The sequence below is a fragment of the Eleutherodactylus coqui genome, chromosome 8 (genome assembly GCF_035609145.1).
Source record: "Eleutherodactylus coqui strain aEleCoq1 chromosome 8, aEleCoq1.hap1, whole genome shotgun sequence".
NCBI lineage: Eukaryota > Metazoa > Chordata > Amphibia > Anura > Eleutherodactylidae > Eleutherodactylus > Eleutherodactylus coqui.
Genome location: NC_089844.1, coordinates 135,329,349 through 135,443,980, shown reverse-complemented (window position 1 = coordinate 135,443,980; position 114,632 = coordinate 135,329,349). Strand labels below are relative to the sequence as shown.

General features: G+C 47.1%; 1 protein-coding gene across 3 annotated transcripts; it reads right to left on the bottom strand.

The window, feature by feature from the left end:
* Positions 1–41,509: 41,509 nt before the first annotated feature.
* Positions 41,510–108,489, bottom strand: CRAMP1 (cramped chromatin regulator homolog 1). Of its 3 annotated transcripts, none has more exons than XM_066576474.1 (21): positions 108,266–108,489; positions 104,916–105,238; positions 94,076–94,266; positions 91,721–91,874; positions 90,108–90,191; positions 87,931–87,979; positions 84,215–84,309; positions 72,985–73,108; positions 71,666–71,747; positions 70,508–71,503; positions 68,851–69,028; positions 65,621–65,802; positions 63,801–63,869; positions 62,091–62,172; positions 58,709–58,810; positions 53,093–53,277; positions 52,945–53,001; positions 52,636–52,861; positions 51,240–51,398; positions 48,808–48,953; positions 41,510–47,553 (listed from the first exon to the last, which is right to left on the bottom strand). In XM_066576474.1, exons 1-21 carry the CDS (start codon positions 108,484–108,486, stop codon positions 47,386–47,388), a joined length of 3,873 nt encoding a protein of 1,290 aa, XP_066432571.1. In that variant the 5' UTR covers positions 108,487–108,489; the 3' UTR covers positions 41,510–47,385. The 3 variants fall into 3 exon arrangements, with proteins under 3 accessions (XP_066432571.1, XP_066432573.1, XP_066432572.1); XM_066576476.1 differs by lacking the exon at positions 108,266–108,489 and adding an exon at positions 106,298–106,393; XM_066576475.1 differs by lacking the exon at positions 108,266–108,489 and adding an exon at positions 106,251–106,373.
* Positions 108,490–114,632: the final 6,143 nt, after the last annotated feature.

Sequence of the window (114,632 nt, the reverse complement as noted above, 5' to 3'; positions counted from 1 at the left end):
TAGCATGAAATCGAGCATCCCATGGGTAGACACATATCTACAAAAAAATTGATTGTCCACCCGGCATCCGAGCAAGTGAAAACAATCAGGGTGTACAGGCAACAAGCAAAAAGCGGACTCAATGTCCGTCTTCGCTAGCTGCGCTCCTTTCCCCGCTGCTCTAACCAATCGGACCGCGCAGTCAAAGCACGTGTAAGAGACCGCTGCCTGTTCTTTTGATATGCCGTCGTTAACGGAAAATCCGTCTGGGAAGGATAGATGGTGAATTAAACGGAATTTACCGGTTTCCTTCTTGGGTACTAAACCCAAGGGGGACACACGCAAGTTCGTAAAGGGCGGTTCCTCGAAAGGGCCGGCCATGCGGCCCAGCTCCACTTCCTTAAGCAACTTTTCTTTCACTAACTGAATGTTATCTGACGCCGATTTTAAATTGGGGGCTAACAGTGTCGAGGGGTTAAACGAAAACGGTAAACAAAAACGGTATAACAAAACCCTCAGAAAAACCGAACTTAAGGATTTTTGCCGCCTGTTTCATGTGGTATTTGTCAAGCCACAGATCCAGGTACCGGCTTCTCACTGGGGTTTGGTGCTCCACTGGCACCACCCACTGAGGCAGCCGATCTTTGTTTCTTGAAACAGCGAATTGCTGCGTGCTGCCTCCCACAAACCGAGCATTCATGCCTGAATTTGCAGGTGGATAAAACCTGCAATGTCCCTCATTGAATAGCCAACAAGATCCATTGGGTCTCTGTGCTGCCGCGGGGGGCTGTTGACCGCCTCCCGCGGGTCCCGCTGGACAGGACGATCTGGCGGGCCGTTGTGCTAGAATAAGCTGGATCCACACATCTGTGGCTTTTGTAGCCCAGCTTATGTTGCTCATACCCGATACCCGCTGCCTAAAATCTTCATCATAGCGCCACCAAGCTGAACCACCGTGCAGCTTGTAGGCGCTGTAGATGGTGTTTAAATACACCATCAGCTCCGGGCCCTTACTCGGCTGATGCTGGCATGCTACGTGCGCCAAAACCAGGTACGCTTGTAGCCAGTTCCTGAACGTCTTAGCAATTTTTGTTTTTTTCTCCACTCCACGTTCTGAGATCCGCTCTTTATCCACCATCACGTGGTCCGCCGAAAGCAAGGACCAAGTATCCAAATATAAAACTTTTTTGATCTTATCCGATATATCGTCAGCCAAACCTACCCCCAAGGGGGCAACACCGCAAAACATAGAATCAGCATATCTTAAACCTTCCTATGGGTCACCCTCTGCACTCAGTGTTGAGCCACCACCAACGTTACTCACAGGCGGGCCCGTGCCCCCTGGTGAACCACAGGACACTAAAAGCCCTTCTTGCGGATCAACCTTGCTCAACAATGATTTCAACACCGTGACCAAATCGTTTTTGTCCGCGCCCCTCGCGGGATCCATAACCTTATACCAAGCATTATGAAATGACGACTCACCAGCTCGACCGACCTCCGGCGATGCCAAGGGTGTTGTCCTAGTTGTGTCCCTCCTACAGATCCTGTGTTCGGGCGTGGGCTGCCGACCGACCATTTGCGTAGCCTCCTTCGCCCCTTTCGGCTGCGCCAAACCAGGCTGGTCTCTGCTTGACCGTCCCTGCGAATGACATTGTCTCCTGCTGCTCCTGTGCTCCTTACCACGTTGTAGTGATCGCGGGTTAGGCAGATGGCGCTGGCTTCCTGTGTGCACCATCTCCTCTTCGGTGCTGCTCCTATCTGCCCTGCTGGCTCCTCGCGCCCTGCAGCTGCTGCTACTAGAAGCTCTACTTGCCTGCTCTATCTGCCTGGAACGCCTAGCCTTCTGCCTTAGGGCTCTGGCCCTGTCTCTCTGCCTACGCCTGGCGCCTTGCCCTTGGTGGCTGCTGCTGGCGCGATTGGATGAAGTTTGCGACGAATAACCCAATGTCTCCTGCAACACTGGGTTAAGGTAGTGGGGGTTAACGAAACAACGTCGCTGTATGCCAGAAGTGGATGGTGGGGATTGTGAAGAAGGTCCACTTGCAGTAGGGGGGGGGGCTGTCTCGCTGCAAGTTGGCTGATGGGCTGGGCGGCAGCAATTCTGGCCGGGGGGTTATAGTAAACAGGGTTACTGTATCTATGGGCCAGACGGCTAAAGCTCGGGGGCTCGGGGGTTGGGCTGCGGGACCCCGAGAATGAGCTTAGCCCTCGTCGTAGGCTCCTCAGCGGTGTCAACGCCGTGGGGCCGGGACTGCTTGCTGCACTGCTGGTGGGGGTGCTCGGGGGGCCCGCTGTCTGTAGTCTGCTTCCCCCCCTCTGGTGCCCCCACCCCACTGCTCTAACACTGGCCTCCTCTCAGCAGCGCTGCGCGCTGTATCTATACGTTGGCGCGGTGATCCGCCATCTTGGTGGGATACGCGCCCTCCCCGCGTGTTCCCTTTCTCCTCTCCAGCTCTCCTTGGCTCACCTCTCCTCCTCTGTGGTGTCCTGCGCCCGGACGCGCGCTGTTCTGCAGGCACGGAGCTTGCTGCCCTTGCTGCTGCCGCACGCTTCCCCTTTTCGAGCGGACCGCCAGCCGGCGGTGACCGCTGCCTCGTGGCGGGCTGCTTACCCACCGCCCGATTGGAATCCGGCGCCATCTTGCCCCTGCTGCTCGCGGCTCCCGCTGCTCCGTCTCCTGCCCAGCTGGGTCTTTGGCCGCGGCGCTTGGTGGCCGGACTCGGGCTGAGCCTCGCCGGTGGCTGCTTCCTGCGCTGCGGTCTTCCCCGCGATTGTTCTTGGTCTTCGGGCATAACTTCATCCGCTCTGCTCAGCTACGCCCCGGATACCGCTGACTCCGCTGCTCCCACGGCCGACCTGCAGCTGGATGACAGATCTTCAAGCTACTCGGTGCCGTCCTGCATCACCGCTGCCTGGATTCGCGCCCTCAGGTCCTCCATCTTGTTTCTCCTCTTCCTGCTGGTTCTGTCTCCGTTTTTCGCATCCTGCGATCTTCTCCCTTATTTCGCCCGTCCTCCGCTGGTCTGTCGCTCGGCTCTCTATCCTTTCTTCTCTTCTTCTCTTGTTTTCAGCTCTCGGTAAAGTGTTCTTATTCCGTCTTGCCCGGCTCCGTCTTCTTTCTCCCTCGTGTCGCTCCTTCTGCTCTTCTTCCTGTCTTGTCCTCTTCTTCTTCCTGCTTTAACTCCTCCCCCCCGGCTAAACTCGCTATTTACATTTTAACTCTCCGCCCCCCGTCCCATGCAGCGGCGTTATACACTGTGCTGCATAAGATACTATACATTCATAATAATAGTAAGAATGAGTGCGGGATTGACTTAATGTATTCATCTCTGCGTGACGAGGAATACATTCTGGCTGCTCATATTTAAGATTTACACCAAAAACAAGATTGGAACATTGTCAAAGAATAAATACAGAAAAAGTAAAAATTCACAGTAATGAATAATTACGGAGAAAACATGAAAAAACATAAAAATATAAACTTGTTTGTTTTGTGTTTTTATATAAAAAAGGGGCATTAAAGTAATTGGATACTTCACTTCTAGTATTAGGATTATTGGAATCTTGTAAATGTTTTCTCCAGTTGCTCATTTAGACCTCGAGGTATTCGTGTTTGCAGTCGGACAATCCGGTGCACTTCCTTTTTGTGGAGCTCTTTAATAGAACTAGAGTGGATAAATCCAATTGGTGTGACTGTTAACCCTCTAATGTCCCTGTTCTGATGCTATGGTTGGTTATTCTATGTTTGATGCTGAATCCATCTTTTGATGGACGTGTTTTTAATTAGTTTTTTGTTCTCCCTGTATATCTTTTCTTACAGGGACATTCCATCAGATAGATCACTTGTTTGCCATCACAGTTCATTATTTGCTTCAATGTAATTGTTTCATCTTCTAATTTAATCTCTTCTTTTATGGGCCGTTTGTTGGCAACAAGTGAACTCTGAATGCTTGAAAAAGGCGTTTGTTTTATACGCTGAAATGCGTTACAATAAAGTGCGTTATAAACCTTTATACCTTGTTGGATTATTTCTGACTATTCTCCCTGACCCGGCGAGCGCGGAGTTCTACTTTCTATAGTTCGGATCTTCATTCTCTCACCTTTGAGCCCCATAACATAGTTTATGGCGGTCAGACGTTCTGCGACGGGTGCCCTTTACATCTCACCTGTAAGGATTTGTGATATTTATTATAGTTCTGTGCTGGAAACGGTTGCCGGATTAGCAGATTTCTGGATTACAGGATGAGGCACGGTTCAGGCAGCTGTCATTGAGGAACGGTTCTGGAACACGAGCGTTCTTCAGCCCACTGAGTGTGGGACGGCTACTGTCCTGCGTCATCCCTTATTATGGCTGGAGATGTGGCCATTTCTCCTCAGGCAGGCCCTTGAAGTGCTGCGGTAGCGCTGCCAGCGGGGCGGTCTGGATGTTGGCATGTGTATACCTCCTGCCAGGCTTTGTGGTGGGTCATCTTGTCAGTGGTGTGCGCTGCAGTGGCGCTTTGCAAGTGTTTATACAATATCCTGTCTGCCATTTATACACTTCACGGGGGATAAACCTGCAGGTGGCGCTGCTAGGGGGTCCGCTCTTGTGGGGATGGTGGCGCTCCTGGGGGGTCTGCACTTGTGGGGATTGTGGCGCTCCTGGGGGGTCCGCACTTGTGGGGATGGTGGCGCTCCTGGGGGGTCCGCACTTGTGGGGATGGTGGCGTTCCTGGGGGGTCCGCACTTGTGGGGCTGGTGACGCTCCTGGGGGGAGGGGGGGGGGGGGCGCACTTGTGGGGATGTGCCAGTATAAGGATGCTTTGTATCCAGCGATTGGCCGATAGAACGCTAGTTTGTTCGCATTCTTCACGTGAGCCTACAGATTATTATGGTTGTTAAGGCAAAAAAACAAAAGCGAGCTTAACCCCTTAAGGACATGGCCTATTTCGGGCTTAAGGACGCAACAATTTTTGGCGGATTTTCATGTCTTTTCATAACTTTTTTACTTTTCTGTCGATGTGGCCGTATAAGGGGTTGTTTTTTGAGTGGCGAGCTGTAGTTTTTGGGTACATAGACTATATTGTAAAACGTTTATTATTTTTTTATGATAGCAGGGAGCGAAAACGCATCAATTCTGCCATAGATTTGATGCAGATTTTGATGAGGAAATAAAATGGCTTAAATCGGCCTGAAATTCTGCATCAATATCTGCAGTTCGTCCGTTGGGTTTTGATGCGGAATTCCGCAGTGACAAATCCTGCTGCGTCCTGCGGAGTTATTCCAGCGGTGTGAAAGGTCCCGGGAGCCTCCAGATGTGCGGATATAACTGTATAATGTATTCATGCCGGCGATGGAGCAGATTAAACTGCGTCTTTCAGATTCTTGGCGCAACTCGGACCGGCGGGCACACGGATATCTCATGTGCTGCCTGATGTATGTGACCCCGCACATGTATATGTACTATTGTTCAAAAACCTCACAAAAATAGGACATGCTGTGATTTATTTATTCTCAGAGTATTCATTGGAGTAAAAAAATAATACTAATTTTTTTGAAAATTGGACCAGAAAAAGTTGGCTCCTCCCACTCTCCACCCCTGGGCGGAGTCTTTTGTTTATAAGGCTGGCAGTGACCTGAGCTCACTGCCAGTTATTGGTTCTGTCTGCCTCTAGTTAGTCTTTCTGCAGCTAGTCTCAGCCAGCTCCTAGTTTGCCAGTCAGTTTCCTCCAGCCTGCCTGTAGCTCAGTTTTGTCTGTTGGTCATTCCATCTGCCTTTTCTGTCGGCACTCAGTCCCCAGTTAGTTAGTGGTATCCTTGTAGTCGCCAGGTCCCTAGCCAGGATAGGGACCGCCGTCCAGTTGTCCGCCTGGGGTTAGCCAGGGTCGAGGCAAGTAGGAAGTTCAGGGCACCCCACCTGGCGCTCGGGGGGTCAGAGTGCCGTAACATAACAACTGGCCCTTTAAACTGTTTTTTCCATGGAGGCGATCAGCTCCCTTGCGAACCAGCTGCAAGCCCTGGTGCCGGTGGTCCAGGATTTATCCGCTCGCATGGCGGCCCAGGAGCAGCGGGGGTTGTGGCAGGGGCCGGACGCCTCAACCAGTCCCGAACCCAAGTGCCCTCTTCCCGAGGTGTTCTCTGGGGAGAGGAACAAGTTTTTTGTTTTCCAACAGGCGTGTCGCTTGTTTTTCCGGATGCGTCCTTGTTCTTCCGGGTCAGAGGCTCAGAGGGTCAGGCTGATAATGTCCCTGCTGCGGGGCTCTGCTCAGACCTGGGCTTTTTCCTTCCCCGAGGGTTCCCCCAGCCTGCAGTCCGTGGACGCATTTTTTCTGGAACTCGGGGGTATCTTCGACGAACCGGACCGAGCGGGGTTGGCGGTTTCCCGGCTGTTGGCGTTGCATCAGGGGTCGCTTAGTGTGGAGGATTATTGCTCCAACTTCAGACGCTATGCGGGTGATACAGCATGGAACGATAGTGCTCTGAAAGACGTTTTTCTGCAGGGCCTCTTGGACGCGGTTAAAAACCTGCTAATTTGCCATCCCGTTCCCGGGTCCTTAAAGGAGGCTATGGAGCTAGCGGTGAAGGCAGATAGGCGGCTCAGGGCTGGGAAGCAAGATAGACAGGCCCGTAGAGAGAGTGAGGTCGTTTGTCCTGTTCCCCCTTCTTCATTACCAGTCTCTGTTCCCGAGCCTATGGAGCTGGACCCGCTGGACCCCAAGGAGCGACGCCGGATTCGTTTATTGCATCATCTCTGCCTCTACTGCGGGAAAGCTGGACATCGGGTGATAACCTGCCCCCTGAGGCCTCAGCGCCCACAGTCTAAACCGGCGGAAAGACACCAAGTCCTAGGCGATTGCAGGGAGGATCGCCTAGGACTACAGGTACTTCCTAAACTTCTGGTACCTTGTCAGGTTAGATTCCGGAACTTCTCCCGCCCAGGGCAGGCGTTTATTGATTCCGGAGCAGCTGCTAACCTGATAAGCATGTGTTTCGTTAGACCCCTGATGGCTTAATTTGTGGCGCTGAAGACGCCAATTCGTTTTACTAGCATTGATGCTACCCCTCTTGCTACGGGCTTGGTACGATGGAGGACCCCAGTGTTACAGTTCACGGTGGGGGGTCTCCACTCGGAAGATCTATCATTCCTGGTGATGGAGAAAATGTCGGTAGACATGGTACTAGAGTTGCCGTGGTTGGCGTTGCACAACCCCCAATTCAACTGGACCACCCGGGAACTCACTCATTGGGGACCATCCTGCCATAGCCATCTTGCTCCCCTTCCTCTCTGTTCAGTAGATACCGCGCTCAGTCCCCGCCTTCAGAGTGCTCAGCAGGATGCTCCGCCAGGGGGTCCCGAGGGCAGATGGTTTGTGCCCGAATCGCTACGTCTCACAGTTATTGAAGAGTCCCACTCGTCAGGGTTCGCGGGTCATCCGGGAGTGCAAGGGACCCTGGATCTCTGTTCCAGGCTCTACTGGTGGCCTGGCATGTCTCGTCAGATACATGACTTCGTAAGGGGGTGCTCTGTTTGCGCGCACGGCAAGAGTCACCGGTGGCGTCCAGAGGGCCCCCTGAGACCGTTGCCCGTGCCGTCGCGCCCCTGGTTGCACCTTTCGGTAGATTTTGTTACTGACTTGCCAGAAGCACAAGGGCATTCCCGTGTTCTGACTTCTCTTGCTACCCCGCCTGCCTGTCCTGCAGCTGATGTCGCCACCGATGTGCTGCAGGGGGGATGGAAGGAAGTGCAAAAGAATCTAGAAGTAGTGGGGTCTCGCATGCAGCTGCGCAGTGAGAGAAGCCTTCTAGTTTCTGAACCTTACAAGATGGGTCAGAAGGTGTATCTATCTTCCAGGAACCCAAGATTGAAGGTCCCGTCCTTAAAGCTTGCGCCGCGCTTTGTAGGGCCTTTTACCATTATGCGTGTAATTAACCCGCTCGCTTACAAACTGGAGTTGCCAGCCACGTGGAAAGTGCATAGGGTTTTCCACAAGTCTTTGTTGAAACCCTTTGTCCCTTCAGTTATCCCGCATCCCTTCCTCTCTCTTGTGCTTGAGTGGGGGAGTTGGCTCCTCCCACTCTCCGCCCCTGGGCGGAGTCTTTCATTTATAAGGCTGGCAGTGACCTGAGCTCACTGCCAGTTATTGGTTCTGTCTGCCTCTAGTTAGTCTGTCTGCAGCTAGTCTCAGCCAGCTCCTAGTTTGCCAGTCAGTTTCCTTCAGCCTGCCTGTAGCTCAGTTTTGTCTGTTGGTCATTCCATCTGCCTTTTCTGTCGGCACTTTGTCCCCCGTTAGTTAGTGGTATCCTTGTAGTCGCCAGGTCCCTAGCCAGGATAGGGACCGCCGTCCAGTTGTCCGCCTGGGGTTAGCCAGGGTTGAGGCAAGTAGGCAGGGACAGTGGGGTGCGGGAAGTTCAGGGCACCTCACCTGGCGCTCGGGGGGGGGCTGGGGGGTCAGAGTGCCGTAACACAGAGTCTATGAAGAGTGAGTTCATTACATGTATTATTATATATGTCGCTCTTGTCAAAATGATCTCTGAATGCTTGAAAAAGGCGTTTGTTTTATACACCAAAATGCGTTACAATAAAGTATGTTATAAACCTTCATACCTTTTTGGATTATTTCTGACAATTCCCCCTGACCCGGTGAGCGCGGAGTTCTACTTTTCTATAGTTCGGATCTTCTCTCGCTGCGAGGCTCCCCAGGCTGGCCAGCCTTTATTGACTCCAGGACGTCTCTCCAGCTTCCCTGCTGGATCGAGGAAAGGGAAATATATTTCTTATACGCAAACCTAGATTTCAGGTGCAGGTGGGTTCCCAATACCCTTGGGCTATCCCACCTGACACCAGGTGAGTGCTTATGCACTTTTCCCTACTTTGTGCACAAGATATATATATCCAGGATGCACGAGGCGCTGTTTCACTTCTTTTTAAAGGTGAGAGAATGGAAGTCTGGGGAGCTGCGTCTCATCCTCCCCGGGTCCTGAAGTCCAGCGCTGCACCCCGGAGGAATGAGCCCGGTGCGACTTCTCAGGTTATACGCTCGTGCGCTCACTGATCTCAATGCCGATTTGCAGCAGACGTCACCCCTTCAATTTAAGGGGGAAATCTGCTGCGGATCAGTTTCCAAATCCGCAGAGCAAAATATGCCCCATGTGAACACACCCTTAAGATCACTATACACAATAGATGAAGGTCGTGGGGACAGAACGTCTTATGTGTACGGGACCCTCCTAACTCTCCCGCTATGGATACAAGAATCGGGCACCGGTGGATTTCAGCATATCCAATCCTTTGTGCCTGCGGAGATAAGCCACAGGCTGCTCAGATGAGCCCCGGGTGCATTTCGAGGTTGGGAATAAAAGCCGCTCGGCCAAGCATGGCGCAGTATAAGGACCTGCCACAAACACCACCAGGTGTGCCAGGCTCCTTGGTAACCCAGCATGCCACAGGACCTGCCACAAACACCACCAGGTGTAACCAGGCTCCTTAGTACCCGGCATGCCACAGGCGAAGACTGATGTACCTGAACTTAAGAAGCTGAGCTGCATCTTAACATATTCTCCAACCCGCACACTGATCCTTGTCTTACCACACAGACCTGATGCCAGCTGTACCACCCCATGCCAATTAGTAACCAGAGCATCAGTAATTACTAGCAAGAAGCGTTCAAGGTCTACAACCCATCAGGTAGTGACAGGCGACGGAAAGCGAGGTCCTGCCTCCACGCCGAGGTGTCCAGACATTGCTAAAGAGAACCTCGTGCAAGAGAGTGTGCATGGAGACTTCTAGCAATGCTGGATGGCCACCAGCTCTTGTGGAACTACAACTCTCAGCATGCCCTAAGCCTGTGGCTGGGAGCTGTAATTCCATAACAGCCAGGATACAGAAAACAGCATTGGGCACACAAGCGGAGCAGGGATGTGAAGTGCGGCGGCTCAGCATAATGCCCGGCTTGGGGGGCTTGCAGGGTTTTCGGTGTATATCAGAGGAACAGCAGCTAATTTTGCCCATTTTGAAAAAAGGGGGCCATGAAGGTAGAGCTGAGAAGTTGGTCCAGCAAGGCTCAGGAGGGCCCCGGGCATCCAATAAAGACGTATTTTTTTTTACATATGTTTTTATTTATCAACTCGGGGCAATCAATGGGAACAACAGAGATTGCTTGGATTTTTCCATCGCAGTTACATGAAAGTTCCCGACTTGTGTTTTTCATAACTTTTTCTCAAAATTAAAGAAAATAAACAAACATCATATGTGGGATTGGGGTAACGAAAATGTGGGTGGGAAAGAGGGGGGGTGTAGTAGACACGAGAGAGGAAAGAAAAGAGAGAGAGAAAGAAAAGGGAACCCCCCCCCCCCCCAAAAAAAAATATCTGTAATTTATAGGGTTATAGGGCAGAGGGGGGGGGGGTGGGGGGGGAGGACTAAACCTTACTCTTGACCTGTCTTGACAGCTGGTGTATTGGTTCTTTGACCATGGATTTGGAGATCTTTAAGTAGCTTCTTGCTTTTGGGAGGCCCCGCACGTCCACGGCACGTCTGGTGTATCACCCTAAACTGGCGCATCACCTACCGCTGTCTGTTCCTGGAACCAATATGTGTATTGGAAGCAGCTTCTCAGTTTTTCTTTTACTCTGTGTGGCAGCAGTTGAATGAAACTTCCCCAAGTTTCAAAAAATGTTTGTACCTTTTTTTCTTGAACAATGAGGTCTCTGCCTAGTCCACTTGAAATAGGAATGCTAGTTCAATAAAGACGTATTTAATGGGATGCCCTGCAATGCTTCCTTTAGGCCTCCCTCACACAGGGCGTTTTTCAACACTGCGTTTCCTGCTGATTCTGCCCGGTTTCAGCAGCGCTGGCATTCTTTATGCCAGCGTTTTGGCCGTGTTTTCAGAAAAGTGACACAATTTATTTTGAGTTTATTTTGTTTTAAGTTTTTTTATTACAAATACGGAGAATGGATTTTTAAAGACTTTTAATACACACTAAAGCCTCTACTAGCGCTGCTAAGGCCGATTTAGAGTAGGGATGGGTTTTTTTGCCAAATTTTTGTCTCTATTAAGACCTCCTGCATCTGCTGCGGAATCTGGGGACAGCCGCCGGCCCCGGATTCCGCAAATCAAATCTGACCGTGTGCAGGAGCTCGGCTCAGGTTGCCTCTAACATCAGCGTGTGCTGGCCCATGTGGCCTTGCTGCTGAACCCCTGTCATCTCCGGCTTCTCCTCCTGCTGCTAATGCAATCCACCCTTCTCCATCATCGGCGAAGGGTAATACACTAGTACAGTACTGTACAACTGCACTCGAATGTAACAGCACAGAGAACACAGTGATAACGCTGAGGACAGATGATGTAGTAGATGTGACCTGCAGGCCTATGTAACACCACAGATAACACAGTGATAACACTGAGGGCAGATGATGTACTGTAGTACAGCAGATGTCACCTGCAGTCCTATGTAACAGCACAGAGAACACAGTGATAACTGAGGACAGATGATGTAGTAGATGTGACCTGCAGGCCTATGTAACACCACAGATAACACAGTGATAACGCTGAGGGCAGATGATGTACTGTAGTACAGCAGATGTCACCTGCAGTCCTATGTAACAGCACAGAGAACACAGTGATAACTCTGAGGACAGATGATGTAGTAGATGTGACCTGCAGGCCTATGTAACACCACAGATAACACAGTGATAACGCTGAGGGCAGATGATGTACTGTAGTACAGCAGATGTCACCTGCAGTCCTATTAACAAATTAATTGGATTTACATTGATTCCTATTGAAATAATTACCCCGAGTAGCAACGGTTTCAGGTAAAGCCGATTGCTTTCGGACGGATTACCAACATTAGTAGAGGTTTAACCATACTTTAGTTTTTATAATGACACTATAAAAACTTTTATTCTTCCACTTATTTTCACTTCTTTTAGTTTCCAAAGTGAAGTTGAACATGTGACCATTTGATCGCTTATGCCATATACCGCAATACTTTAGTATCACACTATATGGTATTTCTGCTGGCATTCTATTAAGACCAGCACTGAGTGGCAAAGAGCTGCCTTCTCCAATAAGTCATGTTTTCTGCTTCATTGGATGGATGGGCGTTGGGGCATTAGACGAGAAACATCACAATTCAAACACCCTGCAACCATTGCTGAAAGAATGGCGTCAGCGCTATCGTCTGGGGAATTCTCTGTGGCGTTCTCTGGGCCACTCATCCATGTGGAAGGCAGCCTGAACCCAGTTGGTTGGGAGTCCATCCTTACAGATCACGTACCCCCATACATGCTGCCATCCTTGGAAGTTGGGATCTTCCAAGACAATGCAACATGTCACACGGCTAGAAATGTCCGACAGCGGTTGGAAGAACACGACCAAGACGTCCAAGGACTTCCCTGGCCCCTAATGCCCTAGATTTGAACCCAATTCATCATCTCTTGGACCACCTTGATCGTCGTGTTCACTCTATGGATCCTCCTCCATGTACCTTCCAGCAACTGTGGGATGCTGTCAGTACGGCTCCAGATACCTGAGACAACCTACCGGTATTAGTGTATCTTGACGCCATTGGAAGCTAGGAGTTTGAGAGGGGGAACGGCCTGTCACACCCCCAGCACCTGATAGGGTCAAGGCACCAAGGTCCTGCAAAAACGCTGCCATGTTAGCACTCTAACATGGCAGCATTAAAAATGTAATAGTGTAATGCTACGAAGTGATGTAAGCCTTACCCCCGCTCACAGATGCCGCCCTCACTGCTTGTGTTTGCCCGCCGGAACTCTCAGTTCCCTGTTGGCCGCTGCCACTCTCTGCACTTCTGCTTCTCCGGTGGGACTGTCAGCTGCGTGGACGGCACTTCCCCGCTGCCAGCTGCCGCCCTGAGCGCTTGTTCTCCACCGGCACAGTGAGATCCCTGGCAGCCGATCCTCCGCTGACAGCTGCTGGCGTCCTGAGCGCTTCTGCTCCTCCGCCACCACAGTCGGATTCCTGGCGGTGGGTCCTCCAGTGACAGCTTGCACCGTCTGCACTTCTGCTCCGCCACCGGGAAAGCCGGCAGAGGTGGGGGAAAAGGCCACCGGCGTGTGCTCCTGCACTCTGCGGCCAGGGCATAAGACTGTCTTTCCCCCCGACCTGCAGCAGTCGGTATGCCACAGTGAAATCGGGTAGGGGTGCCTGTTGTGTTGCGGCGGCCCAGAAAAACCCGCTGCAGGACGTTCGCCTCATTGCTAAACAACTGAGGCCGGTTCTGCCGTTTGCAGCAGTGTTTGGTGTATGTTTTTTCCCTCCACTTTGGGCCCGCTATATGTTTTCTGCGGGCACTTTTAGTGGGCTTCAAGGAGTTTTTTGATAGGCTGCTGAGCAGCCTATCACAGACAGGGGGCGTCACCCCCCTGTCAATCTTGACTCCACCAGGACTTCTTGGTGGATACACACCCAACCTACCAGCACCTCATCGAGTCACCCCCAGCCCTACCAGCTGCTGTCCGTGCGGCACACGACGGTTACTGAGGATATTAGCTGGTGGTCATCATAACGTGACTCAACTCTGTATTATTTCTCTTAGGGCTCCTACACCTTGTGATTTTTCTCGCGGCAAAATTGCGTCTTTGTTCCCGTAACTTTTTGCGCGTCAGCTATGCTTTTTTTCTCAGAATAATATCGCATCGCGGCCGCCTGCGACTTTATTGTGCAAAAATCAAAAGGAGTTTCTAATGTTAAAAACGCATCACATCACAATCAGTATAAGTAAATGGGCTTTAGGCCGGCTTCACGCGGGCGTATTTGTGCACGCAAAGTTTGCACGTGCAACACGCAGAGGATAGAACTCTTTGATTTCGGGAAGTTCGTTCACATTTCTATATTTTGCGCACACATTTCAGACACTCGTGCACCAAAGGTCCCCATAGAAGTCAATAGGATCGATGGGGGTGTATGCAAATGCGCACACCATTTGCAAGGAGATGCCTTATATGCTGCGTAATTCCACTGGAACAAGAAGACATCTGGAACTTATTAGCCACTTAAAGTGATGAGTCTTTGTTTGCTGCGCGCAAATGAACATGTCTTGTGGGCACAAAAAGTGCAGCAAAATACGCAGATGCCCACAAAAAACATAGTTTATCCTGCAAAAATGCAGAGTAAGTGTATCCATCTTCTAGACCTCATCTCTCATCTTCAGCCCCCAGCACATTGTTCTCTCTGCAGTCTGGCAATGCCTTCTTTTTAGAAGGCATTGGTTGCGCCATACGCCGCTCTCATTGGTTGTGCCATACGCCGCTCTCATTGGTTGCGCCATACTGAGCTCATTATTTTGGTCTAATTCCTATTGTTTGTATCTCTGCTTTTTCTCATATACCCACTACCAGAGATTTATCACTTTTTAGTTTTCGTTTTTTTGTCCCCACCTTCCAAAAGACATAACTGTTTAATTCTTCCATTGCCATAGCTGTATGGGGCTTTATTTCTAATGGTACCATTAATGTACTGGGTAATGGAGGGAAAGACTTTTAACCCATTAAGGACCAGGCGCAGTAAATATACGACTCCTGGGCTTAGAGCACCGCCGATAGTAAAATTACGACGGTGCTTTAAGCCTCCTGCCTCTTCAATCAGGAGCGGGTTATCAGCTGTTAGTAACAGCTGATAACCCAGAAAAGAAGGCAGGAGGGGTTTTTAACCCTTCCTGCCTTTCCTTTCCCTAGTACACAGCGCTCAATGAGCACTGTGTACTAGAAAGCAGAACTGTAGCTTTCACTACAGGAGCCAGTGGGTCATGTGACCTCCGAGGTTCCCTGCTACAGCAGAGCTGGAGGGTCCTACTAGACCCTGGCCAGCTCTGCCAATGACTAATGTAACTCCAGGGGTTGTTTCCCCTCTATGGATGCCGCAGCTACAGTGAAAAAGTGTCAAATAAAAAAAAAAATGAATGTCCCCCAGAGGTCTTATATGACGTCATGGGGGACATAGGTAGAAAAAAACATGATTACATACACAAAGAAAATAATACTACAGAAGTAAACAACAATATATACATAAGAAAGAGAATAACACAAGGCCGACGGCAAACAAAAACCGTCGCCGTATGCGCCCTGTAAACCAAAACCATACATACTATATATCAAAACGTCCGAAACAAATAGAGGAACCCGGTCCCATACTTTATTTTAGCATAAGTATACTAAATAAAAAAACTATAAATGTTAAAAAAAATCATTTTTTTTAGCATTTTACCCCCAATAAAACTAAAAAATGGGGGGAAAAAAGTCAGTTTCGTTTTTACAGCGTGCACATTGCAGTACAAATGACATATGAGGTTTGTTCTATGGGTCAGTACGATTACGGTGATGTCAAATTTATATAGTTAATGTTTTTCTATTTTCCTTAAACAAAAGTTGCTTTCCGTCACCGCATTCCGACCCACGTAACATTTTATGGCCTCATGCCCATGGCTGGGTCGGATTCCACAGCGGAACAAGACCCGGCGAACCCCAGAGACCCTATATTCACCTGTGTCAATCCGTCACTAGTGTTTTGCCCAGCGAGCCGGCACGCATTTGTAGTGCAGGGCATGACGCGCCGGTGCTGGCCTATGATGCGGATTTAAATCAATGAGATTAGTGCCTGCAGTTACAAGCGCTGGCCACTACATGGGAGGGCGGCGCAGAGACGTTCACTCCAAGCCTCTTTTCTGACCTCTGTGTTATTGTAGCGCTCACACAGCTGATCTGTTGGAGTCCTGAGTGGGGGACCCCGGCCAATCAACTATTGATGACCTACCCTGAGGAGATGTCATCAATAGTATTTCCACAGAAACCCCTTTATATGCTTGTCAGGAGGAAGGAGGGACATGGCTCCTGCCAACCGAGACTATGGGAGAGCATCCAAAATCCGGGACTATCCACCATAATCCGGGACGGTTGGGGGGCATGGGTATGTGTCTGACCTATAGCTGTTCACGGAGTCGGCCATTGGGTACAAGACCTCCCCACTGTCCTTCTGAAGTAATGAGCTACCTGTGACTACATAGTCAATGAGATCTGCAGCCAGCAGCAGCATATAATGCAGAAATGAAATGACGGAGACCTTTTACAGGTGAACAAAAAGTAGTTTATTGACTTAGCAATAATACAACTAATTCTGGGTGATTGTTTTACCAGAAGACCCTCCAGCCGGTCCCCAAGAGGCAGGCTGTGCCCAAAGTGAGCGTCTGCTCTGTGCCTCCATGAGTGCCCGTGGCCACTACCTGGCACTGGTGGCCGGGCTACCCACGGCTGTGGCGTTCACGTTGCACGCTGCTCTCTGCACACCAGTTCTAGTCCAAAATCCTTGACAGATAAGGGGAACCGTCACTTTATAGAACCGTCCAACTTCTGTAACAGCAGTAACTTCACACGGACCAACGTTGGCCTCCAGTTTACAGTAAAATTCTTTAACCTTCAGTTTCCGCTGGAGCAGGAATCACTGAATATATGATATGAACGGCCTTCCTGCTGGACTTACTATACATACTAATGGGAGGTTCTTAGCCCACAATTTCATCATTGTGAGAGCCCATCTGCCAGCGACAAGGCGACCTCTTTAGATGGGACCCTACACTACACTGACCGACTTACCTCTGTGTGCACCTAGGCTTATTAGCTGAGAGTATGTAGCATTTGTGTTACTGACCTATATCTATCCTGATGATTATACACATACAGTCACTGGTGGGAAAGTGTCGCTCCTTGCTCTATATATATTTCCTGGTCTTGTGCTTCTGTGACTACTAAATAATGGAGGGGAGGCTTTTACTAGCGATTCAGGAACCGCTAAAGTTACTGGGAGGGTTAAGGGGCTGTTTGACCACTGGGGAAGTAGAGGGGCTGTTGTGACTATTAAGGAAGAAAAAAGTGTCTGTTCTGATTATTGGGGAAGAGGAAAGCCTATAAGCGCAGTTGGAGACGATATGGGGGCTAATAGTGGATAGGGGGGGCACTTTTTGTTTAAAGTATGGGACCTATTTTAAGAATTTAGGCAATGAAGCGGAGGCTGAGTAGCTGTACTGTAAGTACCATAAAGGGTTACTGCACGTTGAGACTACTCGTGTTAGCATGATAGCCAATGTGATAACTAGTAAAACTGCAAATCCCTTTATTGACCTAAAATGAAGATTTTGTGCTTAAAATCCCTGTAAAGCGCTGGCCACTAGGGGACCTCCCATCCTTCTTATTGGCTGTCGACTGCCTGTTGATAAATTAAATCCAACTCTAGTAAGAGGGACACCAAGATGGAATATAAGAAGTGTAGAAATGCTGACATGCATGTTGTTTTTACTGCTCTGTGGCTTTAACAAAAAATTGAAAGCATTGACTCTAAAAAAAAAATCCGGCCTCCTCCTTCCCCTTAATAACCGGCCATCACACACCTTTTTCCACCCACCCATGACAGCGCCGTCATAAGTGAGAGGAAATCCAACTACCAGTAATGGCAAAATGATCGTGGGTACGTGCAGAGATGTTGGTTAAAAAAAAGAAAATCCGGCCTCCTCCGTACCCCTTCATAGCCGGCCATCACACACCTTACTATTTCCTCTGTGCCCAGGACAGCACCAAATGCTGGAGCTATCATGGGCATGAGGAAATCCAATTACCGGTAGTAAAAAATGTTCTGCACATGCCTGTGATTATAATAAAGCGCAGATATTATGGCGCGTATCATTATAATGAGGCGTAGATGTTTTTGCGCTTCTACTTACCGCCAGCATATGATGGTATCTGCTGGCCTCTCCATTTTCTCGGTCTTCCTTCGGGTCCCTCGACGTCTCCATGGTCTCAGCTGGTTGATGCCTGATGTGAGGTCCGGTCTTCCCGAGGCTCAGGTGGTCAGCTCGTTCCGATGACGTTAGAGCTTCGTGTGTATTCAAGGGTTTTCTAGATGACAAAAAGAGAATCCCTCAAACAAGGCCTGGTCCTGGGCCGATGCTTCTCTCACCTCTCTTGCCTCCAGCCTGGCCAGATTGAACGCCTTCGGATTGTGACGAGGTTCAGTTGGCTATAAGAGAGAGAACAAATAGAATGATAATATTAGAATTAAAACTCATCAGGCTGATTAAATGTGACTAAAAGACCCAAACTTCATGTACTTACTTCAGGTGTGAACGGTGGGGTCACTTCCAGGGCTTCCACAGCGGCCCAATCCAGACATTGGAAGAACTGGTACGTCCTGATGGTCCCATTGACTCCTAAGCGACGGGCGGGATCTTTCTTAAGGAGCTAAAAAACAATAGCAGGAGAACCTGTTCTATGACGTTCATCAGCCCGTAATACGGCTTATGAACTGGGGATGCCGTCTTGGCATAACCTCTTCAACTACTACAGCACAGTATAATCCACAGTTGTAGTTACATATAAGACTACTGGCCTGCTTGATGATGTTGGTAATCCCGGAGGATGCGTCGAGCGTCTGGTCATCTTCATCTTCGCTGGTTACCATCTTCCTCAGGATGACGCCGAAAGAGTACCAGTCCACTCCACCGTTGTAAGCCTTCCTAGCCAGAACCTGTCATGAAGAAGAGAGCAGATATTGAGTTGGTTGAAACCTTCTACAATTTTCTATGTCCCCTACTGTTCCTACTGTAGGAATTGTGTGTGACCATGTAATACACTGAGATGTGACGCTCCTCACCTTGTGGCTACACTGAGGCAGAGTTTACAGATTTTCCTAAGGATAGCTCACCAATTGTAAGTCTCGGATATGATACAAAGTAACTACCGTATATACCGGCGTATAAGGCGACGGGGCGTATAAGACGACCCCCCAACTTTCACCTTATACGCCGGTATTACAGTGGAGAAAAAAAAAATCATTACTCACCTCCCCCGGCGTTCTGTCGCGCTCCGGCAGGATGTCGCTCGCTCCTCGTCCCCGGCGCAGCATTGCTTTCTGAATGCGGGGCTTGAAATCCCCGCCTCCAGAAAGCTAATACACACGCCGTCAGCCAGTTACATCCATTCAATGACATCATTGAATGGCTGTGATTGGCTAAAACACACGTGGCTTCAGCCAATCACACTATTCAATGACATCATTGAATGGGTGTGATTGCTAACACACGTGCGCCTTCAGCCAATCACAGCCATTCAATGATGTTATTGAATAGTGTGATTGGCTGAAGCCACGTGTGTTTTAGCCAATCACAGCCATTCAATGACTGGCTGACGGCGTGTGTATTAGCTTTCTGGAAGCGGGGATTTCAAGCCCCGCATTCAGAAAGCAATGCTGCGCCGGGGACGAGGAGCAAGCGACATCCTGCCGGAGCGCGACAGAACGCCGGGGGAGGTGAGTAATGATTTTTTTTTTTTACACTTTTTTTTTTTGTATTACCGGCGCATAAGACGACCCCCGACTTCAGAGCAGATTTTTCGGGGTTCAAAAGTCGTCTTATACGCCGGTATATACGGTAATACAATTACTTTGTAGAACAACTAGGAAACCCCTCTTCCTCTCACCTCAGGAGCCATATAGCCTGCTGTTCCACAGCAGCCGGTGGTCGTCCGATCTCCATGCATGTTTATTATCGCGAGGCCGAAATCCGAGATCTTCACGTGTCCAGTCGCCGTCATCAAGATGTTCCCGGGCTTCAGGTCTCTGTTAATTAGAAAAATAATGAATACTGTTATAAAAAATCATCCTACAATTAATTATCTGTGAAGAACGGTGGATTTTGAGGTCAGACTTTAGTGTAGAAAAGCCATTAAGATATAATTACCTGTGTATGACGCCATTGGTGTGCAAGAATTGGATTCCACAGACGAGTTCTGCCGCGTAGAATCTTGCGCTGGGGATGTCCAGTTGTCCTCTCTTGTGTAGGAAGTTCTTGAAGTCTCCTCCGCTGACGTACTCCAGTCCCAGCAGAACATGCAGCTGTTACACACAACAGATACATTGTAAGGAAAGACTGCAACAAAGTCCAAACTGCTGACCAGGTAAGACGCTTGTAATGAGACGCTGGGGAGAGTGTGCGGCGTTAGATAAAAGGTGTACGCGACCACCGTGCAGAAGAAACAAAATCCAGCCGGGACGGAAGAGACTAACGCAGGATCCGGACAGGTAAGAAAATGTCCCATAGCTGCCGGCACAGGTGGATTCCGTGCGGGATACCACACTCTGAATCTGTGCGTGCCGTGGACATGAGGCCTTAGAAAGGCATATGAAATGCTGGCCATAATAGATCCACCCTCTAGGTTTTTGAAAGGAGGTGTTTATTTTACATCAATAGCTAATGGCAGAAAGACTTTATAGAGAATATTGGGCCTCAGGTGTAATGGGTGATGTGATTTCAGGGGTCTGTGAGGCGGTGCAGTGTGCGGCACATACAATGACATCTGCTAATATGATATAAACAATACCTTACCTTGGTCTGTAAAGCAAAGTCTGCATGGACGAGGAAGGGGCTGCCGGATGCCATCTGTAGGACGCGTCGCTCCACCGTCGCATAGTCTCCACCTTGGGTCAGCAGGGCTCTCTTGCCGATGATCTTCACAGCGAAGTGCTTGCTGGTAGATGGATCCTCCGCCAACAGGACCATTCCGAAGGCTCCTCGGCCCAGCAAGCGATGGAACCACAGTCTCCTTCTGATGCTATCAGAGACTGCGCTGCTGGATCCGGTTGGCTGAACACCGCTGGTGCCTAGGGGGAGAAGAAATAGAGAATCTGCAGTATTAAAGGGAACCTGCCGTCCCCTACGAGCACCATAAACTATGTTACGCTGCTCACAGGCCAGATTCCGAGGAGTCCGGGGATGTCATTCTTATACTCACCCAGCTGTCTGTTCCTGCGGTGTCACCCATGGAGGTCGGCACCAGTGGACTCAGCTCCATAGCTGGCCGCACGCACTCCCATAGAGAACAGTTTGGTCTCATGCACACTGGGCAAATTGAGTAGCGGATCCCGTGCTTGTCACCGGTGTGGGCGATTCACTACTTTATGTGCCCATAGACGTGCGTGGAGATTCCTCGGCTCCAAGCACACATGTGGATTTTATCTGCAGACACAATGTGCCAAAAATAAAATCACAGCATGCTCTATTTTAGAGCACGATACGCAGGGACGGCAATGGAAGATGTCTGTCCCATGGTCCTTCTGCGATGAGCATTGGATCCATGTCATCGCCTCGTGACGGTGAGGGGAAATCTGTTCTGCACATGTGCGATGGCAGCACATCCACAGTACAGAAGAAAAGAAGAAATGACAGGTAAGCCGGGTTTCCGGCAGTGGGTACGGGCGGACTATGTACGGGATTCCCCACGCGGAATCTGTGCGTGCTATATGCATGCGGCCTATGGGTGCGCACACAATGGGGCTTATTTACTATTTAGAATACAACAATTTTCTGGTCCAAATTATGCCAGAAAACTCTTATATTCTTGCGTCACATTTATCACGTGTCTTTAGACACTCCAGGACACTTTGAAGGACTGGATTAAGGACAGTGATAAATGAGGCTCATGTTAGGACCGCCTAGTCTAAGTTTGCAGCATCTACGTTGTAGACAGTATTGGTAAATAAGCCCCAATGTAGTTTAATTGGGAGAAAGGGTCATCTATAGATTATTTTACTATTTTTTTCATTCTGCAGTTTAAAATGCTTCAAATATATCTAATGTCACATGATGATAAATTTGTGAATCTTCATCTGCAAAGCAAAATAACTAAATGTTGTCATAGTCATAGCATCACCTTACTTCTCTTGGTTCATCTTTTACAGATGCAGCAAGCGCTAACTTGACATTTGTTATGATAATGTAACTACAATGTACTACAACGCTGTAAATCAGTTATCATGGAGCACCCGTCATGGTTACGGTTACTACAGCTGTACTTATAATGCAGACGACTATGTATTTTTATACTTACACTTACTAGCCGACCCACTAACCTAAGTAATCTGGGGAGAAGGGCCTTAGCAATAGAAGTAACCAAGAACCCAATGGTCACTGGCTGCGCTCCAAACATCCCATGTGCAGATGGGAATAAATAGAAAAAAAGAAAAAACTTTCTTTATAGCTGCGCTACAACATTAACCCTTAGGTAGATAAGGGAATAAGCCTCTAAAAAAACCTTGGTTCAATAGAAAGCAAATATTTTTATTCCCCACACAACAATCAATTACAAGTAAATCGTAAAAGCAATGTGTGGGGAATAAAAATTTTAAACTTTGGGGCATTTCTATAAGCTGCTGCTCTCCAGGAGAGTTTGGTGGAGTATTATTAGATACACATAGATTTACTCTCCTGGATAAAACAAGAAGACCCTTCAGCAAAGAAACCTTAGAAAAGGTGAACTTGGATTCCCGATGCAGGCGGGACACAAAAAACTTTTTTGTTGCTCCGCCTGACACCTGGTAAGTAGAATCCCATACAATTATCTTTCTTCCTCTGGCTATGGCGCTCTCCCTAATTTTTGTTTATGTGCAGATGGGAGAAACTTCCAGAATGTCAACTATCACTGCAGCCTCCACCAATCTGGGCTTTATAGCAGAGTGAACAGAAAGAAGCCTCTCCTTAATGAAAGAAATAAGAAAGTCTGTCTGAAGTTTGCCAAAAAGCACCTAAAGGACTCTTAGACCGTAAGACACAAGATTCTCTGGTCTGATGAAACCAAGATTGAACTTTTTGGGCTTAGTTCTAAGTGTTATGTCTCGAGGAAACCAAGTACTGCACATCACCTGCATAATACCATCCCTATATGGAAGCCTGGTGGTGGCAGCATTATGCTGTTGGGTATTTTTCAGCCGGTGGGACAGGCAGACCGGTCAGGGTTGATGGAAAGCTGAATTGAGCAAAATGTAGAGATATTTTAATGAAAGCTTGATCCAGACTGCGCAGAAGGTTCACCTTCCAACAAGACAATGACCCTAAGCACAATCCAACCTGATAGAGCTTGAGGAGATCTGCAAAGAAGAATGGCAGAAAATCCCCAAATCCAGGTGGGCAAACCCTCTGGCATCATACCCAAGAAGACTGGAGGTTGTAATCGCTGCCAAAGGTACAATCAGGGTGTAGAAACATCTCAAATCTGATCAAGAGAAATGGGAAGCCTCCAGAGCTAAATATCAAGTGTCAGACCAAAGGGTGTGAATACGTCTGTCAATGCAAAATGGAAGGTTTTCATTTTTTAAAAATGTACAAAGACTTTTCACATTCAGCTCTAACTTTGTCATTATGTTGGATTCAGATTGAAATGATGGGGAAAAATTATTTTTTAATTCATCCAAGGCCACAGTATAAACAAAATGTAAAAAACTGAGAGGGACTGAAGACTTTCCAACCCACTGTATATATGTGTGAACTTTCTATGGGGGAGCAATGTGAGTGTGAGCCCTTAACCCCTTGAGGGGCACGCCCGGAAATTTTCCGTGACGAGCTCCACTGCCCATAGCGATATAGCCCAGAAGATTTCCGGGCTATGTATCACTATGGGAGCTACAGAGCACAATGCCACAAGCTGTGCCATTGTGCTCTGCCTGCACAGTCCCACAGAGAACAAAGCAAGGGCTTTGAAAAACCAGCAGAAGATATTGCCGATCTGCCGGCAATCTCCTGCTTCTAAGTCCTGCTTTGTTTATAGGTTATCAGAAGCAAGCCGATGGTCTCTGTTGCAGGGAGAGCTGGTGCTTGGCTGTCAGAGGACAGCTAGGTACTAGCTCTTACAGCAGAGATCAGAGAAAACCTCCGATCTCTGCTGTGTTAACCCTTTACATGCTGCAGTCTATGTGACTGCAGCATGTAAAGGGCTGTCACTGCAGCATGTAAAGGGCTGTCACCATCGGACCCCCGGAATGTGATCAGGGGGTCCTGATGGGTCCCTGTGGAAGTCCCCTAAAGGGACAAAAAAAAAAAGAACAAAAGTCAAAAAATTATTAAAAAAATTATAAAAACACTTGTCTCCCTTTACTTGGTAAAAAATCAAAAATCAAATCACACATGTGGTATCTGTGTGCATCGTAATGACCCAGAGAAGGAAGTTAATGCATTATTTAACCCCTTAAACCCCTTTAAAAAATCACAACTTGTCCCGCAAAAAACAAGCCCTCATATGGCCATGTCAATGGAAAAATAAAAAAAGTTATGGCTCTTGAGATGCAACTGCAAAATTAGTTGAAATTCAATGATTAGACCATTTTAAAAAACCTGCCCTGGTGGGCACGACAGGGTGGTAGGAACCCCGCCACTCAAGGGTTTAATGCACTCATAGTTCCTATTCAGACTATGTTATGGCCTGGTGTTACAACATGACGTCCCACTTAAATTTGCACAGATTTTGGGATTTAGTTTGGGGGTTTGTATTTATTTTTGGGTCTGAGGTGTGAATATATTTGTGTTGCTATACAAGTTGGAAATGGTTAAGGAAGTGATGGCCAAAGATGATTGGGCAGAAAACCTCACAGTTGTCAGCAATGTTGGATTAAACCCAGTGGTGGCCCCTAGGCTGGTGAAATCTTCGGGGCCACCTGCAAATTATCTCATAATAGTTGTCAGGAACTTACGACACACCTCATTTCTCAAGGTTTCTCATGAGCGCTCTAGTAGGATAACATTGAACTAAGTGGTGTAGTGTGCAGGTTGGTCACTAGATGGCGATGACAATCACTACTGTACATTACATGTATGTAGGCTAAACCGAAATTCTTTACAAACTTACATTTGCAGAAGATGAGCTTTTAAGAAGTGGACCTAATGTGCACCTGATGCCTGTGGTTTATGTAGTTTAATTATTAGCGGGAACATTACAATATTTTCTCTGCCGTCTTTAATGTAAAGTTTTTGTTTCTTTGAGTTGTTTCTTTTTTTTGGCAACAAAACTTGAAAGAAAGCTCGATTGTAATTTAATTTTTTTCAAGATCAAATCAATATTATTTTGATCCATTGTTGTAAGGCCGTAAAGAAACCATGTAACCTATTGGCCGGTGCCTCTTCTACCTATTTGGTAATCCCGCACTTGTCATCAGAAATTACCATAGTAGTTGGGGCCAGTTGGAGAAGATGTCTCCTCTGAGTCACTGAGCTTATAGGGGATCTGTCTCTTCTCCTGACATGTCTCTTACAGTACATCCTTGGATTTGAAAAAATTGTTCTGGAGCAACTTTACCTAGAACTCTGTGCAATTATGTTCCTCTTTTATTCCTCCTGGAAATGAGTAAGGCCTAGCCTATAGAAAGACTTTCTGTAATGTAGCTAAAATCAATCAGCAGCGCTATAAAACCTCTCAGTGCAGCCTAGGCCTGATTGATAACTGGATGTCACCCTTCAATTCACCAGCAGGAGGGGTTGTACATATATAGTAATTATATTGGGAGGAAGCCGCTGCATATAATTATACTTAGGTGGGAGAAGTCTGTGCTTATATCTGTACTGGGGGCTCAGCATACTATTTATTTCCATGAAGGCTGATAGAGGAACGCCACAATGCAGATTTTTAGGTAAAGATACTGCAAAATGACTTCATTGAGAATACAAGTATTTCCTAAAACAGAGGTGACATGTTGCTCCTCTGATCTCGTGCCGACATCTGACCAGCGCTCTGGTCTCAGTCTACAGCAGAAAAGAAAGAAAACACAAAAAATGTGCATAATAAAAAAATGCATTTATTACATATAAAGGAACAAAAACAGATTACTAACACAAAAAATGTGACACAAATGTGTACATAGGTCAAAATGAGCAAATACAATAAAAGGCAAAGCACAACCAGCTATGACAATGAGTATATATATATCCAATACTATAACCCTGAGAATACCTATATAATATGCACATACAAAGTAGTAATATCCAAAAATGTACAAACATGTATAGAAAATAAGAGGCATAAAGTGCAAAAATGTTTATTATCAAAGCATAAAGAAAAGCAGATTGGATGACAAGTTACAGGTCGCTCTTATATCTGGTCGTTAGCATATATAAAGGGCATATATAAATAGCTGGCAGCTGGATCCCCGGCGGTGAATACATAGTGGGATTAATAACGTCCATTAAGTGCCAAGTATACACAGCAATGACATATACAGTAATATTGTTTTTGTTACACATTTACTTTTTCTTCCCCTTCCAATGGCTTTTCAATAGCTTTGTGAATGGCATCTATATTTCCATGTCCCACCATTAATCTCTATTGGGATTACATTTATTCTCCTAGCACACGTAATACACAGCAATGACATACAAAAACATTACTGTATCTGTCATTGCTGTGTATTACTTGTGCTAGGAGAATAAATGTAATCCCAAAAATAAGGAGACATATGCAACTGACAGTTCCTATGTGAAAAAACCCCACGAAACGGATGAATGAATAAAAAACAACAACGGTTGTCCTGTCATACCTTATAAATCGCAGTCATTCGACATGACTTACCTGGATTCAGTTCCATCAGGATCTATACTGTGATCAATGATATACATACTGGGAACATTGCTTTGCTTTATAATCACTTATAGTGGAATATTAATACATCTACTCGATCTATCTAGGCAAATACTATATACTATGAAAAATAACTCAAGGATGACGACAACATTGTTTTTCAAGTACATCTTTAATACATTACTATATGCATCAAAATCTTCTATGTATCATTGGCTATATTTAGCGATTTATGGGCTACCTCTATGCCGCACCTCCCTTCCAGTTCACACTGAGTATCTTTGACCAATGAGAGTTTAGTTACGCCACTATGCGTTCCACCCTAATGCCGCTTCAATGCAGAATATAGTGGATGAGAACGCGATGACGTGTTGGTGACGCAATGACGTCGTCGCGTCAGCCTGCATCACCTAGTCACGTGACAACGAGGTCCCGGCGGTGTCTATGTTGGACGACGCGCACTAGACGCGTCGTATGACGCGTCTGGGTGACGCGATGACGTCAGCACGTCAGCCCGCGTCGCCTAGTCATGTGACAACAATGTCCTGACCGTATCTATGCTAGGCGACGCGCACTAGACGCGTCATGTGACGCACCGCACTCTCAAGCGGAGCCGGGCTTCAATATCCAACACACGCACATGGGGAGGAGCCATGACGCCGCAGCGTCAGCGTGGTGCATCAGAGACAGCGCCCCCTTAATCCAGCCTATGGGAGGGTTGGAAAATCGGCACAGCCCAATATGGGGACGTATATGCACATAATACAAAGCACGATCAAAGTATTATATGCAATCTAAACAAGGACAAAACGATCAATGTCCATATTTTTCTTCCCTAACGACTAAGCAAACAAGAGGGTTAATAACAAAGTGGCATTGTAGAAGCATACTATGAATAAACATAATAGTTTTAAATAAAAAAAAAAAAAAAAGTTCCCGCCCACTTGCATGACCATTGGCCGACACCTGGGATACCTCCCTTTGAGGAGGGGACAAGTGAGCTTTATAAAGCTCAACACATGCACACCACACAGATAGCTCTGACCTACCATCCAGGCCAGAGGCGCTACCTCTCTGATCCTAAATATATGATGACTCCTATAACATAGCAGAAAAAGACTAACTAAATCCTAGCAAAGAAAACCGCACTTCTATCTAGAATGCTAACTTACTCATATTAGCTCTTGACTCTATTTCCCCCTAGCACACTGTGATCTCTGCATACACTTTGCAATCTCACAGTTCAATGGATGCTGATATACTAAGGAGATGCTAATAAGATATGGGTCATACTCCTTTTATAGTATATCAACCGCATCTATTGCAAGGCTTTTGTACCTTTGCTAGCTAGGTGAAAACAAAGATACATATGCTCAATACTATGATAGCATATGAATACTCCTTTGCTGGGTAATAGAGCAATCTTTGAAAAAAGAAAGCTAGATTAACATCACCTACACAAGTGCATCTCTATTTAGAATGCCAATTCATCTATGTTAGCTCTGCATTCGGTTTGTTTTCTAGCATACTGTGAGCTCTGCATCTACCTTGCAGTCCCACAGTTAACTGAATGCTACTGATGCAATAAGGAGATGCCATTGGGATACGGGACATACTCCTACTATCAGTTGCATCTATTGCATTCATTGCTAGGCCTTTGCACCTGTGCCAGCTAGGTGCAAAAAATAAAAGAGATACATATGCTTAACATCATCATAGCATATGAATACTCTATTGTTGGGTAATAGAGCATACCTGTGAGCTATAACAAAGAAAACTAAAAGATTATTACGTGCACGAAAGTATATATCTTCTTTAAAGTGCACTATAAAATGTTCTTTAAGCTCACTGAGGATATTCTGACAAACTAAGATATCACTCACGCACTAGGTGCTCAGTTACCTTATAGTCAAACATTACATGGAAAATACCTGCTAGTCTTTCTGCCCTTTCAAATTAAAAGGATATAGGAGTGAGACATAATATATGTGCTACTGTTTGAAAAAACGCCGGATCAGTTATAACTATACACAGATGGTACTAATTGACAAGTTCTCCTGATGATCCGTTCTATGAACGGGGAAACGCGTCGAGACTGAGACTGAGATTATACATAGTACTATTAGCTGATACTGAGTCTTATAAAGTGGAATCACTATCAGAAAACACAAAGTGGTCGCCCCAAGACGAATTTCTCTAAAAGAGGGCTACCATCTGTACCTTTCTCTTTTTTATGAGAACATAAGGTGGCAGTACTGAGACAATTGGGTATTGTTCAATATCAATATTGCATACCAATGGTCCATATCATGCTATCACCTGTGTAACTCTATAATCCCAAAACAAAGGGAAGATAAATGTATTCCCATACTATGTCTCTCTAGAACACGTACTAGAAGAAATACTGGAGTGATGATGACATCCAATTCATCCAAATAAAATACTTCCACACTATATGAATATGTTCAAAAGAAAGATATAAGGACGGGGAAAGTTAAACAAGAAAGGAATTCTTTATCTACTAGTTCCTGCGTTTTTTCTCTTCACCACTCTACTAGTACCTGTACACACACTAGGGACCCCTGGTACTAAAAAGAAGTGGTGATAGTCTCTTTTGATAGAGACCTGTATACCTCTTGATATATAGAGGTTTGTTTGTGTAGTGCCCTATTTGTGTTATATGGTTTTAAATATATCTAATAAAGTTTATTGATTTTATATTACTTTTGTCTAAACTGTGAAGGGCTTTCTGGTTGATTATTAGACAATTCTGCCTCTGTGATAAAAAAAAACAACATTAATCTCTATTGGGATTACATTTATTCTCCTAGCACACGTAATACACAGCAATGACATACAAAAACATTACTGTATCTGTCATTGCTGTGTATTACTTGTGCTAGGAGAATAAATGTAATCCCAAAAATAAGGAGACATATGCAACTGACAGTTCCTATGTGAAAAAACTCCACGAAACGGGAAAAAAAACCCAGATGGACAAGAACACATTCTATACTAATTGCTCTTGAGAAAAAACGTAAAACATCACAGGAAAAAAAATCGCAAGTGGGTAGGCACCCTAATAGGTGGTTTTTCTGTGATTTTTTTACATTTTGCTAACCTACATTTATATAGTCTTCCCAAGGTCCAATATATTTTGGTCTTCCAGTGAAATATTCCATGGGTGCCGTAAGCGTCTCAGAGGTGACATATTAACCCCTTAAGGACCAGACACTTTTTAGGGATTTTACCCATGTGGTAGTTTTATTGCCCTATTTTTTTTCCTTTAGCTACCAAAATTATTTTTGCTGCATTTTTTTCCCGTGACATTTACGGCGATTTTTTTAATATGTTTCTCACTGACTTTTTTTTCTTTGTTTTTTAGTTTTATTGGGGGTAAAAAGCTTAAAAAAATGATTTTTTTAACATTTATAATTTTTTTTTTAAATTAATATATGTACGATAAAATGAAATACGGGAACAGGTTCCTCTATTTGTTTCAGACGTTTTGATATATAATATGCATAGTTTTGGATTACAGGGCGCTTATAGTGATGGTTTTGGGTTATTTTCTTTCTTATGTATGTATTGTTGTTTTATTCTGTAATTTTGTTTTACTTATTTATGTAATTATGTTTTGTACTATCTATGTCCCCCATGATGTCACGTAACACCTCTGGGGGACATTCACAATTTTTTATTTGACACTTTCCCACTGTAGCCAGGGCATCCAGGGGAGCCCCAGTTACAGGGAAAACAGGCCCTGTAGTGTCATTAGTCACTGGCAGAGCTGGTCAGGATCTAGTACAAGCCTGCAGCTCTGCTATAGCAGGGAACCCTGGCGGTCACATGACCCCCGACTCCCATAGTGGAAGTCACACTTTCACTTTTCAGTACATTGAGCGCTGTATACTCGAGGAAGGAGAAGACAGAAAGAGTTGAAAACCACTCCTGCCTTCTCCTCCGGGTTATCAGCTGTCACTAACAGCTGACAGTCCGTCCTGCCTCGGATTGATTGCAAAGGAAGGTGGCTTAAATCCCCACCGTAATTTCACTATCAGCGGGGCTTTAAGTCCAGGACCAGGTGCCGTATATTTACCGTGTTTGGTCCTTAATGGATTAAAGCCCAGGTTGATTTAAAATGTGAATTAGGCCCACATATGGCCCCTGTGGATGCCTTAAATGGTTTAAGGCACATGAACATCATAGACAGGACTCCTCTCTATATCCCAGAACGCACAGCCACTCGGTAAGGGAGTCTCTAGTTCTGAAAGACCTTCTGCTGTCCTTAATACTTAATTTTGCTGTAGCAGCAATAATCAAGCAGGTCGCGACTTTCTACAGCAAAATCAGTCGTGCATGTTGGCATAATCCCTCTAAAGGGGTATTCCAGGCATTTATTAATGGGCTATCCTTAGAATAAAGTCATCAATAGTTGATCAACGGGGATCCGCCACTCAGAATCCCTGCCATTCAGCTGATTTTCCGGCCTACTGTCACTGTGATGAAGCCGGACATTGTCATCTGATTGTCTGAGCCGGATGTGTTAAAGGGGTTTCTACTGAAACTCTATTGATGACCTGTCTGCAGTTACAAGCGTCAGACAGTACACTTAGGTTGGCTCAGGCTTTGGCTCTGACCTTTGTGTTATTGTGGCGCTCACAGCATGCGCCTGCACAGCTGATCGGTCAGGGTCCTGATTTACTAAATCATCCCAGACAGATATTTGTCCAGCTTTTGTTTGAACACTTCCATTGAAGGAGAACTCACCACCTTCCGTGGTAACCTGTTCCACTCATTGATCACCCTCACTGTCAGAAAGTTTTTTCTAATATCTAATCTGTCTCCTCCCTTTTAGTTTCATCTCATTGTTCTAGTCTTTCCTTGTGCAAATGAGAATATGGCTGATCCCTCTGCAGTGTGACAAAGCTTCAGATATCTGTAGACAGCTATTAGGTCTCCTCTCAGGCTTCTATTTTGCAAGCTAAACGTTCCCAGATCCTTTATTCGTTCTTCATGATTTGCAGACCGCTTACCATCTTGGTAACTCTTCTCTGAACTTGCTCCAGTTTGTCTAGGTCTTTTTTAAAGTGGGGTGCCCAGAACTGAACATAGTATTCTACATGAGGTCTGACTAATGAAGAGTAGAGGGGGTAATGACTAGAGATGAGCGAACGTGTTCTTCCGAGCTTGATATTCGTGCGAATATTAGGGTGTTCGGGATGTTCGTTATTCGTAACGAACACCATGCGGTGTTCTGGTTACTTTCACTTCCTTCCCTGAGACGTTAGCGCGCTTTTCTGGCCAATTGAAAGACAGGGAAGGCATTACAACTTCCCCCTGTGACATTCAAGCCCTATACCACCCCCCTGCTGTGAGTGGCTGGGAAGATCAGGTGTCACCCGAACATAAAAGTCGGCCCCTCCCGCGGTTCGCCTCAGATGCCGTGTGAGTTAGATGAGGGACAGTGCTGTTTGTACCGGAGCTGCTGTAGGGAAAGAATTGGTAGTTAGTGTAGGCTTCAAGACCCCCCAAAGGTCCTTATTAGGGCCACTGATAGCTGTGTGTTGGCTGCTGTTAGCAGTGGCAATTTTTTTTTCTCTCAAAATCGGCTCTGCAGAGCGTTGCACCTGGCATTAGGGACAGAAGTGCTGCATAGGCAGGGAGAGTGTTAGGAGTGAGTGTAGCCTTCAAGAACCTCAACGGTCCTTTCTAGGGCCATATTTATCCGTGTGCAGTACTGTCCAGGCTGCTGTTAGCTGTGCTGCATTTTTTTTTGCTTCTCAAAATCGCCTCTGCAGAGCATTGCACCCTCCATTGATACTGCAGGGAAAGAATTGTGTAGGCAGGGCCACAACACAGTTATTATTCATAGAATATACGCAGTGCTGCCTTTTGCTTGTAAAACAAGTGAAAATAATTCTATTTGTCCTGCCTCTGTCCGTCCTAAGGTCGGTGGACACGTGTCGGCTGCGTGTGCAACCTGTAAAAATCAGACGCACCCAGCTACGTTTTACTCCTGGCTTCGCCATTTGCTTTCCTTAATTGGGAAAAAAAATACCTGCTCTGCCACAGTTAATAACTCTGCTACCCTCACGTTCTGTGACACATTAGCAGGAAAACAGCACAGTTATTAAACTTCTCATGTTCATAGAATATACGCAGTGCTGCCTTTTGGTGCAAAAAAACGGAAAATAATTCTATTTGTCCTGCCTCTGTCCGTCCTAAGGGCGGTGGACACGTGTCGGCTGTGTGTGCAACCTGTAAAAATCAGACGCACCCAGCTACGTTTTACTCCTGGCTTCGCCATTTGCTTTCCTTAATTGGGAAAAAAAATACCTGCTCTGCCACAGTTAATAACTCTGCTACCCTCACGTTCTGTGACACATTAGCAGGAAAACAGCACAGTTATTAAACTTAGATTATACATTCACTAGAGGCAGTGGGGCCTTTCGTTTTCAAAAAAGGGAAAAAATTATATTTGGCCTGCAGTCTTGCGCCAATTTATTAGCTGCCTGTGAAATCAAATCACTGGTAATACAGCATGCTGAGGGGTAGGGGTAGGCCTAGAGGACGTGGACGCGGCCGAGGACGCGGAGGGCCAAGTCAGGGTGTGGGCACAGGCCGAGCTCCTGATCCAGGTGTGTCGCAGCCGACTGCTGCGCGATTAGGAGAGAGGCACGTTTCTGGTGTCCCCACATTCATCGCCCAATTAATGGGTCCACGCGGGAGACGGTTATTAGAAAATGAGCAGTGTGAGCAGGTCCTGTCCTGGATGGCAGAAAGTGCTTCGAGCAACCTATCGTCTACCCGCAGTTCTGCGCCGTCCACTGCTGCAAATCCGAATCCTCTGTCTGCTGCTCCTCCTTCCTCCCAGCCTCCTCACTCCACTACAATGACACCTGCTCAGGAGCGGGAACACTCCCAGGAACTGTTCTCGGGCCCCTGCTTAGATTGGGCAGCAGCGGTTCCTCTCCCACCAGAGGAGTTTATCGTCACTGATGCCCAACCATTCGAAAGTTCCCGGGGTCCGGGGGAAGAGGCTGGGGACTTCCGCCAACTGTCTCAACAACTTTCTGTGGGTGAGGAGGACGATGACGATCAGACACAGTTGTCTTGCAGTGAGGTAGTAGTAAGGGCAGTAAGTCCGAGGGAGCAGCGCACAGAGGATTCGGAGGAAGAGCAGCAGGACGATGAGGTGACTGACCCCACCTGGTGTGCAACGCTTACTCAGGAGGACAGGTCTTCAGAGGGGGAGTCAAGGGCATCAGCAGGGCAGGTTGCAAGAGGCAGTGCGGTGGCCAGGGGTAGAGGCAGGGCCAGACCGAATAATCCACCAAGTGTTTCCCAAAGCGCCCCCTCGCGCCATGCCACCCTGCAGAGGCCGAGGTGCTCTAAGGTCTGGCACTTTTTCACAGAGACGCCTGACGACCGACGAACAGTGGTGTGCAACCTTTGTCGCGCAAAGCTCAGCCGGGGAGCCAACACCAACAGCCTCACCACCACCACCATGCGCAGACATATGATGGCCAAGCACCCCGCAAGGTGGGACGAAGGCCGTTCAGCGCCTCCGGTTTGCACCCCTGCCTCTCCCCCTGTGCCCCAACCTGCCACTGAGATGCAACCCCCCTCTCAGGACACAGGCACTACCGTCTCCTGGCCTGCACCCACACCCTCACCTCCGCTGTCCTCGGCCCCATCCAGCAGTGTAGTTCAGCGCACCGTCCAGCCGTCGCTTGCGCAACTGTTGGAGCGCAAGCGCAAGTACGCCGCCACGCACCCGCACGCTCAAACGTTAACCGTCCGCATAGCAAAATTCATCAACCTTGAGATGCTGCCGTATAGGGTTGTGGAAACGGAGTCCTTCAAAAGTATCATGGAGGCGGCGGCCCCGCGCTACTCAGTTCCCAGTCGCCACTACTTTTCCCGATGTGCCGTCCCAGCCCTGCACGACCACGTCTCCCGCAACATTGTACGCGCCCTCACCAACGCGGTTACTGCCACGGTCCACTTAACTACGGACACGTGGACAAGCACAGGCGGGCAGGGCCACTACATCTCCCTGACGGCACATTGGGTGAATTTAGTGGAGGCTGGGACAGAGTCAGAGCCTGGGACCGCTCATGTCCTACCCACCCCCAGAATTGCGGGCCCCAGCTCGGTGGTGGTATCTGCGGAGGTGTATGCTTCCTCCACTAAAGCACCCTCCTCCTCCTCCTCCTCCTCCTCTGTCTCGCAATCAAGATGTGTTAGCAGCAGCATGTCGCCAGCAGTCGGTGTCGCGCGGTGTGGCAGCACAGCGGTGGGCAAGCATCAGCAGGCCGTGCTGAAACTACTCAGCTTAGGCGATAAGAGGCACATGGCCCACGAACTGCTGCAGGGTCTGACACAGCAGACCGACCGCTGGCTTTCGCCGCTGAGCCTCCAACCGGGCATGGTCGTGTGTGACAACGGCCGTAACCTGGTGGCGGCTCTGCAGCTCGGCAGCCTCACGCACGTGCCATGCCTGGCCCACGTCTTTAATTTGGTGGTTCAGCGCTTTCTGAAAAGCTACCCACGCTTGTCAGACCTGCTCGTAAAGGCGCGCCGGCTCTGCGCACATTTTCGCAAGTCCCACACGGACGCTGCCACCATGCGCACCCTGCAACATCACTTTAAGCTGCCAGTGCACCGACTGCTGTGTGACGTGCCCACACGGTGGAACTCTACGCTCCACAACTCTACGCTCCACAAGCCCTGGAGGTGCTTGCTTGTCCTGCGGCTAGCGTCTTGTCGGAGAGGGTGTTTAGTGCGGCTGGGGGAATCATCACAGATAAGCGTAGCCGCTTGTCAACCGACAGTGCCGACAGGCTAACACTCATCAAGATGAACAAAGGCTGGATTTCGCCAGACTTCTGTTCTCCACCAGCGGACAGCAGCGGTACGTAAGCAATACGTAGGCTGCACCCGCGGATGGAAGCTACGTTCTCTCTCACCATCCAAAACGGGGACATTTCTGCTTCATCAATCTGTGTCTAATATTCCTCCTCCTCCTCCTGCTCCTCCTCCTGAAACCTCACGTAATCACGCTGAACGGGCAATTTTTCTTAGGGCCACAAGGCTCACTCAAATAATTTTTCTGAACAATTTTTATAAGTTTCAATGCGCTTAAAAGCGTTGGAACTTTAACTTGAACCAATTTTTCGTTACACTGGGCTGCCTCCAGGCCTAGTTACCACTTAAGCCACATTCACCAAAGCGATTAATGGGTTTCACCTGCCCTCTTGGCTGGCCATGGCCAATTTTTGGGATGTACATTAGTACTGTTGATACAGCAATTTTTGTGGGCCCTCGCCTACAGTGTAATCAAATTAATTTTTAGCCCACCTGCATTACAGCTGACGTTACCTCAGCTGTGTTGGGCAATGCAATGGGATATTTTTATGTACCGCCGGTGGGTTCCAGGGAGCCACCCCTGCTGTAGGTGCACACGGAGTTTCTAATACATGTGTCCACTTCTAAAGAACCCCAGTCTGACTGGGGCATGCAGTGTGGGCCGAAGCCCACCTGCATTAAGCACGACATTACTACCTCAGCTGTGTTGGGCAATGCAATGGGATATTTTTATGTACCGCCGGTGGGTTCCAGGGAGCCACCCATGCTGTAGGTGCACACGGAGTTTTTAATACATCTGTACACTTCTAAAGAACCCCAGTCTGACTGGGGCATGCAGTGTGGGCCGAAGCCCACCTGTATTACGCACGACATTACTACCTCAGCTGTGTTGGGCAATGCAATGGGATATTTCTATGTACCGCCGGTGGCTTCCTGGCACCCACCCAGGCAGTGGGTCCACAGGGAGTTTAACCTACATGTGTCCACTTGTAAAGAACCCCGGTCAGACTGGGGCATGCAGTGTGGGCCGAAGCCCACCTGCATTAAGCACGACATTACTACCTCAGCTGTGTTGGGCAATGCAATGGGATATTTTTATGTACCACCGGTGGGTTCCAGGGAGCCACCCATGCTGTAGGTGCACACGGAGTTTTTAATACATCTGTACACTTCTAAAGAACCCCAGTCTGACTGGGGCATGCAGTGTGGGCCGAAGCCCACCTGTATTACGCACGACATTACTACCTCAGCTGTGTTGGGCAATGCAATGGGATATTTCTATGTACCGCCGGTGGCTTCCTGGCACCCACCCAGGCAGTGGGTCCACAGGGAGTTTAACCTACATGTGTCCACTTCTAAAGAACCCCAGTCTGACTGGGGCATGCAGTGTGGGCCGAAGCCCACCTGCATTAAGCACGACATTACTACCTCAGCTGTGTTGGGCAATGCAATGGGATATTTTTATGTACCGCCGGTGGGTTCCAGGGAGCCACCCATGCTGTAGGTGCACACGGAGTTTTTAATACATCTGTACACTTCTAAAGAACCCCAGTCTGACTGGGACATGCAGTGTGGGCCGAAGCCCACCTGTATTACGCACGACATTACTACCTCAGCTGTGTTGGGCAATGCAATGGGATATTTCTATGTACCGCCGGTGGCTTCCTGGCACCCACCCAGGCAGTGGGTCCACAGGGAGTTTAACCTACATGTGTCCACTTGTAAAGAACCCCGGTCAGACTGGGGCATGCAGTGTGGGCCGAAGCCCACCTGTATTACGCACGACATTACTACCTCAGCTGTGTTGGGCAATGCAATGGGATATTTCTATGTACCGCCGGTGGCTTCCTGGCACCCACCCATGCTGTGGGTCGACAGGGACTTCACAATAGGGAGTTGTACCTGCCTGTGTCTATGAATTAAAAAGCCCGGTCTAACTGGGGCATGCAGACACCTTGACAGAATGAATAGTGTGTGGCACATAGGTTCCCCATTGCTATGCCTACGTGTGCAGCTCCTGATGGCGGTGGCACAGGATTCTATTTCTCATTGCTTCTGTACAGCATTGTGGGCTATCGCCCCGCCCCTTTTAAAGAGGGCCGCTGCCTAGCCATGCCAACCCTCTGCAGTGTGTGCCTGCGGTTCCTCCTCATGGCAGACGCACTTCTAAATAGACATGAGTGTGGCGTGGCATGAGGGCAGCTGAAGGCTGCGCAGGGACACTTTGGTGTGCGCTGTGGGGGGGAGGGGGGGCGGTTGGTCAGCATGTAACCCAGGAGAAGTGGCAGCGGAGTGTCATTCAGGCAGTGATTGTGCTTTGTTGTAGCTAGTGTGGTGCTTAGCAAAGGTATGCCATGCTAATGAGGGCTTTTCAGAAGTAAAAGTTGTTGGGAGGGGGGGGGGGCCCACTCTTGCCGGTATTGTGGCTTAATAGTGGGACCTGTGAACTTGAGATGCAGCCCAACATGTAGCCCCTCGCCTGCCCTATCCGTTTCTGTGTCATTCCCATCACTTTCTTGAATTGCCCAGATTTTCACACATGAAAACCTTAGCGAGCATCGGCGAAATACAAAAATGCTCTGGTCGCCCATTGACTTCAATGGGGTTCGTTGTTCGAAACGAACCCTCGAACATCGCGGGAAGTTCGTTCCGAATAACGAACACCCGAACATTTTGGTGTTCGCTCATCTCTAGTAATGACCTCACGTGATCTAGACTCTATGCTTCTCTTAATACATCCCAGAATTGTGTTTGCCTTTTTGGCTGCTGCATCACATTGTTGACTCATGTTCAGTCTATGATCTATTAGTATACACAAGTCTTTTTCACATGTGCTGCTGCTTAGCCCATTTCCTCCCATTCTGTATGTGCTTTTTTCATTTTTCTTGCCCAGATGTAGGACCATTCTGTTAGTCGCTGCCTACTGTGCAAGCTTTTCTAGATCTTTTTGAATACTCTCTCTCTTCCCTAATGTCAGCTATCCCTTATAGCTTTGTGTCATCAGCAAATTTGATCAGTTTCCCATCAATTCCCTTTTCCAGATCATTTATAAAAACGTTGAACAACACTGGGCTAGGACAGAGCCTTGTGGTACCCCACTTGATACATTCTTGATGCAGCCATTTATGACCACTCTTTGGGTACGATCACTCAGCCAGTTGTGAATCCACCTAACAGTTGCCTTGTCAATCCCATATTTGGTCATTTTTTCAATAAGTATGGTATGAGATACTTTGTCAAATGCTTTACTAAAGTCAAGATATACTATATCCACTGCATTTCTCTGATCAACCCAGTCAGTGATACTATCATAGAAGGAAATTAGATTAGTCTGGCATGACTTGTTTGTTACAAACCCATGCTGGCTCTGGTTAATTACTCCATTTATATCCAAGTACTTGCATGGATGCTGTTTAATAATTTGTTCAAAGATCTTTCCTGGTATAGAAGTCAGGGTCGCCGGCCTGTAGTTTCCTGGATCCATTTTCCTTTTTTGAAGATAGGGACTTTTGCTCTTTTCCAATCTCCTGGGACTTCTCCTGTTCTCCAGGAACTTTCAAAAATGGAGAGTGGTTTAGCAATTACTTCCGCTGCTTCCTTTAGTATCCTAGGATGTAATTCATCTGGACCTTGAGACTTAAAGGGGTTGTCTCGCGCCGAAACGTTTTTGTTTTTTTTCAATAGGCCCCCCCGTTCGGCGCGAGACAAACCCAAAGGATGGGTTAAAAAAAAAAATATATATTACTTACCCGAATCCCCGCTCTGCGACGACTTCTTTCTTTCTTCTCCAAAATGGCCGCCGGGATCTTCACCCACGATACACCGTGGGCTCTGTGCGGTCCATTGCCGATTCCAGCCTCCTGGTTGGCTGGAATCGGCACACGTGACGGGGCGGAGCTACGATGATGACGTGGGACCAGCTCTCCGGCACGAGCGGCCCCATTCACCAGGCAGAAGACCGGACTGTGCAAGCGCGTCTAAAAACGCCAGAAGACAGCGAATTTAGACGGATCCATGGCGACGGGGACGCTAGCAACGGAGCAGGTAAGTGAATAACTTCTGTATGGCTCATAATTAATGCACGATGTATATTACAAAGTGCATTAATATGGCCATACAGAAGTGTATGACCCCACTTGCTGCCGCGAGACAACCCCTTTAAATTCATTTAAGTTAGCTAAGTGTTCCCTCACCATCTCTCTGCTTACAGATAGCCTGCATTCTTTTATTCCCCCAATAGCACAGGGAAGAGCAGTTGATGTTCAATCTACTTTCTGAGAGAAAACAGATACAAAATAGGAGTTTAAAAGTTCGGTTTTCTCAACATCATTCTTAACCAATTCACCATTTTCATCTTGTAAGCATCCAATAGCATCTTTGACTTTTTTAGCTTTTGACATACCCCCAAAATCCTTTTTAATTGCTTTTGGCCTCTGTTGCAAGCCTCAATTCATTATTAGCTTTTGTGACACTTGCACTAACAGTTTCTGCAGACCACATTAAATTCTTCTTTAGCTATTTCCCCCTTTTTCCATTTGATAAACATATTTTTCTTTGTTTTTAACATGTGTGCAAGTTCTGTGCTCATCCATCCTGGTTTCTTTAAATGCTTCCCATTCTTCCTTCTTTTAGGGATTGTTAACGATTGTGCTTTGAGAATCTCATTTCACAACATTTCCCAATCTTGTTGGACATTTCTGTCCTTAAGAACATCCAGCCATTGGATTCTTCCTACCCTCTTTCTGAGTTCATTGAAATCTGCCTTTCTGAAATCCAACCTTGATCTCTGAGTTTTCTCAGGTCTTCCTCCCCTTTTTATCCAAAATTCAAGGATATCATGATCACTGCCTCCTAAGGTCCCAGCCACCCTTACTTCCTCAACCATTTCCTCCCTGTTGGTAAGAATTAGGTCCAAGATAGCAGATCCCCTTTTTTTCTTCTACCTTTTAGAAGATAAAGTTGTCAGCAAGAGCGGATAAGAATTTGTTGGATCCATTACTTTTACCGGAGAAAGATTCCCAACAAAAGTCTCCCATAATCACTGTCATGCTTTTTGGAGAGCTTCACCATCTGATGTAGAAAGAGTTCATCAATATCGTCTGCTTGTCCAGGTGGCCTATAGTAAATGCCTACAATGGTGTCCTTTTTGTTGGTCTCTCCTTGTAGTCTTACCCAGTTTCTACAGAACTCCCATGCTCTGAAGCTTGAATCTCCGTGAAGATGACTGTTTTCCTAACATACAATGCAATATCTCCTCCCCTTTTATTGGTCTGTTTTTTTTTATAAATAAGTTGTATCCTTCAAGTCTTATATTCCAATCATGTGTATCATTCCACCAAGTTTCTGTGGTGCCTATGACATCATCTTTCTCTTCCTGTGTTAGCAGCTCCAATTATCCTTGTTTGTTTCCCATGCTCTGTGCATTTATATAAAAATATTTTAGTTTGTGATCGGTGTCTCTTGCTCCTCTATTTGCCTTCTGAATTTTTTGTCATTGTTCTTTCTTTCCACTTCTAAACAGATGTTTTCACTGTAACCTTGAATCGCAAAGAATCTGCGATATCGACCATTGTCTTCAATGGGGCCAGCGGCAGCAGCGCTCAGCCAGTCAGAGGCAGCACTCTCTGGAGGCGGAGATTTTCAAGCCCTGGCCTCCAGAACACAGAAGGCGACTGCTGGGGCCAGAGATAAGAGGCGGACGGCTCTTCCAGGTGAGTTATTTTATTTTTTTAAAGCTAGCCATGATTTTCAGGAAAGAGCTTACATTTCAAGCCCTTCCCGAAAATCATTGTGCAGTGGTAGCCTTCATTCCATTGCCTTCAATGGGGCTGCAGCAGCGCCAGCCCAATTGAAAGCAATGGGATAGCATTGCGGACCTCTGCCACAGCTGTGACAGGGCATCGCAATGTACTCCCTATGTTTTCAATGGAGCTAGGGCTGCTGGCGCTGGCCCCATTGAAAACATTGGGCGATACCGCAAATTTTTCCTTGCGATGCAAGGTTACAGTGAAAACATCGCAAATGAGAATGAAACCATTGAAAATCATTGGTTTCATTATCATGCGTTTTCACTCACTCTCGCATCGCAAGGATAATGGATCGCCAGTGGATGTTCATCCTTACCTCTATAGGCATCTCATGACAGCGCGCCCAATAACAGCACATAAAAGACACCAAGTAGTCTAAGTATTTCAATATATTTATGCACAATAGGAAAACAATACCAGGTTTTACAAATTCAAATGTACCCCCCCCCCCAAAAAAACCCCCAGAAATCTGAACCCCCTTTTTTGCGCGCGAATTAACAGCAGCGTTAAATAGCAACCACTTTTATTAAATAGCCCTCCCCAAAAGAAAACAAGTCCTCATCACGGCAAAGGCGGGTAACGAGTGAATAACTTAAAATGTACAATATGGTACAAAAACCCCAAAACATCATTAAACCCGTTCTTGTCATTCAGAGGTTGAAGACGGTTGTGATACTTTATACATACACTATACAGATTAATCTTATATACTAGATTATATTACAAACGCGTTCCAACAGCTTTTAGCATTTATTGTCATTGTTACAAGCCTTCAGAAACCTTTTATCAGATCCCATTACACGTACAACCCAGAAGAAGCGCGGTCATATTATTATAGTGTACCTGAAACCTATACATGGTAGACGTCGCCATCCTGTGGCCGAATTAGTATTTGTGTATAGAGCTCAACCAGTTGTACAGGAGTTTAAAAAAAAAAATCATGGCTGCTTTCTTCAAAAAACAGCGCCACCCCTCGGTGACAGGTTGTGCGTAGTACTGCAGCTCAGCCACATGTCATTGAGCATATTGTAAACCTCATTATGGGGTGTGGTCTGGCTGTTAGGACACTCCAGGACGGGGAGGCCGTCACCAAGTGCTCTTGTTCTGGCCATTAGGGGGAGCTACATCTGCAGGATAACCCTCCTTAAGGGGGCGTTCACATGTAGCAGACTTGGTCCAGATGTTCCACAGTGGAAAATCCACATCAAATTCAGCCACAAAAACTGCATGAAATTCCCTAAACTGCGCAGCCCCTTTGAAGGGAACCTGTCACCTGGAAAATAGTTTTCCACCTGCCGCCATAGCGTTAAGCAGTGTGACACAAGCAGGACCTGGATGGAAGCATGAGCCCTCCCAGTCAGAGCATCACTGCGTATGCCCGGCCTCTCCTACCACTCGCTGCCTCCCCCATTGTCCTGACGTTAGTGCCAGTAGCTGCGAAATCTCCCATACTTTCCATGCGCCTCTCTGGCTGCATCTTCCCAGCACATGCATTGTGATAAGGTGTATACTCCTTGACTTCACCTGCGTATGTGCTGGAAGACGTAACCGGAGGGGCGCATGGAACGGAGGGGGGGGGGGGGGGGGGGGGGGGAAAGAGGTGGACGTGGGACGCGCCTTTGCATAATTGGCGCGTAGCCTTCAAAGTAAGATTTGCGGAAAATACAAAGATGCTTTTTTGTATACAATCACTCATATCCCACTTGTCTTGCACCCCTTAATGTTATGGTGGAGGATTGAAAGCGATTTTCCAGGTGACAGGTTTGCTTCATTGTAGTAAACCAGGTTCTCTTAAGAGGCGCTAACCGCTGGTCTACTAAGGGTTATCAATTCTAATTTCCTTCTCATCTGCAGCTCCCTGCGGCCGACCGTGTTTTACTCACTCCATCATTGTGATAGATGATGAGGCGCACTCAACGGCCAAAGATAGAGCAGACAGCACTTGAAAATCAGAGCTGGAAAGTGCCGTCCAGTGCCACGATCGAACGCATGTCTGAGAGCGTTATACCGCGGCGTTTGAAAAAACCATGTTAATTGCAGTAGAAAAAGTGCCTGTGTGAGGGAGGCCTAAAGCAATAGGAACGTAAAACAGGAGTATTTGTTATGTCATAGCACACTACATACTAACAGTCACATGTACGAGTTTCCACTGTCCGTATTTCTTACCTATACTCAAAGTGTCAGTTCATCTCCCACCATGGGGTTGTCAGGAGGCCCCTCTGCAGCCAGGTGGTAGATAAAGTGGCACTGTGTGTTTCTAGCGATCCAGTCATTTCGGTCTAGCAATTAGTGGGATTATAGTAGTCTGACTAGACATAAGTATTATATACTAGTAATGTGCTATCGCTGTAAGGGTTGTTCCTAGTCTGATGTCGGTGTCCCCTCCATCCAGCAGTATCATGTAAATGGCTGGTCAACCATCTGATGGGTTGTTCATCACCCAAACTCATCCGGGCTCTCCTCCCCTTAAACATACCCATCCTAATGCTGATCTGGCTTCTGTGCCTTGTCCTCCAGATGGACTGCGCACGCATCGTTCTGCGCTTGCAGCCTGCGGACTGCGCACACACGTGACGTCATTTCGGACCATGAACAGCCAAATGCATTGCGCCTGCAGCAGATCTACAAGTGCGGCACAGGCGCAGTCTATCTGCAATGGACGGCAGAGACGTCAATCAGCAAGTTTAGTGAAAGAAGGGGAAGAGAGTCTACGCAAGTTTAGGAGATGAAACACCCCTCGGACGGTTAACCAGCAACTGAGATACCGCGCAGGAAGCGTGGAGAAGATCTTCTGGATGGGAGGATCTGCGGTACAATATAAAGGTGCAGTCAGTTTCATCACTTTATCCAATACATTATTATAACAGGATTAGTTTATACGGCTAGAATCAGGGGATAGACTTCCTTTAAGAGAAGGTTGTGCTGCAGTTCCTTGCACATAGGGGGCGCTGCTATGCAGGGAATAACTACAGGTGCTCGCAGGACTAAAGGCCCTCTTAGACAGGATGACTGTACCAATGCTTTCACACAGGGTCGCTCATTGAATGGAGTTCGAGCGCGCTGGACATCCTTCTGGCCGCCTCCATTCAACAATGATCCTAACAATGATCATGAAACCGCTGGCTCTAACGAGCGATCTACACAATAATTGTGCCATGTAAAAGGGCCTCCAGACAGCGCTATGGCCCTTCAACCTCAGGATAAGTGGGAATCCTTGCAGTCAGACCCTACTGATTAGAAACGGACGACATATCCCAGCGATAGGTCGTTATCATCTGTCATGTGGATAATCCTTTATACAATATGTCCCGGCAGCTTTGTTGCAGAAGTCTCTGTGTCCATCCTCTTCATCTGAACAGGTTTGCAGAAATCCAGGCAGTGTCTCCAGAAATAACTTCATTGAGGTGGACGACACCGATTTATGCGGCAGATATTTCCACAACAAACCTGCTGCATGTGAACGTAACCTAAATGATTAGGTAACGGCAACTTTCCCCGGCAAAACCAGCCACTTGCCCGGAGGCCCAGAGAGCAGCAGCTCATATACTGAGAGGGTTCTCTACCTCCTTGCATCACTTTACTTGGGATCTCCTGCCCTATGGAGCGCTGAGGCACAAGTAGCACGCTAGGCGGTAACTTACAGGGGGATCATAAGTAACAACAAATCTGCTACATGGGAACGTAACCTAAATGATTAGATAACGGCAACTCTCCCCGGCAAAACCAGCCACTTGCCCGGAGGCCCAGAGAGCAGCAGCTCATATACTGAGAGGGTTCTCTACCTCCTCGCAGCGTCACTTTACTTGGGATCTCCTTCCCTATGGAACGCAGAGAAGAACAAGTAGCACGCTAGGCGGTAACTTACAGGGGGATCATAAGTAAAGTATCCCTATAGAGAGAAGTCTAGAGAGACATCTACTGGGTGTAATAGAACCAAACCTGGGAATAATAGCACTCGGGACACACGGAAGCCATCCATCAAGAGTGAGGGGAGAATTTTTGTGAATTTGACAAATGTGAAGAGTCCCAATAACACCAAGTGCTCTGGGAATATTGGTGAAATCTGAAGAAACAGGAAGTTTGGGAGTCCAACCTGGATGGGAACCAATCTGTCATCAACCAACAGAAGACACTGCTAGAGCTGTTGTTGTGGGGCCTATGGAGAATCTGCAAGGAACAAGCAGCGCCCTTCCGACTTCATGATAGTTATGGCCCTTTTATATGGAACGATTGTCATGAAAAAAAACCAAAAAAACTTGGATTGCGCAAAACTGAATGATAACGATAATTAGTTCGCTTATTATTTATCGCTCGTTTTATGCAGGCATAAAAATAATCGGTCAGTTGTTTGCCTTTTACATGTAACGACTTAGAATCGTTCAGTCATTCCCATTCTGTGGTACAGTCCCCTGAAAGACCAAAGATGGAGTTAACGAGTGCATGACGGAAAATGTGAACAATTATCTGTGCGTGTAAACTGGTGGCATCTTTAAAGCAAACGTCGATCATCGTTCATTGGTTACAATGATTTTGCAATCTGTGCCAAAGTCCCCTTAGGGCGGCTTTAGACGGACATATTTGTGTGTGCTGAGAACAGAGCCCATTGATTTCAGCGGGTTCGTACTCATTTCTTTTTTGTGTGCAAAAAATACTTTTCCGCACCAAAGGTCCCCATTGAGGTCTATGGGAGGTGTGCAAATGCGCACTTAATACGTGAGAAAATGTGCAGTTAATACGTGAACAAATGTGCAATACGCTGCGCAATTCTGTGAAAAAAGAACACATCTGGACATCATTCGGCTAAATAGCCATTTAAATCGGGGCGTGTTCGTCTAATGTCTGCAAATGAACATGCCGTGTGCGCAAAAAGTACAGTAAGGTGTGCAGAAATGTTTTTTTTCCTATGGATGACTTCAGCATGCCCTGAATAGTTTTACCACCCGGTTTGCTTCAGTTACACCCAGTATACGTCTCTCTACATATCTCAGACTAGGGATACTTTAAATATGATCGCCCTGTATCCACACATACGTCCTATTCTAATTAATAGGATCTAGCATAAGACTCCTTGGTGGCATACACAGCCGCCCAATGTAAGGTCAGGAGGGAGGTGGCGAGTAAGTGACACTAAGCCCCAAAATGTAACTGCAAGGAGGACTACTGAGAATCTAGAACATATCTAGAACGTGTGTCATGCCATCTCTACACTGACGGAAGAACATGTGTTGGACAACTGCAGACATGTGGACTCCTGGTGCAGAAGAACTACTTTTTAGGACATGGTAACCGGGATATAAACTTTTGACTGTACAATATAAAAGTGCCCATTAATTTAGAATAAATCTCAAGTATCTTCATTCTCACTGATTGTTAATAATGTGTTCACAGTTTGCAGGCAGCGGCAAGGAATGGGGACTATTCCAATTCCCACCGCAACGGCATATAGCAACCCTGCAGCTCTAACTATAACCACATGCATCCCAGCAAATCCCAAGACCAAAGATGGGAGACTTCCCCAAAAGAGCGAGGCGTCAGCTGATCTGTAACTACTCATTTTACAGATCGCACCCCGCAGGAACCATAAGGACTTAACGCTGAGCCAACTGAGATCAACTGGCATCTTAATGGATGCTTACGGTCCTCCACAGCGGGATGTTCCCAGCAAGCAATGCTGCCCTATAGTACATTATCTAACATGACCTAAACAACTTACAGGACGGCTCATTCTGGAGTTTTCTGCTTCCATATAAAACGAAGAACAGAAGGAATACAAAAAAACAAACAAACAGAACACAAAGAAATTGCATATTTTGCCCCAAGCCCATGGATGAAGTTGGATTCATTATGGCTTATTCTCTTCAGCAGAGTAATGCATTGTGTGGTTTAGCGATTAGCTGTACAATATGATTGTTCCAGAGTTAGCAGATGGAGGGCGCTCCATAAAAAGAAATCTTCCAGGGGGGATAACCTTTATGTACAAAGCGGCTGTAATATGCCATCACTGCAGGAGTTTGGTTACCGTCCATCCAGACTCTGGGAATCAGACGGTTTCAGAACTTACTGCATCTAGTCACTCGCTGTACATCCTGAACTGCCATCACAGATGACAAGAGAAAGCGGTCACACGCCGTGACGTCACCATCAGCTTTACATACTGCATTATAAAACAACGCTTTGTATCTTTACCCAATGCCCAGGACAGGTCCATAAACATCCATAAGGCTGGTGAAGCGGGTCTACACAGATTCCTATGAGCATTACAAGTAGTGTCGCTCACGCTGCCAGGGCTTAGAGTGTTGTGGCACCAGAGTTTTCAGTATGAGATGTAGTTAGAAGGACCTTAGGACAAGTCACGTATGGGCTGCCCGTTCCCGGGGCCTCCAGCTTCAAATGTAGGTTCCCTTCTTGCAGTGTCAGTGGCAGAAAGCTCTTGGGCCAAGTCGTTGAAGCGGGATATATAATCTATACTATTCTCATTCATCAGGCAAGCCAGCTGGGAGTCAACCACCTGAAAAAAAACATGTAAAAAAAATTAGTACAAAACAAAGTGTCCCTGGGGGTCCGGGTGAAGCAGGAAGCGGCAGGTTCTCACGCTCTTCCTTTCTGCACTTCTTTTTAAATATGGCTTCTAAAGATGATGTACAAGTGGATTTTGGGTTAATGAGTCTGTCTGTTTTTTAGCTACTGAGGATCTATACTCAGGTCATCAATAGTTGATTGGTGGCAGTCCACTGCTCAGGACCCCCGACAATCAGCCGTCATCCAATTCAGTACACATTGCAGCGGCACAAGTTACTAAGTCAGGCATAGCTGCCACTGAATGCAATACCGATCCGGGCTGCAGCAATGTGTATGAAACTGTCAGCTCCCAGCTTTGTACACACTGACAGTGGGCCGAATGACAGCTGATCACCAGAAGTCCAGAGCGGTGCACTACTGCTAATCAGCTATTAATGACCAATCCAAAAGATAGGTCATCAATAGTAAAAGACTCCAACCACCCCATTAAAGTGCCACTCTGTGGAAATGTTTTAATTCATTCATGATGTAGCTATCCCCCAGTATATATAAGTGAGCTAGTAATACCTTGATTAGTTATGCCGTTCTATCTGAAGCTCTCGGCCTCTTTTTCCTCAGTGCTTCCACAGAAGAGCGATGATCGCTCAGTGAATGGAGGCAGAGTGGCCAGAGATGCCTTCGGCTGCCCGCCTCCATCCACAGTAAAGGCCAATCGTTCCTTTTTATGCCTTATTGTACGAATCGAACAATAAGCAAAAGAATTATCCTCCATAATCGTGCCGGCATTTACACCGAAAGATCATCCGTCAGATTTCCGTGATCCAGTTAGAATTTGAACGGATGGTCGGTCCGTATACAAGGCCTTTACTTAGAAAAAGAGCGAGACAGACAGAGCAGGGCTCACTCACCGCTGCCGTAGGGCCCGAAGGACTTGGAGGCGCAGGCACTGCACGCCGCTAGCTCAGGACTGGTTTTACTATTTTTTTTTTTCAGTAAGAAATTTCTGGACTTTAGTTTTGCATTTCTTGTTGCCTTCTCACCTACGGCTTTCTTTTTCAATACAGACCTTTTCATGACTATTTTAATATTCTACCTAAATATTACTTGTCGTTTTGTATAAACGCCTAGGGAAAGTATAGATTAAAGAAAAACCCTTTCGTACCTTGTCTAACCATTCCATACTGTGTCTGCTTTTCACACATTGGCTCTGTAGCATATACAATACAGAATGTTATATACAAACCTCAACAACATCCGACAAGGAACGAGACACGAATGAATCTCTAGAGCTCCCATCCAGCAAGCTGGGACCCAGAAGAGATGTGCCACTGGAGTTCCCCACTGCTGCCGTTGCCATTTTCTTATTCTTCTCTGGAGAGATAAAGCTCGCTGTGGAGTAAAGCAGAAGAAGAATGACTGAAACAAAAGTAGCAAACAACTTCCCAACCTGACAAACTCCTTTTACTGAAGCTGGGAATGGTACTGGTGTATCTTGTTGACACCGGAAGCTAGGGGTGTGATACGTGTTAGCAGGAGTGAACGCTCCTGTCATGCCCCTAGATGCTGATTGGGAGACGAGATACAGCAGTAACGTCCAGTGGGCCGACCAGCACAATCTGTATGCCGACACAGTGAGAGCGCTGCGAGGCGGACAGGGACAATGAGCGGCTGTGATTCATCAGGCTAACGACGGCAGCGGTGCTTGGAGTGCTGGTTGAGCCGTCCAATGCCACCACTGCCAAAACCCCCTGTCAGCCTCCATGCCGGCCACAGCATCACTGCCGCTGTGCCATCAGGGCTGGAGTCCCCCGCTGCCGAATCTGCTGCAAGTCTCCATGGCAGCTGCAGCATCCCTGCCGCCATCCCATCAGCGCAATCCACTGCCACACCTGCTGTCAGCATCCATGCTGCCAGAGTATCCGGCATCCCTTGCCAATGCCACCTGTCTCCGGCTACATACACTTTCGTCAGTGCTGCCGTGGGCCATCGGGTGATACACAGCCAGGCCTGACCCACAGGCGCTACAGCCCCTGGCACCGCTGCTGGGATCATGGAAGCTGTGGAGACCAGGAGGATAACGGAGCCTGCAGCCGCCACCACTGCCGTGCCTCTGAGGATGGAGGCTGGTCACCGCAGAAAAGAGGTGTCTGCAGCAGAAAATCACCACCTTTGCTTGTGACATAGCCACTCCCTGCAACTCACTAGGTCTCCACCCACACTTGTAGTGGAGACAACATACACCAGTACTGCTGGGCATAATGGGCAACGATCTGGTACTTCTCGTTACAGTGTATCCAGTTGGATATGTTCACGATGGGACTACAACAACGTTGCCGAGCAACGATCTTGGGAATTGTAAGAAATTGATACATAAAAGGATATTGGAAAGTTGTAAAGCTTTTCCTAATCCAATGATTAAGGAGTTGCGGTTGTGCCAACATACAGAACCCCCTTCAGAATGAGAGTCCTGGGACAAACAGGTGATCGCCCCAGGTTTTGCTCTCAGCAAACAGCTGATTTTGCCTGGTTAGCCGGGCACTTCCCTGCAGTGGCTGCTGCCAGGGCAAATGAAGTATTACAGAACAGTCATGCATATGAATTACCGTCATGGAATTACAAGGACAGCATAAGGTCCACCAAAATGGGAGACGCACTTACAGAGTTGCTCTCCGTTAAAGGGGTTGTCCCGAGAAAGCAAGTGGGGGTAAGCACTTCTGTATGGCCATATTAATGCACTTTGTAATATACATCGTGCATTAAATATGAGCCATACAGAAGTTATTCACTTACCTGCTCCGTTGCTGGCGTCCCCGTCTCCATGGTGCCGTCTAATTTCAGCATCTAATCGCCCGATTAGACGCGCTTACGCAGAAGGGTCTTCTCCCTTCTCTTGGGTCTCGGCACAAGCGGAGTTCTGGCTCCGCCCCCTTCTACGCGTCATCGTGTAGCTCCGCCCCGTCACGTGTGCCGATTCCAGCCAATCAGGAGTCTGGAATCGGCAATGGACCGCACAGAGCCCACGGTGCACCATGGGAGAAGACCCGCGGTGCATCGTGGGTGAAGATCCCGGCGGCCATCTTGGTAAGGTAAGTAAGAAGTCGCCGCAGAGCGGGGATTCGGGTAAGTACTAAACCTTTTTTTTTTTTTAACCCATCCCTTGTGTTTGTCTCGCGCCGAACGGGGGGCCTATTGGAAAAAAAAAAAGCCGTTTCGGCGCGGGACAACCCCTTTAAGGGGATTAGAGAAAGGTCTCCAGTGGGGGACTCTGCTCCATCATGTTCATTGCCGGTACATGAATAAAGCTGAATTAAAGCGAACGATTATTGTTCAGAAAAACGTCCAAAGGAGCGAAACTGAATGATGAATCGTTCAGTTTAAACGCAGGCAATGACGAACGAGAATAGTGTGGTCTCGTTCACTGGTCGGGCAGTTCAAACACTTCTCATTTAGGGTTTAACACACGAATGTGAAACACTGAATGAGAAGTGAACAAGAACTGCATGATTCTTAATGAGAATCATGCAGTCTAAACAGGTTGCCAAAGCGGGAAAGAGCGGGCGATGACATCACCAATTCGTTCGCTCGAGCAAACGAGAATCGTCCTGTGTAAAATAGGCTTAAGATTTGCCTTCTTTGTACAACCCCTTTAAAGCTTCAAATAAACTCTGTACTTACAGAGTAAGCTACTGAGTGAAGAGTCGGAGGAGTCATTGGGATACCACTGAGGGTCATGACTAGGAGAGGCAATCCAATTCTGGTGAGGACTTGAAGAAGGGGAAGGAAGACTCTTGGAGTTTTCATTGAGTTTGGCTGGAGAAAGAGGAACTGCTTCTCCTGAAAAAGAATAAATTATATAGCAAACTGAGAAAACTACCAGATCACAAAAACACAACAAACTCCACAACAGAAAATCCACAAAGAAAAATCTAACTACATATTCAAAATCGGCAACAAAAAACAGAAAATTCTGCAAAAGTTGGTAACTCCGGCCATCTGCAAAAAAGTAACAAAAATTCTGCAGCTCAGACGTCATGCATGAAGGCAGCCTAATAGGTGCAGCAGGCTTCTGAAGTCGTAAATCTGAGACTGGCACCTATGCTCTATAGAAAAGGGTACCCCATGTGGCACATGTCTGGACCCCCTTGGTTCTGACTAGACGTTCACTACAACAGCTCCAATTCTTGCAAAAGCAGCATACAGAGTTCTTGTCAACTAATAAAAGGCTGCAAAACTAGATCCTGAAACAGGTCCCATATGCCACTCCAATTTTATTATCAGAGACATCCAAATAGAATACTCATTATTGCAAAAGCAATATGACCAATCTACACCATCCTACCAAAAGTAATTGGACACCTGAGCAAGAATCAAAAGTAGTATTTATTTCCATATGTTCGTACTTAATGGGGCTCCTTTGGCCCTAATGGCATTGCTTACTCTCTGTGGCATACTTTCTACTAACGTCTGATACACTGCAGTTGGTATTTCCCTCCATTCATCCTGCAAACATCTTGCGAGTTCTTTCAAAGAAGACAGACGCTGGTCATATTTCCTGACCGGACGTTACAGTTTGCCCAAGGATGTTCAGTAGAGTTCAGGTTGAGACTCTGTGCAGCCAGTCCAATTGTAGAACATCCATATCCTCAAACCAACGAGAGAAAAGCATTGGATTTGTTACAAGGTGTGTTGTCTTGTTGGAAGTATTGCTGTTGGCACAACATACTCAGGCAATAGGCATTCCCCAGACACCAGGTACAGCCATCTGATTTGAAGATGGAGTAGCGTGATTCATCACTTCTTAGAACGTTCTTCCATTGCTCAACTGTCCAATGACGACGCTCCTTGCACCATTGCAGATAGGCCAATGCCTTTTATTAGAGAATGGAGGGAAATACTAGCTGAAGTGTATCAAACGTTAGTAGGAAGTATGGCACAGAGAGAATCCAATATCATTAGGGCCAAAAGAGCCCCACTAAGTAGTAACATATGGAAATAAATACGACTTTTGATTCTTGCTCAGGTACCCAATTACTTTTGGTAGGACAGTGTATTCATTAGTCTGTAAACTTACCATACTGCCCAGAGCTTATGGCTATCTCAATGATGGAGTCACTGATGTGCGTTGCTGGCTCCTCGTGTGACAGAACGTCATCAGGAGGGCCAGGCAGGGATATGTCCAGAAGAGCAGACACATTTGGGGGAGAGAAGCAAGTGCTTGAACTACCAGGAGTGCAGCTGGTTGGGTCTGTGGGAAGAGCATTCTGAGAAATCGGAGGCATGGACAATATGGATGATGGCTAGAAGAGAAAACAGAGGTTACATGTAGTTGTATGGAAGGTTACCTAGACAAGGTGCACAAAGGAAGGGAGAAGAACTGTACCTGGAATGGCTGGGCTGCATCTTGCACAGAGGGTGTGGAAAGAGCAATGAAAGGAACCTAGAAGGCAGAATACAGTTGTATTAATAATTCAGTGTGACGGAGTGACTGTGACACCTACAAACAATAGCCAGAAATATGGAGAGCTCACCTCGGGACACATAGTCACAGCTGGCATGGGGTCACTGTTGGGTGTCTCTATGGTATGCTCCGATACAGTGCCAGTCAAACTATCTGATGGAAGGGAATCAATTCCCACCAAGCCATCTGTTTCCAGGACCGGCAATGAAGATCCTGGGATAATCCCTGCACTTTTAGCAGCCAAGTCAATAGCACCTACACAAAAACACAGGATTGTTAGGAAAGATGGCTAGACATCTCGAACAGAGATCCCTTTAGGACATTGTATGCTTCTGGTCAACACGCTTTTAGGGCATACTTAAAGAGGACCCATCATGGTCTCAAATGAACAGGGCTGTCCATATAAACTTGCAGCTGTTGAAGCTGTGGACTCCAGTGAAGGTTTTCTTTTGACTGTTCTCCCTCCACTGCCCTTCTCTCGCACCTACCTCCATTCATTTCGGGTCCAGCTTCTGTGAATCTGACAAGTTGCGGATCTCCTCCACTCACTGTCAATGGGTGATGTCAGTGGGCAGATGAAACCTGATCTCACAAACTGACATTTAGCGAAGGAGACCACCCACTTGACAGTCACAGCACTGGGACTTGAGGTCGGTGTGGGAGACAAGGAGGTGGGGGACTACAGGCAAAAGAAAAGCTGCATAACAGTCAGATTGTGTAACAGGATCTTGCATCTAAGGGCCCTTTTACATAGAATGATTATCACTGAATTGTGCAAATCTGAAAGATTGTTCAGTGTCCTAGCATCAACTAAATGATAAATGCCAATTTGTTTGATTATTGCCCATTGTTCAGCTTAAGCAGGCATAAAAATCAGATGACAATCGGCCTGTGTAAACAGGCAGTTGTTCATCTATGATAGACAGCCTGTTTACTGTGAATGGATGAAGGCGGGCCGGAACAATCCCCAGCCCACTCCCCCTCCATTCACTGAGCAAACAGTCCTGAGACAACGGTTGGGCACTTATGCGCCTGATAATCACCCCATGTAAAAGGATCCCACCTTCCTAACTCTGTTATACCAAAACTTTCAAACCCTTTAAAATCACATGTGTCAAACACAAGGGCCGGGTCGGCCCGCCACCTTGTTCGACGTGGCCAGCGAGCATGGCCAGCATAGCATGTGCCGGCGGCCGCTCACAACAACAGTGAATACCAGTTGGGGAGGGGGGGGGGGGGGGGGAGGGGGGGCGCAGCTCTCCTGCCGGTATGCAGTCAGCGGAGCAGATCCCAGGCACACACTGTAACATCAGTGTGCACCCGGGATGCTCCTCCCCCGTCCCCTGGTTCCGCGAGAGCAGAAGGGAGGAGGCATCCGGACGTCACAGTGTGCACCTGCAATCAGCGACAGTAACAGCGGCACTTCGACAATGAGTAGGGTGGGTAAGTATATGGATTTCAGGGGGCTCTATTACTACTTATACAGGGAACACTATTAGTAATAGTGTCCCCTATATCGACCCCAGTAGTAATAGCATTACTATTGGGGCTGCTGTGAGGGTCACTATTAATGCTGGGGCCGCTGCGGGGGTCACTATTAATGCTGGGGCCTCTGCAGGGGTCACTATTAATGCTGGGGCCTCTGCAGGGGTCACTATTAATGCTGGGGCCTCTGCAGGGGTCACTATTAATGCTGGGGCCTCTGCAGGGGTCACTATTAATGCTGGGGCCTCTGCAGGGGTCACTATTAATGCTGGGGCCTCTGCAGGGCTCACTATTAATGCTGGGGCCTCTGCAGGGCTCACTATTAATGCTGGGGCCTCTGCAGGGCTCACTATTAATGCTGGGGCCTCTGCAAGGGACACTATTAATGCTGGGGCCTCTGCAAGGGACACTATTAATGCTGGGGCCTCTGCGAGGGACACTATTAATGCTGGGGCCTCTGCGAGGGACACTATTACTCCTGAGGCCTCTGCGAGGGACACTATTACTCCTGAGGCCTCTGCGAGGGACACTATTACTCCTGAGGCCTCTGCGAGGGACACTATTACTCCTGAGGCCTCTGCGAGGGACACTATTACTCCTGAGGCCTCTGCGAGGGACACTATTACTCCTGAGGCCTCTGCGAGGGACACTATTACTCCTGAGGCCTCTGCGAGGGACACTATTACTCCTGAGGCCTCTGCGAGGGACACTATTACTCCTGAGGCCTCTGCGAGGGACACTATTACTCCTGAGGCCTCTGCGAGGGACACTATTACTCCTGAGGCCTCTGCGAGGGACACTATTACTCCTGAGGCCTCTGCGAGGGACACTATTACTCCTGAGGCCTCTGCGAGGGACACTATTACTCCTGAGGCCTCTGCGAGGGACACTATTACTCCTGAGGCCTCTGCGAGGGACACTATTACTCCTGAGGCCTCTGCGAGGGACACTATTACTCCTGAGGCCTCTGCGAGGGACACTATTACTCCTGAGGCCTCTGCGAGGGACACTATTACTCCTGAAATATAAAGAAATTGTCAGGGAGGCGCTTCAGGTGGCTAATAGGGAGAGTATATTAAAGTGTCCACATAATAAAAACGTAATAGATTGTAATAACGTGGAATAAAATAAAATAAGATAAAATGACTCACTCGGTGTATGGTGAAAACTCCTGTGGAGAGGAGTCTCACCACCACCTCCAAGTCCGAGTTGGCTTATCAGATCTCTATAGGATCTTTCCTATGGCGTCCAACAGGTTCCCTGGTCGCTGGAGTCCGCTGCAGGGCTTGTGTGTCCAATACTGGATTGGACCCACGATGTAGTAATAGGGTTTAAGGAAAATATTAAAAAAAAAAATAAATGCTCCTGCGCTGCCTCAAACAAACGACCGGTTTTTGACAATACTGATATTGTCTAAAAGGTTTATTTAGGTACATGATGTACTTGATAAAGTCGTTCTTAAGCGACGAAACGCGTTGTACCTAAATAAACCTTTTAGACAATATCAGTATTGTCAAAAACCGGTCGTTTGTTTGAGGCAGCGCAGGAGCATTTTTTTTTTTTAATATTTTTCTTAAACCCTATTACTATTACTCCTGAGGCCTCTGCGAGGGACACTATTACTCCTGAGGCCTCTGCGAGGGACACTATTACTCCTGAGGCCTCTGCGAGGGACACTATTACTCCTGAGGCCTCTGCGAGGGACACTATTACTCCTGAGGCCTCTGCGAGGGACACTTACTCCTGAGGCCTCTGCGAGGGACACTTACTCCTGAGGCCTCTGCGAGGGACACTATTACTCCTGAGGCCTCTGGGAGGGACACTATTACTCCTGAGGCCTCTGGGAGGGACACTATTACTCCTGAGGCCTCTGGGAGGGACACTATTACTCCTGAGGCCTCTGGGAGGGACACTATTACTCCTGAGGCCTCTGGGGGGGGGGACACTATTACTCCTGAGGCCTCTGGGGGGGGGGGACACTATTACTCCTGAGGCCTCTGGGGGGGGGGACACTATTACTCCTGAGGCCTCTGGGGGGGGGGACACTATTACTCCTGAGGCCTCTGGGGGGGGGGACACTATTACTCCTGAGGCCTCTGGGGGGGGGGACACTATTACTCCTGAGGCCTCTGGGGGGGACACTATTACTCCTGAGGCCTCTGGGGGGGACACTATTACTCCTGAGGCCTCTGGGGGGGACACTATTACTCCTGAGGCCTCTGGGGGGACACTATTACTCCTGAGGCCTCTGGGGGGGACACTATTACTCCTGAGGCCTCTGGGGGGGACACTATTACTCCTGAGGCCTCTGGGGGGGACACTATTACTCCTGAGGCCTCTGGGGGGGACACTTACTCCTGAGGCCTCTGGGGGGGACACTATTACTCCTGAGGCCTCTGGGGGGGACACTATTACTCCTGAGGCCTCTGGGGGGGACACTATTACTCCTGAGGCCTCTGGGGGGGACACTATTACTCCTGAGGCCTCTGGGGGGGACACTACTGGGGGGGGGGGCACTATTACTCCTGAGGCCTCTGGGGGGGGGGGGGACACACACTTATTTCTGAGGCCTCTGGGGGGGGGGGCAACATTATTACTGCTGAGGCCTTTGGGGGGGGGGGACACTTACTTCTGAGGCCTCTGGGGGGGGGGGCACTTACTTCTGAGGCCTCTGGGGGGGGGGCACTTACTTCTGAGGCCTCTGGGGGGGGGGACACTATTACTTCTGAGGCCTCTGGGGGGGGGGACACTATTACTTCTGAGGCCTCTGGGGGGGGGACACTATTACTTCTGAGGCCTCTGGGGGGGGGACACTATTACTTCTGAGGCCTCTGGGGGGGGGGGACACTATTACTTCTGAGGCCTCTGGGGGGGGGGGACACTATTACTTCTGAGGCCTCTGGGGGGGGACACTATTACTTCTGAGGCCTCTGGGGGGGGGACACTATTACTTCTGAGGCCTCTGGAGGGGGGACACTATTACTTCTGAGGCCTCTGGGGGGGCACTATTACTTCTGAGGCCTCTGGGGGGAGGGGACACTTACTTCTGAGGCCTCTGGGGGGGGGGGACACTATTACTTCTGAGGCCTCTGGGGGGGGGGGGGACACTTACTTCTGAGGCCTCTGCGGGGGGGGGGGGGGACACTATTACTTCTGAGGCCTCTGGGGGGGGGGACACTATTACTTCTGAGGCCTCTGGGGGGGGGGGGGTCACTATTACTGCTGTGCCACTGTAGGGGTCACTATTACTGCTGTGCCACTGTAGGGGTCACTATTACTGCTGGGGCCACTATGGGGGTCACCATTACTGCTGGGGCCACTGTGGGGGTCACCATTACTGCTGGGGCCACTGTGGGGGTCACTATTACTGCTGGGGCCACTGTGGGGGTCACTGAGCTGTCAGTTCTCTGCAGTGAGCCTGTCTGACAGATAGGCTTATCGCTGCATGCCGCGATTTAGATCTCACGAACGAGAATCTCTATGATTCTCCGCTCCTGGATGCCGCGGCTGCACTTTTCATAGCAACGCTATGGAACGCTTTCACTGTGTTACCAGCGGCCGGATTATCGCCACAGGTAACGCAATGAACAATTGGCCGTGGACAGGCAGCCTTCCAATTAGGCTGCCTGTCCACGGGCATTGCGATATTCCGCGGCGGATTTCCGCCGCCTGGGAGCAGGAGCCAGCAGACGGATCTCCGGATCTTCGCGGTGAGCCTATCGCATGCAGCTTCTGATCGCTATGATTCTCCGCTCGTGGACAGGGGAGCTTCGCTTTTCATAGCAACGCTATGGAAAGCATGCACTGCATTCCCTGCGGCCGGATTATCGCCGCAGGGAACGCAATGCAATAACACCCATGGACAAGCAGCCTTACAGTCGGCCCTTTGAAGACAACCATCAGGCTGATGTGGCCCTTCGTGAAAATGCGTTTGACACCCCTGCTTTAAATGAAGCCTGTCATGTGAAATTATTCCTAGTAACCACGTGCGCAATGAGCTTCATCGCTCATCTTTTATGCAGCATAAAAGATGAGTGGTGAAACTCACTGCTCATCATGCAGTTCAGACACAGGGACGAGTGTCAGGCATCATTTGTCTGACACTTGTCCTGTGTAAATGGGCCTTTACTATGGATAATGTCACATAACAGGCTTCATTTAAATTATGGAGAAGCATTGAAGATGCATATGAACTACTCACTTGCTAAAGAATTGGTGCTGGGAGCCGTTAGTCCTTTGGGTACAATGGGCTGAGACACAGCTTTGCTAAGGGTGGAGTGGATGGGTCTGAAGGAGCCTCGCCCTGCAAGAAAATAAAAAGAAAAGGTTGTTGCACTTCTGGCAAAAATGGATGAAAAAAAAGACATTTGAGGATACATAAAGTAATCACTCACATTTCTCGGTATGATATTTTACAATGAGCCGGAGGATCAGCACATATGCTTATTAAATATCAACATTACACAATGCTGAGTTAACCCCTTCACTCCCAGACTATTTTTTCTTTTTACCTTTTTAAGGCCCAATGTACACGGGCAAATTAGAATTATTAAATCTGTGCGGGTCTCCCCCACGTGTGATCTGCACCCATGGTGAATCATTGGACACCTGCAGGTAATTAAATACCTGCGGATGTCATTTTTCCCTGACGCGCAATCGCAGGTGCGGGAAATTACCTGCAGCATGCTCTATTTCGTGCGGTTTTCCCTCCCTCTATCAGGGCATTTAAATACCCAACTTCCCAACACTTATTTGTTCTGCAATCCACATGAAAAAAATGGCACGGAACGCTTTTCTTTGCTGAACGCAGATTTCAAATATGCAATACAACAAAAAAAAACATGCTGTATAGACTATGTTGTAGATTTACACTGACAGCAATGGACCCTGGAGAGGCAGATTTGTCACAAATTCTATGACAAATATTCGCCATGTGAGCTTGTTCCTAGAAGGTTGGACATCGACTTATAGGAAAGTTACCTTCCAATAGGTGGCGCTGCAGTCACTGTGCTATCTCCAATTTGCATATCAAGGATAAATAAGCAGACACACCAGTATTCAGACCCACTGCTTTAGTACATGGTGTTAAATTTCAGTCTTGGAGGGCTGATAGCTAGGACTGATTATGTATGAGCGGCATTGGTCATTAACATGCGCTGACTACTGGCTCCTCTCTACAGGCAGTGTTGTATGGATTATACCCCATCCTCTCTCTAGGGGACTGGTCTATGATTAAATCAGAGGTAGGGGATCATAATAAAATATGTGAGCAGCTACAGGACTATTTTAGGCAGGTGTGGAAAAAAATGGTACAAAGTAAGAATGCTTTTAAAAATAGAAGTGTTAATAGTTTATTTTTATCAACTAACCAAATCAAAGCGAATAAACAAGAGATCTAAATCAAATTAATACTTGGTGTGACTGCCCGTTACCTTCCAAACAGCATCAGTTCTTCTAGGTACACTGGCACAAAGTCAGGGATTTGGTAGGATTATAGTCAGGTGTATGATTAACCAATTATACCAAACCTTTTCATATGTAGGGTGAAACGTAGTCAGTAACTGAAACAGGAACAGCTGTGTAGGATGCTTAAACTGGGGGAAGAACAGCCAAACTCTGCTACAAAGGCTGACCGTTTCAGGTCACAGATCATACACCATGGCAAGACTAAGGGTATTATTGTACCTTGACGCCACCAGGAAGCTAGGGGTTTGACAGGGCAACGCCCCTGTCACACCCCTAGGTCCCGATTTGCTGCATTCCTCAAGGTCCTTGAAGGTCCTTTAGCAGCGTCAGGATTGCGAGGACTTTGCCGTCAGCCCAGTGTAGTGTGTGGAGTGATTTTGCTACTCGGAGTGGAGATATTACGGCCACTGTCCCCGTAGGGCGGTGGTGTAAAATTCTTGTCCCATGTTTGCCAGTGGCCTGGACCCCGCTGCTCTACGTCTCTCCATCCCCCTGTTGTGCTCAGTGCGGCTGTCGCCTCTGAGGAAACCCCGGACTCCTGTCAGCAATGTACAGTGATGTGCGGCTGTCAGCACTCCAGTGACCGCACTGCAGGAAGTCTCCCGTCCCCGCAGTTGTGCCCTGTGCGGCTGTCGGCTCTGCCTACACCCCAGGCTCCTGTCCACAGTGTGCAGCGATGTGCGCCTGTCGGCAACCCAAGGACCTTGCAACTGTAAGTTTGCCATCGCCGCTGGCTACAAGAGTCGTGGCATGTAGTTGTGAGGGAGCGGAGGCAGAGACCCGCTGGCAGGAGAGCTGCAAGGAGGACTGTATGCAGACGCTGGTAAAGGACCTTCGAGGACCTCGACGAATGCAGCCAATCAGGAGCTAGGGGTGTGACAGGGGCGTTCCTCCTGTCAAATCCCTACCTTCCGGTAGTGTCAAGGTATAATAATACCAAGATTGAGCACAGCCACAAGACACAATGTAGTTATTCTGCATCAGCAAGGTCTCTCCCAGGTAGATTTTAAAGCAGACTGGGGTTTCAAGCTGTTCTGTTTGAGCTCTTTTGAAGCAGCACAAAGAAATGGGCAACGTTTAGGAACATATGTGCAGTGGTCGGCCAAGGAAGCTCAGTGCGACAGCTGAAAGACACATCATGCTTACTTCCCTTCGAAATTGGAAGTTGTCCAGCAAGGCCATCAGCTTAGAGCTGGCAGAAACCAGTGGGACCCAGTTACACCACATACAGTTCGAAGCATGGGGGAGAGCGGCACAATAATGAATGCAATCACTGCAGGCAGCAGTGAAGCATGGGGGGAGAGCGGTACAATAATGAGTGTCTGCAGGCAGCAGTGAAGCATAGTACACTAAGAACTATCTTAAGTGTATAGAACAGTGGTCCTGGAAGTGATGATATGGCCCCACAGAGTCCTGATCTAATCATCATCCAGTCTGTCTGGGATCACATAAAGAGACAGAAGGATTTAAGTAAGCGTGCATGACAATCCATGGCCTCTGAAGCCTGTGAGTGGCTGAGCGGTAACATGATAATGAACGGCATGTGAACGCCCACTGATTCTTCTGGGTTCTGTGCAGCGGGCACTGGGGCTGCAGTGCTGGACGGGCAGTGGCTGGGATAGGGGAAAATTCAATTTCTCTTCATTTTAACCCCATATACATTTTTTTATAATGCCTGGAAAATGCATTTAAAATACCCAATACTCACCGCCGACCCTCTAATCTCTGTCGGTCTTTGTTTATATCTGGGCAGCATAGTGATCCTCTGGGTGAACAGAGGATCACTATGCAGGGTGGGGAGAGTGACTGAGCATGTATGTACTTTAGCGACAAGCCCATAAGGACAACATGCACATTGCTAGCCCTGTGAACACCAGGTGGCGCCACAGTAAGTAAATGCTATTCGGCTTCACTGGAGTTTTTCTTATTTTTATGAGCACGTAAACATCAAATATTGTTCATCTTTATGATGTATGCACTGAATATAAAATGTAACGGTGGGAGGAGCCCTTTAATATTGTAACTGAGTCAACAAGACAATAACCTGCCTGTATCTTCCCATCTCAGCATGGTCGAGTGTGGCGAATATGTGAAGTGCAGCACGGTCATTACATTACCTGCTACTGAGGAGTTGGAGAGAATGGAGAAGGAGCAGACATGCGGTAAGGAACTGCCAGACAGTCGAGGAAGAAGTGTCCTCTGTGAGGAAAATGTCACAATTAATGGTCAAACAGAGGCGCAAACAAAAAGCACAAATTATAAAGGTTACATAAATGGAGTCAAAGTGGCCTAGTTTTAAGTTTCCACAGAGAATTAGCAAATTAATATTATCAGTAAGCGATAAGACTGTTTCATTTAATCTAGTGAGTTATAAAGGGTCTGACATTGATGTGCAGGAATGCTACCATCCAATAGGTGGCGCTGCAGAGGCATTGTTCAATCTTCCTTATTTGCATGGCCTTTTACACACAATGAGAAATACACAATTCCTGTTTGTCCGAACTAACGAGTTGGAGATGCCATCACCCGCTCGTTCAGTCTGTTTAGACCAATCATCATTGAGAATCGTTCACTTCTTGTTTAGTGTTGCACATTCCTATGTGATACGCCAAGCGGGCGGGGAGCGTTTAACCGCAACGAGATGTGAACGGGCCGATGATGATTTTTATGCTGGCTGAAACTGAATGACAAAGGAAAAGTAAACAATTCTCGTTTGTCGTTCGGTCGTTGGCTCGCGTTTAAGCCGAACGATTATCGTCCACTTTTGTGCATTTTAACAAATTTTTGGAACAATAATTGTTACGTCTAAACGCACCTTTACAGTTACAATCAGTGGAAAATGAAGGAATTCTTGCCACATGCCGACCTCTGTAAACGGACCGAACTTAGAAAAGTAAAAAGAGAACATTCTTAGAAAGGAGAAGTCCTTTCCTAGAAGTCCCAGAGGGGGGGGGCTTCACTTTTGCCCTGTTGGTATTCTGGGGATACATACAGTACAGCACACAATATCGTCCCCACTAGTGTAGTAGGGCGATAGCATCATACAACCTGGTCTGATGGCAATTTACTCTGAGCCAAAGTCACTTTAAGGCCGCCTGTCCACGGGCGATTCTGCATTGCGTTATCAGCGGCGAGAATCCAAACGTAGGTAACGCAATGAATGCTTTCCACAGGATAACTATGGAAAGCGCAGCCCGATGTACACGAGCAGAAGTCCGCCGCAATTTTCCGCTCGCATATAAAAATTGCGGCATTCCACAATGAACGTATCATAATGATAGGTTCATCGCAGAAAATTGCTGTGACTTTATTGTTCTCCAGCGGCGGCTCCCACAACAGAAATCTGCGGCATTAAAGCACAACGCCCGTGGACAGGCGGCCTAAGGGTTTGGTCATATGTTGCGGAAACGCTGTGGTTCCACTGTGGAGTTTCTGCAGTAAAACCACAGGTTAGCGTTACGGTACAAGTACAGCAGAACATCCCCATCTACATGTAAACAGGATTTGCCTTAATCCCATTCACTCTAATAGTAAACATTTCCATGACATATGAAGACACCCTAAAGGGGTTTTCTGTGACTTCACATATTGGTGGCTTTTCCTTAGGCAGGACATCCTTTGGATAAACCACAAATACATGATCAGTGGGGGTCTGACTCCCAGCATCCCTGCTAGTCAGCTGAAAGGGGTCACAGTACTCCCCTTAATTATGGAATATGCTGAATCCCCTTCATGCAACTGACTGACAGTAGGGCCAGGAGTCAGATCCGCAGCAAGCAAATATTGTGATGCCTCAGAACGTGCATGGAATGATTTTAAAGACTCACCTGGACAACTAAGGGTTTCCGCAGATGTCGACTTCGTTGCTTCTTAGACTTTGGTAAGAAAAAGTCAGACTGAAAAGATTTACAAAAGAAGTGATTAACATCATGAAAAGATACAAAGTAGCAAAGGATGTAACAGCTTTGCTGTGGAAAGAATGTCAAGCTGTCACCTGTATTAGGCCCAATGTCCAAGGGCGGATTTGATTTGCGGAAGATCCGCAGTTCAAGCCGCCCATGAAAAGGAGGAGACAGATTATATATTAGAAAAAGCTTTCTGACAGTGAGGGTGATCAATGAGTTGAACAGGTTACCACAGGAGGTGGTGAGTTCTCCTTCAATGGAAGTGTTCAAAAAAAGGCTAGACAAATATATGTCTAGGATGAGTTAGTGAATCCTGCATTGAGCAGGGGATTGGACCCGATGACTCTGGAGGTCCCTTTCAACTCTATCATTCTATTCGATTCATAGCAGAGCATGGGCGTCCGCACCTCAATTAACACGTGCGGATTTGATTTGTGGATTCCGCACGCGGAAATGAAATTGCAGCATGCTCCATTTTACAGCGGTTCCCGCGCGGTTGGCTTTCATCTACATCAATGTAAGCCGTCCGATCTGCGGCCCGTCCGCAACTGACATGGTGGACGGCCCACGGATTTCATGGGAAAGCAGGAGTAAAAAAAAAAACCAAAACCTGTACTGCGCATGCATTCTGCCTGGCACTTCGGCACACATCCGCAGTACAGAAAAAAGAAGGCACAGACAGGTACGCGATTACAAGTTGGCTGTTCATTAACTGCATGGCATGTGAGGTTACATTTTCCCTGCAGTGGGTGAAGAAATGAACGGCCGGATGCAGCTCCACTGAGAGGTTAGAAAAGCCAGCCCCGCAACTGACCGCAGACATTACATGGAAACCCGCTATTCGTATGACTACTCGGTTCTATCACTAGTAATCTGCCCCATACCCATACAGTCGTACCCCTGAGACAGAAGTCTATGGCCGGCTTGGCACACTAGAGTACAAGTAAATGTATCCTTTCACTTGTTACAGTAATAATAAATGTGTTTCTTAAATCAGCCTAGGCAAACACATTATATATATTCATATATCTACCTTCATAGGGGATGGCTAGCATATATGCTCCCATGCAGTGCACCCCTTGTTCCGACTACCCGTTCCAGCATCTTCAAATAGACTACTTTCAACTTCCAAGGGTGGGCAGGTACGAGTTTGTTCTGGTCTGCCAAGGCCTGTTCTCAGGGTAGTCAGTCTGGCCTACCCACTCACAAACGCCACCACCACAAACTGATATCTGAGGTGGTGTACAGGTACAGAGTACCAGAGACAACTGAGAGTGACCGAGGTACTTCCTCTACGGGAGTAGTGATACAGAAAGTAATGAAAGCGTTGGGTGTAGAACAGGCCTTTTATGCTCTGTTCCATCCACAAAGCAGAGGTAGAGCAGAGTGTTTAAATGGTACCTTAGAAACCACGATCCAGAAGGCCATGGCAGAGCCCAATAGACCATGGACAGAGTGCCTCCCCCTCCCGAGTTCATGTAATTGATGCGTCATGTTCAACTATATATGTACCGTTATGATATGAATAAACCAGAAGGGTATTAGAGAATGACCCGAAACAGGAGTCAGACTCAAATACATTTTCATGCATGAAACTTCTCATTATAACCAATTTGGAGCAGACTGGTGAAAACTTCTGGAATATGATATTATTCCCATAACACACTATATCTGTACTTATGTGACTGCAATCTGTGGAACATATTGGTGATATATAAGCCACGGTAGATACATCTACATACGCTAATTGCATCCAAGTGCTGGCGACCTGCTGCTTCAGACTCCTTGTTCGGTGAAGAAATCTTGGCATGACGGCTGTTGGGCGGAAGCATGGTGGGCACTGCAAACACCGCTCCATCACTACTGGTGGTCACAGACCCCAAAGGGCTACCAAATAGAAGTGGGCGAGATAGATTCCTGAAACCTGCATCCAGAGAGACAAGAACATAGGATATGAGAGATTATACTCCAAGTAACATCTGATGATCGAGGCTTTCTATATAGTACTTTAGTAATATATGGGTAGACATAGCAGGTCTCCTTCGTAGTGGCCGGACATGCAAAGTCTGTACCTAACAGATTTCACCATGGAAACATTCTGCCAAGCAGTTCTCTAATACACTCCACAACACTGAATCCTTCTCCGTTGTCCAGCCGTATAAAACTAAGGGCTCCTGCACACTTGTGTTTTTCTTGCGCGTTTTTTTCACGCAATTCTCAATGGGACTTTCTAATGTTAAAAACGCATCGCACAAAAATTGCAAAGCACAAACTTGCGATGTGTTTTTAACATTAGAAAGTTGCATTGACAATCGTGAGGAAAAAAACGCAGCGATGTCGTGTAAAAAAAACGCGCAAGAAAAACGCAAGTGTGCAGGAGCCCCAGGGGTGCTTTTACATGAGGCGAGGTGTCGGGCGCAGATACCGGACAGATCATCCCAGCCATAATTGTGCTTTTACACAGAACAATCATCACTAATGAATGGAGGCAGAGCGGGTGGGGGATCATTATAGCCCGCCCGCCTCCATCCACAATAAACAGGCAGTCGTTCATATATGAATTACTGCCTGTTTACATGAACTGATCGGTCGTTCGGTATCATAAATGCAGAAAATGAATGATGACCGTGATACAAATGAATTCTCATTTATTGTTCAGTTGGGGCGTGAATTCACAAGGAGTGATAGTTGTTCAGATTCCTGCTAGATACGGGAGTCTGGACGATTTAATGGCTCCTTTAAAAGGCCTTTAATCTAGATAATCTTCTGTGCCGCACAGATCTCTCTGCTGTAAGGATACTGTGCTACAATGCATCAGTACAGGTAAACTGCTGTACACGGACATGCTAAAAGTGCTGGGGTAGCGGTATGTAAATGGATAATAAAGTGGCGTTACGTCAGATGACGCTCGGTAACACATATATATAGGCCATTTACACGCAACGCTCAAAATTCATTTAAGCGGTCAAAAATGAGCAATAAACGTTACATGTAAACGCGTCCATCGTACACTTTTCGTTTGAATGATTATTTTAAAATTATCTTTAAAAATCCATTGTTCAGCAACTGAAAGATAAAGCAAACAAATGTATCTCTTAATAGACTCTATGCTGTTCTCTCCATGGCATGTTTACCCTATCCAGGAGAGAACAATGCAATCTAACAGTAGCTGCGAGACAGGAGAACAATGCAGCTTGTTACATAGCTGGGCGTGTATTTAAACACATACTGGGCTCTACAAACAGCTCCTGGAGGTCCTTTTACATGCAAATGAAGATGATAAAGTGTTAATGTTACTTTATGCAAATAGATTAATAACTCTTTCAACCTTTCAGTCCTTTGAAAAATGATCTTTGCGTGTAAAAGGGCTTTAAGTTGTAAGGTGTTATCTTGTGAGTGAAGCTGAACACAGGCCAGCGTGCTGATGGCAAGGCAAAGTGAATTATCAGAGATCAAACGAGGCATCATTGTGGGTGCAGGAAGGATAAGGTGTTATGGTTCCAAAATTTGTGAGAATTTAACCTTCCTGGATCCAGGAGCAGAAGACCCACCAAAGCGCCTCTGTTATCACCACAACACCGGACACAGCGCCTCACCTGGGCTTGTGAGGTTGCTAACTGGACCCTAGAGGACTGGCAACATGTGGCGTGGTCCGATGAGTCACGGTACCATTTTTTTTTTTTCAGGCTGATGGTAGGGTTTGTGTGTGGCTCGCACACCCCATGGACCACAGCTGTCAAGGCACTGTGCAGGAAGGTGGTGGTTCCATACTGGTGTGCGGTGGGTTCTCATGGTGTAGGTTGGGTCCACTGGTCCACCTCAACATATCATTGACCAGGGTGTCCACTACATTTCACTTCTTGTTGACTGTTTTGAGCCCTTCATGGTCTTCATGTACCACAACAATGATGGGATATGCCAGCAGGATAATGCACCATGCCATCTGGCTCAAGATGTCCAGAATTGGTTCGAGGAACATCCTGGCGAGTTCCTACGAGTGGTGTGGCCTACAAGTTTGCCAGGTATGAACCCAGATACGAGCATTTCTGGGATGTGGTGGAGAGGTTCATTCCCACCAGAGATCCTGCACCTACAAATATCACGGATCTATGGGTGACTATCCAGATGCCTCCACATCCCTCCAGAGTTTTTCCGTCCACTTGTGAAATCGAAGCCATGTCGAATAACTGCACTACACTACACTGGACTAGAGGGGTTCTACACAATATTAGTCCCTGTCCCATGACTTTTGGCATGTCAATGTATATTAACCTGGAGTCTAAAGGATTGTAGCAAACATCAGCCTGGTCAAGTCAATGGTCTGTATAGTTTTCAGTCTTGCAATGTAATCGAAAATATTCCCATTCGCTGACAACAGGCAGTGATCTTGCAAAACGGTAATGACTATTTTCTGTACATTCATACCCGTGTTGTGGCATTCCATTTTCCAGGTCAGTTACAAAAACAGTAATAAGGAATGCCAGCCAGGAATGGATCTGTGATGGAAACAGGCGGTGACCACTGACTACGATGGGATCCGGCGGGCTGATGTAATGCGGCCTGGCATGCTCTAGGACCATACTCTCCTACTTGCACCAGGATATTGAGATGCATCTGCACCAGATCCTCCAAATGAAGCCTCTGACCCCGATTTGAGGCTAGCATAAAGGTGATCCCCATCTTATAAAGTGATGGCATTGCAAGGATATATCCCACTTTATGACTGTGGAGGTCTGGGAACCTCATCAATGCCGAGAGTGAGGGGGATGTAGGGCTAAATCAGCAGTGCGACCCCTTCACTGTTTTCTGTGGTGCCTGGGTCACCTGCTCTGCAGAGATGCTACAGGACAGCGCCACACAAGTGAATGCGGCCAGCGGCATCTCCCTGCACGGTGGGTACCCCTTTATGCCAGCACATGGTATTAGGACAATATTCCATTATAACATTCCTGCTTCCAGACCCTCCACTTACCTGAGGTATTAGACGTGGGAGAGAAGGTGGACTGGAGGTGTGCCGGCTGTGTCCTCAGGCATTCTGGGTTGCGGGAGACCAGAGTGATGACCTTACTGGGTGGTGTGAGGGTCTGCTCCTGGACTGGCAGCTTTAAGGGGGACGTAGCTACAGAGGCCATTTCCGGAGTCTGTGATGGCTATAAAAACACCACATTTATAAGTCAGTGGAGCACAAAAAAGTTCCAATTTTTAAAACCTCTGCTTGCTGTGAAAGAGGAAACATTTCTATTGATAACCAGAAGTAGAAAATCCATACAGATGTAAAAATTCTGACCCCAGACGAGGCAATCTCCTGTAATGTAACCTCATTAGCAGCACAAACCTCTCTCCAATCCCAATTGATTGTTCAGCATTTAAATGCCCCCCCTTCTCTCATTGTAGGGATGCTGTCTGGGTGTCATGGCAGCCTGAAACCTTCTGAAGGCCTCCACCGTTGCCATGATTGGTTGCCTTAATAGGGTGCATTTTAAAATACAGTATAATGCAATACCATAATATTTCATTTTACTGTATACATAGTATGTTAGGCTGAATGAAGACAAGGTCCATCTAGTTCAGCCTGTTTAAACCCCGCCTTGTTGGTCGAGAGGAAGGCAAGAAAACCCCAATGAGCCAATTTTGCTAATTTGAATCAAACGATCATAAGTTCAAATCCCCTGTGGGAAAGAAAAAAAAACTGTGAAAAAGACTTTTAAAATTCTTATAAGAAAAAGTTTTAAAAACCAAACTTTTTCCAGTCATCACATAAAATAAAAAAAATGTAAAAATTACATCATAAAGGTCCAATATATTAAAATATCACATTATTAATCCAGCTTGGTCAACAAAGTCAGATAAAAAAAAACACTATGCAATCTCCAAGGAAAAAAATAAATAATGAAAAGCGATTGTAAAAAGTCATAGATACTTTTGTGGATTATATCTAGTTGGCCTGTTGTTACCACTACTCATTATCTCCATATTTATAGTCCCTCTGCTCTATAGCTCTGCTCCAATTACTCAATGGCATATTCCCTGTGCTTGTGGCACATTCGCCCAGAGCAAGATTTCAGTGCTTGTACACAGTGCAATAAGCCTTCACTCTTGAGTGCCCCCCTGGCAGACTTGGCAGCTCATGAAGGTATTATGTCATACAGCCTCATGCCGTCTACAGAGATTCTCATAGAGCCCTTTAGGCACTGCCTGCTCTGCTGCCTTCATACCGCACTGGATGATGCTTACAGTTAAAGTGGTAGTGCCAACTCAAACAAGCTATGCCATACATGTCTGATAGATGCTGGTCCCCCCACTTAGGTGGAGAACGGGGGTCTACCACATCCAGCAGAGAGTATATAGAGGAAACTCATGTTCGCAATCTGCACGTCTAACCATAGAAGATAAGCCGTCACACTTGAAATCTGTGTGTAATCCGTGTCAAAAAGGGACGTGCACTTTTTTTGTTGATACGACATGAATGTTGAAATCCGCATGAACTACGGCGCTGATTCCCATTGACTACGTGAAAGTCTGCCATGTGTACAAGGTCTTCAAATGGAAGGTATCTCCTATCCTGTGGACAAGGGATAACTTGAAATATTGGTACAACACATAAATAAGAAAAAGAGAGGACCACTTACAGTTTTGGGACTCAACTCTGTAGATATGAGCCTTAAGAGACAGCTGAGGAGTTTCTGTTTGTGACGTAAAGGGGAATCGGAATCGTCCGATCTGTTGGGATCCATCCACTCATATTCCAGCTGTAATTTGCCCGGTTTGCCCAACATGAGGTAGACCTCGGCCAGTGTCAGATTTTCTGACGTCTGTTGATTCCAGCCTTCCTGGCGGAGCTGCTCAGTGAGCTGGTTAGAGTTGTCTTTGGGAGCTTTGGATGAACCACTCTGCTCCTTCACCTGAGTGTCCAGTCCTGAAGTTTGTGTAGTGCAATTATCCTGCTGGGGCGTTGCAGTCTGTGTTTCTACTTTCTCTTGGCTCGTAGACTCTACGTCTCCGGGAGGAGGTTTGGAGTTGGACTCTGGAGATGTTGGAGAACAGGCGGCAACAGTATCAGCCGTCTGATTGGTTTCCGGAACAATAAGGTCTTGGCAAGACTTTAAGTAACGGGGTAAGGGGTCATTTAATGAGAGTTCCTCCACATCTGGAGGCGGACAGCTAGATACCTCACAGCCCGCTGAGGTATCCATCGTTTCTGTAGGGGCTTCATCAGGAGTCTTTGGCTCATTTGCCACCCCATCAGATGAAACAACCTCCATCAAACCATTCTCAACATTCAGAGTCTTCTCTGGTGTGGTGTTACTGGGCACCTCCACTTTGTTTCCTTGTTTAGCATCCGCACTACCTCGTGGGCACTTAAGCTGTACCCGAGCTGTGCCTTGTCCAGTTTGGATACCAAGGATCTGGGCAGGGGGTAGCAGATGAGTGTCCTTTGAGCTTTGTTTGCATTTGCCGGTTTCCTGCCAGTGGACGGTGCAATGGGCTTTGGAGTGGACAACCCTCGTCACTCCTGGTAAAGGAGACAACTGAGCGGTTTCTGGTGGGAAGAGGTAAAGTTCCTCCTTGGAGTTGGAGTCCTGAGACTCCACATCTGCTAACTGATGATCATCCAGACTTTTCCTCTAAGAAGAATTAGTGAAGGAAACTAATAAAGTAAGCTGAACTGAACACTCAGAAAAGACCAAAGCACCTTCACACGCAGGAAGAAAAACTCACATTAGTGATGATTCACCCCAACCTATCAACCTCACATCAAGCGCGTCAACGACTTAATAAAAGGATACAATGCGAACTTCCTGCAGAGCCCATTTCTGCTTGAGAAATTCAATTAGACTGGAGACCTTTCTGTGCAGCTCCACCATCATTCTGCAGAAAAACAAGAAGGAGGAACTTTAAAAGGCAACGCCACTTAAAATGTACAACTTCCCTAAAGACTTATTTGTTCTTGACTTTCCATTGCAGCCATTTTACAATTTTAGGCAGATATTGTTCCATACATCTTATGCTACAGTAAGGCCTAATCTACACGGACACAATTTAGGTCTATTAAAAGGCACCACTTTCATGGCGTGTATATGTGCGTATTTAGTGCATATGTGGTTTTTCTTTTTTCATCCATTTTACATCTGTATTCACTGCGTTTTTTCATGTACGGAATACAGACAGAGAAGATGTCCGTGTGCATGAGGTTTAAGGCTATTATTACACAACTGCTAGCTGTAGCCAATAGTGCTTGTGTTTTCCCGATAATTGCTGGGCTACGCCCGTGAGTGCAGGTGCAGACCCGCAACTGTTTGGAAAATGGTAGCGGCTGCTGCTAGCACTCGTGTAATATAACCCTAAGGCTGGGGTCACACGGGGCGTAATTGCTGCGGAATTTAAGTGCAGACTTTCTGCATGAAATTCCACCCGTAGCGTTTTAAACCGGGATTAGCCAGCAAAATGGACTAGATTTGCAAAAATCTGGTCCACACGCTGCGGCCGATCCATTGCAGACAAGCCGCGTTGAAATTGACATGCCGCACGGAATTCAAAGAGGTGGCATGTCAATTCTTCCCCCTTTTCCACAGCTGCCTCTTTCCTACGGGGAGAGATGGCTGCAGCGGAATATAGGTGGCGAAGTCACTTCAAATTCCGCAGCAAAAGGCCACGGGTTTTGAAGCTGCATTTCTCCCGCGGAAATCTCGCGGTATTTCCATGCAGTCATTCCGCAAGATTTCCAGAGGATCCCAGCCTAAGGGTCCTTCTACACTATCCAATTTACTCAAGATGATGAGCACCGATTAGTGACAACAGCACTCGTCTAACACGCCTTTACACAGGCCGATTCCGACACAAATTGTTCATGGCTCATTCAGCCCCGTAGAGATTTATCACTGTCGGTGGCACAGCCCTCGTTTACATAAGGAGATCTGCTGCAGACAAAGATTTTTTTGTGCCCTATAAAAGATGCAATCATCTGACAAATAAGCGTTTGCTTAATCATCGGTGATTGATAGCATCTTCACAAGGCCCGATGATCAGGCAAAGAAAAGTTTCTACTAATGTTCTTGCCTAATCATTGGGCTGTTTAAAAGGCCCTTATCAGTTCAATTTTTAATACCTGAGCCGTGGGTTCTGTGCCAGGCTTTGTACACGGGCCCAAGCCTGGTTGTTCCGGGGCTGGAGTTCCACAGGTACTTTTAGGGGTAGTCGCACTGGCTTCTGATCTTCCTCATCGCTCAGACCTAGAAACAGATAAATTAGAAAATAAATTAAAAAAAAAAAACTAAAATCACCACTCTAGCCCATTGAATGCCAAGGATGCGTTTGTTGGAGCTTAGATCTTGATGTTGTGAATCTAGGGCTCTGCTTTGGTCAGACATTTTAGATACAAGTTCTTTGTTTAGCATCAGCATTACCTATATATTATACAAACACACTCATTGCTTAAAAATGAACAAAAAAACCTCAAGCACCTAAAAAGAGTTATCGGACTCGGATTAAACTTTGTGCGTGATTATAACGTGGATATAAGTGATTACAATATCAGAGCAAAAAGATCATTTATGGCAGAAAACTGACCCCTTGAAGGGAGGCTCTAGTACCCTGTTGTACCACCTGTAGCCTGAATACAAGATGTGATATGGGCGGGCATGGAGGCTCTAGTACCCTGTTGTACCACCTGTAGCCTGAATACAAGATGTGATATGGGCGGGCATGGAGGCTCTAGTACTATGTTGTATCGCATCTAGCTTGGATACAAGATGTGATACGGGCGGGCATGGAGGCTCTAGTACTCTGTTGTATCGCATCTAGCTTGGATACAAGATGTGATACGGGCGGGCATGGAGGCTCTAGTACCCTTTCTCGTCCGTATCACTGGGGGCCACAGCCTAAACCATGGGGTATAGCTACTGCCCTAGGAGGCGACACTAAGCAAAAAAGTGTTAGCTCCTCCCCCCTGGCTATATCCCCCCTGCAGGCATTCAGCTAATCAGTCTTTAGCTTAGTGTCTGCTAGGAGGCAGACGTGGCTATGCACGGGAATCTGGGGAGTCGGGGCGTCTCCACCACTTCTACGGCGTCTCACCCAGAGAAGAAAAAGGGGCCCGACCATGCAATGCGCATCTGAGTCGGTTACCCGCCAGCCATAGGGCCCCCCCCCTCCCTGGAGTGGCGCACTTTCTGACCAGTGACGCATAGGGGGAAGCACTGCTGGAGACAGGTCGACGTGTGGCCAGGCTGTGGCTCCCCTGACGGACGCAAGGTACCTTAGGAGAGGGCATCCTAACAATGAAGCAAGTACGATGGCAGCAGGCAGCAGCGGCTCTCCCAGCAACAGGTGTATGGGCACTTCATACCAGCAGGACGCTGGGGCGCTGGCTGGGCAGGTCACTTCCGGTCGCGGCGCTCCGCGGGGCGGGGCGCCGACGCTGAAGCGGGGAAAAAAAACCAATTTTTTTTTTTTTAAAACGTCACTTCCGGGTCGGGGGCAGACTTCCGGGGCAAGCCACGCCCCCTCCGGCTGCGGCAAACTTGGAAGAAGCAGTCAGGCAGAAGAATGGCCGCTCCCAGCAGCAACACAGCCCCTTTGACCAGTGACTGAGCCCAGCACTGTGCGCAGTTTGCAGCATCCAGCGCTGACACAGCCTGCAGACTTATTGCCACAGAGTGAGCACCCGGACAGCAGCAGCACCTTCTGTAACGGGCACCAGCAGCTGTACCAGCACCCGCAGCAGTACCTGCCACACACCTGCCAGGTCACCAACGCTACTATTTTCGTATGGTGGACCCACGTCGACTCCTGACGGCCTTCAAGCTTCAGGACCAGAGGCTGCAGCTGGATCAGGGGAACCGCTTAAACAGCTGCTAGACCGGGTAAGCCTGCCAAGGCAGCACTTCGCGGTGTCTCCCCTCCCCCTCCCCTGTCCCCCCTGCAGGTACTCCTGTGCAGTACGTAGCATTCCCTCTCACCTGAGGTTTCTGTTGCCATGTCTGACCCTACATCAGTGGGTTCCAGCCGGCCAAGGGGAGGGTGAAGCATTACGCTTGCATATCCTGCAGCATTACGTTTGCCTGCGGTCAAACCGACCCCCGCTACGCTAAGTGTACCACGGCACGTGCAGTTCCAGGGACCCCGGTGCCCCCCGCCGCCCCTGTGGAGCCAAGGACTGAATCCCAATGGGCTAGGTCCTTGGCCGCTGCCGTTCCCGGCCTGGCCACATCTTTTGCGGCAATTTTATGCCGGTTAGAATCCAGCTCGGAAGTTGCCTCTTCGGAATATGCGTGCGGGAGGGCACGCAAAAGAAGGAGGTCCCGCAGTAGCGGGTCACCTCCCGTAAGTCTTGCCATGCTAGAGCGTCGCCTAGACCCTCCAAGTCCAGGCGGTCCAGGGACTCTCATGACCCATGGTCCAGGGAGTTCGTCCGGACTTAGCACAGATCAAGGCATTCTTCGCGGTCCCGGTACTTAGCAAGACTGGCCCGAGCCCGCCATGACTCCTCCCGGGCATCATGCTCCCGGGCTTCGCGGGATACGCCCAAACAGTGGGCGAGAGCAGTGAATCGGAAGACGACGAACGCTCTGCGGGCTCGTCTGCTTCTGATCTGGACGACGAACAGGTTTCGCGATTGGCGAGCCTAATGGACAGTCTAGTAAAAGCTGTAAGAGAAACCCTCCAAGTAACGGAGGAACCAGCAGAGGCAATTCCATCCACGGTGTCGTTTAGACGTAAGAGGAGACCGCAACAGGTCGTTCCAGACCATCAGGACTTTGCGGACGTCCTTGATAAAGAATGGCAGAATCCTGACAAAAAATTTAGGCAACCCGGGAAAACTTGGGAAGTTACATACCCATTCCCAGGGAATCTGAAAAAGGGTTGGGCGGTACCCCCGGGGTCGATCCGCCGGTGGCACGGCTATCCAGAGGCACGGCGTTGCCAACAGCCGAAGTGGCAACTCTGGCTAATCATCAAGACAGAAAACTGGATACATTGACGAAATCAGTATTTCAGGCTACGGTCACCGCCCTACAGCCGATCTTAGTGGCCGCATGGGCAGTAAAGCCTAGATAGCCTGGGCCAAACAGCTGCGGAAAGACATTTTGCAGGCGCTCCATCTAGTGAACTGCTGGAAGCAACAGGCAATATCATACAAGCGAAAAATTCGTATGCGCAGCAGAGAGATGCAGCTAAGTTCGTGGCTCGAGCATCCGCCGCTTCTATCGCGGCAAGGCGAACCCTCTGGCTAAAGAGCTGGTCAGCCAATTCAGCGTCCAAAATGGTCCTAACAAAATTACCCTTTGAGGGAAATAGGCTCTTTGGGCCCAAGTTAGATGACTTAATAAAGGACACCACAGGCAGCACGTCATTGCCACAAATACCAACAAGACAGGAAAAAGGTTCCATTGAAGAGGAAACCGTTTTTTAGATCATTTCTGCGTTTTTCATCCCGTCCTGGGACAGGGCAGTGGCCCCAATCTAGGAGGGCCCCGACAGACGCAGGGAAAGGTCCAACCTTCAAGACGAGACAACCATGGCGATCCCGACCAGGAACATCTAAGGCGGCGGGATCAAAGAACGCGGCATGAGTCTCCGCCCCCACCCAGTGTTACCAGGGTGGGGGGCAGACTCTCCCAATTTCGGGAGACATGGTGGAGTCGCGTGAGCGACAAGTGGGTGCAGGATATCGTGGCCTCCGGGCACGCGATCGAATTCGCGACTCTACCGCAGGATTCAGTTTGCAGGTCCAGACTACCTGCCACCCCGGGAGGAGTAGCCAATCTACAATTGGCAGTGGAAAATCTTCTGGCACAAGGGGTTGTAAAACCAGTGCCAGGGACGCAAGAGAAGCAAGGGTTCTATGCAAATCTTTCTCTAGCGCCCAAAAAAAGACGGCTGGGTCAGGCCAGTACTGGATTTAGAGAGACTAAATCAAAACAAAGCATTTCCGGATGGAGTCGATCAAATCCGTGATAGCCTCCATGCAGTCTGGGGGATTTTTTGTCCTCAATAGACATCAAGGACACATACCGCCATACTCCGATTCGGGAAGCACACCAAAAATTCCTTCGTTTCGAGACGCAGGGAAGGCATTTTCAATTCACGGCTCTGCCATTCGGCCTTTCAACTTCCCCAAGGGTATTTACGAGAATACTACCAGCAGTGATGACACTACTTCATGCAAGGGTATAGCGGCCATACCATACCTGGACAGTGTGCTAGTAAAAGCACCGTCACGGGACGGAAACATCGGGAGTTTACGCGTCACGAGGGAAACTTTCGAAGAATTTGGCTGGATAATAAACCGCGACAAATCGTGCCCAATACCAGCACAACGTCTGGAGTTCTTAGGCATGATATTCGACACCAGCCAGCACCGCGTTCTACTACCTCAAACAAAAGTAGACAAACTTCTACACGGTGTTCAGTCTCTAATGCAGAAGAAAACGTTGACCATCAGGCACTGTATGAGTATTCTGAGCCAGATGGTAGCAGCCTTCAAGGCGGTCCCCTTTGCCCAGTTCCGCTCAAGGATGCTTCAACATCTGATATTGTCCCACTGGAACAGGTCCACATGGACCCTGGAGCAACGAATCCGGATAACCCCTCGAGTCCAGGATGCGTTGAAGGGGTGTTTGAAATCTGGGTGGCTTCAGGTAGGACGGGCTTTGGGCCCAGAACGATGGATAATATTGACGACAGACGCCAGCCGCTTAGGCTGGGGCGGAACACTGGAGGGCCAGTCTGGTCAGGGAGTTTGGCCTCAGAGAAAAATAATGTTACGCATCAACATCCTAGAATTACGGGCCATTTACCTGACTCTTCGGCACTTCGGGTCCAGTCTCAAGAAGAAGGATGTGCGCATCCACACGTACAACACCACAGCTGTGGCCTATGTCAACCATCAAGGGGACACACGGGACACGTCGGTAATGAGCAAGGTAACTCGCATACTGACGTGGGCGGAGAGTCATCTGGACTCAATATCAGCAGTCTACATTCCCGGAGTAGACAACTGGGTGGCAGATTACCTAAGTCGGGAAACGGTGGATCCCGGCGAATGGGGGTTACACCCAGAGGTATTCCGGACGATATGTCAGAAAGGGGGCACGCCAGACGTGGATCTCATGGCGTCCAGACTGAATTACAAAATTCTTCCATTTGTGGCCCGAGCACGGGATCCGTAAGCAGCGGCAACAGACGCACTGACCATCCCGTGGGGGGGATACAAACTCCTGTACGTATTTCCACCAATCTCTCTCATACCAAGAATTTTAGGGAAAATCAAACAGGAAGGGCAGCCAGCGATATTAATAGCGCCAGATTGGCCAAGAAGAAGCTGGTACATGAGCATCATAGAAATGTTCGCACCATGGCACCTAATGGATCGAAGAAATTTTGCTATCCCAAGGGCCTTTGCCACACCCGGATTTCAGGTCGCTACATTTGGACGGCCAGGCCGTTGAGACCGACGTATTAAGAAGAAGAGGTGACTCGGAGAAGGTGAATCAAACAATGATACGGGCCAGGAAACCGGCCTCGTCAGCTATTTATTACAGAGTCTGGAAGCATTTCTTCACCTGGTGCGAGGAGCGGCGAGTGCAGCCGATGCAATGTTCGGTGGCCAGAATATTGGCATTTCTACAATCGGGTCTCGAAATAGGATTAAGGGTAGGCTCTCTAAGGGGGCAGGTACCAGCAGTGACGGTGCTGTTTCAGAGACCAATCGCAAGCAGAATGGCTGTGCAAACATTCCTGCAGGGAGTCGCCCATACGACACCCCCGTTGAAACCACCGGTTCAAGCGTGGGATCTTAATCTCGTATTGGAGGCTATGACAGACCAACCGTTTGAACCGCTGAAAGAGATTCCTATGCGGCTACTGACCTGGAAGGTAGGATACCTGGTCGCTATTACCGCTATTCGTAGGGTCTTGGAACTGGCGGCCTTGTCTATACAGACCCCTTATAGGACTTTCCGCCAAGATAAAGTGGTACTGAGACCATCACCAGAATTTTTACCGAAAGTAGTTTCGGATTTCCACATCAATGAAGATATTGTCCTGCCTTCCTTCTGTCCAACGCCAGTACACACGAAGGTCACCATATCTAAGTGGATAAGGTCCTTGATAAGAGGTGTATCGTACCTCAGGACGCGCGCCACCATTTCGGGTTACGGCCCACTCCGCACGGGCAGTAGGGGCCTCCTGGGTGGTCCGTCATGGAGCTTCAGCGCGTCAGGTAGGTAAGGCTGCCACCTGGATCTTACACACGCTGCCAAAATTCTATAAGGTCCACATATCGGTGGACGCCGCTCTCGGCCGGAAAATTTTGCAGGCGGCGGTCCATTGATCTCACAGTCAAACCTGTAAATAGCCCACCCAATGTATATTTTGTTTCGGGACTGCTTGTGGACGTCCCATGGTTTAGGCTGTGGCCCCCAATGATACGGACGAGAAACAGATATTTTTGTTATAACTTACCGTAAAATCTCTTTCTCGTCACGTTCATTGGGGGCCACAGCACCCACCCCTTGTTTATTAAGGCGGTTCCTGGAACTTTCTATTCGGTCATTGTTTGGCAGAAAATTAGGCCAAAACACTGCAATTTGCTATGTATAAAATTATAATATGCATAATCGTACTCCCACTGGCATTCCTACTGCTTGCAGACAGACTGATTAGCTGAATGCCTGCAGGGGGGATATAGCCAGGGGGGAGCAGCTAACACTTTTTTGCTTAGTGTCGCCTCCTAGGGCAGTAGCTATATCCCATGGTTTAGGCTGTGGCCCCCAATGAACGTGACGAGAAAGAGATTTTATGGTAAGTTATACCAAAAATATCTGTGTTGTACTGCTTCTAGCTTGGATACAAGATGTGATACGGGCGGGCATGGAGGTTCTAGTACCCTGTTGGGCCACCTCTAGCTTGGATGCAAGATGTGATATGGGCGAGCATGGAGGCTCTAGTATCTTGTTGGGCCGCCTCTAGCTTAAATACAAGATGTGATACTGGTGGGCACACAGGTTTCGTATGGTAACATGTGGCACATTGTTTCACATTTTCTGTAACCGAGCCTCTAGATCATGGAAACTCACAGGCTGCCGAAGCGGATGTCCTAGATGGTCCCAAACATACATACAATGCAATGGCTTCTGTGATGCATACTCTCCCAGAGGGGGGGCGGGGGGGGGGGGGGGGGAATCTGTTTGGTAGTCACCTATTGAGCTCACTTCTGACTTCATTGTGAAAATGGAATGAGGGGTTGGGGGTCCTGTTGTAAGATGAAACCTGGGATTTCCTGTTCTGCTGCTGGAGAAGCCATATTTGTAGCGTCCAGGTACAAAATCTCCAGGATTGTTTCTTCATGGAAAAAGAAGGGCCGTACACTTTCCTACAGGTTATAGCGCAAATCACATTCCCCTCGGGGGAGTCGCACACACGCTCCACATAGACAGACAGGTGGGTTTCCCCTCCCCCAGATTCTGACATTACTTTTGTCAACAGGTTCTGAAAGTTGGAAGGCGGCTTCATCACTAAACGCTAAAGATTTTCTGTTACAGTTTGCATACTCTCGCAGAAAGAACATCGGCTTGCTTTGTTGCTGTAGACTTCATTATTTTCCCATCCAAAATGCTGCCCAAAAAACGGAAACCCTACGGAACGGAAGCAAACTGAAGCCTGTCTGTTTGCTCCGTGTTTTTTGGGGGCTTTTTTCAATCGATGTGGAAGAAAAAGGCAGTGGTTTTAGTTTAGTTTTCTCCTCCAGAAACGGAGCAGAGAGATGGAGACACTGGTGTGACAGCGGCCTACGTTGTACACAGCTCTATGCAAGGTCTCATATGGGAAATTCTCGGGAGGTTATAGGTCAACAATTCTATTATCCTGTATAACTGGGCGGGTCTGGCTCTATGGATAGTAGCATTAATCAGCTGGAATGTTCAGGGAGTCGCTGATGTCACTAGAAGATAGTTAAAAATGGCGCATCTCCAAAAACACCAACCTGCGCCCATTTGTCTGCAGGAGATGCATGTAACAACTGATAGGACTCACTACTACATAAAAGTATGGATTAGTTATGCATCACATTCTACTTTTTCCACCTATTATTATTATTGTTGTCCGATCACCCTACTTTGAAAGTAACATTATGACTTTCTGTCTTTACGACTGAGGCGGCAGCTGTGGAATTAAACCCCTTTTGGCTGGAGATGGTAGATATTAAGAGATCCGTAGCTGCTCAATTACAGGAATATTCGGAGCTGAATGTGGGGCCGGCTGAGCAGGCGTTTCTTGCTTACCCCTCTCATAGCACTCTGGAGTAGTTTTCGAGCGGAGTGGGATCTAGCTAATAATAATTTGCTTCAAGCTGCCCGCAAGATGAGACCTTTTATGCAACAAAAACAAGTTGGAGGATGGGGAACGAGCAGGGCATTTACTATCAGAGATTGCACAGACGCAGAGGTGTTTAACGCATGTACCATTTATAAGGGATGGCAATAATCCTTACTCAGATACACATGATATTTTATTAGTGTTCCAACAATCTCACCAATGCCTTTACTCGTCCAAGGCTGACTTTGGAAATCTAGATATTTCCACATTGACTCCAGCGGACCATGTAATTTTTTATAAGGCGCTGTCTCTGGAGGAGTCAGAGGAGGCGCTAGAGTCCCTGCCAGTGACAAAGCCCCAGGTCATCTCGGTGGGTCACCCGGACCAGTCAGGTTTCATGCCCTTGAAGTCAATATTAGTTAACATCAGATGCCTTTTTCTGAACCTGCAGATCCTACCAGACAATTTACGGACCTGAACAATATTATTACTTGATGCCGCTAAAGCATCTGACAGTGTGGAATGGCGTCACTTGTGGTCTAATCTACAGAATATGGGATTTGGTCCACAATTTATTTCCTGGGTCCAATAGTTATAAGCCTCTCCTACAGCTCCTATGAGAATAAAAGGGACAGTCTCCAGCCCTTTCAACTTACAGGGAGGAACACAACAGGGACCCATTGTCCCCGCTTGTCTTTGCCTTGGCAATAGAGCCCCTAGCTATCAGGCAGCATTCAGGTATTAAAGGGTTTCAATATGGGGATCAGAGGAAAAAAGTGGCACTTTATGCTGATGACATGCTGTTATTTATAGGAGATACTGGCCCTTCTTCAGAGAATGTTAGGTTTCTGATAGATCTTTTTGGGCTACTTTCTAGTTTTAATATAAACTGAGATAAAGCCTCCCTTTTGCCAGTAGACCCACTGCAGGCTCAGCCGATTGTATTGGAGGGACTGATCCCAATTCTACAAGTGTAAATATTTAGTTGTGGTTGTGTCTGCATCTTCCTGGGACTACAAGATCCTTAACTTGCAGCCTCTGTTGTGGAGCTTTATACAAAGATAGCGTTGTGGTGCAATCTGACGCTCTAGGTGACTGGTTGAACGAATCTTATAAAAATGATTTTAATACCTCAATTACTATATCTGTGGCACAATTCACCAGTGTGGTTACCAATGAATAGATTTTAAGGTACAAATACTCTATTTAGAGTCCTGGTATGTTCTAAGAAGGCGCCGCACATAAGGTTGGAGATCATGCAGAGATGATGGGTGGCTGGCTCTTTCTAACCCATGAGTGTACTTTTCGGCTGTTCAATGGGGTTGGGGTGTATTTGAAGTGTCAGACTCCTTTAGATCTGTTCTTAGGTATGTTGTGGGGTGTCATCTCTTGCCATCAGCATTAGAGGCAGGTAAATTTAGTAATTCACAAGTTAGACAGCCCACACTCTAATTCAGAAAGTATGGGATAAATTAAAAGTTGTGTGGTTTAGTGGGCTGAATAGTATATTCTCCTATCCGGCATAATAATAAACTGGAGGAGTTAGACTCGCTGGATTTGAGATTTGGATATCGGCAGGCTTATGTACATATACCAAATATTATGCTCTGGGGTGTTTAAGTCTTTTGAGCAGTTACAAGTTGATATTCAACTTCCCCATAGATGTTTTTGCCAATATTTACAACTACGTCATGCCTTCTATAGTCAATGTAGAAAGTCTGATCTGCTGGTTCAGGGAGATGCTACCATAGATGTGCTGGCTGCAGAGGGTCCCACATCTGGAATTATCTCGACTGTATACAAGTCTCTTCTACAGAACTATTTGTTCAGATCTCCTTTGTTGCTTCAAAATAAATGGGAGGAGGATGTGGGACCCATCACTGACGAGCAATGATTTGACATTATACAAGCGGTACCCCATTAAAGGTCTCATTAAGTAAGTCTAAACACTTATCACAATTATATCTCTAAAGGAAGTTAATAGTTTTTTGTTTTTATTAGAAATAATAAAAGTTACTATTTGCACCCTAATCCGTCCCAAGCACTAGCCTGTAGATCATATAGCGGAATGACCACCCTGCGAAGGACGACCCTGCGCAGGAATTAAAATGAGCAGGTGGGGGTGGGGGCCGGTATACAAGGGTAAGGGTCAGGGAAAAAGACAAATGATCCAACTAGTGGATCTGTAACAAGGCAAATATTTCCATCATTCTAAGATTGGTACTTCGAACGACAAAAATATTGTATAAAGATACCAGATTAATACCAATAACACCATTATATCCAGATAAAGGACTCACATCCTCTTAGCCTACATGTTTCACCCCTAGATTCAAGGGGCTCATCAGGAACCATAAACCAATGGCTTGTGAACTAGATGGACATTTGTCTTTTTTCGGCCTAGCATACTAGGTTACTATGTGAGTGCCTTCACATAAAAGTGATACTTGTTCAGTAAATGGAGGCAAGGCGTGTCGGAGATCTTTTCTGGCCTCCTGCCTTCATTTACTGTGAACAGGCAGACGTTTAAAGATGAACGACTGCCTGTTTACACTAAGCAAGAAGCATCTACAGTGATTGTCCCCTCAGTACCCGGTTGGGTCCCGTGTTTACATGGGACAACTATGGCTGAAAAACATTTGAGCGTTGCTTCGACTGATAATTGTCCTGCGTATAGCCGGCCTTAGACCGTGACTATGTCAGTCCTCACAATTTCAGTGAAATCACAAATAAGTTCAACCAATCTAATCCTTTAACACACCCCTACAAACAAATGAGAAAAGTGACAGAATCTACAATTAGGCCAGTGACATATTACCGTATTTTGCCTGCCATTTTACATCTGTAATAGGGAAGCAAGTCCCAACAGGACTGAGGGTCTCCTAACGCTAAGCATCATACATTCCTTTGACACTTGGATCAGGAGACCCGCAGTGAGGCCAGGATACATTTCCGTAAGAAGGATGCAAAATGGCGGCCAAAATGTCACCAGCCTTGCAAATGCGAGGAAACACACGCACCCGTCTTTCCTTCAGGATCACAGAGTTTCTTCAATGCCCTGCACATGGGAGCCTTGATCCGCAAATTCCTGCCTTTGTATCGTACTGTAGTTGCCCTGTGAAAAAAAATAAAAAAATCAGCAGAGAAATATAAACCAAAACTTGCTTAGCATTGGCCCTCCATCTTTTGTTGAACTAGGAGTCCCAGCATGCCGTGGCAGCTTCAGACTGACATACTGCAGATGACCCTATTCACTTGAAAGGAGGTGTACTGAGTTGCCCCTGCATAGCGTCTGTCTGTGGCACCATTGCGCAAGCAAAGTCTAGAAAGGAGCCACAGCACTGAATCAGCATTGTGACTAGGGATGAGCGAGTATACTCGCTAAAGCACTACTCGCTCGAGTAATGTGCTTTAGCCGAGTATCACCCTGCTCGTCCCTGAAGATTCGGGAGCCGCCGCAGCTGACAGATGAGTCGTGGCGGGGAGCAGGCGGGAGAGAGGGATCTCCCCTCCGTTCCCTCCCCGCCCCGCGGCTGCCCCCGCATCTTCAGGGAGGAGCAGGGAGATACTCGGCTAAAGCACATTACTCGAGCGAGTAGTGCTTTAGCGAGTATACTCACTCATCCCTAATTGTGACCCATTTATTCTCAGGGTTAGTGGGCGTCGCAGAAGTTGGTCCCTCAGCGATAATAAAGTGATGGCATATCCTAGCAATACATCACACTATATATGAGTTGTGAATACGGCTTTAATACTAACGGTCTATCAACTGCAATCTTGTAATATTTTTGATAACTAATTCAAAACCTGCATGTACATGCATATTTTATTCTACAATATACCCTACGTTACCCAAAGTAATTTAACACCTGAGCCAGAATCAAAAGTAGTACTTTTTTCTATGGGTCAATACTTAGTGGAGCTCCTTTGGCCCAAATGACATTGGACACTCTCCGTGGCATACTTTCTACTAACATCTGATACACTTCATCTGGTTTTTCCCTCTATTCGTCATGTAAACGTCTGGCGAGCTCTCTCAGAGGAGATGCATTGGTCCATCTACAATGGTGCAAAGACTGTCGCAATTGACAGTTGAGAAATGGAGGAACGTTCTATGGACTAATGAATGAGATCGATGTACGGCTCTTTGATACTTTTCACTCCCTTCTCAGGCTTAAACCGCAGCCCCCGGTGACGGATCTCAGTTGGCTGCCTACTTCAAAAAGAAAATTGATGACAACCGTGAAGAAATAACTTCCTAATCCCAGACTAGCCCTGACCCTAGTCTTGTCAGCACTTCATCTAGCTCCTGCTCACTGTCTATACTCAGACCAAAGACAGAGGAAGAAGTCTCCAAATTGCTTTTCTCTGCTCGCCCCACCACCTGCGCTAGCGACCTCCCCCCCCCCCCCCCCCCAACACCTCCTCTGATCCCTCTCCCCAGTGGTCATCTCCCATCTCACCACTATATTCAACCTCTCTCTGACCTCTGGCATCTTTCCCTCTTTTTTCAAACACGCCATCATATCCCCACTGCTAAAGAAGCCGACTCTGGACACGACTGCCAACTACCGAACCATCTCAAACCTCCCCTTCCTCTCCAAACTACTAGAACGCCTAGTTTACTCCCGCCTTGTAAGCTATCTATTAGAGAACTCTCTCCTCGACCCCCTACAGTCTGGCTTCCAACCGCAACACTCGACAGAAACTGCCCTTACAAGGGTATCCAATGACCTACTGACAGCCAAATCGAGGGGCGATTACTCCCTACTAATCCTCCTCGACCTCTTTGCAGCATTTAACACTGTCGACCACATACTCATCCTCAGTATGCTTCTCTCCATCGGCCTAAAGGACACTGCTCTCTCCTGGTTCTCCTCCTACCTATCTGACCGCTCTTTCAGCGTCTCCTTTGCTGGCTCTACCTCTCCTCCTCTTCCCCTTGCTGTTGGGGTCCCCCAAGGCTCGGTCCTCAGCCACCTCCTTTTCTACATCTACACAGCCCCTACGGGACAAACCATCAGGAGATTTGGCCTCCAATACCACCTCTATGCTGACGACACCCAGCTATACACCTCTTCCCATGACATCTCTGCACCTTTCCTCCAAAACATCACCGACTGTCTGTCTGCTGTCTCTAACACTATGTCCTCTCTCCACCTAAAACAAAATCTCTCAAAAACTGACCTCCTGGTGTTTCCGCCCTCTACTAACTGACCTCATCCTGACATCTCCATCTCAGTGTGTGGCACCATAACTCCTAGCACGCCCGCTGCCTTGGGGTTATATTCAACTCTGATCTCTCCGTCCCCTATATCCAATCTCTTGCCTGAACAGGTCAGCTGCACCTCAAGAACGTCGCAAAAATCCACCCTTTTCTCACCATGGACATGCTAAAACCGCTCACTGTTGCCCTTTTCCACTCACGGGCCTCCCCTGCACCAGACTCTACCCTCTCCAATCCATCCTGAATGCAGCAGCCAGGCTCATCTTCCTGTCCAGCTGCTACTCGGACGCCTCTGCCCTGTGCCGGTCACTGCACTGGCTGCCCGTTAGATACAGAATTCAATTTAAATTCGCTACCTTCATCCACAAAGCCCTCCACAGCGCAGCGCCCCCCTATATTGCCTCCCTCATCTCAATCCATCACCCAGCCCGAGCTCTCCACTCTGCTAACGAAACTAGACTGTGCACCCCTCTTAATTCGAACTTCTCATTCCCGCCTCCAAGACTTCTCCAGAGCAGCACCGGTCCTCTGGAACGCACTACCAAAGGCTATCCTGGCAAACCAAGACTCAAAAAACTTCAGGCGTGCTCTAAAAACGCACCTCTTCAGGGAGGCATACCACATTCCCTAAACAAACCCCTCAGTACGCCGCCTGATAACATGCTCCCTGACCTACTGACTGCATTCCCTGCCAGCTGTCATAAATCACTCCTGCAGTCATAACGATTCTGCCGTCACACGGCTAAATGTCTGACCATTGTCTGTGTATAGCATCCCTCACTCTCCACCTCGCCATACTGTGCACATCTCCAGCCCTTTACCTTCTGTATCACCCCATTACTTGTAGTATGTAAGCTCGTTGGAGCAGGACCCTCACCCCTATTGTTTCCATCAACTGATTACTATGTAACCGTGGTTCTGTAATTTTTGTATTTTTGTCTTTCTGTATCCCCCCTGTCTATGTAAGCGCTGCGGAATATGTTGGCGCTATACAAATAAAGATTATTATTATTACCTGGTGTCTGGAGAATGCCTATTGCCTGAGCGTGTTGTGCCAACAGCAATACTTCCACTAAGACAACGCATCTAGTCACAAATCCAACACGGTTTTATGTTTGTTTGAAGATATGGATTTTGCACAATTGGCCTGACCTTTACAGAGTCCAACCTGAACCCTACTGAACATCATTGAAAAAACTGTAACATCGGCTCTGGAAATCTGAGCAGCGTCCATCTTTTTCGAGAGTATTTGCCAGACATTTGCAGGATGAATGGAGGGAAATACCAGCTGAGATGTAACAGGTTAATAGAAAGTATGCCACGGAGAGTATCCAAAGTCATTAGGACTAAAGGCAGCCCCACTCAGTATTGGCATATGGAAATAAATACTACTTTTGGTTCTCGCTCAAAGTACTTTTGGTAGGATAGTGTATATAGGATACTTCTATAGGGCTTTTATAGTGCAAGTTTTGCCTTTGCGTAAACGGAACATATACAAGTTTCACTCACCCCAACTGGATCAGCTCATTCAGCTTGGCCGCATTCTTGTCATCCATACCTGCAACAACAAAACAAAGGCCAAGATATCAGTGTTGCAATGAATAGCGTAAAGCTGCCAATACATCCAACAACTGCAGGACGAACGCTCATTTGTGGAATACGCATAACAAATTCGCTGCTAAAACTGACATGCTGTAGATCCAAAATCGATTTCTGAACGGATTTTGCGCAGATTTTTTACCAACTGTTTGAATGCGATTCTGAAAGTCTCATGCACTTTGTTGTTACTGTAAATGCCATGGACTTTCCGTGTGGAGAGTTTGAACAGGAAATCCACAGAAAATCTGCCTGAAGGCCCATTTAGAGATAACGACTCTTGCTCAAAATTCGCTCAAAGCCAATTTTTGAGTGATAACCGTTGCGTCTAAATGCACGGACATCGTGCAGTTTTTATGCACAAGTCGTTCCACGCTCAATTCTAATTTTCTAGAGTTGACCAATGGACTCTCATCAGCGGTGCAGGCTGTTATCACAGTCGGCAGCGCTGATAAGATTCTTACAGCCCGTGTCCCGCTGGTAATTCAACAATGCAGCTGCATGCAAAACAGATGTATTGTTCCCCGAGCAATAGCGGCAGTGTCCTGCTCCGTATGCATAGCTCTTTAGTAGCTACTTAGCTACTATAGACTATGCAAACATGATCGCTCAAAACGGTCACTCAAACGGTCGTTTGAGCGATTATCGATCAGTGTAAATGGGGTCTTAAATAGATCTGAAACATTTTACAAAGTTGTTTAAGGGCATTTCTGAAGATATGAACTCCTGTCCTATTCACAGAATGGAGATAAGTGTCTGAACAGTGTCTGAAAATTTTACTTTTTTTTCGGCTGCAACTCCCTGCGGCTGACAGCGGGATTTAGCTTACCCCATCATTGATGAGGTGCTCTACGCGCCAAAAAAAAAACAGACTCGAAAATCGCGGTGCTGGAAATCGCTGTGATCGACTGGATGTCTGCTAGACTCCATTGTAAACAATGCGCCTGTGTAAGGGAGGCCTAAGTGATCAGGTCCCATCTCTACATACCCTGTCCAGCCAAGCTCTCAGCACATCACTGACAGATACATAAATCATCCTACCTGCAGAACAACTATCTACATTCATCTCCCCTACCCATGTCCATGTGGTAGGAAGTACCCAGAGCCGCTTACCATGGGCTCTCACTGCTCCATGCATTAGTCCCGCTCACCATCAACTTTTATTGCTTCTCAGTTTAAAGCGGACCCATCATGTTCTAATGTCAGCAGTGCCAACTGCATTGCCCACTGAGTCCAAAGATGTGTTTTTTATAATATTAATACTCATTTTCATGTATGGGCTCTCTTTAGATTTGGTTCTCGGCACTGAAAATGTGTCAATTGGGTAATCCCCACTGTTCAAGATCAATGGAGAGGTCAGACTTGACTGACAGTGAGGGGTGGGCACAGCCTACTTGACACTTTCATAGCATCGGGAGCCAAATCTAACAAGAACTGCGGCTGCAAAGCTATGCAGTTAGGTCTGATGAAATGAGGAAACGACAGGCCTATTTAAGCAGCCTATTTAAGCCCAGCAAAGCAAGCAGTGACGTCACCATAAATGGTTGCCAGTGACATGCAAAGCCAGTGCATTGCTAAGCTGTGGACCTGCTGCAATGAGCCCTGCTAACTTCCTGAATCAGATCCCATGGTGTCATGATGCAGGTGATAGGCAGCTGGGAGGGGGGTATACACGTGTGTACAGGTAACGACTCAACTACTCATTACGCATGCGCTGTGATAAAAAAAAGTGAGTCATTACCAGTGTGCCTTGACTTTTATAGATTTGGATAGCTTTGCAGTTCTCTCAATGCAGCCAGAAATTAAAACAATGGGTGGTGTCATTTGGGCTACCACAGCTATATCCAACGGCATCCATATAGTTTCTCCTCTAGTCTATGACTCTGCTCACAGCACCACGTTGTTGCGGGTTCTATCTGAGGTTCTGCCACTTTTGAAATCAGAACTAGCACAGCATGCAAACAGAAACGTCGACAGACTACATTATAAGGACTGGTCACATTTTTTATTTTAGACACGATGATGCAGTGCCGGATCTGTCACATGAGAGTCAACAACTAAATGGACAGTAAATACAGCACAAAACTTACAGCCGCCAATCTTCTTCCGCAGTTCCCCATAGCAGATGAGACCATACAGCTCCTGAGAGGACTTCTTGAGACCACAAGAAAATACTACAAGATAAACAAAGGGAAAAGATTAGGATAAGAGTGGCATAAGAAGAAAGTCCATGCTGCACTGGAGTAGATCACACGAACATTTGGGTGGTAAACAGAAATATAGACGATGATTAACACATTGAAGGAGTAATGGCCTATCCTTAGAAAGGTCCCACTAATCAACAGAAAAAAAAGGCACGGGAAGTCGCAACCTTCACTGAGGTACCTGACATGGTGTTGTCCAAATACATGTGGCTGCATAGGTACTCCAGCTCAGCCTACTCAAGTGTCAAGGCCCAAACTGCAGTACCAGACTTCACCACACATATGAACGCTTCTGCCTGTTTATTCTGCTCATCTGAGGTGGTCCCTGGCATGAGTCTCTGGCTATTCACACATTAAAGGAGATGTCTCGAGGCAGGAGTGGATTTTTTTTTATTGCCCAGTCCCCCTAATTAAGCATACATTACTAATTACCCCTGTAAATGACTTTTCTAGCTGGTTTGTACTTACCGTTCCAGCGTTTCAGCAACTTATAAAAATTTTCCCAAGATGGCCGCCGGCTCTTTTCCCGTCGCTTGCTGTAGCCCGACGTGCGCGCTCCCGAGACGCTACCAGCTGTGTCTCCCTGACAACCAGACGCCCCGCCGACCGGACCCCTGGAGTGAACACGGCCGACCAGTCACCCACCGCCAGGCAGCAGGTAACCGCATGCGCAGAAGAGCTGTAGCGGGGAGCACACTGAAGCGGCTCGTGCTGAAAGGAGAAGAACGGAATGCGCAAGCGCGTCTAAAAAAGCAAGCTGCCAGCGAATTTAGACGGAACCATGGAGACGAGGACGCTAGCAACGGAGCAGGTAAGTGAATAACTTCTGTATGGCTCATATTTAATGCACGATGTATATTACAAAGTGCATTAATATGGCCATACAGAAGTGTATAACCCCACTTGATTTCGCGAGACCACCCCTTTAATGGCTTACCACAGTAAAACCAATCCTTAAATACCCCTCTTAACGGCAACCATGTTATGTGTGTGCAATGACTTTGCGGGGGAACACTGCAGGAACTCCTCCGTCACCATTAGCACCATAACTTAAGGTCCTCTTAGAAGTGAAGATTCTCATTTGAACCAGCGAGTGACATCACTGCTGACTCGTTCGCACTTTGAACAGGCAAGTGCATCATTGGCTCGTTCAAACAGGAATCATTCAGTCCTCGTATAAGCGAATACAGGGACTGGATGATTAGCGTTCAGTCCCTGTAGTCTCTTATATGGGGACTGAACGACTGCTGTTTAAACTGAATGATAAGCGAACAAGCAATCTCTGATTTTTATGCCTGCAGAAAGCACTACTCGATCGTCATTTAGTCGTTGGCTCACGTTTAGATGGCACGATTATTGTTCACCTTCGCTCATTTGAACGATTTTTTTGAATGATAACCACTCCGTCTAAACGCAGCAATGGTTTATAATCTTTGTAGTTGATGACTGGTGCTGTTATAACAAAAATCTACAACTAAGGGGATGGAGGGAACACTCACTATTGTTAAAATCAATGTACTTGGAGATCTTGTGCCATGTTCTGTAGTAGAAGTGCCGAACCTGCTCCTTATTCTTCACCATGCTGGCTGGTTTGGCTTTCTTCTTGTATTTGAGGGCAATGTTGTTCTGAATGGCTTCAAAATCCTTTCCGTGCTAAACAAATTACAGTGAAAGAAGGTAACATGGATTAGGGCTTGGCATAGCGAAATGTAATTAACAGGACATATTGGCATCCTAAAGAGGGTTCCACTATTCTGGATCCCCTATATGAGCCTAAGAGAGAAGCCAGCAATAGCAGCTCCCACTCTAGTGGACCCAATAGAGGGCAATTCATCTGAATGGTTTTCATGAATGGCAAGCTACAACATCCCTAGAATAATGCCAACTGATCACACGGGATTTCATTGCTAGGATACACTATCGCTTTATCATCAGTTGGCATTAAATCTCTGAGACCCCCACTGATCCTAAGAATGAAGGGGCCGTAATGCTAATTCAGTGCTGCAGGCCCTTCATTGCTTTTCCCTTCACAGCGGCGCGCCCAGCTACCGGCTGTGCAAGAATCTGCAGCTGGCGTTCACTGGAAGGTGGATATGTAACTACTAGTAATTATTAGGAAATTATGGTACCAGTGTTTTTGGTGACGCAATGCACCACACAGCTGTGCTACATGCACAGCGCACACACAGCACTGCTACATACATTGTTCATCCCATACAATAGGGATGAGAAGCAGCACAGCAGGGGAGATGAAGGACCTGTGATGACGTCATCATCATGCTCTGCCCCTGATCACATGATGGTGAAGCTCATCTCAGTGAATGACTTACATGCTCTGCCCCCGATCATATGACGGTGACGTCATCAAAGGTCCTGCATCCCTGTGCCGATTACAGGCAGACGACAAACCCCCTGTCTGTGGCTTCAGCTGCTATGGAATACTAATGAACACCTAGCCAGACAGCCGCTGTGTGTGTACAGGACCTGTGATGATGTCACCGTCATGTGATCAGGGGCGGAGCATGTAACTCCTCCACTGGAGATGAAGGACCTTTGATGACATCACCGTCGCGATCAAGGGCGGAGCATGTAAGTCACTCACAAACCACCTCACTCACGGACGGGCAGGTCGTCGTTAGTAGTTTGATACGTATGCTCATAAGTCCAAAAGGCAGTGTAGTGTCGCATGGAGGAATGCTGCCAGTTATGGCTTATTCACATTGGCATATTGTCACCGCGTATTATGCACGTATATATCCCATGGGTAATACGCAGTGAGTGAAGTCAATGGACTTTCATTGACTCCATGCACACCTGCGTGTGGAGACTGCATATTAATACGCATGAGAAATAAATCGCAACATGCTCTATTTTCTCTGCATTCGTATGCAGCGTGAGCCCTATACCTAGTATGGACAGCACTTATGCTCTGAACAGAGCTCTGCACAGAGTGGGGAATTTAAAAAAAAGAAGAAGAAGGAGGAGTCACACTGCACATGTCCGTGTGCGAGTGGAACACAGCCATTCGCATGCACTCGCAGCCTATATGCGGTCTCTCCGGCTCCTGCCGGCAAAGTACAGCTGCTAACATTTAAAACGCTTATGATAATAAGCCCTACCCTGATTTTCAAAAGGTTGAAGGGGGGGGGGGGGGGAGAATGAAGGAGCGGGGCTTTAAATATAAGCCCTCCCCCTAAAATAAGCCTTAGCTACACTACATGTAAAAATAAATAAATAATAATACTCGCCTATCAGCCGGCGTTCGCAATCCTCTCACTGGGCTGCCGTGCTGCTGCAGTCTTCCGTGCCCTCCTGCATGCTAATAGAGCAGTTCTGCGTCAGCCAATGAAAGCTGGCGCTTGATTATCCAATCACAGCCATTCAATCAATGGCAGTGATTGGTTAATTGGCTGACGTGGCGCTCGATTAACCAATCAGAGCATTAGCTTGCTGGAGGCGGAGTATTCAAGCCCCGCTGCCAGGAAGAACTGCTCTGTCGGCGTGCCGCTGGACACAGAAGCCTGCAGCAGCGACAGACCAGCGCGAGGGACCCAAACACTGGCTGCTAGGTAAGTATTATTAGACACCCCACCGAAAATAAAACGCTGTGCCTCTTTTGAGACAAAAATTAATATAAGGCAGTGTCTTATTTTTGGGGAAACATAGTCGTTTTGGGAATTTAATGTACTCATATAGGGCGCCCCTCTGACAACACTAACAGAGATGACGTTCTCTTTTTAGAGCAAGCAACGTAAAATATCAGCTTATTCTTCAGTTATTTGCAAAGAAAAAGACAAATTTAAGGAGTGATGGAATCAGTGCTTAACTCTAAACCCTACCGAACCTGCACTCACTTCATAGAGAGCCTCGAAGAATGTGTTCTTGTCTTCTGTGCTCCAAGACTCCCACTGCCTCCGCACCTTCTTCTTATTACCCTCATCCTTCTCTGCAGTAGATGAAGTGACGTTACGGCCCGATGCTTTTGCGGTACTGGGCGCCAATCCGGTGGAGCAGCTCGGTGAGGATGGGGTGGCACTGTCCAGTGCTGAAAGCAAAAGCAATTATTAGAATTTATGCAAATGCACTGAACTCGTATATAAACATGGCAAGTTTCCATTCACCCACAGCAAACAGAAAATTGATAAAATATATAGGTTAGATTTTTTTAACCCCTTATGCCCCTTTCAGACAAGGCGATTCTCGTTCGGTCACGATTAAACCAAATGATTATCGTTCACTTTTGATTTTGTGAACGATACTTGTTCCGTTTAAACGCAGCATTGGTGACGAGCCTTAGGCCTCATGTCCACTAGCTAAATGGAATTGCTGATTCCGTAGCGGATTTCGCCCATAGGGAATCATTGGTCATCCGCGGGTCCATTAAACTGATTTTTGCACCCGTGGATGGCATTTTAAAAGAATTGCGTTTTTCACGTGCGGGAGAAAAACGCGGCATGCTCCATTCTGCCGCGGATTCCGCGCGGATCGGCAACATTGCTATCACATTGATAGCAATGTGTGCGGATATCTGCATGCAAAAAATGCCATTTAAAGCAAATCCGCACGGAATCCGCGGCAGATTCTGCGCGTTTTGTATTTTTCAAGTGGACATGAGGCCTAAAGCTTGCCTTACGGACCAGGCGATTTTCATTGTTGCATTGCAAGAGCCATAACTCATTGACATAGCCGTATGACGGCTTGTTTCTTTCTGTTTGGGACAACTTGTATTTTTTCATGGCAGCACTCTGGGGCCCATATAATGTCTTGTAGAACTTTTACTGAATTTTTTCAAACTTTTCTTTTTAGAAGATGCGATTGTTCGATCACTAGAATAGTACACTGCAATAATAATGTAGTGCGTTCTACTCAACCTATGTAGGGTATACAGGCCCGTCAGCCTGCAAGAGGTGGTGCATAGTAAGCAGACTTACATGGCAGACATTGAGGCCTTTGTCAGGCTTGTGGCTGCCATAGGAACCAATTGGTACCTTGCAATCATACTGATGAGTGCCAGAAAGAGCCCCTTCCCCCTGTCATCCGCTTACATGCTGCAGCTGCTATTGATTATATGGCATGCAAGTGGTTAAATGCCAGGATCTGAGGTTTCTCTGTTAGAGCAGCAGCCTGGCTGTCCGTCGTCAGCTAAGAGATGTATGTGCAGGTTTAAAGCCCATTAGCGAGGTCAGTAAAAAGGCGCTCTGGCAGTCACTAAGGGGTTAATATACAAACGTCCAAACTTTATTTGTATAAGGGTGACTACCCACTCCATTTTTTTTTTCACTGCGAAATTCGCAGCGTTTTTTTTTCTGCAGGGGTCTATGAAACTTGTAATGTTAAAAATCGCGATTTCGCGGTAAATTGCGATTTTGCACAATCGCGATTTTAACATTACAAGTCCCATAGACCCCTGCAGGAAAAAAAAACGCAGCAAATTTCGCAGTGAAAAAAAACAAAAACTGTAGTGGGTAGTCACCCTAAAAAGGAAAACTTCTTTACAGCCTCCTTCCCACAACAGCACAATATTTTTACACGTATGTTGTAGCACATCAACAAGTCGATGGGTGTACATGACTGCACGCGACGACTGCGCCAGGAGGACATCTCCCACGTGTGCTATTAACTTGTACCAGAGCAGAACAGGAGGGACTGCAGAATGAAGTCAGGGAGTATTTTTAGACTGAAATCCAACGTCGTGAGCGCTCGCAATCAGCCCCGCAACCACCTCCTCACAACGTGCCACTCACAGCCCCAACTGTGTAAGTACTACATCGCTCATGTGCCGCCATCACATCCACTCCTCCGGAATGCAGACATGACACCTGCTGAAGACACGGCCTCCATGTCCAATGCAAATCCGGCCTGAATTACAGGATAATCCCGAATATTCCGCAAGAACTGGGTCATCTCCGTCCGCTTCCCTATGAAAACCGATCTGTATTCACCTTGAGCATGTGCTGAAAATGGCGCCTCCTGCGTCCAAGCACTTTTGTATGCGAGTCTTCACCAACATGCAGACAACTGCTGCTGCGACGTGGTAGCGGTGGCGACCTCCTGCCACTTCACGTCTGCGCGGATGACAATTGTCTGCAGCCCTCTATTGTATACACGGCCCTACAGCAGTAAACCCCACAAGGAGAGGTCCGGTGGCGTCGGGTCTGGGGATCCGAGCGACCATGTTTTTTTTTTTTTAAGTAATCGGTCATCAAAATAAACTTTCCGTTTTGCCCGCTCACAATAGATGTGCGGCACGCTGCGCCATCTTCCTGAAAATAACCTTCCCTTAACCCTTTCCAATCCACTGTCTGACGTCTGAAGACATTCTGATTGAAGGCTGTACAGCTCTGATGTCGGAAGATGTCCGGCAGGGTATTCTTACTGTAGGTTACTGGCCGCTCTGTTGTTGGGGGCCTCTACGGCATGTCACATACTGCCGTACTGGCTCTAGCCAGCAGACGGCGCCATTGTATAATGGCAGAAAGAGAATGCCTCTTAGGAAACCCTGAATCCAAAATTGGATTGCAAAGGGTTAATTCCCCCCCATTGTTTTCCAGCAGTTAGTGGATACAGGATTTGTCGGCACACGTCCTTCAACAGACGCATTCTAAACCCGTTCGCCAGTATTCGCCAGCAGTAAACATGCGCTGTTCAAGGGAGTACATGACTGCGGCGCAGCAGGTCACATGCCCGTTTGGCGGTGGCATTTGGCGTTACAGATACAGTCCACTTCGATGAGAGGTGTGAGGGGCGGACAGAGATAGTGGGAGAGTTATGGAACGGTCTAAAACAACAAGGGCCTTTGTCGCCCCCAGTAGCTTTCATTCCTCACAGTGCTGAAGTAAAACGAAAGCTGCGCTGTGATTGGTTGCTATAAATGATACTGGTGAGGTAACATGAAAGCTGCGCTGTGATTGGTTGTTATATATTAGGGCTTAGTCACACAGGCGCCGATGCGCCCGTGTGACTGTGCTCTTACTGCAGGAAGAAGACGGCCGCACTTCAAGACAGACGTCTCTCTGCTGCGCTGAAGAACACATGACCGGCAATGAAGCCGGTCACATGTTCTTTCCTCCAGCGCTGCAGGGAGACGTCCGTCCTGAAGTGCGGCCGTCTCCTTCCTGCAGTAACACGGGCACCGATGCGTCTGTGTGACTAAGCCCTTATACTGCTGGGGTAACATGAAAGCTGCACTGTGATTGGTTGTTATTTATTATACTGCTGAGATAATATGAAAGCTGCGCTGTGATTGGTTGTTATATATTATACTGCTATATTATACACCGGCTGCCCGAGCGGACGAGCTAGCGGTGGCGACACTTGCACGTTCAAACGATAAATCGAATGATCTACATAAGGACCCTTAGGGCATATTCACATGTAGCAGATTTAGTGCAGATTTTCGGCACCATATTGGCGTGGATTTTGACGCGGCTCCCCAGCAGACTTCACACTTACAATCAATGGTATGAAGTCTGCGGAGGATCAACATCAATATCCAGAACATCCACAACACAACCTCGTGTGAACACACCCCAAGGGCTCGCTTAGTCCTGCCGATTCATTGCTTGAATGAGCAAACGACGTCAGATACAGATTTGTCTCGTTCAAACAAGAAGTCGTTCAGCCATTCGCGTTCGCTGCATAAGGCCTAATGTCCACGGGCAAAAGTGAATTGTGGAATCCGCGCGGATGATCCGCAGTTTAATATAAACATTCATTGGGCATCCACAGGTAATAAATTACCTGCAGATGTCATTTTATCCTCGTGTGTGGATCACACGCGCAGGATAAAAATCGCAGCATGCTCCATTTTCTGCAGTTTCCTGCATGGACGGCTTTCAATGAAGTCAATGGATGCCGTCCGATCCGCGGCATGGCCAAAGATGACACCGTGGCCGTGCCGTGGGTCCACAGGAAAGCAGATTTAAAAAAATAAAAGCACAGTGCTGGCGTGCCTGGACGCATCCTCCGTGCAGAAGAAAGAAGATCCGGCCACGATGGAGGAGACTCGTGCCGCGTCCGGACAGGTGAGAAAATGTCATTTATGGCCCCATGACTATGGGCACATCTGGAAACCGCTGCGAGATTCTGCACTGGGAATCCATGTGTGCCCGTGGACATGAGCCCTAAGGGAATGCGAACGACGGAACGATCGGTATTTAAACCGATTAGTTAACGAGCCAGCGATGTTTTTCATGTCTGCGGAAAATGAACGAAAAGCGAATGAGTTATCATTCATTGTTGGCTACGCTTACACTGAACGACTACGGTTCATTTTCGCTCATTTGAACGATTCGTTTCGTGTAAAAGGGCCTTAAGGGTACATTCACACGTAGCAGAAAGCATTAAAAAAAAAACAAACCAAGGAGTCAAAATCTGCAGCAGTGTTTGCGGGCTCACCTTACAATCAGCTGCCCCTCACTGCAGCGCCCAGAGCAGCGCTCACCCAGCAACCGCTACATATGAAAAACGCACCAGTTTTTAGCACAGATCTACATGCGGAACTTGCTCTGTCAATAGTAAAAATATGAATGCAGAACCTCATGAAAACGTGGTTTCCTGCATCACAATTCCACACACAGATTTTTTCAATTGATAGGGCTAATTCCACATGCGGATCCGCGCCAAAACCACAGCAGAAAGATACGGAATTTGATGCAGTTTTTAGAGGCAAAGATTGCCTTTTATTAAAGGATTTTCCTTTTGTTAAAGGGTCCGTGCCAAGATATAAAGTTTGTCGCAGTATATTTTCTTCCAAATGGCAGCCTATAGGCGAAATATGCTACTGAATGCCCATACAGCGGCGTACATCAGGGGTGTACGTCCGGAAACGTTTCCGATATATACTTCTGAAGGAAACCGCGAAATGCAGTATGAAAGCACCCTCAGTCCACATTCACATGGGCGTATTTACGCGTGCAATATGCAGAGAGTATAACTCATTGATGGGCGTATTTTCCCTTTTCAGTAGCGCATGAAAAAAATGCAGCAGGCTCTATTTTATTGTGCATTTGCACACAAAAAGTCCACATAGAAGTCAACAGGGGTGCGCGATACGCTAGGAGATGCGTGATAAGCTGCATAAGAACGCTGGAAAAAGAACTCATCTGGAACTCATTAGACTAATTAGCCATTTCAATCAGTGCGTCTTTGTTTGCTGGGTGTAATAAATTGAGTAAAATACGCCAATGTGCACGCAAAAAAAGCATTGTTCGTTCCGCAAAAACGCTACACCCATGCTCAAGCCCATACGCTCGTGTGAATCGGGCCTTAGACTACCCCACACATTAGACAGCGGTCAGGTGACATGCTTGGCCAACAGCTATCTCCCCATTCTACACGTGAATGCTGAAACATCTTCTGTATGTAGTGAGAGGAAAAAGCCGCCGCGCAGGGCTGTGCCGTCAGTAGAACTTACAGACTCCAGCTAAAAAAAAATATATGTATTATAAAGTGGTATTAAATACAGAATTTGTTGTATATTTCCTTTTCTAAGAATTTAGTTAAGTTTTGAAATGCCCTATAAATATATGTTCTATTCATCCAAGCCCCCATTTATCAAAACCACTGATAGCTAGGATGTGGAAGCAGCAATAGAAAATTGTACGCCAAGAATTATATGTTATGTCCTGTCTAAATAGCCTGACTGTTTTATCATGATGGCGCATAAAAGCTTGAGGTTACCATTTTAATACAGTAAATGTATCACTTAAACATGAGTCATATACGAAGGGGTAGAATTTGAGAAAATCAAGGCAGTCGGAGGTTTGGCCCTTTAACACGGGACGATTGTCGTTCGGAATCATTCAAATTTCCGCAAGAAGGCATTCAGGGTAAACAGCAGTCGGTCACTTTTGAACCACCGACTGCTTACTAAGACTGGAGGTGGGCGAGAGAACGCTCCCAGGCCCGCTACACCTCCATGCTGGCAGCGCTGTAAGCGATGCCTGCGATACTCGCTCCTGTGTAACAGCAGAGGGGCGAGCATCACTGGGATAAGCTGCTGGGCATCGTTTGCCGGACAGCTCGTCCCATGTAAACGGGCCTTTACTGCCTCTACCAGACACTTCTAACAACGACTATCCGATCCTTATCTTCCCCAACATCTACTGTCAAGTCGAGAAAACCCCATCCATTCACATTAGACGATTGGCGGGACTCGCAAAAAACAAATCATGATGCCGCAGTGAAGACAAGAACCTTTGACGGGCTCGTAGGGCCTAGATAAGTAAGGGCTCGTTCACATTTGCGCCAGAGGGTTTAGTTCTCCTGCTCCTTCTGGGAAACCCTAGACACATGGAACGGTTATAGGACGGAGCCAAACTGCATTGAACAGACTCCATTGACTATAATAGGGTCGGTTCCGTTTCTGGCCGGCATTTTAGAAGATTTGACAAGACGAAATTGCACTGCTTTATTACGCTTGTTTTTTTTTTGGGGGGGGGGGGGGGGGGGTTAACGGAAATCGGCAACAAAAGTTCTGAACTGAAACTCAGACGATTATGCAAACGAGCCCTAAACCTGCCCATATACATACAGTAGCTACACAATCATTGAGCCGCCAAGCCATCATGCTATTACCGTAGGGCGAGTGAGATTAGTGGCTGCCAGACCCCTCTGAAACCGCCTACTCCGGGGTAACAAAGGAGCGGACATTTTAAAATGGCTGCACCATCTGGACAACCCAGTTTTAGAATGAGGTCTCAAAACTTTACACAGAGCTCTTAAGAATAGGCCGAGTCCTGGAGACTTTCATCATACTGAGGAAGCTACCAACCTGCTGTAACGTGATGTAAGATAAGGAGTGTACAAGACAGTGTTGTGTCATCACAGGCGGGGTGCGTCAGCACTCAACAACACAGAAACTATTCAAGACTCTCCAAAAAAAGTTACCCGTTTCAACGCGTTTCATTGTTTTGTATTATTTTCCTTTAAACGTGAAATTTTTAGCTTGTCATAGCCCAGAATTTGTGTCTTTATGAGATTGGTGGACACTAAGAAAACCAGCCACCGTTTTAAGGATTAAAGTAAGAAGATGCTACTTTACTGGTGACATCACTATTAATTAGCTGGGCTTATTCACACTGGTGTATGCAATTTTAGTCCATTAAAAAAAAAACAAAAAAAACAAAAAAACACGCGCACGCGCACACGCACACACGCGCACGCACGCACGCACGCACGCACGCACGCACGCACACACACGCTATATTTTCACAGTGTGTGTATATGTGTGATTTTAAATTTTTTTATACCACAGGGTGCTGCATCCGTGTGTCATTTATAATGCACACGAGAAAAAAAGAAGAAGGCTTAGGCCTCATGTCCACGGGGAAAATCAGGCCCGCTACGGATTCTCCTTGGAGAATCCGTAGCGGGTCCCTCCTGCCCCGCGGACATGAGGCATAAAAATAAGAATTAACTCACCTCTCGCCCGTTCCGGATCTTCCCTTTCCAGCGGCTTCATCTTCTCTCTGTCGCAGCCGGATCTTCTTTCTTCGGCCCGGCAGATGCGCAGGGCACGTCGGTTGCGTGCCCCGCGCATGCGCCGGCCCGAAGCAAAAAGATCCGGCCACGACGGAGAGAAGATGAAGCCGCGGCGAAGGGAAGATCCGGAGCAAGTGAGTAAATTCCGATTTTGGTCTCCTGCGGATCCGGACGGCTTCCATATCAATAGAAGCCTGCAGGAGCCGTCCCCGCGGGAGACCCGCACGAAAATGGAGCATGGTCCAGATTTTTTCATGCTCCTTTTTTTTTTAAAACACTTTTATTGACCATCCGCGGGTATTTATCTACCCGCGGGTGGTCAATGCATCCCTATGGGATGCGGATCCGCGGGCAGGAGAAGAGTTAAAATCCGCTGCAGATCCTAATTCTTCTTTTGCCCGTGGACATGAGGCCTTAAAGAGATGTTAGATTTGTCACATCCCATAAAAACAAAGAAAACACCCGCAGTGAGCATGGGTGCCAAATTGTGTTCACTGCCTTTTTAAAACGCATCCATAGACTTCAATAGAGGAAAATAGCAGATGCTGTGATTTTTTTTCTTCTTTTAAACACATGCGACATCGCTCCGCAAAAATCATGCATGTCAGAATACGCCAAATTAATCAAATGGGTCCGTGTGCTGCCCATACTCAATCAGTAAAATATATGAATATGGGCAGAAAATATCCCTGTGTGAATTGTCCTAAATCATCGCGTTCTCCTCTGACACCCCATAGAGGGGTATTTCCACCCGACACTAACCCATAATGCTACATGAATGATTGATGATCTAGTAAATCTACAGCATGGATGACCATCTCCATAAGGCCGCCTTCACACAGGCGAGAAAATGGCATAAGATTTGGGCATTGCGAGACGCATCAATATGAACCCCATTCTTTTGAATGGAGTCATACACATGAGCGATGTTTTCCCTCATGGCACCGCGATGCAGGAAACAAAACCGCGGCTTGTCATATCTGGCTGCGTGCTCTCACATCACAGTGCCCATTGTTTTCAGTGGGGCCGGCGGCAGCATCACACTACGTGCTAGGTACGCGCGATGCAAGCTCTTCCATTGAAAACAATGGGAGAAATTCCGCAATTCTGCACCACGGAGGATTGCTGCTTCCCTGAAGTGATGCGTGGCTGTTATGACATAAAACGCCTTGATCCGCAGGGAATTCACATGGTGGGGAGCGCGATATGGGGCCATGATTCACAGCTAGAGAATAGACAGAGACTCACCTAACTGGTAATTATCTCGGTGAGGAAGGAGCTCTGATAACACAGTTTCACATTACTTTACACCGCAGTACATAAGCTGATAATTCTACTTATCGCACACACATACACTGAATGGCGACTTTGTTAGACCCCCCATCTAATAGTGTGTCGGACCTCTACTGGCCTTCAAGACTGCAGCAATTTGTTGTGGCATAGATTCCACTAGGTGAATTGTTCTGCAGAAATATCGGCCCCTGCGGACAGGAAGCTTCTTGTAGATTAGACAGAGGTGCTGACATATTCTGACCAGCTGACAGGAAGGGGTCATCGATTCATGCTGCTTGTGCCAAATTCTGACCTCCCATCAGCACGGTGCAACAGATCTCTGGATTCATCTGACCAGGTGATGCTGTTCTACTGCTCAGTGATACAATTTTTTGTGCTCTTTTTTTTTCCCCTGGAGTCTCGCCTTTCTGTTTCTCCTAGACATAATGGCGCTGGAACTGGCCGTCTGCTGTTATAGCCCATCTGTGCTAAGGAACGATGAGTTGTGCATTCAGAAACATTAGTTGGAGCACCAACGTTGTATATGGCTGCAATATGCTTGACTGTGCACTGCCTGTTCACGAGAATGATTCTTGACATCCTCTTCTGACCCCTTTTGTAAACAAATTGTTTATGTCCGCAGGATCCCTTCTTGCCGGATGTTTTTCCTCAATCACGTCATTCTCTGTATACTCTCAAAACCCCACGCAGTTGGCAGTGACATCCTGACCCGGCTGGTCTAGCACCGATGATCAGACATCGTAGGAAGTCACTTGAGTTTCCAATTCTAATATGTAGTCACACAAACTGAACCACAGAAAACTTGATTTTTATGCTGCCCTGTGGGATCACATACCTAATTGCCATACAGGGAAGCTCCAATCATGAAAGGGCCGAGGTCTCTACTAAAGGGGCATTATTTAAACTGAACGATAAGTCAACAAGCTAACGATGATTGTTATTCCTGCATAAAATGAATGACGAAAAAAAAGCGAACGACTATTATTCGTCATTTGCGCGCTTTTAGACCAAATGATTATCATTCACTTTCGCTTGTTGGAACGATTAGCGTACAAAAAAGGGGAAAAAAAAATTCAATCTAAAATGGCCTTTAATGATGGCTTCTGGGGAGAAATTCCTGTAATCCGACATCTGCTAATCCGGCACTTGCTTCCCACTCACTGAACAGCGATGACCAATTAAAAGACACCTCGAATGGACAACGACCATAAAAATGATAGCAGCAGATTCCACATGGACATTATATTTTGAGCACTCGACCCGAAGGTTACGTGCACATTTGCGTCTGTTGCAAATTTAAAAATTTTTTTTTTTTAAATATTTCACATTAATCTTTTTGTTTTTGAGCCAATTTTAACAAAAACTGTAATATAAAATGAAAGACTTGAAACATATCTTCTACCTATAGGTGGCGCTGTAATGGGGGGGGCATGATTCAGCTGCTAGCGATTGGCGGTTTGGCAAGGCGTTTTACTTACGGCACATTTACGACGTCTATTGCTAGACCCCTGCATCGCGTCCTCGGATGATTACGAACACCTCGTTGTTACTGAAAACGATGCCAACATGACCCATGTCCAGCCTGGCAAAATAGTGTCTACTGCCCACCGCCCTCTTACGTGTAATAATGCATGCTTATACTACAGAAATTAATTACACATAAAGTAATTGGAACTGCGTTCACTTCCTCGGGGAAAATGAATTGCGCAACACCTATAAAAAGGCCAAAAAAAATTGTGTGCGAGTTATTAACACCCCTTTATAATGAGCTGGCACGGAGCCAGGCGACTGGGAAGCAACAATTATTTAAGTAGGTCAAAAATACTACAAATCACCTACACTGGGACAGAGAACATAGACTTATCAGGGTGCACCCCAAAATACCAACGAAGGGGTGCACGAATTTTGCCGGAATACCTTTGCTTTTGGCACTGGGCGCCCATCCATTGCTGCCGGAATCCTTCCTCTGCCTCTTACTGTGCGGTCGGACGCAGGACCTCAAGAAGTGGTGCTGATCCTGCTGGACCTTGGAGGGCTGCTCAGGGGTCGCTGCCTCTGAAGGTTCCTTATTGGGGGGCTCCGAGATCAGTAGATTCCCTTCTGCCTTGGGTTTATCTTCTACCTCCTCTGTGGCTACCACCACCGCCGCCGCTGCTGCCGTCGCTTCCTCCTCTTCTTCAGTCTCTGGTACCCTCGTATCCGGCTTCCTTTCTTCTCCACTCTTCAGCTTCACTGTCATCCTAAAATAAGGGGAAAAATTTATAAAATTTAAAAGAAAAAAAATATATTAAAAAAATGTATTTCGTGTGGGGTTGGGGATTTTATAAGGGAGCTCCTATCCTTTAAGGCGTCCGCAAAACCCTTCACCGTAAGTACTGCCCTCCGGGAATGATAGGGTTAAACGTTAACGACCATTAAAAAAAAAAGAAAAATTTAAAAATAAATAAAATACTAAAAATGTTAAAAATATATACATTTTTTCATTTCCATACTCTCCAAAAAAAAAGGTTCAGCTCGACCCCGCGAGATAAGTCGCCATCGCTTCCACCAAACAAGCGATTACCATGTTGTGTACTGTCTCCTCTACTCTGACCGTCCACTCCCGTTTACCAAAATACGCCTTTCGCTAATTTATCGCCGCGAATAGCGGTCAATAAAAAAAATTTACCGTATATATATTTTTTAAAATTCCCATCGGGTCTCGGCGTTGGCGTGCGATGGTTGGCAGCCCCAGACGCAGCGCTGGTGGCTCTGAAGGCTCATGGCTTGTTGTACCCTGTGTATAATCCATGCCCATGTTTACTCTGGGCATGAACCCTTTATAAAAGGTTTTTTTAACTCTTCTCTCTCCAGAGGGTACAGCTTAAAGGGGGGACAGTGCCCCCCAAAACCTCCAAACCCCCAGCCAAAGAAATAAGTTGTGGAGAGAAGAGAGAGACAGAGAGAGATCCTGAACAACATGGCCGCCATTGTTAGTGACAAATCCTCTTCCACTGTCCCGACTGCACAGCCCGGGCTGGATGCCCCTGGCCAGTGTCGGGGAAGGGGCACAGTGCCCGTCCGAGGGCAGGGGAGGTGGTGGGCTCGGGTGCCGGGGTCCGGGGCAGGCTGCAGCCAGCGGCAGACGGCGGACAGCGGGCTTGGTTTTGTTGTTGAGCACAAGAGAACCCGACATGATGATCAGCAGCAGCCGCCGCCGCGCTCGCCCAGTACTCAGCCTCCTAAAAGTGGTCTGGGGCGGCCGATCCCTACCCAGTCCGGGGTCCCCGGCACCCCCGAGGGCTCCTCTTCCTCCTCACCATGGATCCGGGGTCTTCCGAGCCTCGGGCCGCCCGGGATCGCTCATGTTTCTCGGCAGAGGTTGCTGTGCGCTCTCGCCTCCTGCGCCTCGTCTCTTTCTGCCTGCTGCTGCTCTTGGGGCTGGAGATTCCACCAAATGCTGCAGCCAGGCGCGGAGGGGACCCCTTCTTCAACACCCCATAACTGGAGATCGCCATCCCGTACAAACTCGGGACCGGGGGGAAATGAAAGCTGAGATTCTCCCCTTTCAGATGCATGTTTTACTTCTCCTATCGGGTGTAAGGAATTTAAACGAGACGCTGCCAAAGTGAGGGCACCTCATGGGGCGTTGTTGGAGCTGAACTTTGCTTTGCTACGTCATCAGCTTGAGCAGTATTTGAAATTTATTTTTGCTAAACTTAACACTCCCCAAAAAATAAAGTCAATTGCCCCCCAGATCATGAAGACTCCTGAGTGCATGAATACTGGGGGGAAGCAATGCAGGCAGCAGAGGGTTTAGGAATAAAACTGGTTTAGCAGCATTTATGGGCATCAGACAAGATGGACGCAGATCCAGGGGAGATAAACACACTGATCATCAGCACAAGCTGGGGGGCTGCTGGGGGTATATTGGGGGGAGGGTTACCCTCTCATATACATAGCTATATACACACTTATTGTGAACGATGGATTATTGGACTAATAATACACATTTCAGTGCAAGCTGTGGGTGGAGAGCAGCTGAGGAACTACAACTCCCAGCCTGATGGGACAGAGAATAGTGAGAGCTGTAGTTGCCTAATAGTCACAACACAAACTACAACTAACCCTGCAATTAACCCAAAAGCATAAAACCTTATATAATAACATGGAGATTTCTATCCAGAGCTACAATGTATCACCTACACAAAAGCACAATCTGCCACTTCTACAAGGTATCAATGCACAATATATCACCTGTGTAATGTATCACTGCCCAATATATCACCCATGCCAGGCATCACTTATACAATGTATCACTTATATAATGTATCACAGCACATTTTGCAATGTAGTAAACATCAAAGTATCACTGCACCTATTCAATGTATCAATATCACCTATACAATGTATCACTGCAGATATCACCTATACAATGTATCACTACACATAATATATGACTTTATACAATAGATCACGGCACTATGTATCACTTATATACAGTAACCTATCACTATTGATTAACGATAATTCCAAGGCTAGGGTGCAGTCTAAACAATGATGCAAGAGAATGCCACCGTGCAAGGTACTGAGTAGCAATGGAGCTCATGAAGGCTGTACAAGGGGGACCTATAAAGGATGTATCATATACAGACTAGCTGCAGATATACACATGGGGTATTACTGAAAGCTGCAGATATATACATGCAAATCTAATATCACTATAAGCAGCTTATTAAAATGAGGGAAAGACAGGAGACATGTAGGACAGCAGCTGCTCTCTGCTATCAGCCCCTTTCATCTTTCTACATAACGCACTTGTGATGATGGCATTCGGTGCGTTCAGTGGATGATGGGTGTGATCGCTGGTTAGAGATGAGAATAGCAACAATGTATCAATAAGTGGTCACATGACTGTCATTTCCAACAAGGACCATCCAGATGTGCTTGACATGAAGGAGCACTTAGTCTGCTGGTAACGCTTGTCACTATCACAGCTGGAGCAGTACTAGAATCTGGGCTCCCATTCATTCATACAAACATTGGAGTACTACAACTCCCAGCATGCACTGGTGACCAGCATGGCTAGTGCATTATAGGATTGATATCATCCATATAGTGGCATCGAGGATAAACACCTTGTGCAATGCATAATAGCAGATTTAGAAACATCTTATCAGAACATGATCTGCAAATTAAAGTGGCTGCTGGGAGTTGTAGTTCCACAGCAGTCATATAGCCTATGCACTGTGTAGGACTGAGGACCGAGGGTGTCAGATGCTCCTTACCTTATACATGAAGAAGGCTGGGAGGGCCTGACGCGGCTCGCTGCGTTCCTCACCAAGAGCAGCCCAAACCCGCGGCCTATGCCAAACAAGTAGCGACCGATGCCCCAATAGATGCCAGTGTATATCCAGCTGTGCGTGAGCCCGGTGCCATCCACAGGGCCTGATCCCGTGCTCCTTTGGATCCTGGTGCCGACCTTCCTCTCCCAAGCCCGAATCCGCATCTGACAACAACCCGCGCCAAGCCAGCCTGCCAAAACACGCCACGCCCCTCACAACCCAAACAAACGCACTCATTGGTCCTCTATCCTGGAGAGGAGGAGCTTTGACGTAGACTGGCCAATCACCGGCTACAACGCCGAGTAGCGCTGGGAGTTATGGGCATAGAGGGCAGAGTTTAATGATGTCAATGGCGAGAGGAAGAGATTTGGGATTGGCTGGCTGGTCTAACCAATAGATGAACGTTTTGAATTTGTATAGTCAGCCGTTTCTGTAACGCTTTATGTGATTGGTTTAAGAAGATATGATTGACATGGTGGGCGTGCCGGAAGCGTCTTGTAGATGGTAGTTTAGGCGCCGGAGTGCTGGCTGGGAGAGAAGATGTGTAGTACTGCAAGTCCCAGCAACTCTTGTTGTATGCAGACCATGCACGTTGCCTTCTTTTTTGGAGCTTGCTATGATAGAGCCAAACGTGTGTCATTCCATTGACTTTTCTCTTATCACTAAAGCCCCTAGGGTGTGTCAGCATGGCGGCTCTGATGGACTGCAGTACTTACAGGCGTATTCACACTGGCAGATGCAATTTTGATCTGTGAAAAATGCACCGCTCTCACTTCATATGTGCGTTTTTGGCACATATTGTCCTTTTTTTATGCCCGCGTTGCATCTGCATTTACTGTGTTTTTCAAGAATGCAAAAAAGCCCAATTGATGTGTTACGCGCATAAAATATGCACATCTGGATACACTTATTTAATTCCCTCTGGTCGTATACGTCCATGTAGAGGGGCTCTAAGGCTTCATGGCCACGAGCAAAATTGAATTGCGGAATTCGCGTGGGTCACCCGTGCCGATAATCCGCAGTTCAATATGCCCATAGACTATCATTGGGCATCTGCATGTATTTAAATACTTGCGGATGTTATTTTTCTGCAGTTGTTCCAGTTTTCTGCGGATCCCGCAGGGACGGCTTCCATTGAAGTCAATAAAAGCCATCCAGTCTGCGGCACGCCCACAGCTGACACTGCGGACGTGCTGTGGATCCGTGGAAAAGCAGGAGATTTTTAAAAAGCACTGCGCGCCGTGGGGAGATGCCAAGATTCCTCATGCAGGGACTAGTCCGCCTCAATAAGTCACATACCAGATCTTTGAAGTTCGTGACGTATATTTTAACTCCACATCATATGGACTACAGAGGGGATTCCCATTACATTTCTTTGACCCAATCAGCGCAGATTCTGTATCAAATCTGCGTCCCGTTCTGCTGTGCGAACACAACCTTAAAGGCAGATTATCTCCCCTGCATTGCAGAGTCTGCAGCATTTCCACAGCAAACATGCATGGAAGAAAGAATTTGCTTGTGGCGCAGGTGCGAATCTACCCTTAGGCCAGCTTCACTTGAGCGTAAGCGTATTTGCATATGACTAAGAGCTGCATATTTGTGAAATGAACTATGCTTATTTGCGTGCGCATCGGCGTATTTTACTGTACTTTTTGCCTTCGCATGGCATGTTCATTTGAATGCGGCAAACAAAAACGCACCGATTGAAATAGCTAATTAGTTACACGTGTTCTTTTTCCAGTGCTTCACGCATCCCTTTGAGTATTGCGCGCACATTTATGTATCCGCCATCGGTCTATCAGAACCTTTGGTGCACAAAAACGCAGACAAATATAACATGTTCCGTCTTTTTTTTTGTGTGAAGCCAGCTGTTTTTGCGCATTAGAGGCACAGGGAAAGAATGCTTTTATATGAACCAACGGTTTCCTATAGAAGCGTTCACATGAGGGAATTTTAGACGCGCTAAATACTCGCACCAATCAAAGATTAGACATGCGACTGCAAAGCTCGCATCTAACGTCCGTGGTGCGAGAAGAGATAGGACCTGATCTATCTCTGGTGCGTGATGCATGGGAGTTTCCATAGACTCCTATGGGAGCAGGAGTATATGGAAACTCCTGCGCAGGAAAATGAGATTACAAATCTCATTAGGAGGATTTCTGCCAACCAAAGGAATTTTTAGCTGCTTACAGCGGGACGTTTAAAGGTTGCTGCCCAGAAGCACATTTTAAATGTCCCACTGTAAACTCCTGTTGGTCCCTGTGGGGATGAGGGGAAGCCCCAAGGGTTCCCTTTATCCCCGAGGGGAGTAAGAGGAATTTAGAGCGGGACATTTAAAATGTGCTTCTGGGCAGCACATTTTGAATGTCCCGCTGTAAGTAGCTGGGTATTCCTCCAGCCCCGCTGCTGGGCAATTCTCCAGCAGCTGAGGGGGGGGGGGGGGGGGGGGTTGCAGTAGGGGACTCATTGTACCTCTCTCCCCAAGGGATTTCTCCATAGCAGGGAGAGAGAGGGGGGCGGGGTTACAGAGTTTCCCAGAGAGTGTGGGAGGAGAGCCTGAGGCTAGAGGGATCCACCCTCTAGCCCGACCCCCTCTCTCTTTGCTATGGGAAATTCCTGTGAGAAGCCCTATAGCTTTTCCCCTCTCTCTCTCTGCACTATGGGGATCTCCCATAGCTCTGCGCTCTCCCAGCTATGGGGAAATCCCGGAGCCCTGCAGGGCTGCTTCTCTCTTTCCTCCTGGAACAGCTGCCGTTCACACAATTTTTAGCGCAGCATAGGCACAATTTTTCACGCACCTATACTGCGCTAAAACCACGCTGCAAGTGCAATTGAAAAATGTTTTCGACAATAAAATAAAATCACTGAATGTGCCAACTCTCCTCTCACTTCATTCATAAACTAAAGACTACTCTAAGGAGGACAAATATCACTGCAATAATTATATATAATGACGGGGAGCAACAACAAGGCACTTATCACCGCAAAAGGATACCCGTTTAACCCCTTATAAGGACATGGCCGACATTGGCCATCAGGACTTGACGATTTTAAGGGGATTTTCATCTCCTCTTTTCAAAAGCCACAACTTTTTTTATTTTTCTTGTCAACGTGGCCATATAAGGGTTTGTTTTTTTGCCTGGCAACCTGTAGCTTTTATTGGTACCATTTTTGGGTACACATAATGTATAAATTTTATGATTCTTTTTGGAGGGTAAGGAGAGAAAACACATTAATTCTGCCATAGTTTTTTTTTTCTTTTAAAGCGTTAAACATGCAGCATAAATGGCATAATCAATTTTTTCTGCAGCCTGGTGTGGTAACGACAATGCTAAAATTATTTTTTCTTAGGTTTTTCCACGTTTGCACACTAAAAACCCTTTTTTTGGAAATGTTTTTTTTTTCTACATTGTTACATTTTAAGTCCTAAAACTTATTTATTTTTTCATGGGTAGAGATTTGTGGGAGCTTGTTTTTTCTGTGACGAGCTGTAGTTTTTATTGGTACCATTTAGGTTCATATGGCTTTTTTTTATCACCCTTAGGGCGCCTTCACACTTGCGATTGCGATATCGCTGCGTTTTTTTTTAACACAAATGTCAATAGGACTTTCTAATGTTAAAAACGCATCGCACAAAAATCACAAAGCACAAACTTGCGATTTTTGTGTAATGCATTTTTAATATCAGAAAGTCCTATTGACATTTAAAAAAACACAGCGATATCCTGATCGCATTTTGCCTGCATTTTTTAGTTGTATTTTTCACAGCTTTTGCTGTGCAGGTTAAATCATTTATGTACAGGTTGTTATGGATACCATGATAACAAATATGTGGGTTTTTTAAAAAAACATTTTTTAAACAAATCTGAAAATGCGCAAAATATTTTTTTTTTTACATCTTATGTCCCTGTGGGGGACATGAACCATAAAAGCTCTGATTGCTATGATAATGCATTGCAGTACTTCTGTACTGCAATGCAGTATTGCTTATAATAGCAATCACAGGCCATGGCAAGCGTGAACACCAGTGTATGGGTTCCGGTTTCCATGGCAACACGAAAGATCCATTCAGCCTCTTTACAAAATGCCATCCCAGTCTACTCCTCGTGGAGATTTCGTGATCACTTCCAGAATAGTAAATCTCAAGATGTCTGCAGTACCTCCATGTTTAGCCCACACAAGCCTAGCAATTAGGGTAACGTTCCCATGACAAAAAATCCCCAGATAATCACCAATCCTCCTCCTAAACTACCACCAAGTATTTCCCATATATTCTAAGAGGCAGGGACATCTGCAGAGATAAGCAAAACCCTCTGTCTCACAGTTACGAAATCTCGTATGTAATCAATATGATCAGTAGTATGATTAGCATTAGATATAGTTTGTAAAATAAAGGGGCACACAATACACCTACCATATTTAAACAAGCCCAAAGGTATCTGATCCAACTAATGATTTGCCGATCGGGGGGATTGATAGTGACTATCGACCAATCTATCTCTAAGTGATCTTCCTTAACGAAAAGTGCCTTGTGGTCTATTGGAAATAATTCCATTGAGATCCTGGTCCATAGTCAGAATCCCCCAGCATCTATTGGTGATATCCAGGGACTATTTAGGTCTATCATCATAGATTCCCATTAGTCTTAAAGTTTTGCAGTTGTCCTTTTTCCTCAGGGTCAACAGAGTGGACTGATTCAACCTTAATGCATTATCAAAGGCAGAACGAAGAAACTCATTGGGGTAACACATACAGGTGAACCAATTTTTCAGATCATGGGCCTACTCCCTAAATATGTTGATAGTTCAGCAATTATACATAAGTACTGTCCCTTATGGTATCCCTTTTCTCAAAGCTCGTGGATGATGACTATTCCATCTGAGAAGTGTATTAGAGGAGGTGGCTTTACGAAAGGTCTTAATAATTAAACCCCCTTGACCATCTTTTCAGTATATAGATCTAAAAACGTCAATTCATCAGAGTAAATCTTATTAGTGAAATACATGCCTCTATTGTAGCGATTAAGATGTGACATGAATACCTCAAAGGATTCTATGGTCCCATCCCAAAGGAAAAATACCAAAGTGCTCCCAGTCGTAGTGCCACTGAGCTGGTGGAAGAGGGTGGTACCAAATAGAAAGACATTATTGCAGAGAATGAACTGTAACAATTTAATAATAAAATGATTTTGTAAGGTGTACTGTGTGCTCTTAGTCTGCAGGAAGTGCGGTGACTGAGGCGCCGGGCACACCACTGAGGAGATGTCGGGGTAGCTGTTAGGGATGTCACGGTGGCACTACCAACTCTTCCCTGAAGGATGAGTGTAAGCTTTTGCCAAGCCCCGACAGGCCTCTCCAGGCAATGCTGGTGTAGCGGTTACCTGAATAAACTTAGGTAGCTGAACTTTAGACTTTGTCACGGGTGACGCCACCATTCCTTACTCCACAGGATTGACACGGGTAAATTGTAGAACACACAGTTGCTGGGAACGGGCAACAACCGGAACTTTGACTTGTAACTTTTTAGCAGGTTAATTTACAGACGGATGATTGGAAATTACACGCCAGTGCAGGAGACAATTGAGGATGTCAGGGAGGAGAACTCAGGATGACACCGGGGCCACAGTCTTGGTTATCTGATGGACGCTGCTCCTGGAAAATAAAATAAGCAAGAAAGACAGCAGCACACGAAAAAAGAATACCACTTAAGTGGGGGAGCAGCATGGGGGTCTGCAGGCCTCGCTAAATATCCAGACTTCAGTGGACCCAACACGGGCAACCCATAAACGAATGAGTAACAGCACAGCAGGGAAAAGTCTTTGTAGTATCATCTCATAGGTAAAAATCCTCAACTTTATTGGAACATCCAAAGATAAAAATGGCAGAACACGACGTTTTGGCCGACGCAGCGGCCTTTGTCAAGCTAATGCCATACAGAACAAACTTCACATATCCGCTCCTGGAAAAGACACTCCGGAGGAGGGAAAAGAAACACTTCACTGAACACTCACTCTTTTTTCTGGACTGTTTCAGACACTTTCACGGCGGACTCCACTTCACTCGCACCTGGGAATAGGATCCTGGGTATGAGCATCCAGTACCTTTCCTCCTCTTCTTCAATTCTTCGGTAACTGTAGGCTAAAGGTGCCTACAGATAACCCACACACACAGTCCTTGCTCTCTCTTTAAACTCTCCAAACCAAAAACTCCCTTTTTTTCTTCAGTGCCTTGCAAAACCCATATGTCCCTCATGCTCACGTGACAACATAAATTGTTACATTTTCAGACATAACCCAAACATTTATAGACAT

Bases quoted from the DNA above. Each gene is read 5' to 3' on its own strand.
- CRAMP1 (XM_066576474.1), bottom strand. From the start codon at position 108,486: ATGCGGATTCGGGCTTGGGAGAGGAAGGTCGGCACCAGGATCCAAAGG. The intron at 91,875-94,075 runs GTGAGTGCAGGT...TAATTTGTTTAG, and splicing joins TCTTCGAGGCTCTCTATGAA to CACGGAAAGGATTTTGAAGC. The intron at 51,399-52,635 runs GTAAGTTTACAG...ATTCTTTTTCAG, and splicing joins CATAAGCTCTGGGCAGTATG to GAGAAGCAGTTCCTCTTTCT.